Source organism: Physella acuta, unplaced genomic scaffold (genome assembly GCF_028476545.2).
Source record: "Physella acuta isolate Inbredline_101_S28 unplaced genomic scaffold, ASM2847654v3 ptg000335l, whole genome shotgun sequence".
Classification (NCBI taxonomy): Eukaryota; Metazoa; Mollusca; class Gastropoda; family Physidae; genus Physella; species Physella acuta.
The window spans coordinates 1,214,027-1,335,922 of record NW_026731854.1 but is presented as its reverse complement, the minus strand read 5'-3'; the positions used below and the strand labels follow the sequence as shown (position 1 = coordinate 1,335,922).

Below are 121,896 nucleotides of genomic sequence, written 5' to 3'. Positions count from 1 at the left end.
TGAAATAGTACTCAAGTTATAGGCTTTTGAAAAATTGAAAGTAGAAAAATTACCACTTCTGTTTATCAGAAATCGCTCAAAAGTTGAACAGGATCTACGATTTTGATAAAATACTTATATATGAAATTTCATCAACCTAGCTGTAACGGTACTCAAGTTATCGTGTTTACACACAGACACACAGACATACGGACAAGATTGCAAAATTATGTTTTTCCGTATCAGTGAGGTGTAAAACGTCGAGAATTGTAAAAATCTCGATTTTTTTGTGCACGATTACAAGACTTTCTCTATACGAGAAAGTAAAAACTTTATAGCAACAAGCTTTTAAATGCACTGAAAATAAGAAAAAGAATTCGCTTTCTTCAATAACAACTATTGTGGCTAAAACATGTAAAATATCTAATGAGCGAAAAAAATATATTTGTTTATTTATATTTGTTTCTTTTTTCTACTTTTTAGTGATTCCTAATTTATGAAGTAGACACAAATAAAAATATTTACTTTAAAGCACCATCAGTATCTCGCGATATATGGTCGCTGACCACAATTTACTGACATTAGCGAGCTGATAAAGCGAAGAATAGTTCGTAAGCTTGTTACCTCCCTTTGTTTCAAATTGTTTAAAAGCTGTTTTATCTGTCGCTACCAGACTTCACACCTCGACCCGGCTCTAAGATCTATCTATATATATAATTCTCTTCTGGGAGACGCTAGAAAACAAGCTGTAAACGCGCTCCCTACCACCCCCACCCCTACATGGTCTGGTGAGCTGTGGTTCACTCTAAATGTTTACAAACAGATCCGGGTTTAGTGACGGCTATTAGGGGCAGATAATTTAGTTTGAAACGATTTTAAAATTAGGGGGGAGGGTAACTAAGAGGAGTTTACTTTAACGGAGGGGGGAGGGTATCGTCCTTAACGAGCTACTTATAGTGTTTTAAAGAAATATTTTCAGTGGCAGCGTTGGTACTGTCGAATTCACAAATTATGAATTACCGAAAAGTAGAAAAAAAAACAACTAAATAGCGGCGTATAATATGCCGCGGGTCGGCTCGTATATATATAATTCTCTTCTGGGAGACGCTAGAAAACAAGCTGTAAACGCGCTCCCTACCACCCCCACCCCTACATGGTCTGGAGAGCTGTGGTTCACTCTAAATGTTTACAAACAGATCCGGGTTTAGTGACGGCTATTAGGGGCAGATACTTTAGTTTGAAACGATTTTAAACGTAGGGGGGGGGGGGGGGGGGTAACTAATTGGAGTTTAAGGAAGGGCGGTTATCGTCCTTAACGAGCTACTTATAGTGTTTTAAAGAAATATTTTCAGTGGCAGCGTTGGTAGTGTCGAATTCACAAATTATGAATAACTGAAAAGTAGAAAAAACAACAACTAAATAGCGGCGTATGATATGCCGCGGGTCGGCTCGTAGTAAATATTCGGCGTGAACCACAGCTCAACAGACCGGTCGGGTGATACCGTCTAGCTAATTATCTCCCCTTCTGTTATGGATAATAATCTATCGAGTGATTTCTAGTATTTAATCTTGTTATATCCCCTTGGTTTCGAAAGCATTTAATTAATGTTAATGTATAATTTAATATATAATTAAATTCAAATATAGATATTCATTCATTGCCCTTGAAGACGAAGGTATCTGGAACATTTGACCGAAATCGCTGCGTTAGAGGTTGGTCTAAATTGAGCTACATGATTTTCTACTAACCTAGAAACCCTGGTCAACAACCCCCCCCCCCCCCCCCCCACCCGATTGAGATTTGTACAAGGACATACTAATGACTAAAAGACAAAACAAACATAAGAATAAATTAAATATTTTATAATTGAGAGATTGTGAGGAACCCTTTGCCAATACTCTAATATGCTGGACTCGTAAAAACCTGGAACAGCACTTGCAATTCAAACACTGCTAACAATACATATTGTGGTTTTGATAAACAGTAACCTTTGCATAATACACATCAAGGAGCCCTGTTCCCTTTTTAACTTTCTCGTATATACAGAGTATAGAGAAAGTATTGTAATCGTGCAAAAAAATAATCGAGATTTTTGCAAATCTCGACGTTTTACACCTCCCTGAGTCGGAAAAACATAATTTTGCAATCATGCTCGTATGTCTGTGTGTGTGTATGTGTGTGTATGTACGTGTGTCTGTAAACACGATAACTTGAGCACCCTTACAGTTAGGTTGATGAAATTTCATATATAAGTATTATATCAAATTTGTAGATCCGCATTGACTTTTCAGCGATTTCCGATAAACAGAAGTGGAACTTTTTCTACTTTCAATTTTTCAAAAGCCTATAACTTGAGAACTATTTCAGACAGATAAATGAAATTTTACATGTAAGTATAAGATATCTGCCTTTTATCAAATTTTGAGTAATTTCCGTTGACCGGAAGTAGTAATTTACGCTATTTCCGATTTCTCAAAAAAAAAAAAAACGCATGTGAATTTATAAAGTACTAATAATATCCCGCACTATTATGCGCATTTTGTTTGGCGTTCATTTGGTGTGCAATTCTTTTTTCTTCGAGATTCTATTCTATTATAAAAAGTTTAAGTAATTAAAATGGATTTAAAATATTGTCTATATCCCGAGTTGCCATCCCCCGTTGTGTTATATAAGAATATTCGAGAAAGTTTAGGGGAGATCACTCCCAGTTTTTTAAATTAAGTCAACGAATGTCCAAATTTAGGGATGGTAACATCCCATATTGGGCTGGAAACTTCGGTGCCAGTCTTCATCTGTTGTTTGTTTTTGGCATATAGCCTACTGTTCACATGAGCTTGTACCACATATTAAGAGGATACATATTTTTGTTTCCGATCTTAACTTTGTGCCAGTAAACACCGACATAATTTGCAAATTGGTTATGCTACTATGAGACACATTTTATATAAATGTTCGCACAAAAAGCCAATGTAGGCAGCATTCTGAACAAAATAACCCGTTGTTTGATCAAATATAAGTAAGGTTACTTTTTGACGGGCAAATGACATTCGTTAAAGCAGAAACGTTTTGTTTGTAGTTAAATTTCTGTTACATAAATTACATACAAAATAATATATAAACTACACACCTTCATATTGCTAATTCTTGTTCTCGTTAACGTTAGTATTTCCTTACATACTTTAATCGGGGGGGGGGGGGGGGGGGTTACTCACCATAGAGGTTTATATCATCAGGTGGTTTATATCACGTTTTTTAGTTCCAGGGGGTATATGTCACGGGGTTTATTTTGTCCAGGAGGTTTAATTCGGGTGTTATTTCCGGAGGTTTATGTAAAGGGGTTTATGACCGGACACCTTCGAGATGGATAAATGGGCTATTACAGAGGTGTGTATTTTACGTTTAAGATATGAATAATTGGGCTGATTAGAGATGGCTGTGTTAGTCAGTTTAAAAGGAAGTGTGTTGGACTGTTAATTTTTGCTGTGTGTTGTGAAGACAATTATAAAAGTTCGTAAAGAGAATTTATTTTTGTGCTATTTCATGTTTCGTCGTCATTATTTTTAAAAAGCGTTTCCGTTATCTTTTTGATTGATGGATGTGATGTGGCTTATATTATATATCATGTCTTTTGTGTTTTACATGTATTTACCTGTATTGTATGATGCTACATTTAGAGTGATATTAAACAAAGCGATCTGCAAGCTGATTACCTGGTGAACTCAAATGAACCTTCGACTCCTAAATGAATAATGAGTCCGGCCCTAGACGAAATATAACAAAAACAACAACTCATGAATGAGAATATGTCAATGATAACAAAATTGTTTTATCGAATCGTGGCTCGCACCAACATTACATGAAGACAAAGGCCTAGATAACAAATATTTTGTTGCAGTTTAGACAAAAATACCAGTAGGTTATCCATTCATTTAGAATATGAGCTAAATAAAGATACTCATAAAAAAAATCTCGTGTCAGCAGTTAAGCAAAAGTTACCAGCAAGTCGGTCATTCATAGTGAACTTGAGCTGCCATTGTCTGGACATGCCCTCTGACCCATGTTTTGTTGATAGAGAATATGCTCCTATCTCGACATGGTAATTGACTGCGATACTTGAGACATAGCTTGGCACACATTTAGATGATGTAAAACTAAACCCAGGGCTTAAAAGAAAACATTTACTAAAGTATTACTAATATCATAAAGAACCTTGTATCTAAAGCATACTTTTTAGACAGCTTAGTAATTTAACGATATTTTGATGACATTTTAAAATTTCTTTTCATTTGTAACTTTTCAAAGCTTTTATTTAGTGATCCCCTTAGTGGGTGTTTCAGAAGGTCATGCTGTTTTAGCTCAACTGACCTACATTTGGGTTAAATGTTTATCTGCATCAATTAGTGTAGGATGACAAAAACTGCACACTTGACAGTAACCAGTTTTGTTATTTCTGCCTTTTCATAGGGGTAGCAGTTTTTAAAATAATTAGTAAAACCGTTTCATGAAATGATACCACCCTTAAATTTCTGACAATAGGTATAGTTATAAAATTGTTATGTCAACATAACCATAATAAAACAAAATAAAAACAACATAATCTCTTGTGTCTTTGCATCGTATATTTGTTTTATTACTGATCACCCCTCTCAAAATTAAAGATGAACTCTTCCTTCGGTTCTATAATTAAGTGGATAACAAAGAGTATAAAACGAGCTGAAATCTCTCTCAATTTACGCCGCATGTTGGACTGTTGTAACAAACAGACCACAGTCATGGCTCGTTGCTTGTCGTTTCTGGCTCTAGCACTTTACGTGGTGAGAATATTCTGTTTGAAAATTTGTCATGTACTGACTTCAAAGCTTACAAAGAGACACGTATTTTTGTAACTTAAAAATTTATAGAAGTTTTCGATAACACTGACGTAAAAGTAATAAATATATATAAGGGAATTAAGATATTACATTTTTTTAACAAACAGGTGTATGTCATATAAAAAACTACAATTAGTAGACTACAAAATCATTGGCTGTTAACCATAGATGAAAAGTTGTGTAGATATATTTTAGTGTTTTCAATATTTTCAGCTGAGCTTTAGTGAAGCCATTCTTGTGCTGCTAACAATAGATGAAAAGTTTTGAAGATATATTTTAAAGTTTTCAATATTTTCAGCTGAGCTTTAGTGAAGCCGTCCTTGTGAGAAAAAGTGTTGACAGTCTGAGCAGTGAGGACATCCTAAACCTCCAGAAATCTCTGAGAGCAGTTGCTGACGACACTTCTGATAAAGGCTATGCTGCGATAGCTGCATATCACGGTTACCCAACTCAGTGTAAACACGGCGACAAAGATGTGGCTTGCTGCATCCACGGTATGGCTGTGTTCCCACAATGGCACAGACTCTACGTGGTGCAGATGGAGCAGGCACTCAAAGAGAAAGGTAACCTGACTTTCTCACAACTCATTCATAATTCAGCCCCTTTACAACCACACAGAGATACAGTTTATTAGCTAAGTATTAGAGTTTTACGTAAGTTATACATTAAAAAAAATGTTTTCATGTACTTTTTTAAATGTATAAGCTGTAACAGATTTGAGCGTATATCTTGTAGAAATAAAAAGTAGGCCTTCTTAAATTCAAGTTAGAAAAAATTGAATATATCTTAATCAGATACATTTACAATATAAAAAAAAATATTTCCGCAATATGAAATAGATTTTCAAATGTTAAATATAATGTAAGTAAAGAAATACCAATTTCAATCCACCAGGTCTCAGTATTGGTATTCCATATTGGGACTGGACTAAACCTTTGAGCGCTCTCCCTGACCTCGTCAGTCAGCAAGTGTTCATTGACAGTGATGGCGGCAAAGCCAAGAAGAACGTCTGGTACCAAGGAGATATCACAGTTGATGGCGTTGTTAAACACACCGCCAGAGCTGTTGATGACAGACTTTTCCAGAAGGTCGCTGTTTTACTTTAATTAGATCAAGGCTTAAAATAATATTGTTTATCGTTCAAAGCGTCTTTTATAGAATTAATTAGTTACAGACATAAATGAAACTGTTAATTCACAGGTTGATGCTGGTGAGCACACCGATCTCTTTGAGCACGTGATAGACGCCCTCCAATACCCCAACTACTGCCAGTTTGAGGTCCAGTTTGAGGTGGCTCACAACACCATTCACTACCTAGTGGGAGGCCGTAACAAATTTTCCATGTCCCACCTTGAATACACCGCATATGATCCCATCTTTTTCCTACACCACTCTAACGTAGATAGAATTTACGCCATCTACGAGGCACTTCAACAGGAGAGGGGATTTACTCCTGGTAAGTTATGATTCATGATGACAATATTAAAAATATATTTTAAAATAATAAAATAGCTTTATATGGTTTAATATTATTTATAAAACCAGATAAAAATATTTAGTTAAATGTAAAAATAATATTATTTAGTAAGTAAATAAAACATTTTTAACCTCTGCTTCTCGTGTCATGTCTTTGTGTCGTATAAAGAAGTAATTAACTTTCCACATTAAGTTGATGTTGAAACAAGAATTTAATATGGCGGTAAAGTTTTTGTTTAATGGAGAATACAACACCCGAGGCTTACGTTTTAGATAAATATTTTAAATATTTAGGTTAATTTTTTAGCCTTTCAGAAATATACGTAACTGACAAAGTTGAACAGTTTAACAAACAAAATGCTATATTATTTTCATCTTTTTATAAAGATTACTGATTTTAATTTATAATTAAATTAGATATATTTGTATATAATTTTTTTTAGTTTGGAGGTAGTTGCAATATACACCTTACATTTGCTGTTATTGATTCGCCTTATACTGTTTTTTCTATTTTCTGTTTATTTATGTTATATCTTTCTTTGAACTTGTTTTTGTATTATTGTACACTGGTTTTGGCTGACTCTTTGATGTTTGACCTACCACAGGACCAGGATGTAAAGGGAAATGCGAACTATGTGACGTGAAATTATTTAAACAGCCAATGGAACCCTTCTCTAGAGACTCGAACCCATTCGCCATTACTAAAGATCACTCGGTGCCAAAAGAAACGATCGACTTCTCTACCTTTGGCTACAAGTCAGTCCCTGTCTTAAGTCACATTTCACTTGGTTGTCAGTCTAGTTAGATTTCACTTTGTTGTCAGTCTAGTTAGATTTCACTTTGTAGTCAGTCAAGTCAAATTTCACTTTGTTGTCAGTCAACTCACATTTCTGTTTGTTGTCAGTAGCTGCGGTGTCTTAAGTCACACTTAAACGTGTTATCTGCCCCTTACATAATTTAAATCATATGTAATAGAAAACATTTAGAAACGAATGAAGTGAAAATGTAATTTTGTACGTTTTATTTCCGCTTTACCTTTACACAAAGAAAAATGCGTATTAACAGATATGAAGATTTATCACTAAACGGCTATGACCTAGCTGGCATCAAGAGGCTGATTAAAGAGAAGTGGTCACATGATCACGTCTACGCTACATTCCGTCTTCATGGTATTGAAACATCAGCTAATGTCCGTGTTGAGGTGAGTACTAAACTTGTTCTTTGAAAATAATTGAATCAAGAGATTGGTACACATCTTAAAATTTGAATTTTTTAAATGTATATATGAGATCATCATTTATTGCTTCTGATCGACGTATAGAGAACATTTGTATGAAGAAATAAATTACAATCTAATGTATTAAAAATGTATAATAGAATAGAACATACCACAAGTAAACGGAAACTTGCTAGGTCGTCTGTTGTGTTGAACAAAATACTAATATTTTCTTAAGAATAATAATAAATATTTTAAAAGAGTATACAAAGCCAATACCAACATGTTATAAAAAATATATATCAATAGCATTTGCTGAAAAAAGCTTATTTCAAACTTTATTATATAAAATACTAGGATTTACTTAAAAGCAAGAGCTTATATAACCAAAACTAATGGATAAGAAAGCTAATTTTGAAATTAGTTAAATAAATTCTAAAGTTTGCTTGAAAGTATCAACTATACTTATCCAGGCTAAATAGTTAGAAAGACATTTTATTTGAGTTAATATAATGAAACTTCTACGTTTATATTTAATTTAATTTATGAATGCGATTTACCTTTTATAATTCTTTAGGTTTGTATTCCTGCTAAAGATGCAATATCTGAACCTAATTGCGAGTTTGCCGGTGACTTCTTCGTACTAGGAGGACCAACTGAGATGCCCTGGTCTTTCTCTAGACCTTACTACTTTGATGTTACCAAGACCGTGGAGAAACTTGGTGTCCCACTTGACAGCAACTACCGCATCAAGGCCCAGCTCTTTAGCGTTAACGGAACCCAATTGTCTTCCAGTCTCCTCCCTAACCCCTATGTGTCTTACAGGCCAGCTAAGGGACGCACTGATCGTAAGTTGCATAAATATCTGCTAGTTTTAAAATAATTTAGAATAGAGAATTTTAGATTTCAAAATATTTGCTAAAAGTTTGGAATTATTTTTTACAGCATTTCCACACAAAAATGTTTACTGCTTTAGGTGTTGTTATAATGGATACCAAGTATATTATTTATATTCTTGTGTGATTAACCTTTACTCAAAATGTACTAAATGTGTAAATATACATTTAAAAGCCGCCATAGCCCACAACGAAGTGAGTAGCGATGACGTAGCTGTACGTAAAGATGTGGACCGTCTTACAAAGGAGGAGGTCTTTGAACTCAGACAAGCCCTCGCTAGATTCCAGGTATAACAAGCATGCTACACAGGTGCACTGAGCAATACATTTTTAACATGCGAGTAAACATTCAGAGGCGTAGCTAGGGGAGGGCGGGGAGGGCGGCCGCCCCGGGCGCCGACCCTAGGGGGGCGCCAAAAGGGGTAAACAAAAATTAAAAGCTCATTTTAAGTTGCAATTTTGAATTATAAACAGTCAAAGTAAAGAAATTTAACGTCTGAGAACCTTTGCATACTGATTTAACTGTTTTCCACCTTTGTTGTGTAACTGTAAAACGTATATCTTTAAGAAACAGTGACCGGAAAAACCGCTTTCCAGCTTTACTAGATGGGGAGGGGGCGCTTTTTCCAAGACTAAAATCGGAAAAAATCGGAGCTGGTGGATAGGAAGCGACACTCTTTGCCAAAATTTTAAGAGAGAAGAAAATTAGTATATTGTACTGATTATTACTTTGTTCAACCTAACTGATAATTCAAAATTGCAATAAGGCTTGCACCTTCTACAAAATACACTCTAAAGCAGTGGTTCTTAACTTTTTGAAGTACCGAACCCAACTAGTTTCGTATGCGCAATCACCGAACCCTCCTTAATAGTTTTATCGTCCACAATGACAAAATCCTATGAGTCGGGTGTGTGTCTTGACCTCCGCGGAAGCCCTGAGACTGAATTACCGAACCTCTCGGGTTCGATGGAGCCCACTGTTCTAAGCTCTTTTTATTTTCTACTTTTTATTCGTTTCGGCATCTTAAGGGGAATTTAATTGGCGTCCAGTGAAGTTTTAGGGAACGACAATCAGCGTAATTGTTAATTTTTTTCCAGACTGTCGCACACACAAACACAAACGCATATATATATATATATATATATATATATATATATATATATGGGGGAGGGGCGCCAAACTGAAAGTTCGCCCCGGGCGCCGGGAGGGGTCGCTACGCCTCTGTAAACATTAACAAAAAATTGCATTAGAATATAAAATGAAGTTGATTAAGTTCAAACAATTTATTTTATTGACAGAACGATTCCAGTGTTGACGGTTACCAGGCGACCGCGGAGTTCCATGGTGACCCAGGCAAATGCCCCACACCAACCTCTAAAGTCAGACAGGCCTGCTGTATTCATGGTATGCCAACATTCCCACACTGGCACAGACTCATGGTTGTACAGGTAAATGATGTATTGTGGTGTATTTATTTTGTTATAAAATTATCGGGCAATGTTTATTTTGTTTTAAAACTATTGGACATTGTTTATCTATATTATACTAAATGTCAAGTTGTTTACAAGTTTGCAATTTTTCTTTTTTGGTCTGTTCTGTTAGGTAAGAGCATCTGCATTATGTTAAGAAATGTAAAATAACCATTTATGAAGAGAATATTTTTTCCCAAGCTTTTAAACACGCATTTATATAAAGTAGTTAGTTAATTAATTGATATATTCATTTACTAAAAAAAACCTTTTAATTATAAACATTTAGAACAAATAATTTATTTTCACAAAAAATGAAAAAAAAAACAACTTTCACATGATTTATTTACTTATTTTCGCAACAAAAATGGCAGGCAATCATGGAATACGATGTTGCCAATTCAAAAGTTTAACGCTTTATAAAGCTAAATTTTGTATCGACTATAGCTTTAACGATTTCATTAACTATTTCATTTTTTAAATTAGGTTCAAATACTATAATCAATTTTCAATAAGATGCTCTTATCAATTCTTCTAATTTGAGTATACGAGACATTTATCTAGAACTAGGCAAACCATTTTTTGTTTGTTCGTAGATTGTAGATCTAGAATCATTAATGAGCTTCTATATTAACTATTTCAGGCCTTAATTCTTTTATATAAATCTTTGTCAGTTTATTAATGTAATTAGCTAAGTTAGGTTATAATGTAATTTAAAATGATAATTGCGTAAATTTGTTACGCTGGCTTACTACCTATAAATTTACCATATATACCTACCTGTTCTAGATGATAGTTTAACCGACACCACGTAAGTAGTTCAGGTTCGAAACACGTCATGTCAATGTAAAAATTTTGTTTTAATTTTCCCACATAGAAAATTCACAGTGCGAAACCACGACACACGCTATTGTTATTAGTTTGACGTTAGCTTTAATAATTTGTTCAATTATTATTATATTGAGGTTCGAGCTCAGAAAATATTTTAGAAATAAACCAATAAACCTTTTAAAGGACAAAAACATGTAAGCTGAGGTGTGACTTCTTTTTTAATGTGAATGATAAAGTTGCCTATCGGGACATGGCGGGACACGGGGCAGGTGAGGTAGAGTTCATCTGTTTTTGTGACCTAAGCACATGAATATATAGTGTGGTCTGACCCTTGCTCAGCTGAAACCGGTGTTTTAAAAGGCAAGAACATGTTGTCTGAGGTGTGACGTCTTATTAAATGTGGGTTTGGTTTTCGTAACGATGTTTGAGTGGAGGGCAAAGATAAAAATCGCCAAACAATCGTGACGTTATTACAGATGACCCCCGGAACCCACAGTTATCCAAAGATGTTAGATAGTCCAGTTATTAAAGTGATTTTTTTTTCCTTTTTTATACATTTAAATAGAGTTTATTTAAAAAGTGGACATTATTTTTTTTTTAAATTAAGTGACAAAACATTTATGTTCAGGTTGAAGACGCACTCCGTCGCAGAGGTTCTCAAGTTGGAATACCTTACTGGGACTGGACCAAGCCAAAAACCTCTGTACCAGCACTGGCATCTGAAAGCACATACTTAAATTATAAAACGTAAGACATCTTTATTTCAGCTGAGACATACAAGTCTGTAATACATGTTTGTCTTTACCTACTTCATAAATGCAGAGCTATTTTTGCTTCCTTTTCGTGTCTAAGATTTGATTTAATTTAAAATTAATTTAATTTAACGTATTTAATGCGGTTGTCGAGATTATATTGATTGCATGAGTTTGCCTTGTGACGTAAAAAAGATTATCTTTATTATTGCATATAACCTAAAAAAGGTTAATATAACAATAATTAATCGGTGGTTTATGAGATCTTTTTCATATTTTAGCGACTACAGTTTTTAGTCTCTAAAAGACAGTTACCTGCCCTTACATAGTTCACCCATGTCGGATCTTTGATTGAGCTTTAACTAATATTTAACCTAAGTCACTTTAAAATTAAATTGTATTGTCTAATTGTCAAATTAGATTAAAAATAATATATTATGGCATTTAGATTGGAGAATATTTTTTTAGGAGAGTTAGAATAGAATCAATGCATATGTTAATCATATGTTCATTACATTTCCAGCAATGAAAACCTACAGAACCCTTTCTATAATGCCGACATCTCTTTCCTTGGAGCTGGTGTCAAGACCGAGCGTGACGTGCAACAGTCATTAAGTGAGGACCCAGAACTAGGAGACCACACTGAGCTCTTTGACGCCTTCCTTTTGGCTCTAGAGCAGGACAACTTCTGTGACTTTGAGGTAAGTGATACTCTTGTTTTTATAAAGAGAGCAGTGCAGTATTCTTATAGCAAATTTGTTTGGTTACATATACCAACTGTTCTACAATACTCCATGAATTATGTTGAACAGATTCAGTTTGAAGTTGCCCACAACTTGATCCACGCCCTTGTTGGTGGCAAAAACCCCCACAGCTTGGCCACACTTTCATACAGCGCATTTGATCCAATTTTCTACCTGCATCACAGCAATGTGGACAGAATCTGGGCCATCTGGACAGCTCTTCAGGAGCTGAGGTAAACATTAGAATAAACATGGTGTTTCTATTTGGAAATGATATATTTGATGTATTTTACTTCTTTAAACGGCAACATTAAATGTTTTTTTTCAAAGAAAATACAAAAAAAAACAACATTTAATGTAAATAGTTTATCCGCAGATTTAGTTGTCTACAACAAATAAATCATAAGTCTTGCACGCTGACAACAGTGCTGTCATTTAAAACTATTTTTATCCCAGAGGCAAACCTTACAAAGCTCACTGTGCCCAGTCCTACACATACGAGCCATTGAAACCATTCGCCTTCGCCTCTCCATACAACAACAACGAGAAAACATCTAGCCACGCTGTCCCTCGCAATGTGTACGACTACGAGACTGAGCTTAAATACACATACGACCAACTTGAGTTTGGTGGCATGAGTGTACAACAACTTAACGATTACATCAACAACAACCAAAAGACCAAAGACAGAACATTCGCTGGGATACTTCTACATGGAATTAAAAAATCAGGTATTTTCAATTCAATAGCTTGACACAAAATATGTTTTTGCAGATTATTGCGATGTAAATCAACTACAAATCGTTCAATGTTTAAATAATCATAACTATATTTTATTTGCTCATTGCAAAATACGATAATGTTTCACGATTCAGTGAGCAATAACAGTTTATTTCCTTTAGACGTAACCATTAAATACAGAAGACTCATTTTATATGTTGGTGTACTTGGGTAACAGTTACATTTTTGGTCGACTTCTAATTCAAAATTCATAAGCAATAGAACAATTATTAAGGGCCTCTCGTGCGTTTGTTTAATATATTAAGCTATATTTCCATCCAGCTGAAAAGGCTACCTGACGTATGTTTGGAAAAGTAAATGCGACGTAGATAATGCTAAACACATCATTTTATCTGTCCCCTATAGATTGACAGGTCCGAAAGGGTAATTTGTCCCTATCTAAAACTTTTGATTTACTTATGCAAAAATTCCAAGCATAATTTTACCAATATTCTCACTTCAGCAACGGCCCGCATTTACGTGACTGCGCCAGGTAAAGACAAATATGAAGCTGGGCGCTTCGTTGTGTTGGGTGGACCTTCAGAGATGCAGTGGAGATTTGATCGTCTCTACAGGTAAACTAGGGTCTCGATAATATTTGTAATATCATTAATCGATTATTACATCTGGTCTATTTAACGAAGGCTTTCGATTATCTATCCCAAAATATATCTTGATATATAAATGGTCTTTTCTTTTTCCTGCAAAATTGATATACTTTAGTTTTAATCTTAATTTAACTCTTCGTTTAACTACTTTAGACAAGAAATAACGAACGCACTCAATGAGCTAAACCTCCAATGGAATGACGATTATACCGTGAGTGTTGAGTTCGAAGCCATTGACAACACTCCAATTTCTGATAGCGAACTAACTCACATCCAGATCATATACAAAGCAAAAGAAGGTTTGTATTGAATATAACTATCTAGCCAATATATTTTCTTCACAGTAGGCTACAACGTTTGACTTTAATAGATTTTATTTTCAGTGCAACGATTGAAAACAATTTAAACATTAATTTGTTGTTTTGTTACTTCTAAATCTGTAGATGTTAAGGATGAAACTCCAGATTCACACAGAGTCCGTAAAAACGTGAATTCTTTAACCCGAGAGGAAGTGTCTGCCTTACGCGATGCAATGTTGAATCTACAAGGGGATAATAGTGCTGGTGGATATCAGGTAACAATGGTTTCTTTTACTGCTTCTCCCCACACTAGTAATATATATATATATATATATATATATATATATATATATATATATATATATATATATATATATATATATAAGAAAAAGCCATGTAGGATTTAATTTTATACAATTAAATTTAAATAATAGTTATTTATATTCAATTTATTTACAAACCTATGAAAATCAAGATCTTAAATGCATTAACTTTAAGAATATTTTTAACTTCAAAATTAAATTTTAGTTGTTTTAAAAAAGCTATGTTCAACACCTTTAAGAAGTATTAACTACAACAAAAGGGAATAATGCTTTAGGTTCTAGTCCATGTTCTTATTAAGTATAATATTATTTTCAGGATCTTGGAAGATTCCATGGAACGCCCAAATGGTGCCCATCTCCAGACGCAGAAGTTAAAAAATCATGTTGTCTTCACGGAATGCCAACCTTCCCACACTGGCATAGGTTGTTTTCTTTCATTTACTTTTAAAATACAACGCTTAACATAATGGCATGAGAAAACCAAATATTTATTGGTTGCAAAGTTTATGAAAACAACTGTTTATTAAAAACTTTCAGACTGTGGACTGTTCAGGCAGAAAATGCACTACGTCGAAATGGCTTGAAAGGAGCTATACCATATTGGGATTGGACTCAGCCTATTGCAGCTCTGCCAGATCTTGTCCAAAGTGAGACATATGAAGACGGCAACGGAAAAAGCGTAAAGAATCCATTCTATAGGTGTGTTTAGCTTCAAGTGCTATTGAATTTAAAAATTTAGGCGACACTTAATTAGTTTTTTACCACATATAATCTAGTTTATTGTGTAACTAGGCATGCTGCCCAGCTTCGCTTAGGCTTTCGAAAACATTGAGAATTTGCATGCTTAATTAATTCGCCCGAGGGTCGGTCTACGACCTCAAGAGTTATGAAGAGGTTCCTCCGTGGACATTTTTTTTCGATTTATAGCTCATATAAGGTACCGGTCAGTCGAGGTCAGTTTTGACCCCCTCATCGTAGACTTTTCGGCCAACCGGCCCCCGTGTTTTGTCGCCCCAAGGCAAGATCCTGCCAAATTTGAAGCGCCTGCGGCGCCGGGAAGTGCCCTATCGGACACCCGACAATCTAGATCTAGATTCCTAAAAGAATTTTTTTTTTAAGTTTAGCCCGAGCATAATAAAAAAAAATATATGAACCAAGTTGACTTGGTGTGTCTCGAACCCGCACAACCTGCGTGGTTTATAGTACACTAACATCTCCGCTATTTAGGCACCTTATAAATTACGGAGAATGAAACACGTATTTTAAAATCTTAACTTACGCGAATATGCCTATTCTTTCAAATTAAATTTTTTATCCCAAATTAGCCAGTTCCAAACAAAGATTTTGTATAAAATAAATAAGTCTTGAAATAGTTTAGTCCTAATATAGAAATTTATTTTTGGAATTGATTTTAGAGAAGTTAGAGTCTAAATCTAGATCTTAGCGTCTACGTCTAGATCTAGCTATTGCGTAGATTTAGTCTAGATCTAGAATCTCTAGATCTAGAATCCAAATACGTAAAATAAATTTTATGAGTTTAGGCCGGAAAAATTGTATTGTATACATTTCATAGTGTACGTAGATCTAAATCAAATTTGAATGAAATAGTTCATTTCTTTTTATTCAAAACACTGCAGATGACGTCATTAGTTAATGTATAAGCAATAGTGACGTCACAGTTTTATGCGTTCTTTTTCACATTTATTAATGCTTTTCCGGTTGCATAAATAATACTGTTTCTCTACATTCGAATACGCCTTTAATTTATATTTTTCTTCTTTAACTAAAATTGTGGTTATACATTTAAAACATCTAACATATTATTTTCAACAAAAGTCCGTATAAAGTTCTCCATATATCGCTGCCGTTTCTGACGTGATGTCCGGCGAAAATTTTTTGCGGACAGACAGAGAGAGAGAGAGAGAGAAGAGCGCACATAGCGTTTTATATATTAGGATGGCTTATCTAGCTGCCAGATGAGACTGTCAATTTGAAATGAGGGCTCACATCTTTTAACTTATAAAGGATGTTTAATAGTTTTGCCAAAATTATAAAATTAATTTGTAAACTGCTGTTTATAGAGTGTTTCCTGGCGTATAATTTCAAAATAATTTTTAATGACGACCGAAGAGAAAAACATATTAAAACATCAATCTCTCTTGTTATATATATATATATATATATATATATATATATATATATATATATATATATATATATATATATATATATATATATATATATGCAATTAATAAAGTATCAAATTAAAAATGTTTTCGTTTATTTTGCAGTGCCCACATAACAGATGTTGATAAAGATACAACCAGATCAGTCAGAGACGATCTCTTCCAGAAACCAGCTTTTGGAGAATACACTGATGTTGCTAAACAGGTCCGACATTAGAGAAAATAAAAGCTTCGATAGCTCTTATGTAGAATATGGGTGTACATTTTGAAGACTATTGACAGAATAATATTTATAAACTCGATGACTGTTTTTTGGCTTTCAGGTTCTTTTGGCTCTAGAGCAAGAAGATTTCTGTACTTTTGAAGTTCAGTTTGAGATCGCCCACAACTTTATTCACGCTCTTGTGGGAGGTCAAGAACCTTACTCTCTGGCTTCCCTGATGTACACCGCATTTGATCCACTCTTTTATCTGCATCATTCCAACACTGACAGAATCTGGGCTATCTGGCAGGTAAAAAACTCATTTTGTTTTAAGACCAGTAATGGAATTATTCTTGAGGAGCTTGGCTTTATTTAACTTTACTTACACATTATTCGAATAGCATGTATTGCATGGTATTCATTGATCGATCAATCTGCTAATATGTTGTTGACTTGAAAATAGGCACTCCAAAAATACCGCGGCAAACCATACAACACCGCTAACTGTGCTATTGGACAGCTGAGAAAACCCTTGTCTCCATTTAGTTTGACCTCTGACATCAACCCTGATGCCGACACCCGTGAACATGCCGTTCCTTTCCAGGTAAATTTGACTACACTCGTTTCAAGTTAAAATTGAAGGTTTCTGTATTTTATAGAAATAAATTTTCGGCTGATATTTCCAAACTTTAAATATAAAGTCGTGCAAAAATATGAATAAATACAAAATGAAAGATCAAAACCTGTCAATCTTAGGTATTTGACTATCGTAACAACTTCCATTACGAGTACGACAATCTTGAATTTAACGGTCTGAGCATTCCCCAACTTGCCAAACAACTTGAAGAGATCAAAGGCAAAGATCGCGTCTTCGCCGGCTTTATGCTTCATGGACTTAAACAATCAGCTCTGGTTACATTCTCCATCTGCAAGTAAGAAAAAACATATCCTGTGCTGTAAAGCACGTACAAGAATAAAAATGTCCTCGTAGTTAAAGCTGATATATTACCATTGAAAAACTCCAATTGGATGTTTTGTTTTACTTACATGTTATGCAATATTTCAGATCTGAAAATAGCTGCAAGAAAGCTGGTGAGTTTTACATTCTCGGAGATATAAATGAAATGGAATGGAATTACGATCGTCTCTACAAGTATGAGATCACACATCAACTTGAGGAGCAAAACATTCACCACAACGATCGTTATGACATTACTGTTAAAGTTCAGGCCCTAGATGGCAGCGATATTACAGAAGCAGCAAATATCCCACCACCAACTGTCCTGTTTGAACTTGGAACGAGTGAGTACACAGTTCTAATTCGAAAGTTTAGATTCTAGTATTTTGTTTTGATTCAACTAAGTTCTAATTTGTATTTTCCTTCTACAGGCAACCTGTACGGTAAAGAATACCGTCCATCTGTTACAACTATCTCCAACATCCGTCGTAATCTTAACGACCTCAGTGAGGGAGAAGTTGAGAGTCTGAGGTCAGCCTTCCTGTCCATCCAACAAGATGGAACTTATGGAGACATTGCAGCTTTCCATGGCAAACCTGGACTGTGTGAACATGATGGCCATAAAATTGCATGCTGCGTCCATGGTATGCCAACCTTCCCAGCCTGGCACAGATTGTATGTTGAACAGGTAAACCGTCGCTGTTAACTATTTATACACTGAATTCATTTAAATTTAAAAGTGATTGCATATTTTATTTATATGCCAGAATGACTATTATTTTCCCATTATTTTAAGCGATTTAAATATTTTCAGGACACAAATGTGTAATGCTTAATCGCGTACCTTGCCTTGATGTCCTAATCTGTTTTCCCATCCTTGCTTACTAAAATTCCGAGATATGTTGTGAGATCCTCCTCCGAAAGTCATTTCTTGTGTGTCTTAAGTTGGATCTCCTGGTGGTTGTTAAGCCTGTCTTAAGTGCTTGTCACAGATTACATAGCTTGGACTAGCTTGCTGTGGATGTGATAGGTTGATGACATCCGCAAATTTGAGGTCCGACAAATTTTTGGTTTTGCCACATTTCGTATTTTACACCCAAAAGCTTTTTATCCGGTTTTAGTGGATAATGTGGCAGATTGAGTCTTCATAGAGCTGTGGGATAATTTTGACAAATTTAGGAGGGATCCTAATAAATGTGCTGAACAGAATTATAATATATTGTTGTATAAATGTACTTTAACAAAAAAAATACTTTAGGTAGAAGAAGCTCTTTTGGGTCGAGGATCATCTGTAGCTGTGCCCTACTGGGATTGGACTGCACCATTCAATAAACTGCCCTCTCTTATTAGTCAAGCAACGTATTACAACTCACGCCAACAACGATTCGATCCCAATCCATTCTTTAGTGGAAAAGTAAAGGGAGAAGACGCAGTGACAACAAGGTAGTCATTCAACTTAAGTACATATGCACGTTCTTGAATAGAATTATATAAGTTATATCATGTACATTTAGTAAATGAGATAATCTACTAACCTATATCAACAGAGATCCTCAACCAGAGCTGTTTGACAACAGTGAACTTTATGAAGAAGTTCTATTTGCTTTAGAGCAAGACAATTTCTGTGACTTTGAAATCCAATTTGAACTTGTCCACAACGCTCTCCACTCTCTACTCGGTGGCCGTGCACAGTACTCTTTTTCTTCACTGGACTACTCAGCTTTTGACCCGGTCTTCTTCCTGCACCACGCCAACACTGACAGGTACGTTGTTTTGTTGTTTAGCGCAGATAACCGAAAATTCAATTTCAGTAAGCTCACTAGTTGTAAAATCGTTTAAAAATATTTTCCCTGTAGAATCTGGGCCATCTGGCAAGAGCTCCAACGCTACAGAGGTTTGTTGTACAACGAGGCTGACTGTGCCATCAACCTCATGAGGAAACCACTGCAACCCTTCAATGATGGTGGACTAAACCATGGCGACTACACTCAAAGATACAGGTTAATTTTAAGTATAGTATAATAATTATATATATATATATAATTATTTTCAAATCATATATGTATATATACACATATATAAATATATAAATATAAATATATATTGATTAATAAATCATATTTATATATATATATATAATGTATATATACATATATATATATATATATATAAATATATATTGATTAATAAATCATATATATATACATAATTACATTCATACATATAAAGAAAAAAAACACACACACACACACACACATATATATATATATATATATATATATATATATATATATGTATATATATATATGTATATATATATATATATAAATATATATATATATATATATATATATATATATATATATATATATATATATATATATATATATATTCAAATCACTTGGAAGTTTAAGAAAATGTAGCTTTAAAAAAAAGAAAAAACAACACCAAAACAATATTATTATTAACAGTCGCCCCGCCGATACATTTGACTACCGCAACCATTTCCACTACGAGTACGACAACTTGGAGTTCAACCACATGACCATTCCACAACTGGAGGCTTTGTTGAAGAAACGTAAACAAAATGGCCGCGTATTTGCTGGCTTCTTGCTTCATAACATTGGTCTGTCTGCTGAAGTTGATATCTATGTTTGTGTTCCTGCTGGACCCAGAGGAAAGAAGAGCTGCGACAACAAGGTAAACATTTGAGTTTGACTTGTTTTTAAATAGTTACTGTTATATATCTAGTGGTTTCAATGGTCATGTAATTGAAATTTAAATAGTTACAGTTTCAATAAACACGTATTTGATTTTATGAAATTTCATTAAACAGTCAGTTTTTTTTTTCATTTTCATGAAACATAATATAATTATTCCTAATTTCTAATAGGCCGGATCATTCTACATCCTTGGGGGTGAATTAGAGATGCCTTTTGTATTTGATCGCTTATACAAACACGATATAACCAGTACCATCAAAGCATTGGGCCTGAAGTTGGACAGTGCTGCAAACTTTGAACTCAAGATTGACATTAAGGCAGTTAATGGCAGTCTGTTAAGTGCCGACATTCTACCTACACCCACCATTCAATTTGTTCCTGGAACAAGTAAGTGAATTTCGTCTCACTTTAAGAGTTTTGTTTTAAATTATTTAATCTTCAATTTGTGAATTCAACATTTCTTTCAACAGCCGAAGTTCAGAAACCATCTGGTGAGGTCTCCAGCTATTTAGTAAGAAAGGAAATCAACTCCCTCAGCCCTCGTGAAACATTTTCTCTGTACAAGGCTATGGAGTCCCTTCAGGCTGATAGCTCTGCTGACGGCTGGCAATCAATTGCAGCATTCCACGCTATCCCACCTCTTTGTCCACATCCAAGTGCAAGCAAGAGGTCAGATAGTCTTTCTGTAATTCTGTAAAGGACATTAATATATATGATAGTATTTCAATATTTCAATAATAGTCTTTGTGATAAATTCAGTTATTCAACTAGTTTTTCGTTGTTTAGTGAAAAATGATAATTCTCGGGAGGAGTACAAAATAAATAAACTATTATGAAATCAAAATAAATCTACATCATGGCACATACACTCAAAGTAAAAGTCAATTAAAATTATTACGTAATTGTGGATTAAAAAAAATGAAAATCAATCCGGACCCAAAGTTAATTTATACCTTGAAAAATACTCTCAATCGAAATGTCACATAAAATGGTAAATTAATGGTGAGTAAAATACTTTCAGATACGCTTGCTGTCTTCATGGTATGGCCACATTCCCACAATGGCATCGTCTCTACACTTTCCAAGTTGAGGACGCTCTACGTCGTCATGGTTCTCTTGTTGGTATTCCATACTGGGACTGGTCTCGTCTATCCTCATCCCTGCCACATCTCATTGATGACGAAAGCTACATAGATCCCAATTCCGGTGAAACTGTCGCCAACCCATGGAAGAAAGCCAAGATTGCTTTTGAGAACTCTGAAACTGAAAGAGATGTTGTTGTAAGAATATATTTATCGATCTAGTAAACTATAAACAATAGTACTTGATTAGTTTGCCTTCGGTCGTATTTAAAATATTCACGCGATGTATTCAAATTAATTCAATTTTTACAGAGTGACAAACTCTTCAAACGTGGACCTCACGGATGGGACACATGGCTCTTTAACCAAGCCCTCTTTGCCCTTGAACAAGAAGATTACTGCAACTTTGAGATTCAGTTTGAGATTACCCACAACGCCATCCACTCTTGGCTCGGAGGATCCAAAGTCCATTCACTCGGTCATCTTCACTATGCTTCATACGACCCTGCTTTCTTTGTACATCACTCAAACACTGACAGACTATGGGCTGTTTGGCAAGCTCTACAAAAATACAGAGGTCACGACCCTAATGAAGCCAACTGTGCCCTTGAGCAGATGAAAGTATGATAAGATTTTCGCGTGCTCCACCTAAAATATTCTATAAATACGTTGTGTATAGAGTTTACAGGTTTTTTATACATGTGGGAAGTCTTAGAACACATCTAGTAGCTCCTTCATGTTACAGTGTATTTATAATAATGCTATTCATCTATTTTTGTATAGGAGCCACTGAAACCTTTCAGCTTCGGAGCACCCTACAACCTAAATCCAAAGACAAAAGAATATTCTCGCCCAGAGGATACTTTTAACTATGTTGATCATTTCCAGTATAAGTACGACAGTCTGGAATTTGTCGGCCTCAGTATTCCACAGCTAGATGCTTTTATTAAAGAAAAACAAGAACACGATCGAGTTTTTGCAGGTATGATAACAAATAAACAAAACTGCTTTGTAGCAAGAAAAATTAACCAAATTCTATTATTATTGATTCATCCGTTATAAATGGAAAGTTTAATAAAAACTAGTTCATTAAAATTTACTATAACATAAATTATTTCAACTAATACTATACATTGCAGGCTTCCTTCTAAAGGGCTTTGGAGAGTCAGGATCTCTTAACTTCAACATCTGTCCAAAAGCTAAGGCATGCTTTGACGGCGGTTATTTCACAATCCTAGGTGGCTCAGCAGAGATGCCATGGCAGTTTGATAGACTGTTTAAATATGAAATCACTGAACAGGTCAGCTAATTTTAATAGTGGAATTTGAGAAAGTTAAACCAGTTTTAACAAACATTTTAGCATGGCATTAAGTGGATAATTTTTCTTTAAAATAACAGACGCACTTTCTCTTTACAAACAATACATTGAATTTTTTTATTATTACAGCTCGAGGAGCATGGGTTACGTTTTGATGACGAATACACATTTGAAATCCACATCAAAGCTCCCAATGGTTCTGAGTTAGCCAGCAGTTTAATCAGTGCACCAAGTGTCATCCTGGACCCTGCTCACAGTACGTGTTGGACATTCTAAGATCAATAACGATTTGATTTATCATTTAACATTTGATAGCATTGTGTTTTTTATTTCCCAGCAATTATGTTAGATTTCTCTCTATTTAGAGGTTACCGATTTGGAAAAAGTGACACACAACTACGTCCGCCGTGACCTGAACAGTTTAACCGAGCGTGATGTCCAAAGCTTGAAGGCTGCCCTTCGTGACTTACAGCTGGACACAACCAACGATGGCTGGGCCAGTCTTGCCTCAATGCACGGTGCCCCAGCTCGCTGTAAAGATGATGCCGGCAAAGACGTTGCTTGCTGTATTCACGGCATGCCAACCTTCCCCCACTGGCACAGACTTTTCACATTGCAGGTCATTCAAACATTAATCAAACATTGTACACAAATCTTATTTCTCTACTTAGAATTACCAAATATCTTATCTCTTTCCTGTGTAAAATAACGTCAAACCTTCATGACCACCATATAGGTTGAGCAAGCTCTACAGAGACACGGAAGTGCCATTGCTATTCCATATTGGGACTGGACTAAACCAATCAAGGCTTTACCAGAAATTTTCACTGATGAAGATTACTACGATATTTGGAGAGACGAGGTAAGACTGTGATTTAATCTTTCTAAAATGCATGTTGTCTATTTATTACGTATTGATTTGAAAAGATAAAATTCTATGTTAGGTGATAGGGAAAGAAATGAAAGTGACATATTTTCCCTTTATAGGTCGTCCCTAACCCATTTGCTCGCGGCTATGTACCATCTGAGGAAGTTTACACCGTTCGTGACGTCAGACAAGAACTGTTCAAGACATTCAAGGATGGATCTCATTCTGATCTCTTTGATCTTGTTCTCTCAGCACTAGAGCAGACCAACTTCTGTGACTTTGAGGTAAAAAAAATAAAGCTAAATAATGTTGATTTTTATTTTTGATGTTTCAAAAGCCTATACCTCAAGTGCGTTTTCAGTTAGGTAGAATAAATTTCACATATATGTAGAATATTTAATTCTATGTTTCTGAAAAATGTTAAGTAATTTCAAGTGACCGGAAGTAGTATTTTACCCTATTTCCTATTTTTCAAAATACGAATATGAATTTATTTGTAACTTGATTCCTCTGTCATTCTTTATAAAGGTTTAATATTCCGCACTATTAAATAAAGATTATTTGCTATTTATTTGATGCGTAATTTCTTTTAAAATTTAAATATTTAAAAAATAGTTTTTTTTTAAAATGTCTATATCCCGACTGCACTGGAGTTACCGTCCCATTAGTTTTATCTTAGAATATTCAAGAAAAGTTATGGGATATCACTACTCTTTTTTTAGGTTTAATTTCATAACTGTGTTGCTTTACTCAGGCAACGAGCGTCTTCGGCCCAGAGTTCCAAAGTCGGGACATGTGGGTTAAAAAAAAATACACATGCTCTTCCCAACAAACCAAACGTTTACACTCACCAAATATGGATGCCTTTTAATTTTTGTTTGCCAATGTATTATTCAGGTCCAATATGAAGTAATGCACAACGCCATCCACTACCTAGTCGGAGGTCATCAGAAATATTCCCTGTCATCACTTGAGTATTCAGCCTACGATCCTATCTTCTTCATCCATCACGCCTTTGTTGATAAAATCTGGGTCGTATGGCAAGAACTACAGCAGAGAAGACATCTGCCTAGCAACCGTGCTGATTGTGCACTGAACTACATGAATGAGCCAATGAAACCATTTAACATCGAGGGCTTCAATATAAACTCATTCACAAAGTAAGATTAAAGTGATGTGCAAGTTAAATAAATAATAATTTATTTTTAATTGTACTATTGCTTGTGACAATTTTATGTAATTTATGACACAAAACTATAGAATACAGTGTTAATACATACAGGAATTTTACTTTCAGGAAACACGCTGTTCCAAATACCGTGTTTAATTACGAACATCTTGGCTATCAATACGACAATCTTGAAATTGGTGGCTACAACATTGAACAACTTGAGGCCCTTATTGCTCAACGTCAGAGCCGTCCAAGAGTATTTGCAGGTTTCCTTCTGAAGGGAGTGAAGACTTCAGGATCAGTGGTCCTACAGATCTGTACGGTAGGTTATTTTAAAACCAAAGTTATACTTTATTTAAATTTAATGAAGAAGTAACAAATTATTAGATCATTAGAAAATAAAGATATTTCTACAGCCAATTACAACACTGATCTAAAACGGGATTTTCTATCCACAGGCAGCACAACAGTGTTCATATGCTGGACGCTTTAACCTCCTTGGTGGACCAACTGAGATGGAATGGGCATTCGATCGTCTGTACAAGAAAGATATTACATGGGCTCTTGAAGAGGCTGGAATAGCACCAGAATCTGTTTTGGATGCCACAAATGCTTTCACGCTGAAAGTTAAAGTTTATGATGTTGAAGGAGTTGCAGTGAATGTAAAGAGCGTATTCCCAACGCCTAGCCTTATCTTTGATCCTGCTCATGGTTAGTCATTTTATAGAAGTTCTAGTAGTTGATGTTAAACAAATACGGTCGATTTAATTATTCTGGAACGCAAATGCTGTAGTATAAAATTTCCTAAGTAATACAGTACATTTGTTTTCAATTATGCATTGATTTGTTCATTCTAAAGCGGCAGCAGCAAAGGAAGAGTCAGCATCAGTTGCTGGAGTTGGTGTACGTAAAGACGTCTCCACACTTTCAGTCACAGAAATTGAAAACCTTCGCAATGCTCTTATAAAGGTTCAGGAAGACGATGGGCCAAATGGATTCCAAGTAACACATTTATTTGTTTAAAAGTTTTAGATACGCTATAGATATTATTTACAGTTTAAGATAAAAAGATATTTAGTTCTATTATATTACTTTTAAAATCATTTCTTAGAATATTGCCAGCTTCCACGGAAGTCCAGCCAAGTGCGAACATAATGGACATCCTATAGCTTGCTGCCTCCATGGTATGGCCAACTTCCCCCAATGGCACAGACTCTACGTTAAGCAATGGGAAGATGCTCTAACTGCTCAGGTGAGATTACCAAATAAACAAGCTGAATAAAAAAAAATACCTACTCCTTAAAATCCTTTATCAAATTTTCGTCACAAAACGATTTTGTATTTTTATATATTCAGGGAGCAAAGATTGGTATTCCATACTGGGACTGGACCACTGCCTTTACTGCTCTTCCAACCCTTGTGACAGAAGAAGAAAATAATCCTTTCCATCATGGTAAAATCTACAATGGAGAAATTACAACAAGAGCACCCAGAGAACAACTTTTCAATGACCCTGAATTTGGATCTGAATCTTTCTTCTATAGACAAACACTTCTAGCCTTTGAGCAAACTGATTATTGCGATTTTGAGGTATTTGAACATCGATATAGATTAGCTTGGGTAATTGATATTTCTACACAAACTGTAACCTAATATACACTATAATGTTGTTTAAAGGTACAATACGAGATCAACCATAACGCCATTCACTCCTGGACTGGAGGTGTCTCCCCTTACGGCATGTCTACACTTGAGTACACTGCCTATGATCCTCTCTTCCTGCTCCATCACTCAAACGTTGACAGGCAATTCGCTATCTGGCAAGCTCTCCAGAAGTTCAGAGGACTTCCTTACAACAGCGCCAACTGTGCCATCCAACACTTGCGTCAGCCAATGAAACCATTCAGTGAGGAATCAAATATTAACCCAACTACTCGTGCCAACTCTCGCGGTATTGATGCCTTTGATTACGATAGGTAAGTTTTTTTTTTTAAAGAAACACATGAGTTATAATTTAGACATATAAACATTTATAGGTCTTATATAATTAAAGTAATTGAAAATAAATTATTGATGCTTACAATTAGGATATGTTACGGTAGTATGTGATATTCAAGTATAATTAACACGTATATCGAGCACCGTTATTGATTAAGAGATAATGTGATAAGATTACTTCTTAATTTAAGTTTTCTTTCAAAACTTGTTTAAAAAGTATAATTCAATTATTCTTTGTGAAACATAATTAAATTTGAATATCGTTATCTGAGTGAGTATTTTACTTAAATAGACTGAACTACCAATACGACAACCTGAACTTCCATGGACTGACCATCTCCGAGCTTAACGACGTTCTCGAGAGACGCAAGGAAGAAGATCGCATCTTTGCTGAGTTCCTTCTACGTGGATTTGCCTTGAGTGCTGATGTCACATTCAGACTGGTCGACGATAAGGGTCACAGTGAATTCGCTGGTAAATATTGGCAGTTTAAAACCGATTCTCTCTTTTTTATTACTTAGAATTGAAATGAAGCACAATATTCCCATTATTACAAATTGATAGTTCCGTTAATTGTACGTTTTGTTACACTTCTAACTAGGTACTTTTGCTGTTCTGGGTGGGCCACTTGAAATGCCATGGGCTTTTGACAGACTTTTTAAATATGACGTCACCAATGTGTTCAACAATCTGAACCTCAGACCAGATTCAAACTACCACTTTGAGGTTGAGATTAAAGCAATTAACGGCACCATCTTAGACTCCAATCTAATTAGGTCCCCAAGTGTACAGTTTGTTCCCGGCACAAAGAGTAAGTTTAATTTATAAAATAAACATTTGCTAGGTGTACATAAAGTTAAGAATGACAAAGATTGAGTGCATTTACCAACGTAATTTTTAAATTCCAGAATTCTACGAAAAGATTGCCGAGAAAACCGCCAAGCGCGACGACAAGCTGGTCAGAAAGAACATTAACCAACTAACACTTGATGAAGCCGCTAACCTGAGAAACGCCTTGAACAAATTCCAACAAGACCAGAGCGATGAAGGCTACGAAGCCACTGCCGGATTCCATGGTGCTCCATTCAAATGTCCAGCCGATGGTGACGACAAATTCGCTTGCTGTGTGCACGGTATGTCAGCTGAAATACATCAACCTTTACTTGATTACACGGAACCAATCACAAAAAAGAAACTGGTATATTCTCATGTTCTTCTTCCCTAGGTATGCCTGTCTTCCCCCACTGGCACAGGTTGTTCACTGTTCAAGTGGAACAGAGTCTGAAGAAAAATGGCGCCCTTGTTGGTGTTCCATACTGGGACTGGACTGCTCCAGTACAATCTCTTCCATCTCTCTTTGGAGACAGCTCTGACTTTAACCCATTCTACTCCTTCCAAATCGCCTCTGCTAATCACGTAAGTCAAAATGCTTGCTAAAGTGTTTCCTAAAAATAGTAAATACATAATACGTATCAGTTATCTCATTAATCCTCTAATATTGATATACTTCTAATAACTTGTGAACTTCTAAAATTTAGAAGACTACCCGTGACGTCCAGCAAGACCTCTACTCTAACCGTAAAGTCAATGGCTACCATTACCTATTCTACCTGGCACTAAACACCCTCGAGGAAGACAACTACTGCGACTTTGAAGTCCAATTTGAAGTTCTTCACAACGAGATCCACGCTACCATTGGTGGTAGTGGTCAGTACTCTATGGCCACATTGGACTACTCAGCCTTTGATCCATTCTTCATGATCCACCACTCTAGCATTGACAGAATCTGGGTTATCTGGCAGGTAATACGACTTTTCTGTATATTACCTTTGGTTGTATTTATTATTTTCTACTATAATAAAGAAACATATTGGCCCGAGCCAACAATTATAATTATAGTCTTTTGTCTTTTGAAACTCAGGAACTCCAAAAACTCCGTCGCAAGCCATTCAACTCTGCCCGCTGTGCTGGACACATCATTGAGAGACCTCTACAGCCTTTCAGCTACCCAGAGGTCAACCACAACGAGTTTACTCGCCTCAACTCTGTACCTAATCTTGTTTTTGATTCAGAGAGATTCGGGTACCAGGTACGTATAATAATATATTCCATAAAAAAAAGAATAATAAAACACGTTAATAAAAGCAAGATTTAAAAAAAACCACTCATTTAAAAATAAACATCGCTTTCCAGTACGACAACCTTGAACTTAACGGCAAGAACGTTCAAGAGATCCACGAGATCATCAACAAGCTAAACCAGCAGGATCGTGTGTTTATTGGTTTTGTCATTGGTGGCTTACAACAGAGTCTAACTCTTGACGTAAGTTACGTTGAATAATTCCGTATAATGTTACAATTCACAATACACACACACACCTGTATATATATATATATATATATATATATATATATATATATATATATATATATATATATATCATTACTTTTACTATTTTTATAAAAACTCATATACAGGGGAGTTAGCTTTTAACTTTTTAACGAGTTTGTATTTCGGAAATGCTATAGCAACCTTTATAAAGCGAATAAATTTGGTTTGCATACACATAAAATTATAAATCTAAATACATATATTTCTCTGTCCGCCTGTAAATCCATCAAGTAAAAAATGCAGGGAATCTACTCCGTTTTAATGTAAGATTAGGCCGATGCTTTAGTGTTTGAGTATTTCTTTTTTTTTTACATTTTTAACTAAAATTTCTTTTTACATACCCTCTAATAATTAGATTTTTTCCTAAACTAAGTAATATTATTTAATTACTATACGTATTGTAGAAGTGCTGATCTGTAGTGACAGATAAACATACCATAACTAGCAAATAAATTCCGAACGAAGAATCAGTCAAGTTTGAAGAAAAATTTGGAAAACGAATTATTTATAAAAGTATATACTATTTATAAAAACACATGAAAATAATATTAAAATGTATTCTTATAAGACAATTAACCCAAAGTTTTTCAGAAGGACATTTATTTAAACTGTATTTAATTAACCTAAGGATTATGATATTATATATGTGTATATAAATGATATTAACAATAAATATATAGGCCCATATATATATATATATATATATATATATATATATATATATATATATATATATATATATATATATATATATATATACATATACATATAACATTTCACATGTTTCTGTTAGATTTCACTACTCCTCAATGATAATGACGTAGCTGCAGCTGGTGCAGTTCATGTGCTGGGTGGGGAGAAGGAAATGCCTTGGGCATATGAAAGATTGATGAAGATAGACATAACTGAAACCGTTAAAGCTTCAAGCATTGATGTTAGCCATGCCGTTAAAGTAAGTTTAACTATTGTATGATTATAATAATAATAACTACACTTCAGACATTTGACAAAGTTAATTAAATTGAATTTGTTTTCAGGCAAGATTTACATTTACTGACTACACGGGCAGTAAAATAAAAGAAGCTGAAGATTATGCCATTTTCGTTGAAAGACGTGCCAACACAGATTATGATGTTGTGAACATTCCAATAGGCAGAGAACAACCACTGCCACCCAAGGTAAGCTGTAGAGAATGTTAACGCAAGTCAGAATAATCTTTAGACGTCAATGTAAACGTCAGTAGACCTATATTGTTGCCTTGGTTAAGATTATAGAGCATCGTCTAAAATTACCATGTCTAGAATGGAAGAACGTAACGGTAAAGTCGCATCTCTATTTGTGAATAATCAACTCTATTCCTTATTTAACATCTTATAAAGCAGTTTATCGTGTATAAAGCTCATTCCTTCCATCTCCTTTATAGATTTCTTTAAAGAAAGGCACCCGTGTGAGGTTTATCCCAGTCTCTGATAGCTTTACCAAACCCATGGAAGACCTCGGCAGCTACACCAGCTACAACAGGTGCGCTGTGCCACCATTCTCCTACCAAAGCTACGCTCTCAACACAGTCCACAGCCTGGAACCAGGTGAACACTTCTTCGTCGCAGCTGACAAGGCTTTGTGTGCGGAGGGCAAGAGAGTTATCATTGCAGTTGAAGATGAATAAGGTGAGTCGTCAATTACAGCACATTTTCTTATAAATGTTTATACATGCTAAAATATATTACATCATAATTATGTAATGTGTCTATAAAATATATCGATTTGTTTTTAATATTTCAGTTCGGTCCAAAAAATGAATGGCACTTGGGAAATTGTATTCTAAGAAGTCAAGTATTTTTTGTGTTAATTATAATGCATTGTGTTACTAAAGCGTTGATAACTATTTACATTTGGTTTCAAACGTCACGTGATCTTTTGATAAGATCACACGAGAATCTCGAATTTACCCTGTTGAAATGACATTATCTGCTCTCAATAAATCAATGCAATGTTTCAAAGTTTTACTTTATTTTTTTAAGTATATGTAAATCTAACTGTTTGGTGCACATGGTAATTAAGTAGGGTTGTTAATTGTGAACTTAAAAATATATCATTCGTATTGTATTAGATCCTATTTGTTGAGGAAACAACACCTATCGGCTCAAACATTTTAAATCTTTATTACAGAAACGCAGGAAATTTGTAACATATTGCAACGGAATAATAAATAGTATACTAATCTGATATGCTAGACCTTATAATTCTATTAAAACAAAAGAGGATACAAATTAACGAATGCAACTTATATTTAACTAATGTCATAATTTAACGATAATACAAAGTTTAAAATGTAATTAATTTTCTCAATATTTCGTCTTTGCACATAACATATTTCAGGAAAGTCAAAAGGTTTTAATAACGAACAGATAAAACAATGAGTGACAATAACGAGACAAAAATATTCAATAATAAAAGTCAGCACCAAATTTCTTTCTAATCTGACTAAAAATTAAGTACACATATAAGTATAGATTTATAATCACATTATATTAATATAATAGCATTTATTTAGAATTTAGACAATATAAAACACTACAGAAAGTAGATTCAGTATTTGATAATGATGCAAATATAGTAATGCAGTAACCAATACAATATTTAAAAATATAAAATACATAATTTTAACAGGAATATCATGATTAACATGATCAATGAAATAGGCCTACCTTATTTCAAAGAATGTTTACACGTATAAACAATTTCTTTTCACTCAAATTGCGATTACATACAGTTCTTACCGACAGTTCTGTCATACACAATATCACATACACACGCATATATATATTTATATACAATTTTTGCTTTATTTTCATTTTGTTTTTTTTTAGTTTACAAAATGAGATTAAAACAATTTCTTTTCACTCGAATTGCGATTACATACAGTTCTTACCGACAGTTCTGTCATACACAATATCACATACACACGCATATATATATATATATATATATATATATATATATATATATATATATTTATATACAATTTTTGCTTTATTTTCATTTTGTTTTTTTTTTAGTTTACAAAATGAGATTAAAACATTCCAAGAAATCTACTGATTAGCACAACATGTGCATCGCAATACCATTTCAAACACACTTCTTACAGGCAAGTTTCTTACTTCTTCAACAAACCAATTCTAAGAGAAACTTCTAAGAGAACAACACATCTACAGCTGCATACACATATACCTCAAGATTCCACCTCTATCATCTTCCATTCCCAACAAAGCACTCTGCTTATGTGTAAGGTTACGTCCCTTAACACGTATAAACAACGTTACACACCTACCAGCCCTACACCCCAATACGTAATAAACATACACACAAACATTTTACGCCAAAACTCACGAAAGCAAACGTCCACCAGACGTAACATATGACCAACTTCAATCATTAGACAGGCTCAAGGTGACAAGTGTGTTTTGACATTCATTAGACCAGATTAAGACTGTGATTTTACGGTTGTCGTCGTTTATCAACACTACACACCAAACATAAATCACCCTATGCAGCAATAAGTTAAACCCAAACATATAAAAAACATTCACACACCAAAAAGAGTGAACACTACACTCCAACAAGTAATGACCCTACACAACAACAATTAGTGACCCTACACACCATCAATTAATGACCCTACACACTAATAATTAATGACCCTACACAACAACAATTAATGACCCTACACATCAACAAGTAATGACCCTAGACACCAACAATTATTGACTATACACGCCAACAATTAATGACACTACACATAAAAAATTAATGACCCTAGACACCAACAATTAATGACTATACACAACAACAATTAGTGACTATACACACCAACAATTAATGACCCTACACACCATCAATTAATGACCCTACACACTAATAATTAATGACCCTACACAACAACAATTAATGACCCTACACATCAACAAGTAATGACCCTAGACACCAACAATTATTGACTATACACGCCAACAATTAATGACACTACACATAAAAAATTAATGACCCTAGACACCAACAATTAATGACTATACACCCCAACAAATAATGACCCTACACACCAACAAGTAACGACCTTACACACCATCAAATAATGACCCTTTACACCAAGTTATTACCCTAAACACCAACAATTAACGACCCTACACATCAACAAGTAATTACTCTCAAACCCGATTTAAGAATGAAATCGAACAATACAATATCCTCAGTCGTTGTCGGATTTCAATGATGAATGCTATTATCATCATTGTTTACAAACAAATCAAGAGCATAAGTGTTGCTTAAATGTCTTTAGTTAGTGATCCGCATTTGACATTTTAAAGCAGGATGATTAATGTAGTTTTACGTTATAAGTTAACTATGAGTCCATAGAAACCAAACTAACCAATGTAGCTTACGTAACCTGGTTAACCACGATAACCAGAACAACAATTGTCAGTAGGTTACAGATGCCTAGCATAGGCGGGGCGGTGCACCGGGTGATAGCTTTATGGGGTGACACCTTGACAAAATATTGCAAGATGTACCGAAGAAAAATGCCTATTGCCAATTCCATTTATGATTAAAAAATGTTTTTAAAAAAGTCTTTTAAGTATGGGACGGAGTGGTCTAGCGGTAGAGAGCTGGACTGCGAACCAGTAAGTCTCGAGTTCGAATCCGGGTTCAAGTCAGTAGACCGTCCCTGAGTCCACCCAACTCTGATGGGTACCTAACTCACGTTAGGGAAAGTAAAGGCGGCTGGGCATAGTGCTGACCACACTATCTCTTCATATGCCGAGGTCACAGAAACAAGTGAACTCTACTTCACTTGCCTCAGGTTTGAAAGGGAAACTTTTAAGTACAAATCGACAATTATTACAAGAGGCTGGAGGGTGACACCATGACGTAAACGTTCCAACTATAGAGGAAACAATGTTATATCCAACTGTATTATTTATAGACTATAGATAAACATCGTTACTATTAAGTCTGCAGTGATTAAAGCTTATACACATACGTGAACGCGTATATGGCATTTAAAGTATAGGTCTATGTAGGCCGACACACACAACTATATATATATATATATATATATATATATATATATATATATATATATATATATATATATATACTGATTTGTATAAATATATATATACTTTGCTTTTTTTGGGGTGGGGGAGGGTGGGTGACACCTTGAAGTGCCGCACCGGGTGACATCCAACCTAGCGATACCACTAGTAGATTAACCAGTTTAACCAGTTTAACAAGGCTAACTATAGTGTCAGGTGTTAGTTACCAGAAAGTTACCAGACAAACCTGGCTAATCAGTGATGTAACTAAAAATGGTAACCAATTTTAACTAGGCTAATTGGCCTATCGAAGATTGCCGGTCTGAACACTACCGTTTGCTAGAGCCAGACAGGCTGTTGGTCTTGTACACGCACGTCAGACAACAGATGCCAAGCAGGGCCAGGGCCAAGACGGCATACACCCCCACAATGATGGCCACACTGAAGAAATAAATGGATCTGTCGCACCACTGGTTTGGTCTGTAGACAAACATTGTTATCAAAGAAATATGTAAAAACAATTTTAAAAATTTCTTAATGCACTAAAAAATAGAACGTAAATTATTTTCTTTAAATCTATATATATAATTCTCTTCTGGGATCAGTTAGAAAACAAGCTGCAAGCGCGCCTTTGCAGTCCCCTCTCTTCCTCTCTATCACCACTACCACCCCCACCCCCACATGATCTGGTGAGCGGTGTTCACTCTGTTTACATTTTACAATCATAGAGACGGGTTTGGTGACGGCTATTAGGGGCAGATAATTTAGTTTGAAACGATTTTAAACTTAGAGGAGGTAACTAAGAGGAGGCTGCTTTCACGTGGGGGGGGGGGGGGGGGGGGGGGGTTAGTGTTTTTAAGCAAATATTTTCAATGGCAGCATTGGTACTGTCGAATTCACAAATTATAAATTACTGAAAAGTAGAAAAAAACAACTAAATAGCGGCGTATGATACGCAGCGGGTCGGCTCGTGTATAATAATACACAACTGTTTAAATAACTATAATTAAAAACATGGGTCACTTTATTTCACTAATATTTAGGAAGACACCCACGCTTTTCTTTATAGTTATTTAAATAGTAGTGTATAATTATATATTTAAAGAAAATCATTTTTTTCTACTTTTTAGTGCATTATTACATAAAAGCATGTTATTAAAACGTATTTTATGAATTTTTCTAATGTTCCTTAATTTTTTATATTTTACAATAGAGTTGCATGTTTAAAAACTATTGCGCACCTAATGAACATGTTAACGCTCGTATAATAGAGCGGAATCGTTCGGACACAATTGGGACATAATTTTAATAATTCATAAAAATTAAATGATCTATCCAAATAATTCAAATGTAATGTCATTTTGCACTGCCTTAATGTTTTGAGCCACGTGCCAAATTTGAAACGAATCTGTCAGTAAGAAGTGCCCGAAATTTCTTTCGAGCGTTTAGATTTATGACGACAGACTGGACGAGGAAGCAAGTTAAATAAAAATAAAATATATGTATATGTATATGTATATGTATATGTATATGTATATGTATATGTATATGTATATGTATATGTATATGTATATGTATATGTATATGTATATGTATATGTATATGTATATGTATATGTATATGTATATGTATATGTATATGTATATGTATATGTATATGTATATGTATATGTATATGTATATGTATATGTATATGTATATGTATATGTATATGTATATGTATATGTATATGTATATGTATATGTATATGTATATGTATATGTATATGTATATGTATATGTATATGTATATGTATATGTATATGTATATGTATATGTATATGTATATGTATATGTATATGTATATGTATATGTATATGTATATGTATATGTATATGTATATGTATATGTATATGTATATGTATATGTATATGTATATGTATATGTATATGTATATGTATATGTATATGTATATGTATATGTATATGTATATGTATATGTATATGTATATGTATATGTATATGTATATGTATATGTATATGTATATGTATATGTATATGTATATGTATATGTATATGTATATGTATATGTATATGTATATGTATATGTATATGTATATGTATATGTATGTGTATGTGTATGTGTATGTGTATGTGTATGTGTATGTGTATGTGTATGTGTATGTGTATGTGTATGTGTATGTGTATGTGTATGTGTATGTGTATGTGTATGTGTATGTGTATGTGTATGTGTATGTGTATGTGTATGTGTATGTGTATGTGTATGTGTATGTGTATGTGTATGTGTATGTGTATGTGTATGTGTATGTGTATGTGTATGTGTATGTGTATGTGTATGTGTATGTGTATGTGTATGTGTATGTGTATGTGTATGTGTATGTGTATGTGTATGTGTATGTGTATGTGTATGTGTATGTGTATGTGTATGTGTATGTGTATGTGTATGTGTATGTGTATGTGTATGTGTATGTGTATGTGTATGTGTATGTGTATGTGTATGTGTATGTGTATGTGTATGTGTATGTGTATGTGTATGTGTATGTGTATGTGTATGTGTATGTGTATGTGTATGTGTATGTGTATGTGTATGTGTATGTGTATGTGTATGTGTATGTGTATGTGTATGTGTATGTGTATGTGTATGTGTATGTGTATGTGTATGTGTATGTGTATGTGTATGTGTATGTGTATGTGTATGTGTATGTGTATGTGTATGTGTATGTGTATGTGTATGTGTATGTGTATGTGTATGTGTATGTGTATGTGTATGTGTATGTGTATGTGTATGTGTATGTGTATGTGTATGTGTATGTGTATGTGTATGTGTATGTGTATGTGTATGTGTATGTGTATGTGTATGTGTATGTGTATGTGTATGTGTATGTGTATGTGTATGTGTATGTGTATGTGTATGTGTATGTGTATGTGTATGTGTATGTGTATGTGTATGTGTATGTGTATGTGTATGTGTATGTGTATGTGTATGTGTATGTGTATGTGTATGTGTATGTGTATGTGTATGTGTATGTGTATGTGTATGTGTATGTGTATGTGTATGTGTATGTGTATGTGTATGTGTATGTGTATGTGTATGTGTATGTGTATGTGTATGTGTATGTGTATGTGTATGTGTATGTGTATGTGTATGTGTATGTGTATGTGTATGTGTATGTGTATGTGTATGTGTATGTGTATGTGTATGTGTATGTCTATGTCTATGTCTATGTCTATGTCTATGTCTATGTCTATGTCTATGTCTATGTCTATGTCTATGTCTATGTCTATGTCTATGTCTATGTCTATGTCTATGTCTATGTCTATGTCTATGTCTATGTCTATGTCTCATGTCCATGTCCATGTCCATGTCCATGTCCATGTCCATGTCCATGTCCATGTCCATGTCCATGTCCATGTCCATGTCCATGTCCATGTCCATGTCCATGTCCATGTCCATGTCCATGTCCATGTCCATGTCCATGTCCATGTCCATGTCCATGTCCATGTCCATGTCCATGTCCATGTCCATGTCCATGTCCATGTCCATGTCCATGTCCATGTCCATGTCCATGTCCATGTCCATGTCCATGTCCATGTCCATGTGTATGTCCATGTCCATGTCCATGTCTATGTCTATGTCTATGTCTATGTCTATGTCTATGTCTATGTCTATGTCTATGTCTATGTCTATGTCTATGTCTATGTCTATGTCTATGTCTATGTCTATGTCTATGTCTATGTCTATGTCTATGTCTATGTCTACGTCTACGTCTACGTCTACGTCTACGTCTACGTCTACGTCTACGTCTACGTCTACGTCTACGTCTACGTCTACGTCTACGTCTACGTCTACGTCTACGTCTACGTCTACGTCTACGTCTACGTCTACGTCTACGTCTACGTCTACGTCTACGTCTACGTCTACGTCTACGTCTACGTCTACGTCTACGTCTACGTCTACGTCTACGTCTACGTCTACGTCTACGTCTACGTCTACGTCTACGTCTACGTCTACGTCTACGTCTACGTCTACGTCTACGTCTACGTCTACGTCTACGTCTACGTCTACGTCTACGTCTACGTCTACGTCTACGTCTACGTCTACGTCTACGTCTACGTCTACGTCTACGTCTACGTCTACGTCTACGTCTACGTCTACGTCTACGTCTACGTCTACGTCTACGTCTACGTCTACGTCTACGTCTACGTCTACGTCTACGTCTACGTCTACGTCTACGTCTACGTCTACGTCTACGTCTACGTCTACGTCTACGTCTACGTCTACGTCTACGTCTACGTCTACGTCTACGTCTACGTCTACGTCTACGTCTACGTCTACGTCTACGTCTACGTCTACGTCTACGTCTACGTCTACGTCTACGTCTACGTCTACGTCTACGTCTACGTCTACGTCTACGTCTACGTCTACGTCTACGTCTACGTCTACGTCTACGTCTACGTCTACGTCTACGTCTACGTCTACGTCTACGTCTACGTCTACGTCTACGTCTACGTCTACGTCTACGTCTACGTCTACGTCTACGTCTACGTCTACGTCTACGTCTACGCCTACGCCTACGCCTACGCCTACGCCTACGCCTACGCCTACGCCTACGCCTACGCCTACGCCTACGCCTACGCCTACGCCTACGCCTACGCCTACGCCTACGCCTACGCCTACGCCTACGCCTATGCCTATGCCTATGCCTATGCCTATGCCTATGCCTATATATATATATATATATATATATATATATATATATATATATATATATATATATATATATATAAGCGGCCAAGCAGTGTGTCAGTCCTTCTATCCGACATCGCTATAGATTTTGCCCATTGAAGTAAACACATCTTTGTTACTTCCATAGTAGCGGAGATCTTGTTTATATAACAACTTAAATTTATTCTATAGTTGCCAATGTTCTTACTCTTTCGCGTAACGTAAAGAAAATATTAAATACATGCACATTGCTAAAACAAATTAAACGGAACACTGTTAAATTTCATTTTCGTTCAGATTTCTAGAAAAAGTGGATACATTTATTAATAATACGGTCGATAAAACAAATTAATTAAACTGTTTTGTAATTTTCCAAGGGAGGTAATTTAAAAATAAATTCAACTCATTGAATGCAAATTTATGAGTGATGTCTTTTGTGTTTGTGTGTTGCGTTTGTGTTTTCGTTTGTGTTTGCATTGTGTTTGTTTGCATTGTGTTTGTGTTTTCTTTTGTGTGTGTGTTGTGTTTGTGTTGTGTTTGTGTTGTGTTTGTGTTTTGGTTGTGTTGTGGTTGTGTTGTGTTTGTGTTGTGATTGTGTTGTGTTTGTGTTGTGTTGTGTTTGTGTTGTGTTTGTGTTGCGTTTATTTTTTTTCTGTTCTGTTCTTTTCCCAAATTGGTACATTTAAAAAAGATTTACAGTGGCGGAGCAAAGGTATGTATATATATCTATCTACAAGGCGATAAAAACTTCGCTGAACACCACCTAATGGGCATGTTTTTTGATATGATGCGAATATTACCTGTGCAACAAGGCTTGGAATCGTGGCTTCCAGATGCTGAGGACCCAAACTGTCCCAAGTATGTGCCAGATGAGCAGAAAGAGTGAGAGCAGGATGTTCATGGTGCGGTAGGTTTTTGACGTGATGCCTCTCTGGGCACCGTCCGAGTCAAACAGATCGTCCACACTGCCCTGATGGCGGTACTGCCGTTAGATAACATTTGGTCAGTGTAACGATAACATTGGGTCGGTGCAACGATAACATTGGAGTCAGTGCAACTATAACATTGGGGTCAGTGCAACGATAAAATTGGATTCAGTGCAACGATAACATTGGAGTCAGTGCAACGATAACATTGGAGTCAGTGCAACGATAACATTGGGTCGGTGCAACGAAATAAAAACATTCCTTATTGAAAAATATTTTTTTAAATATTTCTTTTTTAACCTCCTAACGTATTGTCAATGCACACAAAACATGTTCGCATAAGTCTCTTGCCTGTATTGAGCGCCATATTGTGATTCCAATTTTGAGTAGCCAAAAACAACCTCCAATGATGTGGAAGATAGGGATTTTGGGCTCTAGCGGGCAATCTTCCATATACTTTACACCTGAAAGTAAAAGTAAATTGTTTATTTATGCAACAAGGGGCGGTGTGTTGAAGAGGTAAAACACTCAACATATTCTTAACAAGTGCTGCAGCATGTTTTGTATTTATGTAAATTAATACATTTAAACAACAAGCGCATTGATATCACTTGATTAATACGAATTTGAAACATATTTTTTATAACGATTTTACAATTTAACGTATTTAAAACTATTTACTAGAATTTTAAAGTAAAATTAGCGTGTGTCCTCAACAAATTCTGCAGCTATATTGATTTGTCTGAGATCTTAGTAGCCGTAGAGCCAATAGGATAGTTTGTAACTTTAGGTCTTGATGGTGGCAAGTGATACCATTACATAACAACTGCACGCCGTTTTCAACTATCTTAATTCTTAACAAGATACAACTTTAAAAGGTATTTTTTTGTGTATGTCCTTTTAATAATTTGTTAGGTTATTTTATCATTAGAAAAAATTTGTTTATATATATATATATATATATATATATATATATATATATATATATATATATATATATATATATATATATATATATATATATATATATATATATATATATATATATATATATATATATATGTAAATACGCATGTGTATATGTATTTACATATATTTTTTTATGTATTTAATTTTTTACCCCCACCCCCTACGTGGATTATCATATAAGTTAATACGATTCTCAACCAAACCGTTTACCTCAGGCATTTTTGCAACTAAGAGTTAATGAAACTTCCCCCCACTCACCCCTACCCCCCACACCCCTAAGGCGATTGCTTTTAACTGTGCTCAGTTAATACTAACGATATTTATCTATAGACGGTTATAAATACAGATTGATGTAGTATATTTTCTCTATCAATAGTAGGTTTACGTCATGGTGTCACCCCCCCACCCCCACCCCTTGTCGGGATTTGTCAAATTTGCTCTTATAAGACTATTTAACACGCTAAATAATCACTTAATTAAGTGGAATCATCATTTTTCTTTATATAATTTGCTATTTTTGCCTTTGTGTCACCCAAATTAAATGGTGACAGCACCCCCGCCCACCCCCTCCTTGCTTGTCTAAAACAAATTGCTTGTCTACTTGGTTGTCTAAAACAAATACCTTGTCCACTTGCTTGTCTAAAACAAATACCTGTCTACTTGGTTGTCTAAAACAAATACCTTGTCTACTTGGTTGTCTAAAACAAATACCTTGTCTACTTGCTTGTCTAAAACAAATACCTGTCTACTTGGTTGTCTAAAACAAATACCTTGTCTACTTGGTTGTCTAAAACAAATACCTTGTCTACTTGCTTGTCTAAAACAAATACCTGTCTACTTGGTTGTCTAAAACAAATACCTTGTCTACTTGGTTGTCTAAAACAAATACCTTGTCTACTTGGTTGTCTAAAACAAATACCTTGTCTACTGGTTGTCTAAAACAAATACCTTGTCTACTTGGTTGTCTAAAACAAATACCTTGTCTACTTGCTTGTGTGAGATTCGGGCGCTCGTCTTGCCTAATTAAAGACTACACAGACTCCAAAGTTCTAATCTAATTTTCAATACCCGAAAGTCGAAGAGATTTCCCTGGGAAAAGTACTAAGTCGGGTAATGATGTGACTATAGATTTTTTTTTATCCTGTTCATTTTTGTTATACAGTGGTTCTTAAATAAAAATTGTAAATGTCAGTAGAGGTCAAAAGGTCATCAAGTTGATAAATATGTTGATATCAATGTAAAATCTCACGTGACTTGACAAGTTAAACACCCTTACATGACAAGTTAAACACCCTTATATGACAAGTTACAACCCTTACATGACAAGTAAAACACCCTTACATGACAAGTTAAACACCCTTACATGTCATGACACGTGTTTTCTGCTTACATCTACTACCGTGACTTCCCGTCCAACATTACATTACATTACATCACTAAATTTAAAATGTATACATTTAAACACATGCAGTTTTCTTTGCAATTTGCCTTATATTTGACACAAAAACAACAGCTAAATTTTGGACCAGCCTAAAATCAATGGGTTACACAAATAACCAGCATTGCCTCGGAGAAGTCAGTGTGGGTTCAGAGATGAGAGAAAAAAATTCTTTCCTGAATTGAAGTTTAAATTTCATTGTAAGAAAGCGTCATTTCCTGTCCCATATCCTGAGGAAATGAAGATTGTCTACCCTTTTGTCTATCTGGAGGAAATTTCTCACGGGTCAAGCTGTCCATTTAGCAGATGAGAAAAAAGGGGATATGTCTTATATCATATGTTCTACAGTGCTAAGGTATTGCCGTAACTGTATTGGCTGGGTCAAATGGAATAGGTTTGAGGTTTACTTAAAGGGGAAGTGCTGGAAAGATAATTTGTTATATGGCGCTTGATGGGGTAGGGAGAGTTACAGAGTAACCTGTGTTCACTACCTTAAAAGGGGGCAGTATCACCCAGACTAAGGGAGGAAAACAAAAATATTCACCAAAAAAAAACTATTCGACATACACATGTCAAAATTGTACAGCAGTAGTAACGGTTCTTCTGCTATAATACAGTATATAAATTGTAGGGTATATGTATAGCAACATATTTGCAAAAAATTATTTTGTTCATATTTTATTACATTTTGAATTTTTTTGTAAACAATTTTCCGAAACCATAAGTAAAGTACTTAAAATTTGCTATAAACCTTCCTTGCGTTAATGGCTATCGTCTGAACTAAAATCATAGGATTCTAATGAGGGATAAAGTTTTTAGAAAATTTCTAAGTTCAATTTTTTTTGTCTGACTTTGAAAAATTCTAAAAATTTCAAAATTATTCACAATGGATATCTTCTAGTTCCAGCGATAGGCTATCCTGTTATGCATCTCCCAGTGTATTTTCAGCAGGAAGGGCTTAAATGTTGGAAAACCGCAGCCACAAATTACTTAGTGAAAATTTTTTGGTTATATTATTTTAAAAAAATGTTTGCATCATACGTTAACTTTCTTTTATGTGCTGTTTTATAGCTCCTTATTAATTACTATTATGGTAAAAAAATTATGTGTGTATGTGTAATAGTTTTTTTTTGGCAAATTTTTTCGTCAATTTTCAAATGTCTGGGTGATAGGTTTTATTTATAGCTCACTCTCTGCTGCTTGGAAGAGTAGGATGAAAAACTTGATACTACGATATAAAACTTAACATTTGTTTCTAATGAACATTTAAAATGCGAAATCCTCTAAGATGATGTTCTTATGTATTTAATCGAAACAATAATTCATTATTTAATATCGCACTGTATTGTGGTTTACAGAGGGCGTAGGTTGTAGATTAGTTAGAGAGTATGTGGGAATCTGGGTTATGGAACTGTTATATAACGTTAGTAAGTCATAATGTTGTCATTCAATATGTGTACTATCTTTTAATCTTTCGATGATTATGTACAGGTAAATTTAACACTTTAAACTCAAGTTCTGGGCTAAAAAAATGTGTGCTATAATTATGTTTATTTTAATGTAATCGTACAGTGACATATTTATTTTGGGAAACACACCTAAAAATATTGTTTATTCACTCATACAAACATACACGCAAACACACACATGCACACCCGCACCTGCACACAAAAGCGGAGACACATACCACACACACGCAGATACCCGGCAGACACACACAGGCACACACAAACACGCACACGAACACACACATATTCAATGTGTATGTCAGCAGTCAAACAAAGGGATTCAACTTCAACTGAGCTCATTCAGACCGCTTAAATCATCAGATCAAGACATAGCGATATAGATAGGTATTAGTTGCTGCAACTGATTTCAAACGGCGTTTATGCTTTTTATGTTACGTGGAGTGTAAGTTCACAGAGCAGCAACTTTCTGCTTTATTTATAGCATGATCTATTCTAGTTTGAAAAATTGTCGTGTAGGAAAGCCGTACGGTTCAAATGATTTCGGGCGATTGTCTGATTCTAGCAGACGAGAAGGTTTCCCTCTGGTTAATCCAAGCATCGCTCCGTGAGGTAATCGGCTTAGCGCAGAAGAGGATTACCAATCTGCTACCTGAGGCTACCACCGGGGCTTTATGGCGAGATTTAGCACAACTGGTGTAGTTAGTTTACAAAAGCAACCACACTTGAATCAGTTATATCCGTTGTTGAGATTATTTTTTTTTAGAACACTTGGCAGCGAGGAGCGATAAAAACATCTACGTAAAAGGCCTTCGGTGTATTTGTTGATAATGTGTTTTCCTCAACCTTTTAATGAGTGATTTTTTTACCAGAACGTTCTTGAATATTTGATGACGTCACTGAGTCGGACGTCACACATGACTGCGGGAGCTGCCCATGAGATGCTAGAGCTAATCTTTAATCCCTTAATGTCACGTTTCCGGTCTCCCAGATTGTTATTTAACCCGCAGGGTCACGTGGTGTCTTCACATGGCTGTAGCAGACGACAGACGAGGGTAAGTCTTTCAGTTTAGGTTATGCATACAATTTCTTTTCTAGAACTTTCAGTTTAGGTTATGCTTACAATTTCTTCTCTAGAACTTTCAGGCTATGTTAACAGTTTAATTTCTAGAACTTTCATTAAGGCTATGTTAACAATTTCTTTTCTACACTTTCGTTAAGACTATGTTACCACTTTTCTACAACTTTCTCTAGGGCAGGGGTTCCCAACCCTGTGCCCGCGGGCGCCATGGCGCCCGCTGAATGATTCGTATGTGCCCGCCTCTCACTATTCGACCGAGACAGATTTATTTGTTACAGTTTTAATTTTTTTTTGGACTGCCTAGGTTTATTAAATATGTTCGATACTTGTCCCAACTTGTCTAGCGGCGAGCCAGACTGCACTATTTACGTTTTGTAAATACTTTTCTCTGTGTGTATGCAATTTGAAAAAAAATGCCAAATAATTTTATTATTTTGAAATATTTTTATTTATTATTTATTATTACATTATGACTATAAGAAAAAAAGAAAAGAAGAAAATAAATTATGGGAAAATGACAAGTTATGGATGGAGTTTGTCGATTTAAAATAGGTGGTGCCCGCCACCCTACCGATATTTTAGAATGTGCTCTATAGTAAATAAACCGGGAGTGATCTCCCCTAAACTTTCTCAAATACTCTTATATAAAATAACAGGGGATGGGAACTCGGGCTATAGACATGATTTTTAATCCATTTTCAATACTTAAAGTTTTAAAAATAGAATAAAATATCGTAGACAAATTAATTGCACACCAAGTGAACGCCAAATAAAAAAGCGCATAATAGTGCGCAATATTATTAGTACTTTTAAAATTTACATTAGTTTTTTGAGAAATCGGAAGTAGCGTAAATGACTACTTCCAGTCAACGGAAATTACTCAAAATTTAACAAAAGGTAGAGAATTAGATCTTTTACTTACATGTGAAATTTCATTTATCTATCTAAAATAGTACTCAAGTTATAGGCTTTTGAAAAATTCAAAGTAGGAAAAGTACCACTTCCGGTTATCGGAAATCGCTCAAAGGTTGATACGGATCTTTGATTTTGATAAAATACTTATATATGGAATTTCATCAACCTAGCTGTAACGGTACTCAAGTTATCGTGTTTACACACGGACACACAGACAGACAGACAGACAGACACACAGACAGACACACAGACATACGGACAAGATTGCAAAATTATGTTTCTCCGTATCAGTGAGGTGTAAAACACCGAGATTTGTAAAAATCGCGATTTTTTTTTTTTGCACGATTACAAGACTTTCTCTATACTTCGTATATACGAGAAAGTAAAAAAGGTTGTCATATTTTTTATAAATAAAACGCTGAATGGTTGTTTCAAAGTGAACTATTGTTTGCGTTTTTCAAGATAATTCTGACAGCCGTGTGACAGCAACATGCTGTCATGTCAGTAAATCTCTGGACACTGTCCTTTTAGTGGTGGTCGTCGCTTAATGCTGTGACTTCATTCCAACCGTTGTTACAGACAGTTACATCGTCACACGTCGTCACAAAAAGTAGAATCTGTACACAATGTCTAATAGCTTCATAGAGACATGCAGTGGGATTTGTGAAAACTATTTTATTTATTTCTCTAACTTTTTAATAACGGTAACAACAGTAGGCGCGGATACATTTTTTCACATTGGCCATTATAAAAAATTACAATGTAATAACAGCATTTAATAAAAGCATTTGAGTAGCAAAGACACAGCCGCAACATAGCATTCAAAAATTTGGAAAAAAGAAATAATATTACATAATATAAGTTTTATTTAATATTTACATTTTTCGGGCTAACGGCCATCGGGCAAGTGGCTTTCGGGCATTTGTTGTATTCGGGCAAGTGTCCATTTGGGCATTTGTCGTATTCGGGTAAGTATCCCATTCGGGCAAATGTCCATTCAATACATCGGCATACGGGCAAGTGTTTTTCGGGAATTAGTCGTTAACCCATACTGATATAAACTGCAGATATATAAAGCTATAAAGTGTTGGCGTGTGTGTGTTAGCTGGGGACCGCCGATACAACAGATGAGATAAATCGTTCAAACTTTTGGCGTGCACACATCTGGAACAGCAGGAGTGAAATGACTGGAACAAGAGGAGTGAAATGACTGGAAAAACAGGAGTGAAATGACTGAAAAAACAGGAGTGAAATGACTGGAAAAACAGGAGTGAAATGACTGAAAAAACAGGAGTGAAATGACTGGAACCAGAGGATTGAAATGACTGGAACAACTGGAGTGAAATGACTGGAACACCTGGAGTGAAATGACTGGAACAAGAGGAGTGAAATGACTGGAACAAGAGGAGTGAAATGACTGGAACAAGAGGAGTGAAATGACTGGAACAAGAGGAGTGAAATGAATCTAAAAACATGAGTGAAATGAATCTAAAAACAGGAGTGAAATGACTGGAACAAGAGGAGTGAAATGACTGGAACAAGAGGAGTGAAATGACTGGAACAAGAGGAGTGAAATGAATCTAAAAACATGAGTGAAATGAATCTAAAAACAGGAGTGAAATGACTGCAACAAAAGGAGTGAAATGACTGGAACAAGAGGAGTAAAATGACTGGAAAAACAGGAGTGAAATGACTGGAACAAGAGGAGTGAAATGACTGGAACAAGAGGAGTGAAATGACTGGAACAAGAGGAGTGAAATGAATCTAAAAACATGAGTGAAATGAATCTAAAAACAGGAGTGAAATGACTGCAACAAAAGGAGTGAAATGACTGGAACAAGAGGAGTAAAATGACTGGAAAAACAGGAGTGAAATGACTGGAACAAGAGGAGTGAAATGACTGGAACAAGAGGAGTGAAATGACTGGAACAAGAGGAGTGAAATGACTGGAACAAGAGGAGTGAAATGACTGCAACAAGAGCAGTGAAATGAATCTAAAAACATGAGTGAAATGAATCTAAAAACAGGAGTGAAATGACTGGAAAAACAGGAGTGAAATGACTGGAACAAGAGGAGTGAAATGACTGGAACAAGAGGAGTGAAATGACTGCAACAAGAGGAGTGAAATGACTGCAACAAGAGGAGTGAAATGAATCTAAAAACATGAGTGAAATGAATCTAAAAACAGGAGTGAAATGACTGGAACAAGAGGATTGAAATGACTGGAAAAACTGGAGTGAAATGACTTTAACAAGAGGAGTGAAATGACTGGAAAAACAGGAGTGAAATGACTGGAAAAACAGGAGTGAAATGACTGGAACAAGAGGAGTGAAATGACTGAAAAGAGTGAAATGACTGCAACAAGAGGAGTGAAATGACTGGAACAACAGGAGTGAAATGACTGGAACAAGAGGAGTGAAATGACTGGAACAGCAGGAGTGAAATGACTGAAAAGAGTGAAATGACTGGAAAAGCAGGAGTGAAATGACTGCAACAAGAGGAGTGAAATGACTGGAACAGCAGGAGTGAAATGACTGGAACAAGAGGAGTGAAATGACTGAAACAGCAGGAGTGAAATGACTGAAAAGAGTGAAATGACTGGAAAAGCAGGAATGAAATGACTGCAACAAGAGGAGTGAAATGACTGAAAAGAGTGAAATGACTGCAACAAGAGGAGTGAAATGACTGAAAAGAGTGAAATGACTGCAACAAGAGGAGTGAAATGACTGCAACAAGAGGAGTGAAATGACTGGAACAACAGGAGTGAAATGACTGGAACAACAGGAGTGAAATGACTGGAACAACAGGAGTGAAATGACTGCAACAAGAGGAGTGAAATGACTGAAAAGAGTGAAATGACTGGAAAAGCAGGAGTGAAATGACTGCAACAAGAGGAGTGAAATGACTGAAAAGAGTGAAATGACTGGAACAAGAGGAGTGAAATGACTGAAACAGCAGGAGTGAAATGACTGGAACAACTGGAGTGAATGCGCCGCTGTTAACAAGGAGTTGGTTCATGTAACCAGGCTCTTTGATCGATTGGAACACGTGGTCTAACCGATACCTTAGCCGTAGTGCATGTGGGCGGGGGTGGTGAGGTTAATACACGAGGGGATTCAATCACCGAGTTAATGGCAGTTAGGAGAAGGCAAGTCTGTCATCTCTGTGACAGTTAGGAGAAGGCAAGTCTGTCATCTTATGGGTAGTTAGGAGAAGGCAAGTCTGTCATCTTATGGGTAGTTAGGAGAAGGCAAGTCTGTCATCTCTGTGACAGTTAGAAGAAGGCAAGTCTGTCATCTCTGTGGCAGTTAGGAGAAGGCAAGTCTGTCATCTCTGTGACAGTTAGAAGAAGGCAAGTCTGTCATCTCTGTGACAGTTAGAAGAAGGCAAGTCTGTCATCTCTGTGACAGTTAGGAGAAGGCAAGTCTGTCATCTCTGTGGCAGTTAGGAGAAGGCAAGTCTGTCATCTCTGTGGCAGTTAGGAGAAGGCAAGTCTGTCATCTCTGTTGCAGTTAGGAGAAGGCAAGTCTGTCATCTCTGTAACAGTTAGAAGAAGGCAAGTCTGTCATCTCTGTGACAGTTAGAAGAAGGCAAGTCTGTCATCTCTGTGACAGTTAGGAGAAGGCAAGTCTGTCATCTCTGTGGCAGTTAGGAGAAGGCAAGTCTGTCATCTCTGTGGCAGTTAGGAGAAGGCAAGTCTGTCATCTCTGTGGCAGTTAGGAGAAGGCAACTCTGTCATCTCTGTTGCAGTTAGGAGAAGGCAAGTCTGTCATCTCTGTGGCAGTTAGGAGAAGGCAAGTCTGTCATCTCTGTAACAGTTAGAAGAAGGCAAGTCTGTCATCTCTGTAACAGTTAGAAGAAGGCAAGTCTGTCATCTTATGGGTAGTTAGGAGAAGGCAAGTCTGTCATCTTATGGGTAGTTAGAAGAAGTCAAGTCTGTCATCCTTTTGGCAGTTAGAAGAAGGCAAGTCTGTCATCTCTGTAACAGTTAGAAGAAGGCAAGTCTGTCATCTCTGTGGCAGTTAGGAGAAGGCAAGTCTGTCATCCTTTTGGCAGTTAGAAGAAGGCAAGTCTGTCATCTCTGGTTTAACTTAAGACAGTAGATGTCTGCTATCACTGTGACAGATTAAGACATATGTCTGCTATAACTGTGACAGATTAAGACATATGTCTGCTATCTCTGTGACAGATTAAGACATATGTCTGCTATCACTGTGACAGATTAAGACATATGTCTGCTATCACTGTGACAGATTAAGACATATGTCTGCTATCACTGTGACAGATTAAGACATATGTCTGCTATCACTGTGACAGATTAAGACATATGTCTGCTATCACTGTGACAGATTAAGACATATGTCTGCTATCACTGTGACAGATTAAGACATATGTCTGCTATCACTGTGACAGATTAAGACATATGTCTGCTATAACTGTGACAGATTAAGACATATGTCTGCTATCTCTGTGACAGATTGAGACAGATGTTTGCTATCTCTGTGACAGATTGAGACCTATGTCTGCTATCTCTTTGATAACTTGAGACAGGAGATGGTCTCTGGTTATCAATTTTATCAGAAATTCAAATACACGTATTCAAATGATTTTAATACAGTTTATTTCATGTATAAGTGGATAAGTGAATTTACTAATAAAAAAGTAATAAACTTCCTCCAATACATGTTCCTTTCGAAGTATTGATTGGTTAGAACTATGTTCACTTAACATTTCATGTTTTAAAATGTTAGATCCAAGTGTAAAAAAAACAACAACAGTGAACTAACTGGTATCGGTACTTCACCTATCGGCTACTGGCTATTATCCCCGCCACCCTCCCCCCCTCCCACCCCAGCAGACTTGGCGTGACCCTTCAATCACTGTCTGCCTCTGTAGTCTACTCAGTGACGCGGCTAACGGTTCATCTAGAGATCAATGTTCTACCGTTTGACTCGAAGTCGCTGATCAAAAGACACGGTACAAACGATTTTGTCCTAGCTAGACTTTAACACGTCCCGGATCACCCTTAGATCTCAAAGTCGAAGGGTAAACCGGCCACAGACCAGAGTTATAATACTAAAGCTTAACAAATCTGATCCAGTTGTTTAAGGTCAATTGACTTTTTACTTTCTCGTATACAAAGTATAGAGAAATTAATTTAATCGTGCAAAACTAAAAAAACGAGATTATTGCTAATCTCGACGTTTTACACCTCCCACAGTCGGAAAAACATAATTTTGCGATCTTGTCCGTATGTCTGTGTGCGTGTATGTGTGTATGTGTGTCTGTAAACACAATAACTTGAGTACCGTTACAGCTAGGTTGATGAAATTTCATATATAAATATATCAAATTTGTAGATCCGTATTGACTTTTCAGTGATTTCACATATAAGTAAATATCTAATTTTATGCCTTCTGTCAAATTTTGAGACAATTCTCTTGACCGGAAGTAGTAATTTAGGCCATTTCCGATTTCTCAAAAAAAAAAAACGCATGTAAAGTTATTAAGTACTAATAATATTTTGCACTAATATACACAATATATTTGGCGTTCACTTGTTGTGCAATTCTTTTTTCTACTAGATTCTATTCTATTTTAAAAAGTTCAAATAATTAAAAATGGATTAAAAATATTGTCTATGTCCCGAGTTGCCATCCGCCGTAGTGTTATATAAGAATATTCGAGAAAGTTTAAGGGAGATCACTCCCGGTTTATTTTACTCCCTTTCTGCTTTTCTACGATTAAAATCACGTTTTCTGTGAATTGATCAATGACACAATACACAATTGGAGAATACCTATTGGGGAATTAAACTGCATGCCCAATAGCAATACAATCATTACAAATATGATTCTGACCTAATGCAATCATGACAACAGCCATGTTACTAACCTAATACAATCATGACAACAGCTATGTTACTAACCTAATACAATCATGACAACAGGCACGTTACTCACCTAATGCAATCATGACAACAGGCACGTTACTCACCTAATGCAATCATGACAACAGGTATGTTACTCACCTAATGCAATCATGACAACAGGTATGTTACTCACCTAATACAATCATGACAACAGGTATGTTAGTCACCTAATGCAATCATGACAACAGGCACGTTACTCACCTAATTCAATCATGACAACAGCTATGTTACTAACCTAATACAATCATGACAACAGGCACGTTACTCACCTAATACAATCATGACAACAGGTATGATAATTGAGAGTCCTACGGCTGACGTGATGAAGGCTGGTAGATACAAATAGTTTGTACTTGTTAATGCTTAAAACAAAGCTATTGCTGCTTCATGTTGAAACAGTTATTGAGACAAAACGAATAAGATCTCTGTATTTATTTGAGTAGTACAAACAGCATTTTGCGATACAACAGCGGAATGTCATCCCAAATTGTTGGGCCGTAGGATGATAAAATGCTAGAATGTTAAAATCCTATAGGAAGATGATGATATTTGATGTTCCTCTCACAAACCAGTTTGTTTACATTACATTTGTCCCTAGGAGAAATATTTGAATAAGGAGATTATAGATTTGGGTCGCGCAGCTTCAATTGTATTTGAATTTTATTTAGGGCTTTCATGATAATATTCTAGTGTTGTGTGCTTAAAGCAATGTCTAGTCGAGGGAAGTTACCTTATAACATAGGTGCTCTAAGGGGTTTCAAGATAGGCAGTGTTGATTGTAAATGAGGTGCATAATACAAAATAAACTTAAGGAGGTACACGCAAGACAAATGATTTTTAGTTGAAATGAATAGGCGAGAGGTTTTGAACTACTCACGGTTAGAAAAGTCAAGTTAGTTGCAGCTACACACATGGATTTATTGTAGAAATTAGGCTTAAGTTATACTGTGTAAATAAATTATAAAACCTTTTTTTCGTGGTGAAAACGAGCAGAAATGTTATTCAAGGGAAATAAACAAATTGCCAGTCAATGGATCTACGATGGTTTCTGTACGGGTCATCAATATTTGATAGCGTGTAGTTTGGGGAACATTGCTGAGTCTACTGTTGGGTGGTAGGGTGTTGGACGTTTAAATATTTGAGTACTTCCTTTATTACGTCTGACCTCACATCTAAAGTACAGTTGGGGGCAACTAAAATCGAAGAGCATAGCAGGGGTAATGAAACACTAATTGTGTTTTGTCAACAAAATTACAGCCAAAATCAACAAATACAAAACAACAAAAAACACAAAAACAAAAACCAGCCAAATTTGAGGGAATAATTAGTTAATGGCCAATTACTGCTGGTTAGCCAGACTTTTACAATAAAGACAACGGCGTAGGGTGTTTTCGTTCAGCGTTTTTTATTTTTTATATTGGTTTTTGTTGGCACAAAACATTTCAGTGGCGGATTTTAGAGTGGGGTGTCGGAGTGGAAGGGGTAGGAGGGCAGCTACCCCTGACCCTACAGCTAAACTCTACTTTACCATTCACGCTTTTGGTGTAACCAGATAAATGCGCGTTCAATGTTTACTCTCAAGATTAGTTTGAAATTATAAAATAAAATGTCATATTGGAAACGCCTGGGCTTTGCCTCTCACAAAATAACTTCCAAACATGAAAGACCTCACTGAAGCAGCTGTCATCACTGCTTGTTAATTCCGGTACTTAAAGGAGTGTAGGTAGCTCTCGCTAAAATAATGGAGCTTTAAGGCTGACACCCCAATCGTCTGATTACATAGTTAGCCTAATGAGAAGACTTGTTGGACAGTTTGGTTTCTGACGGGACGAGTTTCAAGTGTAAGTACAAGTGAGCGTTCCAGCTGTCCGTTTATTTCGTCACAGGCAACAAGAGGTAAGTTGGTGCTTATTTCGTCAAACCTACAGGCAACAAGAGGTAAGTTGGTGCTTATTTCGTCAAACCTACAGGCAACAAGAGGTAAGTTGATGCTTATTTCGTCAAACCTATAGGCAACAAGAGGTAAGTTGATGCTTATTTCGTCAAACCTACAGGCAACAAGAGGTAAGTTGGTGCTTTTTTCGTCAAACCTACAGGCAACAAGAGGTAAGTTGGTGCTTTTTTCGTCAAACCTACAGGCAACAAGAGGTAAGTTGGTGCTTATTTCGCCAAACCCACAAAAAATTATCCGTATGTTAGTCAGAACACATTCAGAATAAAATGACTAACCAAGCCACTTAGAAAAATAAAGTAACGGGATCAATGACCTCGCCCAGAGCTAAAAACTAACTAGGAATATTCACATTTCAATGTACAAAGAGCCGTCTTTTCTTTCAGTGAATACAAAGAGCGGTGTTTCTTTCAGTGTATATACTTAAAGCTTTCTGCACTCAGTGCTATCTGCACTCAGTGTTGTGTGCACTCATTGCTGTCTGCACTCAGTGCTGTCTGCACTCAGTGTTGTCTGCACTCAGTGCTGTCTGCACTCATTGTTTTCTGCACTCAGTGCTGTCTGCACTCAGTGTTTTCTGCACTCAATGCTGTCTGCACTCAGTGCTGTCTGCACTCAATGCTGTCTGCACTCAATGCTGTCTGCACTCAGTGCTGTCTGCACTCAGTGCTGTCTGCACTTGTTACTTTATCCACGTAATGCTGTCCATACTTAACGCTGTCTCTAGTTACAAAATACCCTAGGTACGTACTCCATTCCCCTCCACCCCTCTATGGCTCATTGGCATTGCTACATATATGCCTATAGTTGAACCCAATAATGCGTCTTAAAACAACTGATTTACTCAACCATACCTATTCTACCTATTACAAGATGGACCCAATCGAACAAACTTCGATCTACTCAACTTTAGATGCTACAATTACTCAAATGCCTGCGAGCTACTTAACACTAGATGTACTCACTACTCAATAAATTGCCGTTGACCTAGATATCATGAGATGTACTCACTACTGCTGCAGATGATGGTTGTTGACGTGCAGACAAAATCACACACATTGTCCGCCTCTTTCTTTGCCTCCTCCAGCTGTAGTGTCGTGTCGTGTTTTGGGCTGTACAGCGACTGCTCGTTGGAGTAGCTCCTGTCTAAAGATGTTTTATAGGACGACTTGCTCTCGTCAAAAGACTGCAACACAATAGGATACAGTGTCACTTTGCTTTTCTATTGAATAATTCTTGCTCAAATGTTAGACATTAATACTGTGACAATTATAAAACTTCAAACTTCACATTTTTTTAGCCTTGTCATATATTATGGGTTTGGTACATAAACAAAATAACTTGGCTGTATTTAGGTAGAGAAAATAAACTTGTTCACATTTTAGACACCGAAATGTTTATTTTATCAATAACCAGTTCAAGTTAACATATTTTGTTAATAGTATGAGTTATACTATTTTTTATATTTTAAAGTTTTTTTTTTTTGTAAAGTTTTGGCTAACTTTATAATATTCAGTTACAATAATTTAAGCTGACGTCGATTATGCCCATGGAAACTTTATGGCTAACTTTATATTCAGTTACAATAATTTAAGCTGAAGTCGATTATGCCCTTGGAAACTTTATGGCTAACTTTATATTCAGTTACAATAATTTAAGCTGAAGTCGATTATGCCCATGGAAACTTTATGGCTAACTTTATATTCAGTTAACGTAACGTGAGGGTGCTGTGTGTAAAGGGGTGGGGGTGGGGGTATTATAAATTTGAAAAAGCAAAATGTGTATGTGTAAACTGTGTTTGATATCCATAGTAGGCGATAAACAGCACGCTATGCGCTGAACGTAGCCTACGCAACTCATAACATAACATAACATAACATAGCATGACATGACATGTGACATGTGACATGTGACATGTGACATGTGACATGTGACATGTGACATGTGACATGTGACATGTGACATGTGACATGTGACATGTGACATGTGACATGTGACATGTGACATGTGACATGTGACATGTGACATGTGACATGTGACATGTGACATGTGACATGTGACATATGACATATGACATGTGACATGTGACATGTGACATGTGACATGTGACATGTGACATGTGACATGTCATGACATGACATGACACGACACGACACGACACGAAATGACACGACACGACACAACACAACACAACACAACACAACACAACACAACATAACATAACATAACGTTAACATAACTCTATCATTCATTTGTTTAGATTGCCTGAAATGTTCGAGACCTTCAGTAGGCTACATTTTTTGTTTATCTTTGCCATATGTGTAATTTATTTTTTTCAGTATTTTCTTCTGAATATACATTAAATTAAAACAAACGTATTAGATGGTACATTTTCTGTAATTATTCCGAAATGCAGTAGTTAAATGGATAGGCAAACTTATAATGAATAATAAATACTTGTTTGAACGTTCCGTATTACAATGTAGTTTATTGTTTCGCTAAGAAAGATTCCTTGTGTGTTAGAAGTCATTAAAAACAACATGTCCTCCCGATCTCGACCCTAACGGAACTCTGTTTTGATTTCTAATAAGGCTAATCCATTATCGCGTCATTCATGTCCCTCCATCTCTCTCGCTCACTCTTGACTGGCTCAGCCAGACGCTAAAGCCTAGCATCCCATATGTCCCTCCATCTCTCTCGCTCACTCTTGACTGGCTCAGCCAGACGCGAAAGCCTAGCATCCCATTAACTTGAACGACACTCCCTAGACAGACTTGTTTTGACGCGGCCATCATCTCCGGTAGCTTCAAGCTGTGATGGACTCGATCAAGCTTACACAAACAATTTTAATTTCTTTCGGACCAAATCTAGAAACAAAGGGCGGTTTATAAATGCATTACATTCACATGACTAGTCTTAGAAGTAATTGCACTCTAGTTTCGCTTCGTGTAATTAAATTTAAATTGCACTTTAATTAGAGGTTCTGTAATTATGTTCAGGTATACGGATATCTAAGGAAATATATTTGTGTAGTTAAAATGATTTTAGAAAGCTCAAGAAAACTATGTCAACGTTTTCTACATTATATGGTCAGAAATTGTAACTTCAGAGAGGTCTACGTTAAAAGACAGTCAAAAGTGCCGGCAATACCAACATTTTAGGACAAGTTGAGGACATTTGTCTACCCCTATATCAGGACAGTTAGCTACCTCACCTGACATTTAACCACCTGACAATATAGGACATTAAGCTACCTCACCATGTATGAGATTTAGCTACCTCCCTATGTAGGACATTTAGCTACCTAACTATGTAGGACATTTAGCTACCTAACTATGTAGGACATTTAGCTACCTAACTATGTAGGACATTTAGCTACTTAACTATGTAGGACATTTAGCTACCTAACTATGTAGGACATTTAGCTACCTAACTATGTAGGACATTTAGCTACCTCACCAAGTAGGACATTTAGCTACCTAACTATGTAGGACATTTAGCTACCTAACTATGTAGGACATTTAGCTACCTAACTATGTAGGACATTTAGCTACCTAACTATGTAGGACATTTAGCTACCTAACTATGTAGGACATTTAGCTACCTCACTATGTAGGACATTTAGCTTTTTAAACGTTGACAAAAAGGAGGCATGAAATATTACTGCAAATTGTAACCTGGTTAAATGAACTAACCCAAGTTGTACCCTGGTTAAATTAACTAACCCAAATTGTACCCTGGTTAAATTAACTAACCTAAATTGTACCCTTGTTAAATTAACTAACCCAAGTTGTACCCTGGTTAAATTAACTAACCCAAGTTGTACCCTTGTTAAATTAACTAACCCAAATTGTACCCTGGTTAAATTAACTAAGCTAAACTGTACCATGGTTTAAATTAACTAACCCAAGTTGTACCCTGGTTAAATTAACTAACCCAAGTTGTACCCTGGTTAAATTAACTAACCCAAATTGTACTCTGGTTAAATTAACTAACCCAAGTTGTCCCTGGTTAAATTAACTAACCCAAATTGTACCCTGGTTAAATTAACTAACCCAAGTTGTACCATGGTCAAATGAACTAACCCAAATTGTACCCTGGTTAAATTAACTAACCCAAGTTGTACCATGGTTAAATTAACTAACCCAAGTTGTACCCTGGTTAAATGAACTACTGGCTAGGTTCCCATCTACACGTACCTTTGTGCTACTTCTATCTACTTTTTGCTTCTTACATCCAGTATTGCGCTACTTCATCAAGATGTAGTATCTTCCTATTTACGTCTAGATGTTCTATTGTCCGACTTATTTTGAGACACATTTAGAATTTTCTAACCCAGTAACATTCAAAAGCCAGACTAGGTATTATGACTAGACTACACTGTATATTTTCTATTGAATATAGGCAAAATGTTCTTACTGTTGTCACCCTGGACTGTAGCTCACCTGGTTTATGAGTTCAGTTTTCGCTTCTTGAAATCCTCCATTGATTTTTCCCCCCTCCCTTCTCTTTTTCTAGAACAATTTGATCCCTGTCACTGCTAAACGTTTTCATCACAGCTAAAGGCATTTAATATCAGCTGGTCTCAGACGACCTTGACCCATGTCAGTAAGGGCCATTTCGATTTATGGCCTCCAGTTGTCTGGCCTCTAGATGTATAGCATCTATGGCCTCAAGTTTATGGCCTCCAGTTGTCTGGCCTCTAGATGTATAGCATCTATGGCCTCAAGTTTATGGCCTCCAGTTGTCTGGCCTCTAGATGTATAGCTTCTATGGCCTCTAGATTTATGGCCTCCAGTTGTGTGGCCTCTAGATGTATAGAATCTATGGCCTCTAGATGTATGGCATCTATGGCCTCTAGATTTATGGCCTCCAGTTGTGTGGCCTCTAGATGTATAGCATCTATGGCCTCTAGATTTATGGCCTCCAGTTGTATGGCCTCTAGATGTATAGCATCTATGGCCTCTAGATTTATGGCATTCAGATCTAAGGCCTATAAATGCCATTGTGTATGGCCTCAAATTTGTATCTCATTGAGATTTTTTAGCTCTTCCATACGTAGCTTATGTGGTCAGTGATGTTTGCCTTATAATCTATTGCCACTATGGCCTCTAGATGAATGTCCACTTGATATATTGCCGCTAGATTTATTGCCGCTAGAGGTACGGCCACTAGATATATCTCCTTTAGATATATTGACACTAGATATATGGTCTCTAGAATATTGCCACTAGATGTATCATAACTAGATACATTGCCTTTAGATATATGGTAACTTGATTTATGGCCACTAGTTGTATGGCCTCTAGGTGTATGGCCTCTAGGTGTATGGCCTCTAGGTGTATGGCCTCTAGGTGTATGGCCTCTAGGTGTATGGCCTCTAGGTGTATGGCCTCTGTATGGCCTCTAGGTGTATGGCCTCTAGGTGTATGGCCTCTATGGCCTATAGGTGTATGGCCTCTATGGCCTCTAGGTGTATGGTCTCTAGGTGTATGGCCTCTAGGTGTATGTCCTCTAGGTGTATGTCCTCTAGATGTATGGCCTCTAGGTGTAAGGCCTCTAGGTGTATGGCCTCTAGGTGTATGGCCTCTGTATGGCCTCTGTATGGCCTCTAGGTGTATGGCCTTTAGGTGTATGGCCTCTAGGTGTATGGCCTCTAGGTGTATGTCCTCTAGGTGTATGGCCTCTAGGTGTATGGCCTCTAGGTGTATGGCCTCTAGGTGTATGTCCTCTAGGTGTATGGCCTCTAGGTGTATGGCCTGTAGGTGTATGGCCTTTATGGCCTCTAGGTGTATGGCCTATAGGTGTATGGCCTCTGTATGGCCTCTAGGTGTATGGCCTCTAGGTGTATGGCCTCTAGGTGTATGGCCTCTAGGTGTATGGCCTCTATGGCCTCTAGGTGTATGGCCTCTAGGTGTATGGCCTCAAGGTGTATGGCCTCTATGGCCTCTAGGTGTATGGCCTCTAGGTGTATGGCCTCTGTATGGCCGCTTGGTGTATGGCCTCTAGGTGTATGGCCTCTGTATGGCCTCTAGGTGTATGGCCTCTAGGTGTATGGCCTCTAGGTGTATGGCCTCTAGGTGTATGGCCTCTGTATGGCCTCTAGGTGTATGGCCTCTAGGTGAATGGCCTCTAGGTGTATGGCCTCTAGGTGTATGGCCTCTGGGTGTATGGCCTCTAGGTGTATGGTCTCTAGGTGTATGGACTCTAGGTGTATGGCCTCTAGGTGTATGGCCTCTAGGTGTATGGCCTCTAGGTGTATGGCCTCTATGGCCTCTAGGTGTATGGCCTCTAGGTGTATGGCCTCTAGGTGTATGGCCTGTAGGTATATGGCCTGTGTATGGCCTGTAGGTGTATGGCCTGTAGGTGTATGGTCTCTGTATGGCCTGTAGAAGTATGGCCTCTAGGTGTATGGCCTCTAGGTGTATGGCCTGTAGGTGTATGGCCTGTAGGTATATGGCCTGTGTATGGCCTGTAGGTGTATGGCCTGTAGGTGTATGGTCTCTGTATGGCCTGTAGGTGTATGGCCTCTAGGTGTATGGCCTCTAGGTGTATGGTCTCTAGGTGTATGGTCTCTGTATGGCCTCTAGGTGTATGGCCTCTAGGTGTATGGCCTCTAGGTGTATGGCCTCTAGGTGTATGGCCTCTAGGTGTATGGCCTCTAGGTGTATGGCCTCTAGGTGTATGGCCTCTGGGTGTATGGCCTCTAGGTGTATGGCCTCTAGGTGTATGGCCTCTAGGTGTATGGCCTCTAGGTGTATGGCCTCTAGGTGTATGGCCTCTAGGTGTATGGCCTCTAGGTGTATGGCCTCTAGGTGTATGGCCTCTAGGTGTATGGCCTATAGGTGTATGGCCTCTAGGTGTATGGCCTCTAGGTGTATGGCCTCTAGGTGTATGGCCTCTAGGTGTATGGCCTCTGTATGGCCTCTAGGTGTATGGCCTCTAGGTGTATGGCCTCTAGGTGTATGGCCTCTAGGTGTATGGCCTCTATGGCCTCTAGGTGTATGGCCTCTAGGTGTATGGCCTGTAGGTGTATGGCCTGTAGGTATATGGCCTGTGTATGGCCTGTAGGTGTATGGTCTCTGTATGGCCTGTAGGTGTATGGCCTCTAGGTGTATGGCCTCTAGGTGTATGGTCTCTAGGTGTATGGTCTCTGTATGGCCTCTAGGTGTATGGCCTCTAGGTGTATGGCCTCTAGGTGTATGGCCTCTAGGTGTATGGCCTCTAGGTGTATGGCCTCTAGGTGTATGGCCTCTAGGTGTATGGCCTCTGTATGGCCTCTAGGTGTATGGCCTCTAGGTGTATGGCCTCTAGGTGTATGGCCTCTAGGTGTATGGCCTCTAGGTGTATGGCCTCTAGGTGTATGGCCTCTAGGTGTATGGCCTCTAGGTGTATGGCCTCTAGGTGTATGGCCTCTAGGTGTATGGCCTCTGTATGGCCTCTAGGTGTATGGCCTCTAGGTGTATGGCCTCTAGGTGTATGGCCTCTAGGTGTATGGCCTCTAGGTGTATGGCCTCTAGGTGTATGGCCTCTATGGCCTCTATGTGTATGGCCTCTATGGCCTTTTGGTGTATGGCCTCTATGGCCTCTAGGTGTATGGCCTCTAGGTGTATGACCTCTAGGTGTATGGCCTCTAGGTGTATGGCCTCTAGGTGTATGGCCTCTAGGTGTATGGCCCCTGTATGGCCTCTAGGTGTATGGCCTCTAGGTGTATGGCCTCTAGGTGTATGGCCTCTGGGTGTATGGCCTCTAGGTGTATGGTCTCTAGGTGTATGGCCTCTAGGTGTATGGCCTCTAGGTGTATGGCCTCTAGGTGTATGGCCTCTATGTGTATGGCCTCTAGGTGTATGGCCTCTAGGTGTATGGCCTCTATGGCCTCTAGGTGTATGGCCTCTAGGTGTATGGCCTCTAGGTGTATGGCCTCTATGGCCTCTAGGTGTATAGCCTCTTGGCCTCTGTATAGCCTCTAGGTGTATGGCCTATAGGTGTATGGCCTCTAGGTGTATGGCCTCTAGGTGTATGGCCTCTAGGTGTATGGCCTCTAGGTGTATGGCCTCTGTATGGCCTCTAGGTGTATGGCCTCTAGGTGTATGGCCTCTAGGTGTATGGCCTCTAGGTGTATGGCCTCTATGGCCTCTAGGTGTATGGCCTCTAGGTGTATGGCCTGTAGGTGTATGGCCTGTAGGTATATGGCCTGTGTATGGCCTGTAGGTGTATGGCCTGTAGGTGTATGGTCTCTGTATGGCCTGTAGGTGTATGGCCTCTAGGTGTATGGCCTCTAGGTGTATGGTCTCTAGGTGTATGGTCTCTGTATGGCCTCTAGGTGTATGGCCTCTAGGTGTATGGCCTCTAGGTGTATGGCCTCTAGGTGTATGGCCTCTAGGTGTATGGCCTCTAGGTGTATGGCCTCTAGGTGTATGGCCTCTGTATGGCCTCTAGGTGTATGGCCTCTAGGTGTATGGCCTCTAGGTGTATGGCCTCTAGGTGTATGGCCTCTAGGTGTATGGCCTCTAGGTGTATGGCCTCTAGGTGTATGGCCTCTAGGTGTATGGCCTCTAGGTGTATGGCCTATAGGTGTATGGCCTCTAGGTGTATGGCCTCTAGGTGTATGGCCTCTAGGTGTATGGCCTCTAGGTGTATGGCCTCTGTATGGCCTCTAGGTGTATGGCCTCTAGGTGTATGGCCTCTAGGTGTATGGCCTCTAGGTGTTGGCCTCTAGGTGTATGGCCTCTAGGTGTATGGCCTCTATGGCCTCTATGTGTATGGCCTCTATGGCCTTTTGGTGTATGGCCTCTATGGCCTCTAGGTGTATGGCCTCTAGGTGTATGACCTCTAGGTGTATGGCCTCTAGGTGTATGGCCTCTAGGTGTATGGCCTCTAGGTGTATGGCCCCTGTATGGCCTCTAGGTGTATGGCCTCTAGGTGTATGGCCTCTAGGTGTATGGCCTCTGGGTGTATGGCCTCTAGGTGTATGGTCTCTAGGTGTATGGCCTCTAGGTGTATGGCCTCTAGGTGTATGGCCTCTAGGTGTATGGCCTCTATGTGTATGGCCTCTAGGTGTATGGCCTCTAGGTGTATGGCCTCTATGGCCTCTAGGTGTATGGCCTCTAGGTGTATGGCCTCTAGGTGTATGGCCTCTATGGCCTCTAGGTGTATGGCCTCTAGGTGTATGGCCTCTGTATAGCCTCTAGGTGTATGGTCTCTAGGTGTATGGCCTCTGGGTGTATGGCCTCTAGGTGTATGGTCTCTAGGTGTATGGCCTCTGTATGGCCTCTAGGTGTATGGTCTCTAGGTGTATGGCCTCTAGGTGTATGGCCTCTAGGTGTATGGCCTCTAGGTGTATGGCCTCTAGGTGTATGGCCTCTAGGTGTATGGCCTCTATGGCCTCTAGGTGTATGGCCTCTAGGTGTATGGCCTCTAGGTGTATGGCCTCTAGGTGTATGGCCTCTAGGTGTATGGCCTCTAGGTGTATGGTCTCTAGGTGTATGGACTCTAGGTGTATGGCCTCTAGGTGTATGGCCTCTAGGTGTATGGCCTCTAGGTGTATGGCCTCTATGGCCTCTAGGTGTATGGCCTCTATGTGTATGGCCTCTAGGTGTATGGCCTCTAGGTGTATGGCCTCTAGGTGTATGGCCTCTAGGTGTATGGCCTCTATGGCCTCTAGGTGTATGGCCTCTAGGTGTATGACCTCTGTATGGCCTCTAGGTGTATGGCCTCTAGGTGTATGGCCTCTAGGTGTATGGCCTCTAGGTGTATGGTCTCTAGGTGTATGGCCTCTGTATGGCCTCTAGGTGTATGGTCTCTAGGTGTATGGCCTCTAGGTGTATGGCCTCTAGGTGTACGGCCTCTAGGTGTATGGCCTCTAGGTGTATGGCCTCTAGGTGTATGGCCTCTAGGTGTATGGCCTCTAGGTGTATGGCCTCTAGGTGTATGGCCTCTAGGTGTATGGCCTCTAGGTGTATGGCCTCTAGGTGTATGGCCTCTAGGTGTATGGCCTCTAAGTGTATGGCCTCTAGGTGTATGGCCTCTAGGTGTATGGCCTCTAGGTGTATGGCCTCTAGGTGTATGGCCTCTAGGTGTATGGTCTCTAGGTGTATGGCCTCTAGGTGTATGGCCTCTAGGTGTATGGCCTCTAGGTGTATGGCCTCAAGGTGTATGGCCTCTAGGTGTATGGCCTCTAGGTGTATGGCCTCTAGGTGTATGGCCTCTAGGTGTATGGCCTCTAGGTGTATGGCGTCTAGGTGTATGGCCTCTAGGTGTATGGCCTCTAGGTGTATGGCCTCTTGGTGTATGGCACCATGAACTGTTTAATACAAGAGTGTCGCTGTGAGATGGGGGCTGATGTTAAAATGTACTCGCAACACGGGTACTTACAACGATGGTTCCGTTTGTGTCATACTTATAACAATGGTACTGTTGGTCTATCATACTTACAACGATGGTACCGTTGTGTCATACTTACAACGATGGTACTCTTCTATCATACTTACAACGATGGTACCGTTGTGTCATACTTACAACGATGGTACCGTTGTGTCATACTTACAACGATGGCACTCTTCTATCATACTTACAACGGTGGTACTGTTCTATCATACTTACAACGATGGTACCGTTGTGTCATACTTACAACGATGGTACTGTTGGTTGTAGTGACGCTCTGTTTGGCTGGTGAGTTGTTGAGAGAGCTGTGGTCTGTATACACGTGGTACAGTTTGCCGATGGGAGAGGCTGGCACGGACGGTGTACCGGAAATATGAGCATCGACCTCCAGAGGTCGGCCATGTGCGCCTGATGTGGTACTTCCTGCCGACCTGGTCCTGCGCACTGTGGCTTTTCTTGAGGATTTCCTCACTAGAGTTCCAGTTCTGATAAGCATTGACATTCTAGGGGCAAAGAATTTAAACACATTTGGTAATTAAGTGACTAAAACTAATTTGATATTTAAGTAATTTAAACAAATAGTTTAAACATATTTGGTACTGAATTAAGTAATTTAAATATTTGGTACTGAATTAAGTAATTAAAATATTTGGTACTGAATTAAGTAATTTAAATATTTGGTACTGAATTAAGTAATTAAAATATTTGGTACTGAATTAAGTAATTAAAATATTAGGTACTGAATTAAAAATAAAAACTATTTGGTACTGAATTAATAATAAAAACTCTTTGGTACTGAATTAATTAATTAAAACAATTTTCGTGATGGATCAGATGAAAAAAACACTTGTTTGTTAATTGTATAAAAACACCCTTATTCTGCATTTAATAAAATGGAAGAAACATAGTTTCCAATATGTGTCTGATTAATAATGGTATATATTTTTACTTTTTTTAACATTTGAAAAAACGTTCATGACACGTACACGTTTGTAGAAAAGAAACGAGTTTTAGAGAGCTTAAAAATAATTTTTCTTGCGTCATTATTCAGCATTACAAATAGGGTTCAAAATGCATTAAAATGCCATAATTATAAACAAAGAAAACTATTTAAGGGGAAAGAAGCGAGTTAACAATGCCCTCCCCTACTCTCACACGTGACATTCATAAGAGGAGAGGTCAGACTCTTCTAGCAAGTTTTTTTTTTAAAAACTCTCACACAAATCAGGACATGATGGAAATGTTTTTTTAGGCTTTTATAGGGGTTTTGTATGATGTGTATACTGTATCACAGAGTTATTTTACCGTGTGATTATATCTTAGGATTATGGCATTTGATTTTATCATTTTATTATATATCATGTTATCATTACCTGTGGTGCTACATTAACCTTGTGTAACATTAGTCTAACATGAATAAAATACTTTTACAAAGCGACTTTAGACCACACGTCAATGTAAAATACAATAAAGCGGAAAAGCGTTCAATTCAAATGTTTTTAATTTAGTTCTCTACAACTAAAGATACAAGGGAGGTGATTGATTTATTAAATGCTCTGTTGACGAATAAACCCTTATAAGGCTGCACTTATTTTCTGATTCAAGTTTTACTGTTTTTATCAAAAGTTCTTGTAAATATTTTTTTTTATCTTAACCCGTGGTTGCTGCACAGCTATAGCAATACATTTGAAAAGTAAAAATTAAATGTTGACAATTTCTTTTTCTCTGTATAACGATTTAGCTTTGTAACAAAACAAGGTTCACATATTGACGTTTTTTTTATATCATAGACATACATAAGAAACATTTTAATTTGATAGGTTCGTCCTGTATACCACAGCCCACCCAGCTCATACTTTGCGAACACAGATAGCCACTGTATAGAATCACTTTTAAGTTTAAGTTATGCCTTAAATATTTTGCCGGCTAAGATTTGAAACACATTGAACAAACTAAAGAAGCCACTGTATAGAATCTCGTTAAAGTTTAAGTTATGCCTTAAATATTTGCCTGCTAAGATTTGAAACACATTGAACAAACTAAAGAAGCCACTGTATAGAATCTCGTTAAAGTTTAAGTTATGCCTTAAATATTTTGCCGGCTAAGATTTGAAACACATTGAACAAACTAAAGAAGCCAATGTTACTTGCCGTCCATAGGGACTGAGCTGCGATTTTTGGAAGAGAATCGCCTCTGGCATTTTCAAAAGAAATCAATCGGGATTTCTCCAGGCTTCCGTTGTGTGAGGTTTAATCATAGAATGACAGTATAATGTTACGTCTGCCTCTAATTATTTAATGGATTAATGACCCTCAAAACCTCGGTCTTATCCTGTTATTTTATACATTTTCCTTTTTATTTTTTTCAAAATTAAAAAGTTTTTCTTGCACTTCTTACGATTCTCTTTTACTTGAACCTAACCTTACACTAAACCACACGTTGTATTTTACTTGAACCTAACCTTACACTAAACCACACGTTGTATTTTACTTGAACCTAACCTTACACTAAACCACACGATTCTATTTTACTTGAACCTAACCTTACACTAAACCACACGATTCTATTTTACTTGAACCTAACCTTACACTAAACCACACGTTGTATTTTACTTGAACCTAACCTTACACTAAACCACACGTTGTATTTTACTTGAACCTAACCTTACACTAAACCACACGTTGTATTTTACTTGAACCTAACCTTACACTAAACCACACGTTGTATTTTACTTGAACCTAACCTTACACTAAACCACACGATTCTATTTTACTTGAACCTAACCTTACACTAAACCACACGTTGTATTTTACTTGAACCTAACCTTACACTAAACCACACGTTGTATTTTACTTGAACCTAACCTTACACTAAACCACACGTTGTATTTTACTTGAACCTAACCTTACACTAAACCACACATTGTATTTTACTTGAACCTAACCTTACACTAAATCACACGATTCTATTTTACTTGAACCTAACCTTACACTAAACCACACGTTGTATTTTACTTGAACCTAACCTTACACTAAACCACACGATTCTTTTTTACTTGAACCTAACCTTACACTAAACCACACGATTCTATTTTACTTGAACCTAACCTTACACTAAACCACACGATTCTATTTTACTTGAACCTAACCTTACACTAAACCACACGATTCTATTTTACTTGAACCTAACCTTACACTAAACCACACGTTGTATTTTACTTGAACCTAACCTTACACTAAACCACACGTTGTATTTTACTTGAACCTAACCTTACACTAAACCACACGATTCTATTTTACTTGAACCTAACCTTACACTAAACCACACGTTGTATTTTACTTGAACCTAACCTTACACTAAACCACACGATTCTATTTTACTTGAACCTAACCTTACACTAAACCACACGTTGTATTTTACTTGAACCTAACCTTACACTAAACCACACGTTGTATTTTACTTGAACCTAACCTTACACTTAACCACACGATTCTATTTTACTTGAACCTAACCTTACACTAAACCACACGTTGTATTTTACTTGAACCTAACCTTACACTAAACCACACGATTCTATTTTACTTGAACCTAACCTTACACTAAAAGAAACGTTTGTCAAACTGTAAGTAGGGAAACGGTAAGTTAACAGTGGAAGACATTTTTTTAACATGAGTACATATGAGCTGTGACCAAAATCCCAATCAGAATTTTCGAAGCAAAATCTTATCAATAAAAAACAATCGAGCCAGGCAAAAGATGACAAGAATATTAAAAAAATCTGTCACAAATTTGAAATAAAAAAGACTGGGTTATAATCTATAGGCGGGTGGCAAAAAACGGAATAATTAGAGAGGGTTGTAAGGAAGGACGGGAAGAATATTAAACGTTGTAGGTTTAACTCGGGGCTACCTGATAATAGCTATAGATGCGGGTAATTAGAGGGGCCTGTTGATGGATGGATGGGTAATGGGATGTGGTGAGGCAAGGTGCTGGGAGAGGTGACCTGGAATTTTATGGGACGAATAAGAAAACTGGTGGATATGAAGGACTGTGGTAAAAAAGACTGGATAGGTGGGATAGTGGATAAGAAGGGTTGTGAAAAAGAAGAACTGTCGATAAGGACAGTGGATAAGAAGAACTGTGGTTAAGATCGTCTCTGGATAATAAGGACTATGGATAAGGACAATGGATAAGATGGACTGTGAATAAATAAAAGACGGTGGATAAACATAATGTGGATTGGTGGGGATGGATCATAATGATAATGGATCGGGAATGTGGAAGTTCTGAAGCGTGATAAATCGTGTGTTGTTAAAGTAGTGGTAATATGATGTAATGGATGCTATGTTATCAATGGTCGTAGGCATGTAATAAAAGTAAATATCCGAGATTGACAAGATGATTAGGGCTGGTTGAAATAAACATGAATTGACGAGGCAAGTAGGGACTAATGAACTTGCGGAAATACAACGTAAACTGTCAAGAAATTGGATAAGCAAAATGGTGGATCAGTGAAATTGTGGATTTGATAAAGTCGAGAATAATGGACGTGACAAGTAAAAAAATGTCGATTGAATAAACATAAAAAGTTTAAAATCTATAGGGTGTTAGTTTTTATCCTAATTTTAATTTGCTTTGTCTTTTCTCCATAGCAACGAACTAGTTAAGTCAAAGTACTCTCCAGTAATTTATTTAAAACTGTATCAACTCACGTGCCATTTTTAATGCCTTTAATGTTACCTAAATAGTTAGCATGTCATAGTGGTAACAGGAAGTATTTTAAAGGTACAGTGAATGATTGGCTAGCAAGTAACGACATAAATGATTGGCTAGCTGAAGCAAGTAACGACATAAATGATTGGCTAGCTGAAGAAAGTAACAACATGAATGATTGGCTAGCTGAAGCAAGTAACGACATAAATGATTGGCTAGCTAAAGCAAAGTAATGACATGAATGATTGGCTAGCTGAAGCAAGTAACGACATAAATGATTGGCAGGCTGAAGCAAGTAACGACATGAATGATTGGCTAGCTGAAGCAAGTAACGACATAAATGATTGGCTAGCTAAAGCAAGTAACGACATGAATGATTGGCTAGCTGAAGCAAGTAACGACATAAATGATTGGCTAGCTAAAGCAAGTAACGACATGAATGATTGGCTAGCTGAAGCAAGTAACGACATGAATGATTGGCTAGCTGAAGCAAGTAACGACATAAATGATTGGCAGGCTGAAGCAAGTAATGACATGAATGATTGGCTAGCTGAAGCAAGTAACGACATAAATGATTGGCAGGCTGAAGCAAGTAACGACATGAATGATTGGCTAGCTGAAGCAAGTAACGACATAAATGATTGGCTAGCTAAAGCAAGTAACGACATGAATGATTGGCTAGCTGAAGCAAGTAACGACATAAATGATTGGCTAGCAAAAGCAAGTAACGACATGAATGATTGGCTAGCTGAAGCAAGTAACAACATAAATGATTGTCTAGCTGAAGCAAGTAACGACATGAATGATTTGCTAACAAGTAACGACATAAATGATTGGCTAGCTGAAGCAAGTAACGACATAAATGATTGGCAGGCTGAAGCAAGTAATGACATGAATGATTGGCTAGCTGAAGCAAGTAACGACATAAATGATTGGCAGGCTGAAGCAAGTAACGACATGAATGATTGGCTAGCTGAAGCAAGTAACGACATGAATGATTGGCTAGCTGAAGCAAGTAACAACATAAATGATTGTCTAGCTGAGGCCAGTAACGACATAAATGATTGGCTAGCAAGTAACGACATAAATGATTGGCTAGCTGAAGCAAGTAACGACATGAATGATTGGCTAGCTGAAGCAAGTAAACTTGTTGACTGGGCTAAAATCAGGCCAGCCGCGCGATGTAAAAATCTCATTGTGACGTGGGTTCTAGACGATAACATCTAGACGATGTATTCGATTATTAGAAAATTGATGGGCCTTGATGTTTAAGTAATCCTTACATAATCTCCTCCACTGTTGTCTAGTGGCTTGTCTATAGAATGTCCTGTCCCACTTGAATGAGAAGCATTAACTGTTTTATTATACACTTCACTTGTGCTGGGCGGTGCAGCCAGAGTGAATGCACTTGTTGTACCGTGACGCGATATTGATGTTAGGAACAGTGCTAAGATGGAACATAAAGCCTGGCGGTGTATACAAATATATTGTCTTGTTTTCTTTATGGGGATGGGTGGTGCTTGTCTTATGCATTGACTCAAAGTTTGTTGTTCGATTTCGATGTGAGTACTTTGTTAGATTTCATTCATGTCTGATTGTCGATCAGGTACAATGCTCGTGTAGAGAAGTGCGTACAGTGAAATCAGCCATCAGAACATGCATCTGAAATACGGACATAATCCAGTGACTGGGTTACTGAGTCAACGACAGTCGTTAGCCGGACAACTGACTTTAAGCGACTGACCAGTTTCTAGCTCTACTATAGACATAATTCAATATGCGACATGTAATCTGACCGTTAAAATAGAATTAAAAGATAAGTAAAATTTATGTAATCATTGAGACAGTCAATGCTTACACCTAATACAACGCTGCTACACAGGCTTTTGCTACACCAGCCACCAACATATACAACACTTCTACACAGGCTTTATCTACACCAACCACCAACATATACAACACTTCTACACAGACTTTAGCTACACCAGCCACCAACATATACAACACTTCTACATAGACTTTAGCTACACCAGCCACCAACATGTACAACACTTCTACACAGACTTTAGCTACACGAGCCACCAACATATTCAACAATTCTACATAGACTTTAGCTACACCAGCCACCAACATATAGACCTACAACACTTCTACATAGACTTTAGCTACACCATCCCCCAACATGTACAACACTTCTACATAGACTTTAGCTACACCAGCCACCAACATGTACAACACTTCTACACAGACTTTAGCTACACCAGCCACCAACATATACAACACTTCTACATAGACTTTAGCTACACCAGCCACCAACATATAGACCTACAACACTTCTACATAGACTTTAGCTACACCAGCCACCAACATATACAACACTTCTACATAGACTTTAGCTACACCAGCCACCAACATATACAACACTTCTACACAGACTTTAGCTACACCAGCCACCAACATATACAACACTTCTACATAGACTTTAGCTACACCAGCCACCAATATTTGGTTAAAAAAGTAATGTTGGATATCGCTAGATGACATCATATTCCCTTGTGGTTTATTAATGAGCCGACGGTCCAGGGCCCGATTTACCCTTCCCTGTTTTGAGACATACATTTGTACTTTCTCGTATATACAAAATATAAAGAAAGTCGTGTAAACGTTTTACACCTCCATGAGTTGAAAAAACATAGTTTTGTAATCTTTTCCGTATGTCTGTGTGTGTGTGTATGTGTGTGTGTCCGTAAACACGATAACTTGAGTACCGTTACAGCTAGGTTGATGAAATTTCATATAAAAGTATTATGTCAAAATCGTAGATCCGTATCAACTTTTGGGCGATTTCCAATAACCGGAAGTGGTACTTTTTCTACTTTCAATATTTCAATATACTATAACTTGAGTACTATTTCAGATAGATAAATGAAAATTCCCATGTAAGTAAAAGATCTAATTCTCTGCCTTCTTTCAAATTTATTTTGAGTAATTTCCTTTGACCAGACGTAGTATTTTTCGCTATTTCCGATTTCTCAAAAAACGCATGTGAATTTATAAAGAACTAGTAACATTTCGCACTATTATACACATTTTGTTTTGCGTTCACTTGGTGCGCAATTCTTTTTTCTACGCGATTTTATTCTATTTTAGATTAAAAGTAATTAAAAATGGATTAAAATTCATGTCTATTTCCCGAGTCGCCATCCCCCGTAATTTTATATAAGAATATTCGAGAAAGTTTAGGGGAGATCGCTCTCGGTTTATTCAAATTGTTTTACCCGCGTGGTGGATAAAAGATGAGTTCAGCTGGTGGTGAAACATCACACGGTCAAGCCGGTGCGTGACCTTTGAACTTTGCTGCTGATACTGTAAGGTAAAGTCTCATATTTTATAGTAGATATCATGGCAATGTGCAGTGGCTTGGGTCGGGGTGTTGAGTTGAGGGGTGGGGGTGTTGACGGGCGAGGTGAGTCTAATTATCCTTAATTAAATGTGTGTCGGGCAGGGAGGCCACACATTCTAACATTGGGGTGGGTTAAAAGGTGGGGGAGGGGAATATCTAGCGAGAAGATGACATGAATGTGTGTAAAGTGTTGGAGCGGGGTTGGGGGGAGTCCTGTCATGCTATTGTGTGGAGCGGGGTTGGGGGGAGTCTAGTCGTGCTATTGTGTGTGGCGGGTGTAGGGGAGTCTAGTCATGCTATTGCGTGGAGCGGGGTTGGGGGGAGTCTAGTCACCCTATTGTGTGGGGCAAGTGTAGGGGAGTCTTGTCACCATATTGTGTTCACGAGGATTAGTCTAAGGAGACATACAGTACCCAGTCATACACTAGACCTGGTATCATATATAAACGTGTAGTCTAAAACCCAGGAGGAGGCTAGACCATGATATCATAGTTAAACGTGTCAGGATACCAGGACATTTTCTTTAGCATTGGGAAATTTGCATCCAACATAATCCATCCTATGGATTTTATAAAAAAATGGGGTATTCCCGATTTAATTCGAGAGGTGAAAATTAACTTTTTTGCCAGCTTAAAATAAAAATGATACCTGAAATAAAAATTCATTCAAGAGGTTTATGTGTGTCTATAAAATTGTGAAGGGAGATTTATATGTGTCAATTAAATCTGTGTCCATATCAATCATGCAGGGATGTCGATGTGTGTTGATAAAATAATGCATGAAGGTTTATATGTCGATTGAGTCACTCAAGTAAATAACAGGTTGGTGGGTCGATATAGTGATCGTTAATTTGCGGATGCTTGTCTAATTGCCGAGAATTCACGAAAATAACGACCGTAAATACACGAAACAACGGTGCGATACAACGTGTTTAACTAAGTCAAGATCGTGGTTAGGCGAGCTTAAAGATTTTAAACAGGGTGTGTTCATACATGGTTTTATTCAGTTAGATTTGAGGATAAATTTAATCATTTAGGTATGAGATATAAGTCAATGTTTTTATTCCGGTAGATTTGAGGATGAATTTAATCATTTAGGTATGAGATATAAGTCAATGTTTTTATTCCGGTAGATTTGAGGATAAATTTAATCATTTAGGTATGAGATATAAGTCAATGTTTTTATTCCGGTAGATTTGAGGATAAATTTAATCATTTAGGTATGAGATATAAGTCAATGTTTTTATTCCGGTAGATTTGAGGATAATTTAAATCATTTAGGTATGAGATATAAGCCAATGTTTTTATTCCGGTAGATTTTAGGATAAATTTAATCATTTAAGTATGAGATATAAGTCAATGTTTTTATTCCGGTAGATTTGAGGATAAATTTAATCATTTAACTATGAGATATAAGTCAATGTTTTTATTCCGTTAGATTTGAGGATAAATTAAATCATTTAGGTATGAGATATAAGTCAATGTTTTTATTCCGGTAGATTTGAAGATATATTTAATCATTTAGGTATGAGCTATAAGTCAATGTTTTTATTCCGGTAGATTTGAGGATAAATTAAATCATTTAGGTATGAGATATAAGTCAATGTTTTTATTCCGGTAGATTTGAAGATAAATTTAATCATTTAAGTATGAGATATAAGTCAATGTTTTTATTCCGGTAGATTTGAGGATAAATTTAATCATTTAGGTATGAGATATAAGTCAATGTTTTTATTCCGGTAGATTTGAGGATAAATTAAATCATTTAGGTATGAGATATAAGTCAATGTTTTTATTCCGGTAGATTTTAGGATAAATTTAATCATTTAAGTATGAGATATAAGTCAATGTTTTTATTCCGGTAGATTTGAGGATAAATTTAATCATTTAACTATGAGATATAAGTCAATGTTTTTATTCCGGTAGATTTGAGGATAAATTAAATCATTTAGGTATGAGATATAAGTCAATGTTTTTATTCCGGTAGATTTGAAGATAAATTTAATCATTTAGGTATGAGCTATAAGTCAATGTTTTTATTCCGGTAGATTTGAGGATAAATTAAATCATTTGGTAGATTTGAAGATAAATTTAATCATTTAGGTATGAGCTATCAGTCAATGTTTTTATTCCGGTAGATTTGAGGATACATTCAATAAATAAGTTCGTAGAAGTAAACCAACAGCCTAATCAGACATGAGATAATGTTCAGACATGATGTAGCAGTATGAGATTAACTTTTATCATAAGCGCCTAAAACATTTCTTGAGATTCTAACCCAGAGTTTGCTATTGCTGTGTCTTTTATTATAACAGCTTGTCTTGTCATCATTAATTAAAATTGATGTCAGCTTTCTCGTTTAATTAATTAATATAGTTGACAGTTTGCTGCAAGTGATTGTTTGGTGATGGATTGATGATAAATTCGTTTAAATCATTAGATGGATTGATGATACAATCGTAGAAATAATTAGATGGATTGATGATGCAATCGTAGCAATCATTAGATGGATTGATGATACAATCGTAGAAATCATTAGATGGATTGATGATACACTCGTAGAAATCATTAGATGGATTGATAATACATTTGTAGAAATCATTAGATGGATTGATGATACATTCGTAGAAATCATTAGATGGATTGATGATACAATCGTAGAAATCATTAGATGGATTGATGATACACTCGTAGAAATCATTAGATGGATTGATGATACATTCGTAGAAATCATTAGATGGATTGATGATAAACTCGTAGAAATCATTAGATGGATTGATGATACATTCGTAGAAATCACTAGATGGATTGATGATACATTCGTAGAAATCATCAGATGGATCGTTGATACATTCGTAGAAATCATAAGATGGATTGATGATACATTCGTAGAAATCATAAGATGGATTGATGATACATTCGTAGAAATCATTAGATAGATTGATGATACATTCGTAGAAATCATTAGATTGATTGATGATACATTTGTAGAAATCATTACATGGATTGATGATACATCCGTAGAAATCATCAGATGGATCGTTGATACATTCGTAGAAATCATAAGATGGATTGATGATACATTCGTAGAAATCATAAGATGGATTGATGATACACTCGTAGAAATCATTAAATGGATTGATGATACATTCGTAGAAATCATTAGATGGATTGATGATACATTCGTAGAAATCATTAGATGGATTGATGATACAATCGTAGAAATCATTAAATGGATTGATGATACATACGTAGAAATCATTAGCTTGATTGATGATACATTCGTAGAAATCAGATGGATTGATGATACATTCGTAGAAAACATCAGATGGATCGTTGATACATTCGTAGAAATCATAAGATGGATTGATGATACATTCGTAGAAATCATAAGATGGATTGATGATACATTCGTAGAAATCATTAGATGGATTGATGATACATTCGTAGAAATCAGTAAATGGATTGATGATACACTCGTAGAAATCATTTGATGGATTCATGATACATTCGTAGAAATCATTAGATGGATTGATGATACATTCGTAGAAATCATTAGATGGGTTGATGATACATTCGTAGAAATCATTAAATGGATTGATGATACACTCGTAGAAATCATTAGATGGATTGATGATACATTCGTAGAAATCATTAGATGGATTGATGATACAATCGTAGAAATCATTAGATGGATTGATGATACATACGTAGAAATCATTAGATGGATTGATGATACATTCGTAGAAATCATTAGATGGATTGATGATACATTCGTAGATATCATGAGATGGATTGATGATACATTCATAGAAATCATTAGATGGATTGATAATACATTTGTAGAAATCATTAGATGGATTGATGATACAATCGTAGAAATCATTAGATGGATTGATGATACAATCGTAGAAATCATTAGATGGATTGATGATACATTCGTAGATATCATGAGGTGGATTGATGATACAATCGTAGAAATCATTTGATGGATTGATGATACATTCGTAGATATCATGAGGTGGATTGATGATACAATCGTAGAAATCATTTGATGGATTGATGATTCACTCTTAGAAATCATTAGATGGATTGATGATACATTCGTAGAAATCATTAGATGGATTGATGATACAATCGTAGAAATCATTAGATGGATTGATGATACATTCGTAAAAATCATTAAATGGATTGATGATACATTCGTAGAAATCATTAGATGGATTGATGATACATTCCTAGAATTCATTAGATGGATTGATGATACATGTGTAGAAATCATTAGATGGATTGATGATACATTCGTTTAAATCATTAAATGGATTGATGATACATTCGTAGAAATCATTAAATGGATTGATGATACGTTCGTAGAAATTATTAGATGGATTGATGATATATTCGTAGAAATCATTAAATGGATTGATGATACATTCGTAGAAATCATTAGATGGATTGATGATACATTCTTAGAAATCATTATATGCATTGATGATAGATTCGTTTAAATCATTAAATATATTGATGATACATTCGTAGAAATCATTAGATGGATTGATGATACATTTGTAGAAATCATTAGATGGATTGATGATACATTTGTAGAAATCATTAGATGGATTGATGATACATTCGTAGAAATCATTAGATGGATTGATGATACATTCGTTTAAATCATTAAATAGATTGATGATAAATTCGTAGAAATCATTAGATGGATTGATGATACATTTGTAGAAATCATTAGATGGATTGATGATACATTCGTAGAAATCATTAGATGGATTAATGATACATTTGTAGAAATCATTAGATGGATTGATGATACATTCGTTTAAATCATTAAATAGATTGATGATACATTCGTAGAAATTATTAGATGGATTGATGATACATTCGTAGAAATCATTAGATAGATTGATGATACATTCGTAGAAATCATTAGATGGATTGATGATACATTTGTAGAAATCATTACATGGATTGATGATACATCCGTAGAAATCATTAGATGGATTGATGATACATTCGTAGAAATCATTAGATGGATTGATGATACATTCGTAGATATCATGAGGTGGATTGATGATACAATCGTAGAAATCATTTGATGGATTGATGATACACTCTTAGAAATCATTAGATGGATTGATGATACATTTGTAGAAATCATTAGATGGATTGATGATACAATCGTAGAAATCATTAGATGGATTGATGATACATTCGTAGAAATCATTAGATGGATTGATGATACATTTGTAGAAATCATTAGATGGATTGATGATACATTCGTTTAAATCAGTAAATAGATTGATGATAAATTCGTAGAAATCATTAGATGGATTGATGATACATTTGTAGAAATCATTAGATGGATTGATGATACATTCGTAGAAATCATTAGATGGATTAATGATACATTTGTAGAAATCATTAGATGGATTGATGATACATTCGTTTAAATCATTAAATAGATTGATGATACATTCGTAGAAATCATTAGATGGATTGATGATACATTTGTAGAAATCATTACATGGATTGATGATACATCCGTAGAAATCATTAGATGGATTGATGATACATTCGTAGAAATCATTACATGGATTGATGATACATCCGTAGAAATCATTAGATGGATTGATGATACATTCGTAGAAATCATTAGATTGATTGATGATACATTCGTAGAAATCATTAGATGGATTGATGATACATTCGTAGAAATCTTTAGACTAAATGCAGAAGAGATGCTTAAGTAGTGATGACAGATCTATAAATAAATGATTGAAGCCAGATGACTGGTTGTTGGACGTTATTCAGATGACAGATAACTGGTCAGACTATGTCAAGTGACTAACACCTAAGCACGACAACATTTTGTTGGTGGTTTTAGGATAAGAAAAATCACAGGATTTTATGGGTTTTTCCAAGCTAAGAAACCCCATGAAAGAAAATTAATTTAAAACGGCAAAAATACGATATGGTGTCACGTGATTTTTAATCAATAAAAGTGTCGAGTGGAGAGAAATTAAAACGGCAAATATAAAAAAAAAAACCTGACGTTCAATTAGAAAAAGTCCTAATCCGATCTCTATTGCCACCTCATTTTTGTGGCGTCTAAAAAAATATTCACGGCCATTCTTCGTGATTGTATACATCTGATCGACACACGTTGAACCTAATTTGTAAACATTGCATTTAAATCATGCAGGTGATGTTTTTGTTGTGTCTTGTTTATCTATCAGGCGCAGTGTGTCGGTCGGTGGTCAGTTAATGTCTTTGTAATGTCTTTATACCTAAGTCTTGCAGCGTAAATGTCCATTGATGTATTCGCATTTTATCCTAAATCAACCGTGAGGATTTTATAAGCTAAAAACTATATTGTACTGTAAATCTTCTGTTGGCCCTAACTATATCGTCTGTGGATCTTTTGTTGGCCCTAACTATATCGTCTGTGGATCTTTTGTTGGCCCTAACTATATCGTCTGTTTTTCTTTTGTTGGCCCTAACTATATCGTCTGTGGATCTTTTGTTGGCCCTAACTATATCGTACTGTAAATCTTCTGTTGGCCCTAACTATATCGTACTGTAAATCTTCTGTTGGTCATAACTATATCGTACTGTAAATCTTCTGTTGGCCCTAACTATATCGTACTGTTAATCTTCTTTTGGTCTTAACTAATTACTATTGCGTTAAGAAGAAACCAAGTAATTTCTTGTGGCGATGAAGGAACATGTAAAGCAACATGTCAAATTTGAAACCTTGCAGCCTAAAGAATCGTAAATGTGGAGCGATGTAAACGTCATTTAACTCAAACACACCAATAAAAATCTTACTCATATGTGGATGTTATTTGTTCTTTTAGTAAAACTCTTACACTCAGACATGTATGTAACAACTGTTCTTTGTTTGATATGCGTTAAGCGGTTGTAGACAAGAAGAAGTATAGAGGTCTATGAAATATATCACTAAAAGGTTTCTATTGCAAATGGGCAAACAGTCTTTTGACGTTCTAGAACCGTTAGAATTTAACTGGCACAAACGTTCTGAGAGATAAAGAGCTAATGTTCAAAGTATCGGTCCATTATTCTAGTCTGATTTATCTGAGAAAATGAAGGCCCTAGAGGTCGCTAATTACAATGGTCTACCCTGCAGCCAGTGTAAATGTTCCATAACATCTAACTATTACGATGTATACAATGATAAAATAGGTTTCGTTATATTTAGTTCCTCAATAGTGGCATTAAACAAACATTTTGCTCTAATACAACTGAAGTGTACCCAAATACAAATAGGTGAAGTGTAGGCCTACCCTAATACAAATGACTGAAGTATACCCTAATACAAATGATTGAAGTATACCCTAATACAAATGATTGAAGTATACACTAAAACAAATGACTGAATTATACCCTAATACAAATGACTGAAGTATACCCTAATACAAATGACTGACACGTCGCGTATTTGGTGTTGACATAAATGTGAATGTATGAAAATGTGATCTCACCTCTGGAAACAGTTTCCCCACAAAACGAGAGAATGGAACCCCGGCCTAATCCATGCCGAAAGTTTCTAAAATCATTAGGGTGGGGTGGAGGTTTGTGGCTGTGACGCGATCGTCTGGCGGCGCGCGCTCTCCCCTGTCACATGGCCTGTCAGGATGTCAACTGTGTCACCAGGACAGGAGCGGTTGGCAGTTTGTCCGGGCCATCCGATGGGGCCAGGTGTTTGGGGCCATCTGATGGGGCCAGGTGATGGGGCCATCTGATGGGGCCAGGTGATGGGGCCAATCAGCTTTGATTGACGTCAAATGCATTCATTACATAGAAAAAAGATGACGTAATAGAAAAAATCTTCACACCGTTTTTAATGAGGTTGTGCCGAGGTCAGTAAAGGGCTTTACCTTTAGACTAAGATCAAATCAATTGTCTCGTTCATTTTAGGCTGTACAGGGAAGATTTGGGTACATTGTCTTACCATCTTTACGAAGAACTCACTTTAAATCATCTTTGGTCTCATTCATTTCTAAGTCATGCATTGTTTGTGAAGTAACATTAAATAATAATGTAAGAGTGATTAAAGAATCATTCTCTTAGTACAGTCTGATGAATGTTATGACTTTTAAATAGAAATCATATTAAAATGTTGATGTTAAGCTATCTGTGAATATACATATTCAATTATTTGTAACGTGTTTGTCCATTTGTCGTCAGTACAGAATCTGCTGTAGACATAAGTAAATGGCAGAAGTACCAACAGAGACATGCTTAGGAGTTTAGCCTCTCTCTCTCTCTCTCTCTCTCTCTCTCTCTCTCTCTCTCTCTCTCTCTATATATATATATATATATATATATATATATATATATATATATATATATATATATATATATATATATATATATATATATATGTATATATATGATTAAATATATATAGATATATATTTACATAACTGTAAATATTGCAAATCTCTCACCTTTCCTCCAGATGAAGCCTACAGGTATGTCTGCATGTAATCGCAGTGTTTTACCTGCCCTTAAGAGAATGATGCAGGTTCAGACGTTACCTTCTCTACCTGTGTCTAAAGAACCTGTACAGACAGGTGTAAGACCCTACAACGCCATACCTGGACCTTCAGGACTTAGCAGACTGCCAGTGATTGGAACTTTGATGAACTTTAAACCATTCAGTAAGTTCTTGGTAACACTCGCATATTTGGTGTGTAGCTCATGTGTTTTATTCGACTGCTGGGGCTTGGATTGACTATAGTGAGACAAAGTATTGTCTAAAATTACATTCAGCTAAGATGGTGTCGATGTCATGTTTTACTTCCCCAGCCAACTATACACCAGAGAACATGCATGAGCTGCTGAGACACATGGCACGGAAATACGGCGCCCTCTACCGGCTAAACCTTGGCAAAGACACCGTCGTGGTTTCAGATCCTAGCGACATCGAGACCGTCTACAAGCATGAAGGCAAGTTTCCTGCCAGACCCAACCTGGACCTGAGAGAAATCTACGCCAAACGAACAGGGCTGAAATCTAATGACGTGTCTACGTTGTAGGTACACTTGGTATACGTGTTAGAGAACAATGTAGGCTTGTAGACAATTACGTCAATAATTTAAGTTTGTAGAGAAAATATAAAGAAAACACAAAATAATATTTTTTAAAGTTTGACTTTTTATCATAGAATTTTACTGAAAACACAGACAAAACAAAACAAAGCTCGCCATTAAAATCTCATGAATTGAAAACAGTGTTGTAAAAAATGTCAGCATCGTGCGATGAAGCTCAGTTTAAGTTTTTGTTTTTTTCTTACCTGGACATTTCCTCAGGCAGGGGGAGGAGTGGCAGAAGTTGAGGAGTCCTCTCAATAAACTGTTGGTCAAGGTCAACTCGGCCAATCATTACCTCCAGGACCAGAGTCTTGTTGCAGATGATTTTGTCCACATTTTGTCCACACGGCAAATGTCCAGTGCGGACATTTCCGACCTGTTTTTCAGATTTGCCGCAGAAAGTGAGTACCATTTATAATTTGACATAGAAAGTGAGTACCATTTATAATTTGATCACAGAAAGTGAGTACAACTTATAATTTGAACACAGAAAGTGAGTACCATTTATAATTTGAACACAGAAAGTGAGTACCATTTATAACTTGGCCACAGAAAGTGAGTATCATTTATAACCTGACGAGGCTTTACTAAAGTGGGTCATGTCCCAGATTGCTAATGAAATGAGTTCATTTAGAGCTTTGTTTGCGTATATATTTATCACAAACTTTTCGTTTAAAACAATATGTCCACAATAAGAAAACTTATAGGGTAATAGCGTATATTTTAGAAGGACTGAAGAGATATCACTCTAGAGTAACAGGCATAAAAAAATGAAATTGCTTATTTTGTTAGCTTGTCTGTCTGAGAACAAAAGACTTAAGAAAAAAATTAATTATTGAACGATCAAATTATCATGTCACCACAGTATTTGAAATGTTTTAGTTAGACCGAGTAACATCACGTTTTAAACCTATACGTATTAGAAAATTCCGACCATAAATTGTTGTGCTTTGACTGTGTAGTATTTAAGCTATTACTTTAAATTTAAAATTGTCCACCCATTATTGAACGTGTTGAGTGGAGGCCTCGCCTGTCTGTTACAGGTATAGGTGTGGTCTGTTACAGGTATAGGTGTCGTCTGTTACAGGTATAGGTGTCGTCTGTTACAGGTATAGGTGTCGTCTGTTACAGGTATAGGTGTGGTCTGTTACAGGTATAGGTGTGGTCTGTTATAGGTATAGGTGTGGTCTGTTACAGGTATAGGTGTGGTCTGTTACAGGTATAGGTGTGGTCTGTTTCAACTCACATGTCTGTTACAGGTATAGGTGTGGTCTGTTACAGGTATAGGTGTGGTCTGTTACAGGTATAGGTGTGGTCTGTTACAGGTATAGGTGTGGTCTGTTACAGGTATAGGTGTGGTCTGCTACAGGTATAGGTGTGGTCTGTTACAGGTATAGGTGTGGTCTGTTACAGGTATAGGTGTGGTCTGTTACAGGTATAGGTGTGGTCTGTTACAGGTATAGGTGTGGTCTGTTACAGGTATAGGTGTGGTCTGTTACAGGTATAGGTGTGGTCTGTTACAGGTATAGGTGTGGTCTGTTACAGGTATAGGTGTGGTCTGCTACAGGTATAGGTGTGGTCTGTTACAGGTATAGGTGTGGTCTGTTACAGGTATAGGTGTGGTCTGTTTCAACTCACCTGTCTGTTACAGGTATAGGTGTCGTCTGTTACAGGTATAGGTGTGGTCTGTTTCAACTCACCTGTCTGTTACAGGTATAGGTGTCGTCTGTTACAGGTATAGGTGTGGTCTGTTTCAACTCACATGTCTGTTACAGGTATAGGTGTCGTCTGTTACAGGTATAGGTGTGGTCTGTTTCAACTCACCTGTCTGTTACAGGTATAGGTGTCGTCTGTTACAGGTATAGGTGTGGTCTGTTTCAACTCACCTGTCTGTTACAGGTATAGGTGTCGTCTGTTACAGGTATAGGTGTGGTCTGTTTCAACTCACCTGTCTGTTACAGGTATAGGTGTCGTCTGTTACAGGTATAGGTGTGGTCTGTTACAGGTATAGGTGTGGTCTGCTACAGGTATAGGTGTGGTCTGTTTCAACTCACATGTCTGTTACAGGTATAGGTGTGGTCTGCTACAGGTATAGGTGTGGTCTGTTACAGGTATAGGTGTGGTCTGTTACAGGTATAGGTGTGGTCTGTTACAGGTATAGGTGTCGTCTGTTATAGGTATAGGTGTCGTCTGTTACAGGTATAGGTGTGGTCTGCTACAGGTATAGGTGTGGTCTGTTTCAACTCACATGTCTGTTACAGGTATAGGTGTCGTCTGTTACAGGTATAGGTGTGGTCTACTACAGGTATAGGTGTGGTCTGTTACAGGTATAGGTGTGGTCTGTTACAGGTATAGGTGTGGTCTGCTACAGGTATAGGTGTGGTCTGTTACAGGTATAGGTGTGGTCTGTTACAGGTATAGGTGTGGTCTGCTACAGGTATAGGTGTGGTCTGTTACAGGTATAGGTGTGGTCTGTTACAGGTATAGGTGTGGTCTGTTACAGGTATAGGTGTCGTCTGTTACAGGTATAGGTGTGGTCTGCTACAGGTATAGGTGTGGTCTGTTACAGGTATAGGTGTGGTCTGTTACAGGTATAGGTGTGGTCTGCTACAGGTATAGGTGTCGTCTGTTACAGGTATAGGTGTCGTCTGTTACAGGTATAGGTGTGGTCTGTTACAGGTATAGGTGTCGTCTGTTTCAACTCACATGTCTGTTACAGGTATAGGTGTCGTCTGTTTCAACTCACCTGTCTGTTACAGGTATAAGTGTCGTCTGTTACAGGTATAGGTGTCGTCTGTTTCAACTCACCTGTCTGTTACAGGTATAGGTGTCGTCTGTTACAGGTATAGGTGTCGTCTGTATCAACTCACCTGTCCGTTACAGGTATAGGTGTCGTCTGTTTCAACTCACCTGTCTGTTACAGGTATAGGTGTCGTCTGTTACAGGTATAGGTGTCGTCTGTATCAACTCACCTGTCCGTTACAGGTATAGGTGTCGTCTGTTTCAACTCACCTGTCTGTTACAGGTTTAGGTGTCGTCTGTTACAGGTATAGGTGTCGTCTGTATCAACTCACCTGTCCGTTACAGGTATAGGTGTCGTCTGTTTCAACTCACCTGTCTGTTACAGGTATAGGTGTCGTCTGTTACAGGTATAGGTGTCGTCTGTTTCAACTCACCTGTCTGTTACAGGTATAGGTGTCGTCTGTTACAGGTATAGGTGTCGTCTGTATCAACTCACCTGTCCGTTACAGGTATAGGTGTCGTCTGTTTCAACTCACCTGTCTGTTACAGGTATAGGTGTCGTCTGTTACAGGTATAGGTGTCGTCTGTATCAACTCACCTGTCCGTTACAGGTATAGGTGTCGTCTGTTTCAACTCACCTGTCCTTTACAGGTATAGGTGTCGTCTGTTACAGGTATAGGTGTCGTCTGTATCAACTCACCTGTCCGTTACAGGTAAAGTTGTCGTCTGTTACAGGTATAGGTGTCGTCTGTTTCAACTCACGCCTCGGTTTCCTGCACGACCAACGCCCCCACGGCCAGGAGGAAGCGGAATTCTTGAAGGCCACCCAGGACGTCTTCACGATGCTGCACAGGTCACTCACGGGGCAATCTGTCGCACACGGCATTTACCGGAACAAAACCTATCGGCAGTTTGAGACATCCATGGGGGTGATTCATCGGTTAGAAGCTAAACGATATTTTAAAGTAGACCTTTACACAAATTATTGTTATTTCTTTTGTACTTTTCGTAATCCTTCATTCATACTTTTTAATCAAATACTATAGCAATTAACTTAAGACATCTGCATAGTATTAAGGTTAATTTTTTACGTAAAGTTGTTTTTTTTGTTAGTTCTTATTAAATATAGAATACGTTTTAAGAATGCGTTAATCTCACAGATTTGTGATTATGGTTGTAGATTTTCAACAGATTAAGTTGAAAGAATGGGTAAATCGTAAAATCATAAAGATTTGTGATTGTTGTAGATTTTTAACAGATTTAGTTGAAAGAATGCGTTAATCTTAGAGATTTGTGATTGTGGTTGTAGATTTTCAAGGAAGAAAATAGACGAGGCAAGGAGGGAACTAGAGAGACAGCTGAGGGAGGGGAGGATCCAGTCGGACACACCCAACCTTTTGTTTACTCTGGTCTCTGATCCCACACTGGACGATCAGCAGGTCGCACAGATATTGGAGTCACTCTACAGTGGGGGCACTGACTCGGTAATGTTTTTCTTTGGAGTCACTAACTCCACATTAGATGACCAGTAAGACCCACGCATATAAGAGTCACTCAGCGTTCAGAGATGTAGGAGTCACTATACTTTTAGAGTTAAAAGAGTCACTCTACTTTTAGAGTTATAAGAGTCACTCTACTTTTAGAGTTATAAGAGTCACTCTACTTTTAGAGTTATAAGAGTCACTCTACTTTTAGAGTTATAAGAGTCACTCTACTTTTAGAGTTATAAGAGTCACTCTACTTTTAGAGTTATAAGAATCACTCTACTTTTAGAGTTAAAAGAGTCACTCTAATTTTAGAATTATAAGAGTCACTCTACTGTCAGAGATGAGTTGACTCTGTGCTGTCATACAGAATCTGGCCTGGTGACCGAGCTAGAAAATTTGAGTTAGCAATCAAGTGCTATATCATTTGATCATATACATATGTATTTCTAGACACTTGTGTCGATTTGTTGGTAGGTGTTAAATAGTTAAAATACATTTGTGTCAATACGTTTGACTATGGTAAATAAATAAAACTTAGACAAATGTGTCCATAAATAAACCCTTGAAACTTGAGTCCATAAATAAACCATAGACACTTGTGTCCATAAATAAAACTTTGACACTTGTGTCCATATTTAAAACATTGACACTTGTGTCAATAAATAAACCCTAGACACATGAGTCCATATTTAAAACCTTGACACTTCTGTCAATAAATAAAAACTAGACACTTGTGTCCATATTTAAAACCTTGACACTTGTGTCCATAAATAAAACCTTGACACGTGTGTCCATAAATAAAACCTTGACACTTGTGTCCAGACAGCCGGGTCCCTACAGGCGCTGTTCTACAACTTGGCCCAGAACCCCAGCAAACAGGATCAGCTGTTTGATGAGGTCAGACGCTGGGTGGGACACGATCAGCCCCTGACGGCAGACACACTTCAACACATGCAGTACCTCAAGGCGTGTGTCAAAGAGTCGTTTAGGTTCGTTTGTCTTTAGGTTCGTTTGCTTTTAGGCTCGTTTGTCTTTAGGTTCGTTTGTTTTTAGGCTCGTTTGACTTTAGGTTTGTTAGTTTTTAGGTTCGTTTGTCTTTAGGTTCGTTTGTTTTTAGGTTCGTTTGTTTTTAGGTTCGTTTGTTTTTAGGTTCGTTTGTTTTTAGGTTCGTTTGTTTTTAGGTTCGTTTGTTTTTAGGTTCGTTTGTCTTTAGGTTCGTCTGTTTTAAGGTTCGTTTGTTTTAGGCTTATTTGTTTTTCATCAGCTTAGGTCGTCCATTGGATTTGTTCTACAAAGCTCATTTTAAAATGTGTAGATGTTTTTTTTATTTCAACGAAACTTTTTACATAGAGAGCATCAATGTTATAATAACTTCTTTTAATCGAATTTAATATTATAAAGCTACGTTATTATCATATTTACTCACATCACAGATATAAAGATGTATAAAGGTACATAGTTATCATCTATATATATAATTCTCTTCTGGGAGCCGTTAGAAAACAAGCTGCAAAGCGCGCCTTACAGTCCCCTCTCTTCCTCTCTATCGCTACCAACCCCCCCCCCCCCCCACATCCCCCACCCCCACCCCCTCACATGGTCTGGTGAGCTGTGGTTCACGCTGTTTACATTTTACAATCATAGAGACGGGTTTGGTTACGGCTATTAGGGGCAGATAATTTAGTTTGAAACGATTTTAAACTTAGAGGAGGTAAGTAAGAGGAGGCTGCTTTCACGTGGGGAGGGGGGAAGGGGGGTTTAGTGTTTTTAAGCAAATATTTTCAGTAGCAGCATTGGTACTGTCGAATTCACAAATTATAAATTACTGAAAAGTAGAAAAAACAACAAATAAATAGCGGCGTATGATACGCAGCGGGTCTGCTCGTAGTTATAAAGATTTGTATGACTACATTCTTATCGTATTTACTCACACAGGCTGCTGTACCCCATCAGTGGCGTTATGCGGGTCCTGCCTTGTGATGTGGTCTTAAGTAACTATCACATTCCAGCAGGGGTAGGTCTAAACTTTTCACCGTTCATCTGCTCCCAGTGTATCCCTACTCCCAGTGTATCCCTGCTCCCAGTGTATCCCTGCTCCCAGTGTATCCCTGGTCTTGTATCCCTGCTCCCAGTGTATCCCTGCTCCCAGTGTATCCCTGCTCCCAGTGTATCCCTGCTCCCAGTGTATCCCTGCCCCCAGTGTATCCCTGCTTCCAGTGTATCCCTGCTCCCAGTGTATCCCTGCTCCCAGTGTATCCCTGCTCCCAGTGTATCCCTGCCCCCAGTGTATCCCTGGTCCCATTGTATCCCTGCTCCCAGTGTATCCCTGCTCCCAGTGTATCCCTGCTCCCAGTGTATCCCTGCTCCCAGTGTATCCCTGCTCCCATTGTATCCCTGCTCCCAGTGTATCCCTGCTCCCAGTGTATCCCTGCTCCCCTGTATCCCTGGTCCCAGTGTATCCCTGCTCCCGTGTATCCCTGCTCCCAGTGTATCCCTGCTCCCCTGTATCCCTGGTCCCAGTGTATCCCTGCTCCCGTGTATCCCTGCTCCCAGTGTATCCCTGCTCCCCTGTATCCCTGGTCCCAGTGTATCCCTGCTCCCGTGTATCCCTGCTCCCAGTGTATCCCTGCTCCCCTGTATCCCTGGTCCCAGTGTATCACTGCTCCCCTGTATCCCTGGTCCCAGTGTATCCCTGCTCCCAGTGTATCCCTGCTCCCAGTGTATCCCTGCTCCCAGTGTATCCCTGGTCCCGTGTATCCCTGCTCCCAGTGTATCCCTGGTCCAGTGTATCCCTACTCCTCGTATATCCCTGCTCCCAGTGTATCCCTGGTCCAGTGTATCCCTACTCCTCGTATATCCCTGCTTCCAGTGTATCCCTGGTCCCAGTGTATCTCTGCTCCCCATGTATCCTTGCTCCCAGTGTATCCCTGCTCCCAATGTATCCCTGCTCCGGGTAGCCCTGCTCACCGTATTTTCTTAAAATATAACAAACGATCTGATATATTGACTTAGACAAGTGTCAAAATGTTATTTGGGCTAATGTACTTTAAGTTGTCGGGTATAATGAAATAACTATTGGTACAGTAAACTAAAGTTATCTTCTGAATTCCGTATAAGATCAACACAAACTTATATTAAGAATTAATAAACCATTGAGCGTGGGACTACCAGTACTAATCTATAGCTATGTATAAAAAGGTTGGCTATACACAATTCCCTCACAGGTACAGATCCTCCTGGCTAATGCTCTGACGTGCCAGCAGAATTTTCACAATCCCCTGACCTACTTACCCGAGCGTTGGCTGAGGTCGGAGGATGGCCATCTGGATGACGTCATACCAAAACATGCCGTGCTACCCTTCGGCTATGGACCCAGGAATTGTATTGGACGTCGATTTGCTGAACAGGAGCTTTATCTCGCTACTGTCAAGGTAAGGGCATAGACTTTCATGACGTTCAAGTGTAAACTTCATTTCACAAGTAAATGTCCTGATATAAGACTACAATCTGCAGGTCCTACAGAAGTTAAAGATTGGCCTTTCAGGAGTTCGCCATACAAAGTTTGTACATAGGATATTCTTGCAACCATCGGCACCAGTTAACTTTACATTCATCAGGAGATTGTGACACCTCACCAGGCTACATTCAACAGGAGATTGTGACACCTCACCAGGCTACATTCAACAAACAGGATATTGTGACACCTCGCCAGGCTACATTTAACAGGAGATTGTGACACCTCGCCAGGCTACATTCAACAGGAGATTGTGACACCTCGCCAGGCTACATTTAACAGGAGATTGTGACACCTCACCAGGCTACATTCAACAGGAGATTGTAACACCTCGCCAGGCTACATTTAACAGGAGATTGTGACACCTCACCAGGCTACATTCAACAGGAGATTGTGACACCTCACCAGACTACATTCAACAGGAGATTGTGACACCTCACCAGGCTAACTTTACATTCAGCAGGAGATTGTGACACCTTTCCAGGCTAATTCAACAGGAGATTGTGACACCTCACCAGACTACATTCAACAGGAGATTGTGACACCTCACCAGGCTAACTTTACATTCAACAGGAGATTGTGACACCTCACCAGGCTAACTTTACATTCAACAGGAGATTGTGACACCTCACCAGGCTAACTTTACATTCAACAGGAGATTGTGACACCTCACCAGGCTACATTCAACAGGAGATTGTGACACCTCACCAGACTACATTCAACAGGAGATTGTGACACCTCACCAGGCTACATTCAACAGCAGATTGTGACACCTCACCAGGCTACATTAAACAGGAGATTGTGACACCTCACCAGACTACATTCAACAGGAGATTGTGACACCTCACCAGGCTACATTCAACAGGAGATTGTGACACCTCACCAGGCTACATTCAACAGGAGATTGTGACACCTCACCAGGCTACATTCAACAGCAGATTGTGACACCTCACCAGGCTACATTCAACAGGAGATTGTGACACCTCACCAGGCTACATTCAACAGTAGATTGTGACACCTCACCAGGCTAACTTTACATTCAACAGGAGATTGTGACACCTCACCAGGCTAACTTTACATTCAACAGGAGATTGTGACACCTCACCAGGCTATCCCTACATTCAACAGGAGATTGTGACACCTCACCAGGCTACATTCAACAGGAGATTGTGACACCTCACCAGGCTACATTCAACAGCAGATTGTGACACCTCACCAGGCTACATTCAACAGGAGATTGTGACACCTCACCAGGCTATCCCTACATTCAACAGGAGATTGTGACACCTCACCAGGCTACATTCAACAGGAGATTGTGACACCTCACCAGGCTAGCTTTACATTCAGCAGGAGATTGTGACACCTCACCAGGCTACATTCAACAGGAGATTGTGACACCTCACCAGGCTAACTTTACATTCAGCAGGAGATTGTGACACCTCACCAGGCTAACTTTACATTCAGCAGGAGATTGTGACACCTCTCCAGGCTAATTCAATAGGAGATTGTGACACCTCACCAGGCTACATTCAACAGGAGATTGTGACACCTCACCAGGCTAACTTTACATTCAACAGGAGATTGTGACACCTCACCAGGCTAACGTTACATTCAGCAGGAGATTGTGACACCTCACCAGGCTACATTCAACAGGAGATTGTGACACCTCACCAGGCTACATTCAACAGGAGATTGTGACACCTCACCAGGCTAACTTTACATTCAACAGGAGATTGTGACACCTCACCAGGCTAACGTTACATTCAGCAGGAGATTGTGACACCTCACCAGGCTACATTCAACAGGAGATTGTGACACCTCACCAGGCTACATTCAACAGGAGATTGTGACACCTCACCAGGCTAACTTTACATTCAACAGGAGATTGTGACACCTCACCAGGCTAACTTTACATTCAACAGGAGATTGTGACACCTCACCAGGCTAACTTTACATTCAACAGGAGATTGTGACACCTCACCAGGCTAACTTTACATTCAACAGGAGATTGTGACACCTCACCAGGCTAACTTTACATTCAACAGGAGATTGTGACACCTCACCAGGCTACATTCAACAGAAGATTGTGACACCTCACCAGGCTACATTCAACAGGAGATTGTGACACCTCACCAGGCTACATTCAACAGAAGATTGTGACACCTCACCACGCTAATTTTACATTCAACAGGAGATTGTGACACCTCACCAGGCTACATTCAACAGAAGATTGTGACACCTCACCAGGCTAATTTTACATTCAACAGGAGATTGTGACACCTCACCATGCTATATTCAACAGGTGATTGTGACACCTCACCAGGTTAACTTTACATTCAACAGGAGATTGTGACACCTCACCAGGCTAACTTTACATTCAACAGGAGATTGTGACACCTCACCAGGCTACATTCAACAGGAGATTGTGACACCTCACCAGGCTACATTCAACAGGAGATTGTGACACCTCACCAGGCTAACTTTACATTCAGCAGGAGATTGTGACACCTCACCAGACTACATTCAACAGAAGATTGTGACACCTCACCAGGCTAATTTTACATTCAACAGGAGATTGTGACACCTCACCATGCTATATTCAACAGGTGATTGTGACACCTCACCAGGTTAACTTTACATTCAACAGGAGATTGTGACACCTCACCAGGCTAACTTTACATTCAACAGGAGATTGTGACACCTCACCAGGCTACATTCAACAGGAGATTGTGACACCTCACCAGGCTACATTCAACAGTAGATTGTGACACCTCACCAGGCTACATTCAACAGGAGATTGTGACACCTCACCAGGCTACATTCAACAGGAGATTGTGACACCTCACCAGGCTACATTCAACAGTAGATTGTGACACCTCACCAGGCTACATTCAACAGGAGATTGTGACACCTCACCAGGCTATATTCAACAGGAGATTGTGACACCTCACCAGGCTACATTCAACAGGAGATTGTGACACCTCACCAGGCTAACTTTACATTCAACAGGAGATTGTGACACCTCACCAGGCTACATTCAACAGGAGATTGTGACACCTCACCAGGCTAACTTTACATTCAACAGGAGATTGTGACACCTCACCAGGCTACATTCAACAGGAGATTGTGACACCTCACCAGGCTACATTCAACAGCAGATTGTGACACCTCACCAGGCTACATTCAACAGGAGATTGTGACACCTCACCAGGCTACATTCAACAGGAGATTGTGACACCTCACCAGGCTAACTTTACATTCAACAGGAGATTGTGACACCTCACCAGGCTAACTTTACATTCAACAGGAGATTGTGACACCTCACCAGGCTAACTTTACATTCAGCAGGAGATTGTGACACCTCACCAGGCTACATTCAACAGTAGATTGTGACACCTCACCAGGCTACATTCAACAGGAGATTGTGACACCTCACCAGGCTATCCCTACATTCAACAGGAGATTGTGACACCTCACCAGGCTACATTCAACAGGAGATTGTGACACCTCACCAGGCTACATTCAACAGGAGATTGTGACACCTCACCAGGCTACATTCAACAGTAGATTGTGACACCTCACCAGGCTACATTCAACAGGAGATTGTGACACCTCACCAGGCTACATTCAACAGGAGATTGTGACACCTCACCAGGCTACATTCAACAGTAGATTGTGACACCTCACCAGGCTACATTCAACAGGAGATTGTGACACCTCACCAGGCTATATTCAACAGGAGATTGTGACACCTCACCAGGCTACATTCAACAGGAGATTGTGACACCTCACCAGGCTAACTTTACATTCAACAGGAGATTGTGACACCTCACCAGGCTACATTCAACAGGAGATTGTGACACCTCACCAGGCTAACTTTACATTCAACAGGAGATTGTGACACCTCACCAGGCTACATTCAACAGCAGATTGTGACACCTCACCAGGCTACATTCAACAGGAGATTGTGACACCTCACCAGACTACATTCAACAGGAGATTGTGACACCTCACCAGGCTACATTCAACAGCAGATTGTGACACCTCACCAGGCTACATTCAACAGAAGATTGTGACACCTCACCAGGCTACATTCAACAGTAGATTGTGACACCTCACCAGGCTACATTCAACAGGAGATTGTGACACCTCACCAGGCTACATTCAACAGGAGATTGTGACACCTCACCAGGCTACATTCAACAGTAGATTGTGACACCTCACCAGGCTACATTCAACAGGAGATTGTGACACCTCACCAGGCTACATTCAACAGGAGATTGTGACACCTCACCAGGCTACATTCAACAGGAGATTGTGACACCTCACCAGGCTAACTTTACATTCAGCAGGAGATTGTGACACCTCACCAGGCTAATTTTACATTCAGCAGGAGATTGTGACACCTCACCAGGCTACATTCAACAGGAAATTGTGACACCTCACCAGGCTAATTTTACATTCAACAGGAGATTGTGACACCTCACCAGGCTAACTTTACATTCAGCAGGAGATTGTGACACCTCACCAGGCTACATTCAACAGTAGATTGTGACACCTCACCAGGCTACATTCAACAGGAGATTGTGACACCTCACCAGGCTATCCCTACATTCAACAGGAGATTGTGACACCTCACCAGGCTACATTCAACAGGAGATTGTGGCACCTCACCAGGCTAACTTTACATTCAACAGGAGATTGTGACACCTCACCAGGTTAACTTTACATTCAACAGGAGATTGTGAAATTCAGCAGGGGAGGGGAGTGCGATAAATAACAGTAATTAACGTTACATTCAACAAGAGATTGTGACTTGTTACATACAATGTATTTTCATACACAGATTGTGACAGCTAATAGACTATTCATTGCAAAAAGTATTGTATTTTGACTGAATATGCGCAATAATAAATACAATTCTTATAATATTGAATAACTACAAGTATAGATATTTGATTTTTTAATTATATTTGTCGGCAGAACAGTCCTTTTTTGTCACTGGTAAGGCAGTTCGGCATGGCTTGTGGCCCCAAGTAAAAATCCTGTTTGTTATCTTGAGAGGATAGTCCTTTTTCTTGTCTCTAGTACGACAGTCCTATTTGTTGTCCATATAAGGACAGTCCTATTTCTTGTCTCTAGTAGGACAGTCCTGTAAGTGACCCCTGGTTATAGTCCTACGATGTCCGTATCTCAAAAAGTTAAAAGGGACATAACTCATGTTCTATCCACACGGATAAATCCTCTTAAATCTTGTACAATCAGAGAACACGACATCGCACTTTCATGCCGTGCTTGCGACAAATATCAATTATCCATCTTTGATATTACTTTAAATTTTAATATTATGTATCGAAATTAAAAACAATATTTTGTAATTTAAACAAAATAGAGAAGCACTTGACGCGGTTAATGTTATCGAAGATGTTAGTATACAATCAATTTAGTGGATCAACATTTTGTAGTCAATGTCTAGTTGAGTAAATCAACATTTTGTAATCATTGTCTAGTTGAGTAAATCAACATTTTGTAGTCAATGTCTAGTTGAGTGAATCAACATTTTTCAGTCAATGTCTAGTTGAGTAAATCAACAACTTGTAGTCATTGACTAGTTAAGTAAATCAACAATTTGTAGTCATTGTGTAGTTAAGTAAATCAACAATTTGTAGTCATTGTGTAGTTAAGTAAATCAACAATTTGTAGACATTGTGTAGTTAAGTAAATCAACAATTTGTAGTCATTGTCTAGTTAAGTAAATCAACAATTTGTAGACATTGTGTAGTTAAGTAAAGTATAGTAGTCAGTTGATAGAAAGATTGATCAAAGGTTTTGAAATCAGTGCATAGTACTGTAAAACAATTGAATTATGCAGTATACAATTGTTGAACCAAAATGGCTTAGTCGCAGTCTAGTTGTTGAGCCAAAATAGTTTAGTCAGTTTCTAGTTGAAAGTGCTGATCTTCGAAAATTTAAACTTGATTGGGGTCGTTGGGTGTACGAAAAGTTTGTACACAAACTCCGTGTCACGTGACGAATCGTCGACATCGATCTTCAGTTTCTGTAGAACCTGTAGGTGGAAGAGAGTATGTGATGATGTGGGTGGAGTAGAGTATGTGATGATGTGGGTGGAGTAGAGTATGCGATGATGTGTGTGGAGTAGAGAATCGGATGATGCAGATAGAGTAGATAATGAGATTAGTGTTAAATATGTCTACCTTAGAAGTGGCCAGATAAATTTCCTGCACAGCGAAACGTCTCCCAATACAATTTCGGGGTCCGAATCCAAAGGGCAATACGACCATACTGTGTATGTCGTCATGTCTCTTGCCTGATTCCGTCCTCATCCATCTCTCTGGAATAAACTTGTCTGGATTTTCACCCGCATGTCTGCAGGCTTCAAGGTTACTCAGTAACAGAGGAGTCTAGTTAAAAATTAATTACACATTGTAAAATGAGAAAGTAAATAATTTAAATGATTGCACACAGTACAATCTTTCAGCACATATTTTACAATAGATTTCAATTTTTAGATATTATGAGGGAACTTAAAGTAATATATACGAAAAAGAAATAAATTCAAACATCTAGAAGCGGGATGAGCTAGGATGTGGGAGTAGATCAGGACCTAAAATCGTATCAAGAAGACCTGGTGTGCCTTCAACTCACACGTCACACGTCACACGTCACACGTCACACGTCACACGTCACACGTCATACGTCGCACGTCGCACGTCTCACGTCACACGTCACACGTCACACGTCACACGTCACACGTCACACGTCGCACGTCGCACGTCACACGTCACACGTCACACGTCACACGTCACACGTCACACGTCACACGTCACACGTCACACGTCACACGTCACACGTCACACGTCACACGTCACACGTCACACGTCCGATATGGAACTACACAGCCTTGCCATTCCAGACCAGGATAATAATCTTAAACAAAATGTTCAGTCAGTATTGTTTTACGGTTCTTTACGACAGATCCTTAAGAGAAGATGGCCAGACCAAATATCCTGTGGCACAACACATCGCTTGGAAAGTTTTAGACTAGAATCTTCTATCAAGAAGGAAAGTAAGCCGGCCAAAGAAATCATGGCCCGGCTTACAAATATAAGAGAGACGCTCAAAACCAAGCCCTATGGACAGTTGTAGATGTAGCCCATTGCTACACAGGGGTCACACAGAAAAAAGTCAAAGCAATAAATATAAATAATGGCATTTCATTTCTATAAGGATTGTTCTAGACTAAAATCATAATGGAAATATGGCGGTGGATTTCATGTATGGTTACCTTGTGACCATGTGAAATTAATATTATGTGTTTGCCTTGTGACCATGTTTGATTGCAATGTGATTTGGTAGAAACATGATGTGTTTACCTTGTAACCATACGTGATTGCTATGTGATTTGGTAGAAACATTATGTGATTTGCTCACCCCAGCAGGAACCTTGTAGCCACTAAGGACAACATCAGTTGGCAAAATGCGCATAGTGCCGCCTGGTGTTGGGTAGTACAGCCTGCAATATATAATACAAACATGTTACAGCACATTAATGATTCACCTAAACAATACGAATTAGGTCTTCTGTTCAAATGATCTATTTAGCTGCAATAATGCCTGAAACAGGCATATATTTAACTATAGTATTCAGTTCAAATGTTCCTCAACTAAATAGAAGACCAAAACAAACCTACATCTAACTATAGCAGGGGTCGGCAACCTGCGGCTCGCGAGCCGCATGCGGCTCTTTCGATGTCAAGATGCGGCTCTCCAGCTCAGTGAACAAATATTAAGTTATATTATTTCATTTTCAAAACTCATATAAAAAATTATACTGTAAAGAAACACAAGTTTCAACAGAAGAAAAAAATAACTCATCAAAGAACAGAGAGAATATGTGCAGTAGAAAGTTAACGAACAGCTGACAGCCGCTTGGGCACCAGGCCCAGCCCAACTGCCGTGCTGTAGCCAGCCCCGTGGCGACTATTACATTTTTGCCACTAGCCAAGTGCCGACTTTTTCGAATATCGTTAAATGGAGAATGTTATTTTATCCAGAATGCATATCCCTATATGTCAGTAATAATTAATTTGACTTGAGAGACGTAGTTTTTTAGTTATTAGCTCCCTACTGTTGAGCCGGGTACGAGTTTACCTTGGGTACAGTGGGAAGGAAGATAAGCCTGGTGAGAACCAAAGGACAGATGCGACAAATACACGGTAATCAAACCGATATTCAAGCCAGTTAGATTGAGTTTGCCGTGTTGAGGCCAGCCTGGCTAATTGGAGACACACCCTGAGCCGGTGATGACCGTATAGAGAAAAAAAGTCAATTGCTTCTCAAGTGGAATGTTATAATCCTATATTTTTGTTTTTTAATTATTAATTTCATTATTCTGGCGAAATAAGTGTATGTTTTTATGAGAACAAATATTATTTCATATTTAAAGATATTTATTTTAAATAACAAATCAAATGTACTTACCTAACCATAATCAAATAATAAAATATTGAAAAAAAATGTTAGTGGCTCTTTAAAAACTGGGAAATGTTGAAAATTGTAACGTAAGGCTCTTCTCTCTCAAAAGGTTTCTGACCCCTGAACTATAGTGTTCAGTTCAAATATTCCTCACCTAAATAGATGACTGAAACAGGCCTTATTGTAACCCCCATGTTTAATGTCCTACTCACCTGAACGATTCGTTTAAACAGGCTTTAAGATATGGCATCTTAGACAAGGCTTGAGCATCCACCGGTTTGTCTGTGCCCACGACACTCAGAACCTCTCGTCTTAGAGTTTCCTGTTTGTCTGGATTCTTGGCCAAGTTGTAGAAGAGAACTTATAGGTTCCTCGCTGTCTGTGGACGTAGTCGAGTGCTAAGATAAAGTTTAGCTGTTTTGTGAGAGTTTATCGAAATCTGGCTCTTTTGTTCCCATGACAAAAGTTATATATATTTTTTTTGGAAACTCCCTTTATAAAAATCGTCTGATTTTGTGTTTGATAAGAAATAAATGGATAGAAGATCCAGAAAATCCCCGACACTAAGGCAAAAAATGTCCACATGAAAAGCTACGCCCCGTCACTTATAGATAGCTCCAATTTATTAGATGCATGCAACCTTGACCTACTTCTGATGTCTACACTTTTAAATATTTAAAACACGCTATAAAAAGAAATCCTTATCCGCCCTTAGGTTTAGGGCTTGGGTTGGATTCGGGTTGAAGTAAGGTTAGGGTTGGTGTCGGGTTAGGGATAAAAACTAAAAGTACACGTCTTAACCTCTTTTGAAATTCTATTTTGGGCTGCGGGCTTAGCTTCTTGGTGGGCCTTGTCGGGTAAAGATCCTTGATTGCTTGTTCTGTAACGTAATCAATAGACTAACAAGGATTAAATCCTATCATGTCAGTCTCACCGAATCAGTTCCTGCCATATAAAGACCTTCTGTTATGTTGCAGATATCTCTCTCATCCATGATGTTTTCTGAGGTCAGAGAGAGAAGAAAGTTTGGCTCTTCTGGGTCTAGAGTACCGGCCCTTTGCTTGTCTTCTACAGCTTTCTTAGCCCTAAGGATGTGTTGAGCTGAGTTTCTGAAAAACGATCAAGCAACTGAATGACTAAAATGAATTAATTTTGACGTTTAAATGCTCGACATTGTAAAATATCTTAAAATAATACATAAACTATTATCAAAGAAGATCCAGACTTTTTGAGAATGTTGTAGGCTCTCTCATAGTCTCTATATGTTTTGTTCCGAAACCATTTGTGTAGAACGGAAGTGCCATTAAATGAATGAAGCAAGAGCACCAAGATATCTTTTGTGGCTTGAAGAAATTCAACGGCTTTTGCGTCGTCCGATCCAGATTTGTTAAGGAAACCAAGTCTCGCATTGAAGCATACGACTCCAATACCTGCAAGAGTAAAATACAAACATTGATTGTTTAGAGTTTAGATTTCCATCGACTTTAAAAAATACAACTCTGTAACCACATATAAAGCCGGGGGCTGGGTGTGTGTGTGTTTGTGTGTGTGGTGATGGTGAGGGGAGGTAAGGGGGGGGTCTGCGGTAATCATTTTTAGGAAATAGAAATTTAGCCCAGTTTTGTTTAAAAGGCAGCTTTAGCACAGTGTGAAATTCATTCAGTCCTTCTGTCATCGCTATAGATTTTAGAACCATAAAAGTAAACATACCACCTGTCGAAATTTTTACTTGCATCGCAGTGACTTATTATTAATAATTGGGTATGGTTTATTTAAATAACGACTAAAAATGTGTGTATAGTTGGCGCATTGTGTTTTCTTTTGTTTTTTCTTTTGTGCTTGCGTGTTGGGTTTGTGTTTTTATTTAAGTTTTTTTGCGTTTGCATTGTGTTTGCGTTGTGTTTGTGTTTTCTTTTGTTTTTTATATTTCCGTTTTCTTTTTGTGTTTGTGCTGTGTTTGTGTTTGTGTTTGTGTTTAGGTTTGTTTTGTTCCCAAGTTGGTACATTTAAAAAAGATTCACCGTGGTGGAGCAGCTAGTATTTTATAATGCTACTAAACATAAATAAATTACAATATAAATTGTAAGATATGTGCATACTTTCTGCAGCGAACCGGAAAAAGTAGTCCTGCATCTCTTCACCGTCCATCTCTTGAGTGGACAGGATGTGAACAAATTCATCCGCGACTTGGTTCTGTGGGGCGAGGTAGTGGTGTGCTGAGTCGGCTTTCATCAGACGTTTGTTGGCCGGTGTCCGCACTTTGTACCACTCTTCTCCGTTCCTTCAACACCCAAAGTTTTTTGTTTATAACATTAGAGATTTAAAAATCCAAATTTTTATTTTTAAACAGAAGAACATTTACATTTCGTTTTATCAGTTAAGCATTTTAAAAATTGTTTTCAACAGTAGACCATTTTAAAAATTAATTTTCAGCATTTTAAAAAATAAAATTGTTTTTTTAACAGAAGAACATTTTAAAATTGATATTAAACAATGCATTGTGTCTTTTTAAACAATCCTAAACAATAAAAACACAATAGCCCTAACACGAGGTTATTCGATGTTATTGTTAATCTGAACTTTTCTAAAACACCCATTGTGATTGTAAAAACAGAAAAACCTAAACACGTCGATGCAGTCTATGCTCAGTTTTGATTCTTATTAAATTTGGTTTATTTAACAACGTCAGGAACCGACATCTCAACACACATTCAAAATATACTTCTTGCATTTTAAAAAAACTTTTTTTTTTTGTCGTTAGGATTATAGCACTATAGTTATAGGCCTTCCAATAGCTGAACTATTTATTGAGTTTGTTAAGCATCAAACCGATCATGGGTTAAACATGTCTAGTTTGTTTAGATGAGATTCAGTTTTTTTGTATTTTTGTGTTTCCAGAAATACAATTCTTGTCATTTTAGGAAGCGTCGCTTTAGGCAACCATTTTCCGAACAGAAAGTGATCACACGGGAGGCGGGCGTGTTAAAGGTTTATAAAATGCCATACTTTGACCGCCTTTGATGGATACATAAAGATCACTTAACAAACAGAAACAAAAGTCGCCAGAAAAAAAATTAATTGACTAGTTATGCCGAACATTACAAATTTTCCAGAATTCAATACATGTATTTTTTAAACCAATTGCATTGTCATAAGCGAACGCTGGTACGGACTGTGTTGTCTTAAGGAGCATGGGCTTTAAGTAAAAAAATATCTGGGTATGGGGTGAGGATAGCTTCTAAACTATGAGTTGTGCACATGTTTCAGATTTAGAAAGAATAAGAAAAAGCTTCTGATTCAAACATTAAAACACGGGTCGGCGTGGTGGAGTCGGTAAAGCTCATGGTTCGAACCCTCGGGCAGATGAGGCTCGTTAGCTGGGGACAGCCACTCTTCTAGGAGAGACAACTCCAAAATCAAACAACTGCTGCCTTGTAGTTTGTTCTTGGTTGGACAAAGGCTATGGAAGCAAATCAAAAAGAAAAGCAGGCTGAAATCGGAGTCAATGGCCGCAATGGCGCAAAACCAGTTGACACGTAACGCTTAATTGTGAAGCATGGTTGAGTCGGCAAAGCTCATGGTTGATTCGAAAAAAAAGTCTCGAGTTCAATCCCTCTGGAAGATAAGGCTCGATCCCTTCCAACACTAAAAATTAAGAACGAAGAAGAAGAAGAAGAAGAAACATTAAAACAATCATGTGTTTTCTTGTAAAAACCAACAATTACGTGTAAGGTTAAGTTTACTACAGTTCATACCAGAAAATATGAGGGACCCTATAAATCGGGCTCACCTGGCTTCTGCCTTCTCAGCCCCCCCCCCCCCCCCCACCCTTTTATCCGATATAGCCTGGAGAAGTTTTAAAGTACATGAAAACGATGGTAAACTGTACTCTAAAATTTTGCATATTGAATAATATAACCAGATCTATATGTAACACGCGTATTAAAGTTAGATTACATTTTAGAAGTTATCTTACAAGTTTCGTATAATTTAGTTTTTACATTAATATGAAATATATATGTAACTGGGGTAGGCCTAACTACCAGTTACAAATGATAACGAACGAGAAGCCGAGACACAGTGTTGGTCTGATGCAACCGATAACAGGTGGCTTATTGGGTCGGGCTGATAACAACCTCAAAGCCGGCGCGTGCTATTTTGGGAAACGGTATTCAGACGGCCTGTCAACTTTGATGGATAGGACGCAGATGTTATTTTACGGTCTGTACGTTTGAACTACGCAACTGGTGGTCGGAGATCGAGTACAAGTATCGATTACGGAGGAATACAAGTACGGAGACGAGTACGATTATGAAGGGGATATATATATGGGAAGGCGACGGCTGGTTCGGGCAGACTGGAAGACAGACTCTCTCTTCCCGTTTCAGCGAGCTCTCTTCCATCTTCATCGCTCGCTTAGATCAGTCAGTCTGTGTGACTATGTCAAGTCGGTTATAGAACGGGTTAGCCGTATTGTGTTAAGGAGGATTATAGACATGTGGATTCAGTTATATGAAGCCTAGTGAAGGACTGTTAGGGGTCAGTTGATTCAGACTATTATTGAGAAGCATTCCTGTTGATTTATTGTGTTATTATGAAGCATTTCTTGATTCATGTAATAAAGGATCAATAGCGAACCTGCATCTTGAGTATCTATACTGTGGTCAATGTTGTCTAGAATGAGTGGTTAAACTCGTTAACACGTGGCACTACAGGCAATTAGGTCTCATTACATGTGGCGTTGCGAGCATGGTAACTGTTGGCTCGTTACAATTGGCGTTGTCGGCAGGATAAATGTTCGCTCGTCACAATTGGCGCTGCGATCAGGATGAATTCAACTAGACTTGCCGTTTAAGGCACCTATAGTCAACCTTGTGCATAACTGTGTTTAGTGTGTGTGTGAATTCGGACATTCAGGAACTGTGAAAATTGAGGAACGAGGAAAAATTTTTCATACACACACGGTAAGAAAGAACTCTCTTTTTTTTAGTACTTAAGGAAGAAAATGTCTACTCTGGACGAGAAGCAGACCCATATAGTGGTCCTACCCAGAGAGTCCCATATTAACAAATTTTACGGGGACGGAGACCCAACTTTAACCAACAGGTTCAGTGAAGAGGTCAAAGCGGCCTGGGCCTCGAGACATATGTCACCAGAGGAAAGATTAAGACTGCTGATGGGCAGTATAGGTGAAACGGTTAGGGCAGAGGTTAAGTGCCACGATAGGACCGTCCAATCAGATCCAGATAAGGTGCTAGATCTGATTATGGAGACCTTTGGGGAGAGACGGTCGGGAGTGCAACTGCTATCGGGATTCGTGGGCTTAAAGCAGAGAATGGCGGAGAGTGTGATGGAGTACTCACACAGGATGAACAGGGCCTTTGATTTGGTAAAGGGCAAATCACCGGACATTGATGTACGCCTACTGAGGGACCAGTTCATCGAGGGGCTAGCAACCCCGATCTTAAGGAGAGAGTTGAAGGAGGAGGTCCACAGAGACCAGCAGTTGACCTTCCTTCAGGTCAGGAACTCAGCGATCCGCAGGTCCGAGGATGAGGACCAATCGAACTGTTCGGTGGACAAAGTCTCTGTGCCTGAACAGAGACAATCCCCACCCACAGGGGCCGACACGATGGAGACCATGATGGCTCAACTGTTGGCCCACCTAGAGAAGGTTGACCAACGCTTGAAGTGGTTGGAAAGCAGGTCAACAGCTGAGAATCAGGAAAAGAACGGTACAAAACAGGGACGGGTTGGACGGCCGCGTCCTGCCAAGCCATCACTCCAATGGACGGCAGACGGTCGACCAATTTGTTTGTCTTGTTCACAAACCGGACATATGGCACGGTATTGTCCGGTGAAACGATCGCCCTCTGTAAGGCAGGTCAAGGCTACAGAGCGGCGAGGTTATGGCGTAAGAAACAAAAGGAAACAAACAATGAAAGAGTCTCAAACAAGACTCGAAGGGCAATTATCAGATAGTGGAAAAATGAACTGTGAAATGAACTTGAATGTTGAAAAGTTTCAAGTGAACAATTTGTTGGCTAAGAAAAATGATGATAAGGAAGAAATTGGTAGACTTAAGAATGAGATCTCAATGTTAACCAGGAAACTGGATAGGGAAAGTTCATGCAAATTAAAAGCACAGGAGAAATGTTCATCTTTAGAGCGTCTGTTATCGGAAGAAGTAAATAAAAATAGTAGACAACAGAACAGTGTTGGCAAACTAGAAAAATTATCCGATATTGAAAAAGAACTTCAAATTACAGCAAGGCTGGGATCCATCGAACAGCGATGGGCAGCAGAATTGGCACTCGTTGACCTAGAGAGAAAACATCGCCCGGGGCGGTCCAATGGCAATGCGGACGCCTTATCAAGGAATCCTTACGAGAAACCGGGTGATGAGGAAGAAACGCTGACAGGAATATGTGAGGTCAGAGCGTCAACAGATATCCCTCATGGGGTACAAGTGATGCAGAACGGGCAGACCGGGGTGGAGCACATATCCGCAGAGCCCGAACATATGGACAATAGTGATTTTAATTGCCTTAATCACCAAAAGATAAGAGATGCCCAGAGAACGGATAGTGGCTTACAACCGCTATTGAAATACGTCCAGGAACAAAAATTCCCAGGAAGAAGGGAAAGAGAACAATTTGGTCGAGAAACAAAGAAAATACTGAGTCAGTGGAACCGTCTCAGTATAAAGGATGGTGTTCTCATGCGGAGAATTCATGACCAAATTGATGGCACAATACACCAGGTGGTGGTGCCGGGACAATTACGAGGAGAAGTGCTAAGGTTGGCACATGACAGGGCAGGACACCAGGGTCAGGACAGAACCCACAAAATATTACGACGGAGGTGTTACTGGCCCAATATGGAAATGGAGGTCAAACGCCATTGTGAGGCTTGTGTGAGGTGTCAGCATGCGAAAATGCCAGTTGTCAAAATGAGACAGCCATCAGGACACCTACTGGCGACAAAACCACTAGAGATTGTGGCTATGGACTTTACGTCGTTGGAGCAATCATCGGATGGGACGGAACATGTGTTGGTAATGACTGATGTATTCACCAAATGGACGGTGGCGGTGCCCACGCGAGATCAGACCGCCAAAACAGTGGCAAAGGTCTTATTACAACATTGGTTCATCAAATATGGCATACCAAGACAATTACACTCTGACCAAGGAAGGGCTTTCGAGTCAGAAGTAATTAACCAACTGTGCAACCACTACGGGATCAACAAATCTAGAACAACCACATTTAATCCGAAAGGAAACGGACAGTGTGAACGGTTCAACCGCAGCATGCATGATTTGCTGCGTACGCTAGAACCTGAACAGAAAAAACGTTGGCCTGATTTTCTCCCAGAGTTGGTATATCTATACAACTGCACACCACATGCCACAACCGGCTTTTCGCCATACATGTTGCTGTTCGGACGAGAGGCTCGACTCCCTCTTGATTTGTTCCTAGGAAAAAGGGAGAGTATGACTGGCTCATACACCGCACTGGAATATGTGAATGAACATATGAGAAGAATTAGAGAAATGTACAGGGTAGTACAGGAAAGACTAGAACATGAATCTCGGCGAAGGGAACCGCCGATACAGACGAAGGACCCGCCATTCAAACTGAATGACAGGGTATTACTGCGTAGCCACCCGTTAGGCAGAAACAAAATCCACGATCTCTGGGGACAGGAGATATGGCAAGTCGTGGAGATGCCTAAAGTAGCAGGTGGCCCCTTTAAGATAAGACCCATCGATCACGCCAAACCGGATCGGTGGGCGAATATTGCTCAATTAAAGAAATATTGGAATAGGCAAGAAGAGCAGTTACACACAGAGAAACCCAAGACAATTAGGGAACCGGAAGTTATAACGGAAATTCACATACCCATTCCGGAACCATATCACCATCAACAGAACAACAGCGATACGCAAGGGGAGGATACCGGCAACAATGAGGATCCCGGTCCCTCCAGAAGCAGAGAGACAGTAGACCATCAGATAAGTGGTCCGCGGAGAAGTTTAAGGAACAGAAGGAATACGAAATTTTTTGTCAGCAACCATCAATTCTTTCATGGTCGCGCTGGTATGAAAACAGACTGTTCAAAGAGCTATAGAAGTGAACTGGTGAAGGCACCAAATGGAAAGGGTGGATGTGAATTCTAGAACTGTTTTGTGTCTCAGAAAGATGGTGTAGACACAGTTGATATGTGAAATAGGTAGAACTGTCAATCGTATACGAATGGAACGTCGTGGACAGTGAGTGGAACAATAGATTTTTTTTTTTTTTACGACTGTGCGATTGACTTTGGAGGAGTGCACCTGCCAGGCGTTGTTTGTGGTTGAAAACACACAAAAAAAGCAGGGGTGGATGTAACTGGGGTAGGCCTAACTACCAGTTACAAATGATAACGAACGAGAAGCCGAGACACAGTGTTGGTCTGATGCAACCGATAACAGGTGGCTTATTGGGTCGGGCTGATAACAACCTCAAAGCCGGCGCGTGCTATTTTGGGAAACGGTATTCAGACGGCCTGTCAACTTTGATGGATAGGACGCAGATGTTATTTTACGGTCTGTACGTTTGAACTACGCAACTGGTGGTCGGAGATCGAGTACAAGTATCGATTACGGAGGAATACAAGTACGGAGACGAGTACGATTATGAAGGGGATATATATATGGGAAGGCGACGGCTGGTTCGGGCAGACTGGAAGACAGACTCTCTCTTCCCGTTTCAGCGAGCTCTCTTCCATCTTCATCGCTCGCTTAGATCAGTCAGTCTGTGTGACTATGTCAAGTCGGTTATAGAACGGGTTAGCCGTATTGTGTTAAGGAGGATTATAGACATGTGGATTCAGTTATATGAAGCCTAGTGAAGGACTGTTAGGGGTCAGTTGATTCAGACTATTATTGAGAAGCATTCCTGTTGATTTATTGTGTTATTATGAAGCATTTCTTGATTCATGTAATAAAGGATCAATAGCGAACCTGCATCTTGAGTATCTATACTGTGGTCAATGTTGTCTAGAATGAGTGGTTAAACTCGTTAACACGTGGCACTACAGGCAATTAGATCTCATTACATGTGGCGTTGCGAGCATGGTAACTGTTGGCTCGTTACAATTGGCGTTGTCGGCAGGATAAATGTTCGCTCGTCACATATATTTCAAACTTTTTAGAACTGACTGTGAAAGTTTCTTTTCGGCTAAATCACTCTAGCCAACACACTTATATATAAGTAATATATCGGTATTATTTTTTTTTTTGCTAACTGAAACTCAACTAATATATTGTGGTTTAGAGGAGAGGGGTTGTCGGCTTAATTGTAAATTTAGGAGAGTGGGTGGGGGTCTTATATTTATAATAAAGTGTGAAGTTAGGGTGAAGGGCGATATAAAGACCCACTACGTTGTATTGGTTCGTATAAATCAAAGAATGTATCTTTAACACGTCAGGTAAATACGTATATGCTAGGCATTATCTTGAACCTACAAGGATCCTAGGGTCTTCTTATGTCCGTTTCTCTCTGCGTAGACAACGTCGAGGTCTGGCGCTGGACGGTAGGGAAATTTGCCTTCGTTTCTAAATATAGTCTCCATGTCTTCTGGGTTGCTCGTCTGGACGGAGATCTTATCCAACCGATATTTGAATATAGGGCCGTATTTTCTGTGCATCTATCGGTGTAGCATGTGAGTTGTTTCAGCAGTGTAAGGAGCTGGTGGAGAAACGATGTTAGACCTCGTCATTATACACACATGTGTACACAAGGACACGGAGATATATACATACGTTTGTCCACCATAGCACCTAGACATATACACACGTGTATACACGAGGACACGTAGATGTATACACATGTGTACATACGACACGAACACATGAATATACACCAGCTTATGTGCAATAGCTTTAAGGTCTATAATGTGGCATGAATACTCCCATTTATCTGTTTAAAATTGACCATTTATTTCATATCAATTGATGTGTTTTATAGTGTTATATGAAATAAATATATACTTACCTAGCCATTATCGGCCAGGCTTTGCTTCAGCCATTTTTAGCCATTTTTAAATATAAATGCTAACGCAGATATGTTTGTTTGTTTAAAAAAAATATTTTATTGAGACAAATTAAAGAGCATTGTATAAAGCTGCATTTAAAACAGCAATTCATAAAATTTTAAGTTTCGCAAAACATAATTAAACATTTTTACACCTTTATCAGAAATATCATCAAAGCCTAACCCCAAAATTGTCAATTGATGTGTTTTATAATGTTATATGAAACGTACACAGCTGTGTACCGTTATTTAACATCTCATTAGGCCACGAAACCTCTATATAATTTTTGGGCATTGCATTCCCCATCCCTTCCATGCACACAGAAACTACGACCAAATTTAACACGACAAAAATGTATCGCGAATCGCGTCGTTTTAAATAATTATGTTACAATTTAACAACCTTATATATTTCCATCATAAATAAATGTCATTAAATTTAATTAATATTCTAGATAGCAGAAGTTTAGTTAATTAAAATGAAAGGGGAAAAGCATCGCTCTATACCACTCAGTGGCGTAGGCAGGGGGGGGGGGGTTAGGGGGAGGTCATAACCCCCCCCCCCCCATAGACCCCTCGGTATATATATAAAAAGTATGAGGGGGGTGCAAATCGAAATTTTGAGGGGGGGGGGTGCAAATCGAAAGTTTGTCCCCGGGTAAAAATTGGAACCCCCCTCCCCCTCCCCTTGAGACTATCCTGGCTACGCCACTGATACCACTCTAAACTAGGCATATAACTAAGTTTTTAAAATTGCATTAAATAACAACTTGCAGGTTTTACAGAGAAAAATTAACCACATCTATTTAACAGTAGAAGACCTTACGTCGAAACTGTTTTCATTTCCCATTATTAGAGTTTTGTCACTAAATGCTTTGTACCAAATAACCGCTTTAATTATTTAATAGCAGTGTTAAAATAACATTGCAATGCTAAAAAATAAAGTAAATACACTTGTGCCTCAGAAAATCCACACTAAAATCATTAATGATTGGCATTGTTTATATGTGACTAGCGTACCCGCCCCCCGCGCGTTGCCGCGGTGATAGATGAAAGTCTGACGAAATAAGTTAGAAGGATATCACCAATGCATTAATAATCATATGTTCTTAGACGCGTGTCCTTCTTTTCTAAAACTGTGTTATTTAAATGGAAACAATGCCTGCGCTTGGATAATAATTACCGTGACACGGGTTTTCCTACACTACCGCATGAAAACCTTGAGTGTACATTAATCACTCACCGAAATAATGAGGTAGAACACACTTCGGTGACCACCCATGTGTCAGGGACGTAGAGGGGCGCTCTCAGGAGCCCCCCCCCACCCCCCGATTACACTACCGCATATGCGCAGCGTACGGCCCCTGGCTCCTTAAAACTAACAGGCGCCATCGTGCCAAATAGCATCATGTTAATAATGATGCAGATTTCGTCATTCGCTAAAGTGACATAAATGAACAGGATTTTTTTTTATTTAACACCTAAAAAAATTATTTCACGTGTTTTAAACATCAGTGTGACTGATGCAATATGCTAGCGCTACTAATGGTCTATTATTAGATGCTCGATTTCAATTTCTGACTGGATCGTCTAATAATAGATGCTTATTGCATCATTCGAAAAGTGACGAAACTCTACAGTAGGCTCCTCATATTCAAAAATTTATTTTTTCATCTTTCGCAAGGTGACGAAACTGTACAGCATTTCCTCGCGTTACAAAGTTATTTTTTAGAATCCTGTTGTAGTTTTACCGCTGAATATAGTAGTACCCCTTATTCGCTCGATTAACGGATGCCAAGATCCAACATAATCGATCTAAAACTCTGGGCGTCAAACTGTGTATTGACGAAAATTGTACCCTACATGGCGCCGCCTATAAGAAACTTTTGTTTTCTTTTTCGCAGAAATATTCTCGTGAGTATTCTCATCTACTCCTTAAAGTTTCATGGCGCTCCGATTAACAGTATCCGAGTTTTATTTTTTATTTACCGTGTATAGAGAAAAAAATTGCTCCCCCCGGGGGCACCGCCCTTGCAATATTAAAATTTTTTTTTTTTGCAGAGCCCTACCATTTAGTGATCTAATCATCTCCCCAAAGTTTCATGGTACACGAATGAACGGTGTGAAACCGAAATAGACTTTTATTTTTATAAACCGTAAATAGAGAAAAAACAAATCGCGCCCTGCCGGGGCGCCACCCCTGCGAGTGTGTAAATGTTTTTAGCGCAGAAACTCCCCAGGAATATTCTCAACATCTTCCCAAAGTTTCATGGCGATGGTGTGAACGGTGTCACGGCAATTCACTTTTATTATTTTTATATACGGTATATAGAGAAAAATCACACCCTCCCGTGGCGCCGCCCTTGTGAAATTAAAAATGATTTTTTTTACAGAACCCTCTCCTTACAGTGTTCTAATGAACTCACCAAAGTTTGACAGCGATCAGATGAATGGTGTCAAAATAAAAAATCGACTTTTATTTTTATATACCGTATATAGAGAAAAACAAATCGCGCCCTGCCTTGGCGCCACCCCTGCGAATTTGAAATTTTTTTTCCGCAGAAACCTCCCCAGGAATATTCTCAACAACTTCCCAAAGATTCACGGCGATGTGATGAGAGGTGTAGTAATGCATAAAGGACAAACAGACAAACAAACACACACACAAACATAAATTGCTTTATATAGAGAGAGATTTATTTGCTTTCTTTACAGAAGCAATTAAGCAGATAATTATTATTAATCGTTATTACTTCATTTTTTTTTCGCAGTGGTTTGAAAACCGTTTAATATAAATTTTAACTGAACTTTTTTCTTTTTCAGATATTTTCTGTATTTATTTTGCGTGCAGTCAAACTACGTTGAAAACTAAAAGTTTAAATACTTGACGCAGTTAAGTCCCTTTAGGTAAAACAGGGCGGTAAAAAAGGTCAATGTTCAAACCCTAAATGTTACATTTCTGAGATTTTGGTATTTTTTCCAGGTACCCTGGGTCTTTCCTTGCCAAATTTTATGTTTATGGTGCTCCTGTAAGTGGTCGATCTAATTTTGAAAAAAAAAACATATAGTCAGGCTAGATCAGTTTTGGTCACCTTAAACGCGATTGTTAAGATCACTATAGTTTTTCTGTTATATTGAGGTTAAATATATTTTTTTTCCTCTGAAACTTTCCCACAAATACCCGATCTAATTTATGTAAGGAATAGCGTGACAGACGTACATCCCAAGATACCCTACTTTGCTTAGATATACATGAATGGTTTATAACGTAGCAATAAAATCAATTTTAACTCACGGAGTGTTTTAGAATACAGCATAAAGCTTTGTGTATTCACTCAATAGCTTATAATGTAATATACAATATTTGTACTAACTGAATGTTTTTTAACGTATCATGAAATAAGTATGTACTAACTGAATAATTTATAACGTATCATGAAATAAGTATGTACTCACACTAAATAGTTTATACCGTATCATGAAATAAGTATGTACTCACTGAATAATTTATAACGTATCATGAAATAAGTATGTACTCAATGAATAATTTACAACGTATCATGAAATAAGTATGTACTCACAGAATGGTTTATAATGCAGCATGAAATATGTATGTACTCACAGAATGGTTTATAATGCAGCATGAAATAAGTCTGTACTCACAGAATGGTTTATAATGCAGCATGAAATAAGTCTCTACTCACAGAATGGTTTATAATGCAGCATGAAATATGTATGTACTCACAGAATGGTTTATAATGCAGCATGAAATATGTATGTACTCACAGAATGGTTTATAATGCAGCATGAAATAAGTCTGTACTCACAGAATGGTTTATAATGCAGCATGAAATAAGTCTGTACTCACAGAATGGTTTATAATGCAGCATGAAATATGTATGTACTCACAGAATGGTTTATAATGCAGCATGAAATAAGTATGTACTCACAGAATGGTTTATAATGCAGCATGAAATAAGTGTGTACCCACAGAATGGTTTATAATACAGCATGAAATAAGTAGGCCTATGTACTCACAGAATGGTTTATAATGCAGCATGAAATAAGTATGTACTCACAGAATGGTTTATAATGCAGCATGAAATAAGTATGTACTCACAGAATGGTTTATAATGCAGCATGAAATAAGTATGTACTCACAGAATGGTTTATAATGCAGCATGATATAAGTATGTACTCACAGAATGGTTTATAATGCAGCATGAAATAAGTATGTACTCACAGAATGGTTTATAATGCAGCATGAAATAAGTATGTACTCACAGAATGGTTTATAATGCAGCATGAAATAAGTCTGTACTCACAGAATGGTTTATAATGCAGCATGATACCAATATACGGCCACAAGTAAATGCCTCGTGGGCCGGGAATCTCTTGGAAGGGTCGGGCATTGACCTGCTCACTCCTCGTATCCACGGATACAGTGGACATCCAGTGTCGCCTGCACTGAGTACCGAGTGCCGCTTTTATCCATCTGTTTAGTGCTGCCATTTATTCAGAGTCTGTTAGATTAGGTTTACATCATTTTAACAGGGTTAATCTGATTTTAACTTTTATTTATTATAACATTTAGAAGTTAAACATAACCATTCGAAAATCATGCGTTAATTATGGCCCAATAACTCAATAGTTGAAATCGACCCTACTAAGGCAGAATACCCCATTTTGTGAACAACTATTTAAACAAAAGAATGAACATCGTAGCTACCAGCACTTGTTGCAAAGCAGGTGTTTTAGTGATTTTTTTTTATAGATCTAGTTTGTATAGGTTTTTGAAGTACACAATTATATTAAATTCATAATTATATTAAATTTCTTATTAAAGAAACATGTTCACAAACCTCTGAATGTTAAACAGGAGCTTTAGGGAAATTTCCACACCAATATGTAATCCGGGCTATTTAGAGTTAATGGAAATATAAGTTTACAAACCATGAGCTGTACCTAAACGTTGCACACAATCAACACAACATTCCGCTTGTAAAGCTATACGTTGGTCCGGACTATTAAACATTACAAGCAGGCCTACACGCTCCTATAACTGTGAACTGTACCGAGCTATATACATAAATAGTTTTTACGTCAGACGGTGTGGAAACCTTGACCCTTGAGTGCAGGGTGCTTTGACATAAGCCTCGTTATCAGGCACGTTCTGTGTTCCTGCTTACAACTAACGGTTCCAGTCTTAACACCATTTAGCACTTTAAAAAATCGCGTTTAAACACAGCCTTTTGGTACCAACATCAACATTAATGGCCAAAAATAGACTAGATATAACAATGTGTCTGCTACATAAAATTAATAACAATAAATAAACGACCGTTGTCGATGAAGTAATAATTTAAACAGGCTGAATGTAAGTTTCCTCGAGCGTATACAGATGTGAGATCCGCTCCCGTGCAGGTTAAATCTACCGCTATATATTCACGCAATATGACCGTGTCTGTGTGCACGACTTGCTAACACACATTGTAGTGGTTGTATAGCGCTACAAACTGTGTCATGTGCCTCTCAGCACGACTGGCTAACACACATTGTAGGGGTTGTACAGCGCTACAAACTGTGTCGTCACGGTTGAACTATTGAAAGGGTTTGTAATAACAAGGTTTTAAAGGAAGTGAAAGTAAGAAAAACGAATATGAAGAGACCAAAGCTGTTACTAAAAAACCAAGTTTATTATAGGCCTTTATACTTCATATTTTTTAAATATATTTCATCAGCTGTTTGAAGAGGTCAGACGCTGGCTGGGACACGATCAGCCCCTGACGGCAGACACACTTCAACACATGCAGTACCTCAAGGCGTGTGTCAAAGAGTCGTTTAGGTTCGTTTGTCTTTAGGTTCGTTTGTTTTTAGGTTCGTTTGTCTTTAGGTTCGTTTGTTTTTGGGTTTGTTTGTCTTTAGGTTTTGTATGTTTTTAGTTTCGTTTGTCTTAAGATTCGTTTGTCTTTAGGTTCGTTTGTTTTTAGGTCCGTTTGTTTTTAGGTTCGTTTAGGTTCGTTTGTTTTAAGGTTCGTTTGTCTTTAGGTTCGTTTGTTTTTAGGTTTGTTTGTCTTTAGGTTCGTTTGTTTTTAGGTTCGTTTTTTGTTAGGTTCATTTGTCTTTAGGTTCGTTTGTCTTCAGGTTCGTTTGTTTTTAGGTTCGTTTGTTTTTGGGTTCGTTTTTTAGGTTCATTTCTCTTTAGGTTCGTTTGTTTTGAGAATCGTTTGTTTTTAGGTTCGTTTGTCTTTAGATTCGTTTGTTTTTAGCTTCGTTTGTTTTTAGGTTCGTTTGTCTTTGGGTTTGTTTGTTTTTAGGTTCGTTTTTTTAGTTTCGTTTTTTAGGTTCGTTTGTTTTTAGGTTCGTTTGTCTTTAGGTTCGTTTGTCTTTAGGTTCGTTTGTATTTAGGTTCGTTTGTTTGTAGGTTCGTTTATCTGAAGGTTCGTTTGTTTCTAGATTCGTTTGTCTTTATTTTCGTTTGTTTTAGGTTCGTTTATCTGCAGGTTCCTTTGTTTCTAGTTTCGTTTGTTTTTAGGTTTGTTTGTCTTTAGGTTCGTTTGTCTTTAGGTTCGTTTGTTTTCAGGTTCGTTTGTTTTAGGCTTATTGGTTTTTCGTCAGCTTAGGTCGTCTTTGGATTTGTTCTACAAAGCGCATTTTAAAATGTGCAGATGTTTTTTATTTCAACGAAACTATTTACATAGAGAGCATCAATATTATAATAACTTCTTTAAATCGAATTTAATATTATAAAGCTACATTATTATCATATTTACTCACATCACAGATATAAAGATTTATAAAGGTACATAGTTATCATAGTTATAAAGATTTCTATGACTACATTCTTTTCGTATTTACTCAGATCACAGATATAAAGATTTATAAAGGTACATAGTTATCATAGTTATAAAGATTTCTAAGACTACATTATTATCATATTTACTCACATCACAGATATAAAGATTTATAAAGGTACATAGTTATCATAGTTATAAAGATTTCTATGACTACATTCTTTTCGTATTTACTCAGATCACAGATATAAAGATTTATAAAGGTACATAGTTATCATAGTTATAAAGATTTCTAAAACTACATTATTATCGTATTTACTCACACAGGCTGCTGTACCCCATCAGTGGAGTTATGCGGGTCCTGCCTTGTGATGTGGTCTTAAGTAACTATCACATCCCAGCAGGGGTAGGTCTAAACTTTTCACCGTTCATCTACCGTATCCCTACTCCCAGTGTATCCCTACTCCCAGTGTATCCCTGCTCCCAGTGTATCCCTGCTCCCAGTGTATCCCTGCTCCCAGTGTATCCCTACTCCCAGTGTATCCCTACTCCCAGTGTATCCCTGCTCCCAGTGTATCCCTGCTCCCATTATATCCCTGCTCCCATTGTATGCCGGCTCCTAGTGTATCCCTTCCCCCAGTGTATCCCTGCTCCCAGTTTATACCTGCTCCCAGTTTATACCTGCTCCGTGTATCCCTGCTCACGGTATTCTTTTAAAATATAACAAACGATCTGATAGATTGACTTAGACAAGTGTCAAAATGTTTTTTGGGCTAATGTTCTTTAAGTTGTCGGGTATAATGAAATAACTATTGGTACAGTAAACTAAAGTTGCATTGTTTAATAACTTATCGTCTGAATTCCGTATTAGATCAACACAAACTTATAATAAGAATTAATAAACCATTGAGCGTGGGACTACCAGTACTAATCTATAGCTATGTATAAAAAGGTTGGCTATACACAATTCCCTCACAGGTACAGATCCTCCTGGCTAATGCTCTGACGTGCCAGCAGAATTTTCACGATCCCCTGACCTACTTACCCGAGCGTTGGCTGAGGTCGGAGGATGGCCATCTGGATGACGTCATACCAAAACATGCCGTGCTGCCCTTTGGCTATGGACCCAGGAATTGTATTGGACGTCGATTTTCTAAACAGGAGCTTTATCACACTACTGTCAAGGTAAGGGCATAGACTTTCATGACGTTCAAGTGTAAACTTGTCAACATTTCACAAGTAAATGTTCTGATATAAGACTACAATTTAGACTACACACAGTTTGTACATAGGATATTCTTGCAACCATCGGCACCAGTTAACTTTACATTCAACAGGAGATTGTGACACCTCACCAGGCTAACTTTACTTTCAACAGGAGATTGTGACACCTCACCAGGCTACATTCAACAGGAGATTGTGACACCTCACCAGGCTATCTCTACATTCAACAGGAGATTGTGACACCTCACTAGGCTACATTCAACAGGAAATTGTGACACCTCACCAGGCTAACTTTACATTAAACAGGAGATTGTGACACCTCACCAGGCTAACTTTACATTCAACAGGAGATTGTGACACCTCACCAGGCTAACTTTACATTCAACAAGAGATTGTGACACCTCACCAGGTTAACTTTACATTCAACAGGAGATTGTGACACCTCACCAGGCTAACTTTACATTCAACAGGAGATTGTGACACCTCACCAGGCTAACTTTACTTTCAACAGAAGATTGTGACACCTCACCAGGCTACATTCAACAGGAGATTGTGAAATTCAGCAAACGTTAACTAAGAATTGTGAAGGGGAGTGTGATAATTAACTATAGTTAACGGTACATTCAACAAGAGATTGTGACTTTTTACATACAATTTATTTTTATACACAGATTGTGACAGCAAATAGACTATTCATTGCATAAAGTATTGTATTTTGACTGAATATGCGCAATAATAGATACAATTTTTATAATATAGAATAACTACAAGTATTGATATTTGATTTTTTAATTATATTCGGCATGGCTTGTGGTCCCTGGTAAAAGTCATGTTTGTTGATCTTGAGAGGACAGTCCTATTTCTCGTCTCTAGTAGGACAGTCCTATTTGTTGTCTCTAGTAGGACAGTCCTATTTGTTGTCTCTAGTAGGACAGTCCTATTTGTTGTCTCTAGTAGGACAGTCCTATTAGTTGTCTCTAGTAGGACAGTCCTATTTGTTGTCTCTAGTAGGACAGTCCTGTAGGTGGCCCCAGGTTATAGTCCTGCGATGACGTATCTCAAAAAGTTAAAAGGAACATAATTCATGTTCTATTTATAAGGATAAATCCTCTTAAATCTTGTGCAATCAGAGAACACAAAATCGCACTTTCATGCCGTGCTTGCGACAAATATCAATTATTCATCTTTGATATTACTTTAAATTTTAATTTTATATATCGAAATTTAAAAAAAAATATTTTGTAATTTAAACAAAATAGAGAAGCACTTGACACAGTTAATGTTATCGAAGATGTTGGGTATACAATTCAGTGTATCAACCTTTTTGTAGTCATTGTCTAGTTGAGTGGATAAACAATTCAGTCAGTCTAGTTGAGTGGATCAACATTTTGTGGTCATTGTCTAGTTGAGTGGATAAACATTTTGTAGTCAATGTCTAGTTGCGTGAATAAAATATTTGTAGTAATTGTCTAGTTGAGTGGATCAACATTTTGTGGTCAATGTTTAGTTTAGTGAATAAAATATTTGTAGTCAATGTCTAGTTGAGTGAATCAACAATTAGTAGTCAATGTCTAGTTGATTGAATCAACAATGTGTAGTCATTGTCTAGTTGAGTGAATCAACATTTTGTAGTCAATGTCTAGTTAAGTAAATAAAATATTTGTAGTAATTGTCTAGTTAAGTAAATCGAGCTTTGTAGTGCAGTACATTGTTATTGAGCCAAAATAGTTTGGTCGTGTCTAGTTGAAAGTGCTGATCTTCGAAAATTTAAACTTGATTGGGGTCGTTGGGTGTACGAAAAGTTTGTACACAAACTCCGTGTCACGTGACGAATCGTCGATATCGATCTTCAGTTTCTGTAGAACCTGTAGGTGGAGTAGAGTATGTGATGATGTGGGTGGAGTAGAGTATGTGATGATTTGGGTGGAGTAGAGTATGTGATGATGTGGATGGAGTACAGAATGTGATGATTTGGGTGGCGTAGAGAATCTGATGATTTGGGTGGAGTAGAGAATGTGATGATGTGGGTGGAGTAGAGAATGTGATGCAGTGGCGAAGCTAGGATTTTCGGGCCCCTATGCAAAAAATATCATTGGGCCCCTTCGTCAATCTGTAAAATATATACGTCCTAACTGTGTATTTATACGTTTTTATTATTCAGTACCCCGTAACGTAAAACACATTTGATTGTATACCAGCTTTATGTAAAAGCATAAATTATCCAGTTAAAATAACAAAATATTTACCAGAGAGGGTAACACTCCACCGGAAATGCAAAATTCTTGGAGGTGGTGAGGGTGGGGTGACACTCACTTAACGCACCGGGTGATACCGTACCACTAACCAAACACAAATTTTAAAAAGTTGCTAGTGATTTGTTTCGATTTATTGTTTTCTTTCAAGCTCGCAATGATTAATTTTTTCTTCGAGGTCCTTTTAAGCTGCTTTTGTATGTTCGATACTAAGAATGGCTAAGTTACTGACTCAAAGGGTATATCTACAATTTGTTTCATAACATCATCTTAATGAAGAGACTCAGGGCGCCCAACCGTATAGGCTACTACTGTCTAGGCGCTGGAGGACACCCTTTTATTTTATTGTCATCGATTATAGCAGCCTTCCGTATCCCTATGGCATGGCGCTCATTAAAACAAGTATATGTGCCATAGTGCTAGCAGGGGAACCCAGGGCGCCGGCTCGCGCCTGTGCAGTTTGGCCGTTGAATAAAGCAGTAACCCTAACCCCTTGTGCAGGACGCCCAATCAACTGACCCCAAGTGCTAAGAAAGCCGCTAGGAAACTCTGGGTGACAAACCGAACCGCCTTACTGCCAGGGCGCTGCCCTGCGAACGAAATAAAGACAACATTAATCGCAGAAAACTCTACAGGAGTCAGAGTTTCTTTCTGGCTTCTCTTTGAGAGAGAGGCACAGCTTCTCGTATGTGGGGTTGTGAAGGAATTTAGTTGAAGTATGTTTGAAGTATTCTAAATTACTTCCCAATGTTTCATGGCGATTGGTTCAGTTTTGTATTAATGCATAAAGTATAGGCTGACAAGCAAAAAATCTTCTAGTAGCGGCATATTATTAAAGATAAATTAGATCAACAAACAAAAAATGTTATTAAGATCAAAACTATTAGAAAAACAAATGTTGGACTTAGATTGTTGTGAAAACACTGTCCACAACTGTTATGTAAAAAAGGCTCAATTTAAATCATGGATGGATGCAATGTCAAAGTGAGGACAGACAGTAGAGAGGGGGGGGGGGGGGGGGGGTAAAGTTTATGGCGGCGAGGTAGAGAATTTCCTAGCCGTTTAAGGTTTGTAGCGATGCTTGTAAATTTACTGTTGCCGGATAATTTATTACAAAAGAGTCAATGTTCATTGTTTTTTTTTATATTTTAATTCTCTCAACGATTTGCCAGACAAAGCAACAAAGCATGTAGTGTTATTAATACCGATGGGTCCTTTACGACCCCCCCCCCCTTTTTTTGGAAGTTTTGAATTTTTTCCTACAGTAGAAAAGAAACTGGATTCCCATTTTCTTTTTAAAATTATTTTTATAGAAGAAATATAAAATTCCAACTTAAAAGTTATAATTTACTTTATAGAGGGAAAAGGGCCCCTATTTTCCTTGCTTACGCTAGCTTTACGGTAGCTACGCTACTGATGTGATGATGTAGATAGAGTAAATAATGAGATTAGTGTTAAATATGTCTACCTTAGAAGTGGCCAGATAAATTTCCTGCACAGCGAAACGTCTCCCAATACAATTTCGGGGTCCGAATCCAAAGGGCAATACGACCATACTGTGTATGTCGTCATGTCTCTTGCCTGATTCCGTCCGCATCCATCTCTCCGGAATAAACCGGTCTGGATTTTCACCCGCATGTCTGCAGGCTTCAAGGTTACTCAGTAACAGAGGAGTCTAGTTAAAAATTAATTACACATTGTAAAATGAGAATGTTAATAATGTAAATGATTTCACACAGTACAATATTTCAGCACATGTTTCAGCACATGTTTCACAATAGATTTTAATTTTTAGATATTATAAGGGAAATCAAAGTAATATATACAAAAAGAAAGAAATTCAATTATCTAGAAGCGGGATGAGCTAGGATGAGGGAGCAGATCAAGACCTAAAATCGTATCAAGAAGACCAGGTGTGCCAACACAGCATCACCACTCGAGACAAGGATCAGAGTCTTAAACAAAATGTTCAATCAGTATTGTTTTACGGTTCTTTACGACAGATATTTAAGAGAAGATGGCCAGACCAAATATCCTGTGGCACAACACATCGCTTGGAAAGTTTTAGACTAGAATCTTCTATCAAGAAGGAAAGTAGACCGGCCAAAGAAATCCTGGCCCGGCTTACAAATATAAGAGAGACGCTCAAAACCAAGCCCTATGGACAGTTGTAGCTGTAGCCCATTGCTCCACAGGGGCCACACAGAAAAAAAGTCAAAGCAATAAATATAAATAATGGCATTTCATTTCTATAAGGATTGTTCTAGACTAAAATCAAAATGGAAATATGGCGGTGGATTTCATGTATGGTTACCTTGTGACCATGTGAAATTAATATTATGTGTTTGCCTTGTGACCATGTGTGATTGGAATGTGTTTTGGTAGAAACATTATGTGTTTGCCTTGTAATCATGATTGACTGCAACGTGATTTGGTAGAAACTTTATGTGTTTGTCTTGTGACCATGTGTGATTGCAATGTGATTTGGTAGAAACATTATGTGATTAGCTCACCCCAGCAGGAACCTTGTAGCCACTAAGGACCACATCAGTTGGCAAGATTCGCATGACGCCGCCGGGTGTTGGGTAGTACAGCCTGCAATATATAATACAAACATGCGTCGCTAGGTCGGCGGCACCTCTTTGTGTCACTCCTTCCCCCCCCCCCCACACACACACATACATCAGAAAAATTAGAAACTTTATAGGCTATATATATATATATATATATATATATATATATATATATATATATATATATATATATATATATATATATATATATAGATATAGATATATATATGTAACGAGACTATTTGCCTGTAGTGCCAAATGTTAACGAGTTCTGCTCGACAACGCCAAATGTTACCGAGTCTAACCACTCATTCTACACAACATCGACCACAGTATAGATACTCGAAGATGCAGGTTCGCTATTGATCCTTTTATTACATGAATCAAAGAAATGCTTCACAATAATATAATGAATCAAAAGGAATGCTTCACAATAATAGTCTGAATCAACTGACCCCCAACAGTCCTCACTAGTCTTCACATAACTGAATGCACATGTCTATCGTCCTTCTTAACACAATACGGCTAACCCGTTCAATAACCAACTTGATACTGCCACACAGACTGACTGATCGAGAGGGAGCGAGAGAGAGACTGAGAGCTCAGCCGTCGCCTTCCTTATATCCCCTTCGTATCCGTAGTCGTATTCGGTTCTATCATAATCGTAATCGTAATCGATTCTAATCGTTGCATCAGAATGTTAATTACGCCGCTTCTGTCGTACAGTCCGATTTAATATAACATCTGCACTGTTTCGTCAGCCAAGTCGTGTCAAAGTTGACAGCGCTTGTCGTATCCTTCCAAACTACGCCGTGGCTTTATGATCGTTATCAGTTGGCTTATCAGTCCAACACCTGCACTATCGCGTTCTCAACAATAGTGACTAGTAACTAGGCCCACCCTAGTTACATCCACCGCCGCCTTTTTTTGTGTGTTTTCAACCACAAACAACGCTTGGTAGGTGCACTTCCTAAATATCCATCGCACCATCGTAAAAAAAAAATTATTGTTCCATTCACTGTCAATGTCGTCCCATTCGTAAAAGATTGACAGTTATCCCTATTTCACATATCAAATGTGTCTACATCATATTCCTCAGACACAAAACAGTTCTAGAATTCACATCCACCCTTTTTCGTTTGGTGCCTTCACCAGTTCACTTTTATGACTTTTTGAACAGTCTGTTCTCATACCAGCGCGACCATGAAAGAATTGATGGTTGCTGACAAAAAATTTCGTATTATTTCTTTTTCTCAAACTTCTCCGCGGACCACTTATCTGATGGTCTACTGTCTCCCTGCTTCTGGGAGGAACGGGATCCTCTTCGTTGCCGTTATCCTCCACTTGTGTATCGCTGTTGTTCTGTTGATGGTGACATTGTTCCGGGATGGGTATGAGAATTTCCGTGTAAGTTTCCGGTTCCCTAATTGTCTTGGGTTTCCTTGTGTGTAACTGCTCTTCTTGACTATG

General features: G+C 37.9%; 6 protein-coding genes across 9 annotated transcripts in view; 3 read left to right on the top strand and 3 right to left on the bottom strand.

The window, feature by feature from the left end:
* The first annotated feature begins 4,701 nt into the window (after positions 1–4,701).
* Positions 4,702–31,142, top strand: LOC131940913 (hemocyanin 2). The gene is made up of 56 exons (XM_059299822.1): positions 4,702–4,794; positions 5,150–5,414; positions 5,746–5,939; positions 6,052–6,307; positions 6,933–7,083; positions 7,393–7,528; positions 8,121–8,391; positions 8,615–8,727; positions 9,739–9,888; positions 11,369–11,487; positions 12,016–12,193; positions 12,305–12,468; positions 12,692–12,966; positions 13,479–13,590; positions 13,777–13,922; positions 14,067–14,197; positions 14,562–14,668; positions 14,783–14,944; positions 16,537–16,636; positions 16,755–16,943; positions 17,097–17,237; positions 17,390–17,565; positions 17,700–17,935; positions 18,023–18,279; positions 18,850–19,034; positions 19,139–19,354; positions 19,448–19,591; positions 20,063–20,291; positions 20,485–20,701; positions 20,785–20,983; positions 21,336–21,594; positions 21,709–22,017; positions 22,180–22,378; positions 22,536–22,696; positions 22,844–22,970; positions 23,080–23,333; positions 23,451–23,576; positions 23,702–23,866; positions 24,480–24,742; positions 24,880–25,075; positions 25,212–25,464; positions 25,613–25,755; positions 25,865–26,005; positions 26,110–26,343; positions 26,431–26,729; positions 27,044–27,225; positions 27,353–27,562; positions 27,660–27,884; positions 27,977–28,167; positions 28,290–28,553; positions 28,673–28,840; positions 28,945–29,073; positions 29,936–30,094; positions 30,180–30,320; positions 30,566–30,809; positions 30,925–31,142. The coding sequence occupies exons 1-55, from the start codon at positions 4,720–4,722 to the stop codon at positions 30,806–30,808; spliced, it is 10,335 nt and encodes a 3,444-aa protein (XP_059155805.1). The 5' UTR covers positions 4,702–4,719; the 3' UTR covers position 30,809; positions 30,925–31,142.
* A 3,422-nt stretch (positions 31,143–34,564) lies between these two features.
* Positions 34,565–56,428, bottom strand: LOC131940901 (transmembrane protein 272). Its single transcript, XM_059299807.1, has 6 exons — positions 56,276–56,428; positions 54,648–54,822; positions 51,955–52,014; positions 40,236–40,348; positions 39,759–39,940; positions 34,565–34,715 (listed from the first exon to the last, which is right to left on the bottom strand). Exons 1-6 carry the CDS (start codon positions 56,426–56,428, stop codon positions 34,565–34,567), a joined length of 834 nt encoding a protein of 277 aa, XP_059155790.1.
* Positions 56,429–68,969: 12,541 nt separating this feature from the next.
* LOC131940900 (bifunctional endo-1,4-beta-xylanase XylA-like) lies at positions 68,970–69,959 on the top strand. Its single transcript, XM_059299806.1, has one exon. It carries the CDS (start codon positions 68,970–68,972, stop codon positions 69,957–69,959), a length of 990 nt encoding a protein of 329 aa, XP_059155789.1.
* Positions 69,960–93,821: 23,862 nt separating this feature from the next.
* LOC131940879 (1,25-dihydroxyvitamin D(3) 24-hydroxylase, mitochondrial) lies at positions 93,822–112,043 on the bottom strand. 2 transcript variants are annotated; one of them, XM_059299782.1, is made up of 9 exons: positions 111,909–112,043; positions 107,016–107,238; positions 99,604–99,785; positions 98,730–98,934; positions 98,439–98,613; positions 97,717–97,883; positions 96,461–96,542; positions 95,224–95,430; positions 93,822–95,075 (listed from the first exon to the last, which is right to left on the bottom strand). In XM_059299782.1, exons 2-6 carry the CDS (start codon positions 107,195–107,197, stop codon positions 97,866–97,868), a joined length of 762 nt encoding a protein of 253 aa, XP_059155765.1. In that variant the 5' UTR covers positions 107,198–107,238; positions 111,909–112,043; the 3' UTR covers positions 93,822–95,075; positions 95,224–95,430; positions 96,461–96,542; positions 97,717–97,865. The 2 variants fall into 2 exon arrangements, with proteins under 2 accessions (XP_059155765.1, XP_059155766.1); XM_059299783.1 differs by lacking the exon at positions 111,909–112,043 and adding an exon at positions 111,745–111,760.
* Positions 112,044–113,045: 1,002 nt separating this feature from the next.
* Positions 113,046–115,574, top strand: LOC131940899 (putative cytochrome P450 12a4, mitochondrial). Its single transcript, XM_059299805.1, has 4 exons — positions 113,046–113,227; positions 113,325–113,428; positions 114,705–114,783; positions 115,356–115,574. The coding sequence occupies exons 2-4, from the start codon at positions 113,391–113,393 to the stop codon at positions 115,572–115,574; spliced, it is 336 nt and encodes a 111-aa protein (XP_059155788.1). The 5' UTR covers positions 113,046–113,227; positions 113,325–113,390.
* Positions 115,575–116,208: 634 nt separating this feature from the next.
* LOC131940877 (putative cytochrome P450 12e1, mitochondrial) overlaps positions 116,209–121,896 on the bottom strand; it is a 21,869-nt gene continuing 16,181 nt past the window's right edge. For all 3 annotated transcript variants that reach the window (XM_059299777.1, XM_059299779.1, XM_059299780.1), the window contains exons 8-10: positions 120,367–120,448; positions 119,322–119,528; positions 116,209–117,466 (exon numbers count right to left, since the gene is read on the bottom strand). In XM_059299777.1, coding sequence (XP_059155760.1) covers positions 117,341–117,466; positions 119,322–119,528; positions 120,367–120,448 — 415 coding nt within the window. In that variant the 3' untranslated portion in view covers positions 116,209–117,340. The remainder of the gene's footprint in view (positions 117,467–119,321; positions 119,529–120,366; positions 120,449–121,896) is intronic.

Excerpts from the sequence above, each read along its gene's own strand:
- LOC131940913 (XM_059299822.1), top strand. The coding sequence starts at position 4,720 with ATGTTGGACTGTTGTAACAAACAGACCACAGTCATGGCTCGTTGCTTG. Across the intron at positions 14,669-14,782 it reads ACCTTCCCACACTGGCATAG|ACTGTGGACTGTTCAGGCAG; the intron begins GTTGTTTTCTTT and ends AAAAACTTTCAG. Across the intron at positions 27,563-27,659 it reads GTTTGTTCCCGGCACAAAGA|AATTCTACGAAAAGATTGCC; the intron begins GTAAGTTTAATT and ends TTTAAATTCCAG.
- LOC131940901 (XM_059299807.1), bottom strand. The coding sequence starts at position 56,428 with ATGGCCGCGTCAAAACAAGTCTGTCTAGGGAGTGTCGTTCAAGTTAAT. Across the intron at positions 39,941-40,235 it reads CAATATGGCGCTCAATACAG|TACCGCCATCAGGGCAGTGT; the intron begins GCAAGAGACTTA and ends ATCTAACGGCAG. Across the intron at positions 34,716-39,758 it reads TTCCAAGCCTTGTTGCACAG|ACCAAACCAGTGGTGCGACA; the intron begins GTAATATTCGCA and ends GTTTGTCTACAG.
- LOC131940900 (XM_059299806.1), top strand. The coding sequence starts at position 68,970 with ATGAATGATTGGCTAGCTGAAGCAAGTAACGACATAAATGATTGGCAG.
- LOC131940879 (XM_059299782.1), bottom strand. The coding sequence starts at position 107,197 with ATGCACAGAAAATACGGCCCTATATTCAAATATCGGTTGGATAAGATC. Across the intron at positions 99,786-107,015 it reads AAGAAGACCCTAGGATCCTT|GAACGGAGAAGAGTGGTACA; the intron begins GTAGGTTCAAGA and ends TGGGTGTTGAAG. Across the intron at positions 98,935-99,603 it reads TTTCCGGTTCGCTGCAGAAA|GTATTGGAGTCGTATGCTTC; the intron begins GTATGCACATAT and ends TTACTCTTGCAG.
- LOC131940899 (XM_059299805.1), top strand. The coding sequence starts at position 113,391 with ATGCAGTACCTCAAGGCGTGTGTCAAAGAGTCGTTTAG. Across the intron at positions 113,429-114,704 it reads TGTGTCAAAGAGTCGTTTAG|GCTGCTGTACCCCATCAGTG; the intron begins GTTCGTTTGTCT and ends TTACTCACACAG. Across the intron at positions 114,784-115,355 it reads ACTATCACATCCCAGCAGGG|GTACAGATCCTCCTGGCTAA; the intron begins GTAGGTCTAAAC and ends ATTCCCTCACAG.